General features: G+C 38.8%; 4 protein-coding genes and 3 long non-coding RNA genes across 11 annotated transcripts; 2 read left to right on the top strand and 5 right to left on the bottom strand.

Moving 5' to 3' along the window:
• Window positions 1-19,322: 19,322 nt before the first annotated feature.
• Window positions 19,323-20,852, bottom strand: LOC131238603 (uncharacterized). Of its 4 annotated transcripts, none has more exons than XR_009167970.1 (6): window positions 20,624-20,852; window positions 20,384-20,502; window positions 20,187-20,261; window positions 19,850-19,972; window positions 19,529-19,621; window positions 19,380-19,406 (listed from the first exon to the last, which is right to left on the bottom strand). It is a non-coding gene; the product is annotated as an uncharacterized LOC131238603 (long non-coding RNA). The 4 variants fall into 4 exon arrangements; XR_009167968.1 differs by having other exon boundaries at window positions 19,392-19,406; window positions 19,529-19,577; window positions 20,624-20,848; XR_009167969.1 differs by lacking the exon at window positions 19,529-19,621 and having other exon boundaries at window positions 19,323-19,406; window positions 20,624-20,834.
• A 1,991-nt stretch (window positions 20,853-22,843) lies between these two features.
• On the bottom strand, window positions 22,844-24,438 carry LOC131238602 (uncharacterized). The gene is made up of 3 exons (XR_009167967.1): window positions 24,274-24,438; window positions 24,051-24,128; window positions 22,844-22,909 (listed from the first exon to the last, which is right to left on the bottom strand). It is a non-coding gene; the product is annotated as an uncharacterized LOC131238602 (long non-coding RNA).
• Window positions 24,439-43,482: 19,044 nt separating this feature from the next.
• Window positions 43,483-44,078, top strand: LOC131238601 (uncharacterized). The gene is made up of 2 exons (XR_009167965.1): window positions 43,483-43,747; window positions 43,924-44,078. It is a non-coding gene; the product is annotated as an uncharacterized LOC131238601 (long non-coding RNA).
• Window positions 44,079-75,968: 31,890 nt separating this feature from the next.
• LOC131238961 (uncharacterized) lies at window positions 75,969-76,595 on the bottom strand. Its single transcript, XM_058236536.1, has one exon. The coding sequence runs from the start codon at window positions 76,593-76,595 to the stop codon at window positions 75,969-75,971; it is 627 nt and encodes a 208-aa protein (XP_058092519.1).
• An 8,582-nt stretch (window positions 76,596-85,177) lies between these two features.
• Window positions 85,178-86,625, top strand: LOC131240099 (uncharacterized). Of its 2 annotated transcripts, XM_058238149.1 has the most exons (3): window positions 85,178-85,660; window positions 86,160-86,353; window positions 86,489-86,625. In XM_058238149.1, the coding sequence occupies exons 1-3, from the start codon at window positions 85,512-85,514 to the stop codon at window positions 86,491-86,493; spliced, it is 348 nt and encodes a 115-aa protein (XP_058094132.1). In that variant the 5' UTR covers window positions 85,178-85,511; the 3' UTR covers window positions 86,494-86,625. The 2 variants fall into 2 exon arrangements, with proteins under 2 accessions (XP_058094132.1, XP_058094131.1); XM_058238148.1 differs by having other exon boundaries at window positions 86,160-86,625.
• Window positions 86,626-88,866: 2,241 nt separating this feature from the next.
• LOC131238600 (agamous-like MADS-box protein AGL61) lies at window positions 88,867-89,812 on the bottom strand. Its single transcript, XM_058236254.1, has one exon. The coding sequence runs from the start codon at window positions 89,793-89,795 to the stop codon at window positions 89,067-89,069; it is 729 nt and encodes a 242-aa protein (XP_058092237.1). The 5' UTR covers window positions 89,796-89,812; the 3' UTR covers window positions 88,867-89,066.
• A 7,394-nt stretch (window positions 89,813-97,206) lies between these two features.
• LOC131238960 (linoleate 9S-lipoxygenase A-like) lies at window positions 97,207-140,482 on the bottom strand. Its single transcript, XM_058236535.1, has 10 exons — window positions 140,305-140,482; window positions 136,958-137,235; window positions 116,157-116,397; window positions 104,262-104,603; window positions 103,010-103,095; window positions 100,884-100,973; window positions 99,801-100,102; window positions 98,307-98,570; window positions 97,376-98,199; window positions 97,207-97,342 (listed from the first exon to the last, which is right to left on the bottom strand). Exons 1-9 carry the CDS (start codon window positions 140,480-140,482, stop codon window positions 97,431-97,433), a joined length of 2,550 nt encoding a protein of 849 aa, XP_058092518.1. The 3' UTR covers window positions 97,207-97,342; window positions 97,376-97,430.
• Between the last annotated feature and the right edge of the window lie 3,697 nt (window positions 140,483-144,179).

The raw sequence follows: 144,179 nt of genomic DNA, 5'->3' as shown, positions 1-144,179 counted from the left end.
AGCACTAGCCCACATTAGTATACAGCGTTTGCTAATATGCACTGCAGCACATATACCATCCATGCTAAATGTAAACTTTCCATTAGATGAATATATCTTAGGGGACGTGAGATCCACCGAGGTTCTAGTTGTGGGGCCCACCGTGATGTATCTGTCTTATATCCACGTCCTCTATTTCACCTGCTCATTTTAGGGCATGAGTCTGAAAAATGCAGCCCATTCCAAATCTCAGTTGGACCACACAACAGGAAATAGTGGTGATTGAATGCCTAGAGGTAAAAAACTTGTTGGGAGACCAGAATGTTTATTTGCCATCCAACTTATTGATAAGGTCATAAAGACCTGGATGAAGGGATGACACAAATATTAGCTTGTTCCAAAACTTCTGTGGCCGGCCCCAAAGAAGTAATGGTCAATCACTACTCTTTCCTGTGATGTAGTACTCCACATGAGATATGGATTTGCTCTGAGTTTGGGTCTATGCCCTAAAAGGATATGGAAAAATGGATGGACGGCATGGATACGCAACACATACGTCATGGTGGGCCCCACGGTTAGGAATCTACTGACCAGTTATTTCGATCCACAATTCCCTTGTTAATATAGATAGGCCTGTTTGGGAGCTTGGATTAGGAATGCATTAGAATCCAAATCAGGCTCAGGCTCAGCCGTTCATAGCACTAGCCCATACGGGCATACAACGTTGTCGATATGCACACTAGCACATATGCCTATTGTGATGCACGTGTCTTATATGCACGTCGTCCATCCATCTTGTTTTGCCAGCTCATTTTAAGTTATGGGCCCAAGAGTGCAGTAGATCCAAATCTCAGTTGGACTACCATAGAAAACAGTGGTGATTGACTATTCAAAGCTTCTTCGGGGCCATTGGAATGTTTATTTGCCATTCAATCTCGTGATAAGGTCACAGAGACATAGATGAAATGGCCACGCAAACATCAGCTTGATCTCAAACTTTGGTGGCCATAGAAAGTTTTTAATAGTTAATAACCATGCTTTCCAGTGGTGTGGTCCACATGAGATATTGATCTGCTTTATTTTTGGGTCAATGCCCTAAAATAATATGGAAAAACATAAGAATAGCATGGATATACCACACATACACCACAGTGGGCCTCACATTCAAGGGTCCACAAACCTGTTGTTAACAGATATTTTAAATCTGAGGAAATTCGACTAGCCCAAGAAAGTTCGGCTAAAAGTCCAGCTGAAAGTCCAACAATAATATATTTTGAAATTTTCAAGAAATTCGACTAGTCGAAGGAGAGGTTCGACTAGTTGAAGGGAACCCTTCAACTAGCCCAAGCTCCCTTCGACTAGTCGAAGGGCACCCTTCGACTAGCCTAAGATCTGGCTCGACTAGTCGAAGGTTACGCAGACTGCAGCAAACTGCGTAAATTTAAGGCGGTTTCGAGACTATTCCAAGTCGATATGAAAGTAGGGTTTCTTAATCTATAAATAGGAGTCTCTAAGGCCATTCTAAATCATGCTAAGGCTTTCTAAAGTATTACAAAGGGTTTCTAGAAGGGATTTTAGGGTTTCAAAGGGTGTAGAAAGGGTGAAATTCGAGGTTGTTCGAATCGGTTAAGTCTTTTCTCTTTGTAATTTATGCTTTTATAGTGGTTTTTTTGTCACTTTGTGCCATGGTTTTTTTTCCCGAAAGAGTTTTCCATGTTAAATCTTTGTATTCTCTTGTATTTTCTTGGTGCTCTTGGATTGTTATCCTAGATCCATCTCTGTGTGATTCCGCGGCCCAATCTCCAACATGTGGTCTCAGAGCAATCGTTGGGGCACAAATTTGGATCTGCAGGATTAACATTAATGGGAAACGCTAAGTTTGATATTGAGAAGTACTCAGGCAAAAATAATTTTAAGTTATGGAAGATTAAGATGATTAGTCTATTAACTAAGCAAGGCGAAGCTAAGGCTCTCGAGGAGCGGAAATCGACTATGAATGACGAAGACTGAAATACTCTTGATACGAATGCTTTATCTTCCATTCGTTTATGTCTCACGAATAAAGTTCTCTATAATGTTTTGAGGGAGAAAACTGCAGTTAGTTTATGGGCGAAGTTAGAGGATATTTATGCAAAAAAATCCTGTGAAAATCGCCTACATTTGAAGCTACAGTAGTATGCCTTCAAGATGGCAGTGGGTGGAGACCTAGAGGCCCACGTCAGCAACTTTAAAAATTAATTTGCAAACTGCTGGATATGGAGGAAGTGATCAAATATGAGGAATATGTATGTATATTGTTGAATTCTTTCCAGCATCGTATGAGTCATTTAGGGACTCAATGTGCACCGTAAATAAAACTCTGAGTGTCGACACCATTATCTCAACCCTTCAAGGGAAGGTCATGAGAAAGCTAAACAGTGGCATGGGGACATCTTCCGACGCACTGCTTACGAGAAGCAGGAATATTGGTCGAGGTACATGATCTTCAAGACCTAAATCCAAATCTAAGGGCAAGGGCAAAGGAAAACTAAAGTGCTGGAACTGTGGGATGACTAAACACATGAAAAAGGATTGTACTAATCCTAAAGTAAAGAAAGAAAACTCAAAGGCTTCTTCCAGGGAAGTCAATATTGTTACATCTGATGAAGAGACGAGTGGAGGTGATGTTATTTCTGTGTACATGATCGGACACTTGCACGACAATCATAGAGATGAATAGATCCTTGACATAGGAGCGTCATATCACATGATTGATCCTCATCGGAATTGGTTTGTCAGTTACAAAGAATGCGATGGTGGACATTTTTTTATGTGCAATGACAATGCCTATAATGTTGTATCTATTGGTACGGTGAGCATCAAGATGTTTGATGGAATGGAGCGTACCTTGACTAATGTCAGACACATTCCTGATATGAAGAAAAGTCTAATTTCTCTCGATGCACTAGAGGTTATATGGTGCAAGTTCACTGGTCTTAATGGTGTCCTTAAAGTTTCAAAAGGGGCACTCACAGTTATGAGAACGCAAAGGCATAGAAACCTTTACAGGTTGACGGAAGCACTTCAGCAGGTGGAGCGGTAGCAGCAGTTGCAGATTTCACGTCTGTACGTATATGACATACACGTCTGGGCCACATGAGCGAGTGGGGCATAAATGTAGTATCTGATTGTTGTTTGATTCTAACTTTTAAGAATTTTGATTTAGACATATGCGAGCATTTTATATATGGTAAATAATCTAGATTATCTTTTAAATCTATAAAGCATGCATATAAGGGAGTGCTTGATTAAGTGCATTCTAACGTATGAGGGCATTCGCCAGAAGTTTCCATTGGTGGGTCATCATGGTGTGTTTCATTCATTAACGACTACTCCAGGAAAGTTTGGGTTTACTTCATAAAACATAAATCCAAAGCTTTCACCATATTCAAATAATGGAAGGCAATGGTGGAAAAGTAGTCAGGGCGAAAAATAAAGATTTTAAGGACTAACAATGGTGGAGAATTTACTTCCACTAAATTTAATGAATATTGTAAAGATGAAGGAATCATTAGGCACAACACAGTGTGTCATGCCCCAAACTCGGAGATCGGACTCACAGGAATCCCGATCACCGAATCCGGTGCCGACAGCCTCCGTAGTACCCCATTCTCGGCTCTCAGCACTCATATGCTAGATTTCAATCCTAGGATCCTATAAGGAGGATTTTCCAATGTACATTTATCTTGTAAGAAGCATAACCATAAGTTTACCCAAATCACAAAGGCAACATCAACATCACATATCCACTAATATAAACATTTGAATACAATGCTGAAAGGGAAATACATATGTCAAAATCAAAGCGCCAGAAGATCGCTGCACGCTCCATGCTCAACGCTGCTGCAACCTAACGTTACTTGCACGCATCTATCATACATAAGCTTATAGAAAGCTTAGTGGGTGGTGAAAGTGTGTGCACAAGGTAAGTGCTAAGTAAGCAATATCAGAAAAATCAGAGTAAGCGGAAATACTGACAAGCTCATAAATCATACAATATCAGAAATACTGACAAGTTCATAAAAATCATACAAAATCAAAGTAATATGAAAACATACTGATAGGCCCATAAATACCATCAGCCTTATCTAGGCTATGCAATGCAGAAATATAATAAAAACAATATCATATACTGATGAAGCAATGTAGATCAGCTATGCAATGCGGAGACACTAAGCCAAATGTCAGATGCCGATGATGCAATGTAATATACAAATCCTGATGAGTTCACGAATACCGTTAGTCGTATCTAGGCCGTATAAATGCAGAAACATAGTATCCCAAAATGTCATATGCTGCGGATGTAATGCGATATGCGCTGTGAATGGAATGACCATGCTAGAGTGTGAAATCAGGATGATAGTACGTAGTATCATGGGATATGGGATCCATCACAAGAGACTTCTATCCTAACCAGTCCCATACCTAAATTTGGATAGTCAGACTTAATGTGGTAAACTCCTGATCTCAGGTTAGTCGTGCGCCCCAACCGAAATCCTGGCCATTGCGAAGGTACACGTAACAAATCGTTGCACACCACCAGCCCGAGTGGATAGAGAATGAATAAATGAATGAGTATGCAACTCCTGCTCAATAAGTCCACATATCAGTACAGTTCATCTCTGGGATCATCACCGGGGTTTAGTACACTCCAAGTGGCACTGCCTCTTTCCCAGCGGCACAGTCCAAGTGAGCGTAACAAACCTCACTATCTGCCTGACCAATAGTCTGCCAATACCTATCTAGCACGTCGATAGCGGACCCATTCACGAGCTAGTCAAACTCAGCCTAGCTATGCCTCCTACCCTCGGGCGGGTAGGGCCACACCCCCTCTCAACCGACCACGACATAGTGGGAGACACGGCCTCCTGGTATTCGGTACTCGGGTGCTCATGTATCCACTCGGTCTCGACGTTGGGGCGTCCTCTGGTACCAAAAAGGTTTAGAGATTTTCACCCAGGGCCATCTATGGCAGCCTGATGCTAGAACAGATTTTCGGTGTCCCATCTGGCCATCCACGATATGCCTGTGGAGGCTACGGCCCTGATATCGCTAGGGCGTATAGTAATCACAACACACAATGCAAGATGCATGAGTCATACAATCCAGTCATGCATCAATCCTGTGCATACCGTACGCTCATATGAGATAACCTCCGCATATCAGGGAGTCTCATAACAACCTGCCCAATGACATATGCAATGGTCAACCACATCTCATAACAAACATGCAAATGATACGTATGGGCATGTTTCATGATGCTATGCTGTCACATACTTATAATCGGTACAAATAATCGACATCAACAATCAACCTTGACAATGTGGACATTTAACCAACATTACCCTAAGGAACGGCCCACATAAAGCCTAACATATAGTGGACCCATGACCTCACACAAGGGCCAAATACACAACACCATGGGCCTCACTCAAGTGCTTAATACACATCACGACGGACCTTTCACATGGGGCCTAACATACATCACAATGGGCTCTATCGCCTGGCCCTCAAATGCATCACAATGGGCCTCACCACATAGGCCTTATATACATCACATTGGGCCTTAATCACAGGCTGAATACACATCACAATGGGCCTTAAATATGGGCCGTATATACATCACATGGGGCCTCAAACATGGGTCCAATGTACATCACAATGGGCCTCAAATACGGGTCACATATACATTACATGGGGCCTCAAACATGGGTCGAATGTACATCACAATGGGCCTCAAATACAGGCCGCATATATATCACATTGGGCTTCGTCAATCGGCCTCGATATCTGGCCTCAACAATCAGAATCAGCCTCGATAAACAACCTCGACAATTAGAATCTGTATCGACAATTGGAATCGGCAATCAGTCATGATAATTAGCCTCGATCGCTAATCGGCAATCGGCCACGACAATCGAAATCGACATTGGCCATGACAATCGGAATCGATCAATAATCGACCTCGATACTCAGAATCGGCAATCGGTCATGATAATCGGCCTCGATCGCTAATCAGCAATCGGCCACGACAATCGGAACGGCAATCAGTCATGATAATCGGCCTCGATCCTCGAAATCGGTAATCGGTTATGATAATCGGCCTTAATCGCTAATCGGTCAATCGACCACAACAATCAGAATCGACAATCGGCTAAGACAATCGGAATTAGAATCGATAATCGGCCTTGATGAGAATGGGTCGAACAAGGCCTAAGGGAAGGTCACAACGTGGACATTAAACCATCATTGCCCATCAATGTGGCCATTTAACCAACATTGTTCCTAAGGAGTGGTTCACATCAGGGATTCATACACAACGTATCGGCCACACATACATCACATTGGGCCCCATTCATGGGCCTCTCATATATCATGTTGGGCTTCATACAAGGGCCTCAAACAAATCACAACAGGCCACGCTCATGGGCCTTGTATACATCACAATGGGCCTTGCTTATGGGCCTCGAATACATCACAATGGGCCTTGCCCATGGGCCTCATCACTGGGCCTTATATGTCAAGTGGGCCACATCACATGGACGGCATTAATGGGCCTCATACACATCAAGTGAGTTGCATCAATGGGCCACACTAATATATCAAGGTGAGCCTCAGGGATGAGCCATGAATATATCAAGGTGGGCCATAAAAAAAATCATATTGGGCCTCGACAAAGGTCACAGATACATTACAGGTGGGTCCTGCTCATGGGCCCTCAAACACACCACATGGGCCATTTAAGTATCAAGTGGGCCGCAATACATGGGCCTCATATACAACACGTCAGGCCTCATGGATGGCCACAAATACATCGAGGTGGGCCTCATGCATGGCCACAAATACATCTCATTGACAGGGCCGTGAAGGTGCATGCAATACACTCACATGTACGGCTAAGCTCCTATGAGGGCATGCATTCAAATAGTGTTACCAGGTAGTGCTTACTCGACCTCAAGCCTCGCACGTGCCTTCCTACCATAGTTTAGGTCATGTGCGAATCTAGTGTCCATCCCATATACTTCACATATGCATTCAACATAACCCATCACTCATGCATGTATTACTTGCATCCATGCATGTATAACACATAACGCGGTGTCATGCACCTTTTCTTACACTCATCATGCATGTATGCATGCATACAACTATTACATGTACTAACTAGTCATGCATCTCACGTGTACATACACACATGCCATGCATTCAAGTCATTCAATGTGGCACGCATGCATGCAATCTGTCACCCACAAAAGGCATGGGCGCACATCACTACTAAATGGTGCTCTATGGACCCACGATGTTGCGTGTACCTCATCCAAATGGATGGTATAGATACGGTACATACATTACGGCTGGTGCACGTGCTCAAATGGACAGCTGGTATAAATCACATACCTCTGATCAGACCCACATGACTGGCTAATGTCAAACAGCAGCACTAGCTGTGTGGGACCCACCGTCCCTGGTTTGGATGGTATGGATGAAGTCAAGGTGGTTCCCACCACCTGCCGAAACAGATGAACAGCTTAGATCACAGCTCAAGGTGGGTATTCACCGTCCAGCCCTGCTGGACGGTGCAGATAAAACCCATGCATCAGGTGGATTTCCACCAGATGGACGGTGAATGAAACACTTACGTTAAAGGGGCCCCACTGTCCAGATGAATGGACGGTGGATAATACACATACACTAAATGGGCCCCACCATCCAGATGAATGGACAGTGGATAGTACATCCATGTCAGTGGGTCCCACTATCATTAATGGACCATTTAGGTGGAACCATCCACACGTGGCCCTGCAGAATTTGCTGACGTCAGACCTCAGCGAGGTGGGCTCCACGTTCTGACTGAAATGCAGCAGCAGCTGCTGCGTTAGGCACTCCAACCGATTCATGTCCACCACCATGGGTTGGACGGTGTGGATGAAACACATCTGGTCAAGGTGGGCCCCACACGCTACCATGATGGGGTCCACATCCTAATGATGGAGAGACATGATAAAATACATACATCATGATGAGGTCCACGCAGTGGATGGTGTAGATAGAACCCATACAGCATAGTAGGCTTCTACATCCATGAAAATGAAATGGACAGTTGGATGAACACATTCACACGTGGGTCCTGCAGCTGCTGGACAGTGTCTAGCAACGTCCTGAGCTGTTGGCCTAATCAATGGATGGTTTGGATATAACACATGCCTTGTGGTGGGGCCACAAAACTTGCCGACGTTGATGGAGTGGGGTCCACACGTCCCTTGTCCTGAAAATGGACGGACGGTGTGGATCTTCACATCATCAAGGTGGGTCCACACATGTGGCCCACCAGATAATATAGTATATATATTATATATAAAAAAAAACAAGAAGCCAAACAATGTCCAGGCCTGCTGGACAGCAGTCTGTTCGTTGAGCTTGGCCAGCCTTTGGGCCAACGGCTGGGGTGACTCCACTCCATGGACGGTAGAGATAAAACCCATAAATCACAGTGGGGTCCACATGGGTGGCCCACACAGTTTGGGTCCATTGACATTTATATTTTCCTTTCATCCATGGCTGGCCTGAAGACGGGCAGCAAGGTGGACCCAAATGTGGATAGCGGATTGGCCCGCTTAAATGGACAACATGGATCATCATACCACATCAATGGTGGGCCATCAAACCAAGGAAAGAGAGAGAGAGAGAGAGAGAGAGAGAGAGAGCTCGATAAGAAGGGGAGGACCCCACCACTATGAGCCCTCCCTAAATACAAAGCATACATCAAGATGGGTCCCACCATATGTGGGCCCTCAAATAAAAAACGACAGTTAGACTACCCACCTTTGATCTCCTCACCCACCTTCTTCCGCCAACGCATTCCATAGCTCCAAAGAATGGATTTTAACGATGGAGATGGACTTTGGATGGTGGGGATGGGAAATAGGAAGGTGGGCCACACTAGCTCTCTCATGGGGAGCTTAGACGTGGGTTGCTTGGGAGGAAAAAAATGAGAAAGAGAATGAGAGAGAGAGAGATGATGGGAGAGGAGTGATGGGAGAGAGAGATGGATGTGTGTACTTGTATAAGGGAGAAAGTTAACTTTAGGTAAGGGTGATGTAAGAGGGGGATGGTTGCTTGTACTTGACTTGATGGGATGGATTACTTGACTTTTGATATGATTGATTGGACATTCTCTTAGGATTACAACGCGTGGCGTTTTTCCTGGAACTGAACACGGGTCCACATCCCCCTGCCAGGGTATCGGATCGGTATGCAAGATGCGGCATTGGAACCGCGGTGACGGTGCGATCGCAATGGTACAAGTCTCGGGTTGAGCCGACTCTAGATTATGGAACATGACACACAACTACCATTAACAGATCACGAGTCACCAAAATTCGACCAGAAGAACCACGAAAAGCCTACGGAACAGTATGGGCTACGATACGGGTCTTACACAGTGTGCCACATACCCGAACAAAACAGTGTGGTTGAGTGAATGAATCGGACTCTCTTAAAAAGGATAAGATGCATGTTAAGTAATGTTGCGTTGGACAAGGACATATGGACAGAGGCTATTAACACAGTTTGCTATTTGGTGAACCGGTCCCCGTTTACGACAATTGAATGTAAAATTTTAGAGGAATATGGAGTGGTCATAAGCTGGACTACTCAAATTTGCGCATATTTGATTGTGAGACTTACTCTCATGTATTGTAAGTTGAGAGAGATAAGCTAGATCATAAAGTAAAAAGGTATATCTTTATTAGCTATGGTATAGATGTGAAAGGTTATAGGTTATTCGATAAGGTCACATATAAGGTCATCACTAGCCATGACGTCAGATTCGATGCAAGCTCCCTATTCCATAAGAATGATCAAGATGAGTAAGAGGAACCAGAAAGGTTGATTATAGATGTCACGATTGACACATATGATACTCGGGAAGAAACAGATGCGCATATAGAGGTACAGGAGTAGGTGGAGTAGCCACCTATGAAAAGGAACCCAAAGCGTAATCGCAAGTTACCAACAAGATACAGGGACAACTCTAATATCGCATATGCCCTTATTACAGATGAGGGGGACCCGTCTACTATTCAAGAGACTCTTAATGAGCATGATGTAGAAAAGTGGAAGGCGGCTATAGACGATGAAATGGACTCGTTACACAAAAACCACACATGGGAGCTGATGGAGCTTCAACCGGGCTAAAAAGCAATCGGATGCAAGTGGTTATTCAAAAGAAAATAGGATAAATACAAAATGAGGCTGGTAGCGAAGGGGTATGCTTAGAGAGAAGGAATCGACTTCACAGAAATATTCGCACTAGTGGTTAAGTAAGTATCTATCAGATTCGTGTTGGCGTTGTTGCCCAATACGATCTCAAGCTGGAACAGATGATGTCAAGACTGCATTCCTGCACGGAGAGTTAGAAGAGTAGATTTACATGAAGCAATCAGAGGGCTACGAAGTAAAAGGGGCAGAGAAAAAAGTTTGCAGATTAATGAGGTCGTTGTACGGCCTGAAACAGTCGTCTAGCCAGTGGTATAAAAAAAATTGATTCTTTCATGTTGAGTCAAAAATTTACTCAGAGTAAATACGATCATTATGTCTATTACAAGATACTAAGTGATGGCAAATTCATCATCCTAGTATTGTATGTTGATGATATGTTAATCGCCTACCATGATATGTCTGAAATCAACGTACTGAAGACTCGGTTATCAGGAACATTTGAGATAAAAGATTTGGGGGCTGCAAAAAGGATTCTCGGCATAGATATTCATAAAGACGGGAAGAGGAATAGAATTTGGTTATCACAGGTAGAATACCTTGAAAAGATGATGATCAAGTATGGGATAGACCAGGTAAAGCTAGTGAGCGTTCCCCGCGCGACTCACTTCAAGCTTTTCTCAGAACAATATCCTCAATCAAATGAGGAAAAGCATGTTATGTCTCATGTGCCTTATTCGAATGTAGTTGACAATTTAATGTATGTCATGGTCTGTACGAGACCAGATATTTCATAAGTAGTCGATGTTGTAGGCAGATACATGTCAAACCTCGGCAAGCAACATTGGGAAGCGGTGAAATTGCTACTTCGATACATTCGAGGTATAAAAGATTACATCTTAACTTTTGAGAAGACAGGACCAAAGTTGGTAGGGTATGTAGATTCAAACTATGCAGGCAGTGTGAATTCCAAAAAATCGACTTCAGGTTACTCGTATGTACTAGTAGGTGGAGCAATTAATTAGATATCGAAGCTTTAATCTGTGGTAGCTCTTTCCACGACCGAAGCAAAATATATAGCAGTAAAAGAAGCGTTTAATGAAGATGTTTAGTTATGAGGCATGATAAATCAGCTAGGACTTCAGCAGGAGGACGTGCCGGTTAATTGTGACAATGAGAGCGTTATCAATTTGGTTAAAAATTCTATTTATCACTCACCTACTAAACACATTGATGTTCGTTACCACTTTATTTGACAGGTGCTTGAAGAAGAAGGCGTAACACTAGAGAAGATTCACACCAGCGTGAATCCAACATACATGCTCACCAAGGTCATTCCTATAAAAAAGTTCAAGTTCTGTGCAACTTCTCTGGGCTTGGCGGTGGTGTAAAAGAAGGATGGAGTGTGCATGAGAAGCATTGATTGAAGCTATGATTTGATGTAGAAATAAGAGAATAGGTTAAGAAACTACACATTTGAAGATTGAAGACATGGCGGAGATTATTGTTAACAGATGTCTTAAATATGAGGAAATTCAACTAGCCCTGAGAAAGTTCGGCTAAAAGTCCAGCAACAATGTATTTTGAAACTTCCAAGAAATTCGACTAGTCGAAGGACAGGCTCGACTAGTCGAAGGGCACCCTTCAACTAGCCCAAGCTCTGGCTCAACTAATTGAAGGGCACCCTTCGACTAGCCCAAGCTCTAGCTCGACTGGTTGAAGGTTATAGGCAGTTTCCAAACTATTCCAAGTCAGTACGAAAGAAGGGTTTCCTAATTTATAAATAGGAGTTCCTAGGGCCATTCTAAATCATGCTAAAGCTTTCTAAAGAATTCTAAAGGATTTCTAGAAGTGGTTATAGGGTTTTAAAGGGTGTAGAAAGGGTGAGATTCGAGGTTGCTCGAATCGGGTAAGTCTTTTCTTTTTTTAATTTATGCTTTCATAGTGGATTTTTATAGCTTTGTGCTGTAGTTTTTTCTTGAAAGGGTTTTCCATGTTAAATCTTTGTATTCTTTGTGTTTGCTTGTCACTCTTGGATTGCTATCCTAGATCCATCTTTATGTGATTCTACAACCCAATCTCCAACAAAACCTCTATAGATATTAGGATCCATCGAAGTCGCGCTTGGATTAGGGTATGTTTGAATTGCCAATGACATCAGTAATGAAATGTGAAAATGTAATTAATACAAATTACAATCCCTATATCTCTAAGAAAACAAGTATTCGCTTCTTTTTCATCTTCTTTTCAAATTTGGTACTATTTATATTTACACCCGGCATGTCATGATCAACTCTAACAAATAAAATGACACTATGTGTTGGCACGCTTGTACATATATAATATGACAAAAAGGCACTCACAAAGCGTAAATAGAGATTGTAGGGATTCAAAAGATACCTCTACTAAAGACATGTGTCATAAGTGCTACAACAGAATCAGAGACATGCACGAACGAAACCCTAGAGGTGGTCATTCTCTAAGTGACATGTGACCAAGAAAATACAAGATACACTTATGCAAAAGACGATGGTAACTCAGCATTGCTGAGGCACTGATGCATGGTGAATATGACCAAATATGATTGGTTATATGCATATAGAAACTCATCAGTGGTACGCTAAGAAGTGAAAGCTTTCCCTCTTCACTTTTTTTAATGTGGTGGCACATGACAACTTTCTCTCTTCTTTGTCCATAGCCAGCATGAGGATAAGATCATGCAACTCTCTATGAGGTCCATTATGTCATACACGTAGAATCCAATCCATCCAAAGGGTGAGAACCAATATTTGAACAATACATACAAAATATCAACTCAATAAATAATTATATGGACCTCATGAATGGGAACAATGTAAAATTTCTCCCCAAATCGCTAAGTTCAAATGGTGTGCCATGATTACTGACTTTGAAAATGCTTGGCATGTAATTGGGTCATTGGTACATGTGTATGGCATCGAGCATGCTAGAACCTTTTACAGCTTGATCCAAACTAAATGCCTATGACTTCAAGTGCCAAGATAGATCAAGAGACCGTGAGCAGTCATATATGACAAAGAACTGATACAATTGGTTGTCTACTCAGCCACTTATAAATGAAATTAGGCAATTTGTGAAGGGAAGGTTCATCCTTCTAATGAATTCTTTTGCCTTTCAATCAAAATGATTTGTTCTCACCATGATAGCAAAGATAACTTGATTCATGCAATGTGAGAGTAAAAGGAACTTAGTTGTATTAAATTGAAATAATGATAAAAACTTACAATGAACTTTCTTGATGATTCAACATTTGTGGCATAAATAGTGAAGCCCTAAATATATGTCTTTATTGGTCTAATGACTTGGGTAAAAATGAAGGGAATTAAACTATTGAAAAGAAAAGAAAAATATCATCCTCCTGATCTACCGCTTGGCGTAGATGAAATGGAATTACACTACTCTTGCTCTAAGTCGGTACAACACTTGGCATGGATGGACAAGATTATACTACTCCTATGCTAAAGCAAGTCCAACATAGCAGTGTAAATGAGTTGTCATAATCTAAGATAAGATATGTTAAGATAAAATAAAAGAATAAGCAGCTTCGCGTTGTAATTTGATTTGATTTGTATCATGTTGGCGAGGGCCCGAAGCTCTTCGATGTTCCTCTTATTTATAGAGCTTTTGGAGTGGCCTATTAAACAACGTCACGTATGCTAGTTATTTGTCATGGGTTTGGTCATTGGTTACGTGCATGTTCTGCTCTCGTTACATGGAGAAGAGTCTTTCGAGATGTCACTTGTTGGTAATAGCTATCCTTTTTTCATGCAAACATGAATAATGAGCCGTGAAACTTAGCCAACTTGGCATAGTTGTTACTCTGCTCCTTAGGAATTTTTTGTTGTAAGGCCTCTACACAATGCCAAAGTGTATATGCCGAATGTGTCACTTGTCATGATCATGTTTCAGTCGAAACCCAACCTCAGTTTTAAGACTGTTATGATGATTATCTTGCTTTTCCACGTGAGTAGAATACATGGCATGTGTAACATTGTTGTACTTAGATGTACATACCCTTTTTAAGTTACTTATGACTTTACGGATTCTGATTTCTTCTAACTATCAGGGCAGTCAAAAAAATCTTTCATCTATTTCTTATCGAGATTTTATTGGCATGTAGCATTATCCGAGTCATTAGATTTGAGGCAGTTAGATAGGCATAAATAAAAAAGATATACCACATGGTAGCCCATATATAAACCTATGGTCACATTACATTCACAGTGTTTTATGCGGTGGAGCTCATTTGGATTGTGGATATACTTGGTTTTGTATATACCTAAATGTGTAGATTCTAATGGGTGGAATGAATTTTACACTTAAAATATGGTGAGCTATAGAGACCTGTTGTTTTATGCATAAAGCTGTTGTAGAGGACTCAAGTCTCCCTTAGCCACTTTCTTCTTTCTTCTCTCTCCCCTCTAAATTGTCATACCCTCATTTCTCCACTTGTGCGGGACTCGCCATACCCCCTGTACCATTTAAGCCCAATAGGTAAATGAGGATAGCTCCTTCGTCCTACCAAAAGTTTAATTAGGCAATCAATGGACAATGAAGTATTTATAACCATTCATATTCTTGGATGAGAAGGTTCCAGATAAAATGAACAAGTGATATTGATAATCTAACAAATCATAGGGTGTGAGTGAGTAATATGCTTGTCACAAGAATATTTGCAGTTGGTTGCGGACGAGATGAGTTCGTTTAGCATGACTACTCACCTCCATCGTGCGTAACTGAACGTGGTTCACATGGATGGGGCATTTGGTTGATTCGAACCATCCATCTGATGAAACACTATTATGACATGGCTCGATAAAAAAAAAAAAACATGCTAAGTTATAATTATGACCAACTCAAATATTTTTGTGGAATAAGTGATACAAGATTGTCCAATCTAAAGTGTGTACACCAAATGGAAGAGGGTGGTCAAGGTTACCAGGACCTACCTATTGTGTTAATTCAATCAAATATGAGGTTGCACGTGTGATGATGGCTTGTATTCGGATTTCGTGTATGTGTATAATGTGTGAGTGTGCTAGTGTTTACTCGACTCAATGTTTGATTGAATGGCTGGTGCCTTACATGTTGAGTCAGACTAATTAAAGATAGGATGCAGGATCTAGCTATCCTCTCAACCATTGGTTGTGATCAACAATTTATCGATTTATAAAAGTATATGGGTTAGCCCTTTCGAATGGATTACTTTTACCTTATGATAATAGACCTGCATCTATGGACTTAAAGACTTGTTCTTTCACCAATATTTTAGTCATTATTTCTTAAAGGAACAAAGATGAGCATATAAAAGAAAGACTAAACAATACCAATTTTATTAATACTTGAATATATGGCCCATTAGAATTGACAGAGTGTTAAACAACTAAGAAAATGAAATAAACTATGAATAAATACCTGATTCGTCTTTCAAAACAAATGATTGAGGTGATTGGTCAGCAAAATACGACCATATTAGTGTGATCAGCCAAATTGAAATTTAGTTGATTATGATTTAATAACTTAAAGTTACATATATTTAATTTATTCTTATTAAACTATAATGGGAGCCGCTATGCAGTAGTTAACTATAGTAAAAGTAGGTTAGGCTATGAAAATGAAAGATAAAAGAAAGATAATTTAAAAAGTAGATAGATGTGTTTGGTGGAGGGCTCCAAGCTCTTCTTCAGTTTCTTCTTTTATAACTTCTCGTGGTGGTAAAACCCTCACTGAGTTTTCTTGTTAATCTTGGATCATTTGTGTTGTTGTACCCTATTTCTGACCATCATTGGAAAATTTAATTAGAAAGGACATGTGTTATAGCAAGGCAAAGATATAGCATGTCAAAGATCTTCAAGGGTACTTGGAGTATTTTTTACGGAATCACACTAGCATAATGACAAAACATGGAGCATTCGAAATGAATTCAAAAGCAAACTAAGAGGCCGAGAAACCAAAGAAAATCTATCTTTTAATTATCCTTTCAATTATCAGTAATTTACATTCCTTAGTGTCATCCTTATCTTTATCAGCTATTTACATTCCTTAGTGTAATCTTTACCTTTATTTGTTATTTATATTCCTTAGTGTAATCATTATATTTATCAGTCATTTACATTCCTTAGTTTAATATGTACCTTTACTTATTATTTATATTCTTTGATGTAATCCTTATCATTATCAGTCATTTACATTCCTTAGTATAATATTTACCTTTACTTGTTATTTATATTCCTTATTGTAATCTTTATCTTTATCAGTCATTTACATTCCTTAGTATAATCTTTGCATTTACCTGCTATTTACATTCCTTAGTGTAATTCATAGTATGAATTAAGTAGTTGTTAACTTTAGCTATAATTCGAGTCTATAATCATACACTAGATTCAATTCGAATATCAAGCGAAGTTCTCTATATAGATAGATGTTATACAGTTGTTTTTTGTGATCAACTGTAAGAATTTCCTTTTTATTTTAACTGTACTGAAGAGAAAAAGTCATTTGTCAGATGTAAGACCCGTATCCTAGCCCGTACCGTTCCGTATGCCTTTGTGGTCCTCCCGGTCGATTTTCGACGACTTGCGATCTATAAACGGCGTCTGCGTGCGATCTTGAGCCGGATCTTATCGGTCTAAGTCAGCTCGATCCGAGACTTATATCATTGCAACCGCATCGTCGCTACGGTTCTAATGCCACATATTACGCGTCGAGCCGGTACCCAGGCCAGGAGATGTGGGCCCGCGTTCAGTTCGAGAAAAAATGCCGCGTGTTGCAATCCCTAAAAAATCCATCACATCAATCACTTCACTTGTCAAAGTACACCTATTAATCTATCTCATCCCTAAGTACAAAAGCAACCCTTAAAAGTCAACTCTATCCCTTACCCAAGTACACCCTTACATCCCTCTCTCTCATCACTCCTCTCGCATCACCCCTCTCTCCCTCTCATTTTCTCTCTCCATTTTCAAAAACACCCCATGGAGCACCCAACGTCCATGGCTCTATGAGAGGAGCTAGTGTGGCCCACCTTTCTAACTCTCATCTCCACCCTCCAAAATCAATCTCGACCGTTGAATCGCACCCTTTGAATCTCTAGGATGCGTTGATGGAAGAAGAAAGTCCAAGAAGAATGCCGATTGGTGGGTGTTGCTCTCTCTTTGAATGGTAATGATGATGAAGGGGTGAGTGTGGCCCACCATGAATCATATTTTTCATTTGGGACCCATTGGATGAATGCGTTCGATCTACGTCATCTAGCCCATTAGCGGACCAAGATGAAGGAAAAACATAAGTATCTGATTGATCCAAATCAAGTGGGCCACGTTTATGTGGGACCCACCTTGACTAAAATGTGGGCCACGTGCATGTGGGGCCCACCATGATGTTGTGCATAGCCATATCATCCCTGGACGCTGGACGTGAGGCAGCGTGTTGGCTAACATGGAGTGTATGTACTGACATGGGTGTGTACTAATAAAGCTAACAAAAAAAAAGTTTTGCTTTTGGGATAGGCTTCCCATGTAGGCTCCACCTTGATGTATGGGGCTGATCCACGCCGTCCATTCCATTCTTCAACTCATTTTAGGCATTGAGCCGAAAAATGAAGCTAATCCCATTTTCTGGTGGGCCATACCATAGGAAATAGCAGTATTACCATTGAAACTCACTTTGATCCTTCTATTCGTTAAAAATAGGCCGTATATTGGACTCATTTGGTCGATCTTGGACCGTGGAATCCAATGGTTGGAGTGGATTCATCTGATGTGGGCCTTATAGGGGAAAAACCGTAAAATTTCACATTTTCTTTAAAAAAAAATTAACAAAGGCAGCAGCACCTGCTGCTGCCGCTGTCAGTGGGCGGGCAGACGGCCTGGCAGGGCCCTCACGGCCCCAGTTGTGGCCCCCGCCGTGATGCGTTTCAACCATCAACACCATGCATTTGATGGGTTCCCTCGAACCAGGAGGCCACCCCAAAAATCAGCTGTATACGGAACTCAGGTGGGCCACGCCATTTAAAATCATGTGAAGACATGCCTGAACATATAAAATCACTCGGTGGGGCCTACCTGAAATTTGGATGCGGCTGAAACTTGGTCTGAACTCTTAGTCAAGGGGGACACACATAATGGGTGGACTGGATTTGCCTACCGCATCAGGGTGGACCCCCAAGGTCCATGTGACCTTATAAACAGTTTGGGTGGCAAATAAATATTACAGTGGGCCCTACCCTAGTCCACGTGACCTTATGAACCGTTTAGATGGCAGATAAATATCACGGTGGGACCACCCCACGTGTGGGGCTAATGTGTGTATGCATGTGTGTGTGTGTATATATATATATATTATATTGTATATATTATATATACTATATATAGATTTTTATATTATATTATATAATATATACATGATGGTGGGCCTTCATGGGACCCACCATAATGCATGTGTTGCATCCAAGCTGTCCATCCATTTTGAAAGCTCATTTCGTGGCGTGAGCTAAAGAATGAGTCAAATCCATAGCTCATGTGGACCCCGCCCTTGATGCATGTGTTGCATCCAAACCGTCCAACCATTTGGCAAGCTTGTCTTAACAGGCTTGAGACTAAAAAAAATAAGTCAGATCTAAAGTTCAAGTGGACCCCACCATTTAAGGTAGTAGACAATGACGTCCACCGTTCAAAATTTCTAACAGAAAAATGGACTTTACCGGCGGTCAAAACCGCCGGCAAAGACCCAGAAAACTGCCGGTAAATACTTTGCCCGCGGTCACCTAACAGCCGGTAAAGCCTCAGTCGGTAAAGGCTTTACCGGCAATCAGGACCTTTGCTGACAGTTGTGCTGGCCGCCGCTATATACTCAGAAGCTATGGTTAAAATCCGTAGAATAGAACGACCATAGCCATTGGTGCCTAGATCTTGAAAACATTACTACGTTTTAAATCCGTAGCTACAGAGGTCATAGCCACTAACAATCCGTAGCCACGGTGAAATTCTTTCTTATCAAAAAGTTTAAAAAAAAAAAAGAAAAGAAAAGGAAAAGAAAAGGTGACATACCTTGGTTAATGTCAATGATCTCCTTGTTGCCAATGATTGCCATTGTTTCCAAGGGATTGGTTTCTTCTGTCGATCTTTGGTGAGCTGTGTAGTAGTAAAAGGCATTAGCACCAGTTAGCAGTTAAAAGTAGCTCACACTCTAAATCACCATTCATTGTGTTCTAAGTGGCTGTGACATGTAAAACACAGATCCGTCTTGAATTTACCTAGACATAATATAATAATGGCAGAGAAAAGGAAGTGTGCCAGTGTCACCTGTTTGAAGATAAAGCAGGGAATTTGTAAGACAATTAGAAACACTACATACACACAAAAACAAAAAAGAAAAGATTCAAGGTCTAAGTCAGAAAATAGACAAAAAACAAAACAAAAATATAACTTTTTTTCTAGAGTAATACTATGACCATTGATTTTGGAGAAGTGGGGTCCATGTAGATAATCCAAAATGCTGATCTAATGGATCAATAGTGGATGGGACTGGACCAAACACACTTTTTGCTATTCTAAGGGAAAATAAACTAGTTTACCTTTAAAACATCCATTGTCAATCCTTATAGATGCCTAAAGCCAAGAACACGAACTCGAACATGACTCCCTTCCTTGAACTTTTCATCCAGCTTGCAGACTTCCTAATCAACCACATCAGAAATCTGTGACCCACAAAAGAAGAATCTTTACATTTTCAGCCTGGGTTGTAACAACAACACCAGAAGGATCTTTAAATATGAACCAATCACAAAAAAAGAAGGCAATGCCTTCATCGGTATATTAAGAAAAGAGAAATAAGGTTGAATGCTTGCTTAAAACAAAAAAAAAAAATAAAATAAAATAATAATAATGATGATAATAATATGAGAAGCCAACCTTAATTGGGTGTTGGGAGACATGTTTGCAGCTCTGGCATTGTAGCCTCAGCACAATCTTTTTCATAGTTTTTGCCTGTAAGATAGATTTAACAAAAGGGCATTACAAAGTTTGGGGGCAAAGCAAACTGACTTGGTTTGTAAATTCTAACTACTATGGTATCAGTGTCCAGACATATACAAACATTTTCCATGTACCTAAAATCCAAATCTTTCAGAGGCATGGGCAGCAGTCTGATGAAGAAGAACTTCCATACTAGACCACTTAAACTTTACAACATGCTCGCGGCCACAACCCATGAATTCTGCCCTGGGACCTAGCGAGGAAAATAGTTGATAAATCAAAACCTGCAGGCAATCAAAACCTGGGACCTAGCGAGGGAAAAGTTAACACTAAACCTATGATGATTAAGCTAAATATTTAAGTTGACACTAAACCTATGATGATTAAGCTAAATCTTTAAGTTGTTATAAACCAAAACCTGAAATGAGTAGGCAAAATAAACAATTATCGTCCGAGCACAAACGTGTAAGATGTTACAAACCTTAACCTAAAATGAGTAGCAAAAATAAAAAATTCAGTATACATATGTAAATGTGAAATCTATAATGAACAACCAAAACAATCGTTGCGAACCTGTATGCTGATACAAACCAAAACCTGAAATGAGCATCCAAATAATGATTTAACATTCAAACCTGTATGCTCGCATGGCTTTTGTACTCCATCTGTACAATGTGTCATTTCGCTACAATGGACCACACTTCAAAAACACACAAATCAAATATTCTAATCATCCAACAAATAGCCTATGAAATGGGATGGTTAGGTACTATTTAAAACATAGCTGCACAAACAAAGGAAACCTGTCAAACTAATGAACGACCATCTCGTTAATACCATCCAATAATGGAAATTATACATCACTAATGCACCACATGTTCATATCAAAGTGGAAAATCTTATATCCCAAATTGTTTAGGCTTTGAATCGGAAGACTTCTTCAGTAATACGACCACATGCAATCCAGATTTTTGTCAGAACTGGCAGGTGCAAGAACACTATGGCAGATAATTCGAAATGATAGTAGAAAATTATAAGCTAAATAGCACCACCGGAAACCCAACTAATTGAAGACAGACATGCAGTAAAAGTCTGAAGGCTGAAAAGACAAACATATGAGGTTGTTCCCTACGACAGCAATTGCCATAATTTCAAATGCTTGAATCCTGAAACACAGCCACCAACAAAACAAGAAAAGAAAAATGAGTCAAGAATGAAAGCGCTTTCCAAAAGAAAATCTACTAAGATCATCAATGAAATGTATCTAATAGGGAATGAGAGCTTGTCACTAGATATAGAAAGTACAAATTCCAAAGGTTTGATTTATTGGCTACACTAGAGTTCACATATTTAAAGGAGAAAGGAAGCTAAAAGTGAGAAAGCACGTGATGAACCGTACATATTGTTGGATGACAAGACTTAGATGATAAGTGAAAGGACTTTGGAGTTCCCATTAGATGATAGAAATCGCCTTTCTTCAAGATCCCCTAACAAGATGAACATAAAGCTATCCAATTAAAATCCACACTTTGGTGCTAAAAGAATTCCCCGAAGCATGCTTTTTTACACTTTCTCATTCATATTTTCTCAAACTCTGATAGCAATTGGTTCATTACTCTAATTAGCGATCCAGCATGGCACACTCCTCACTCGTGGCATGTTTTTAAGATCTGCATCATTTGTCTTGTCAGCACCTGTTGGCAGGCCTGATTTCCAGGCCATGGTGCATACACTAGGACTCAACTGATTAACATCATGGATCAAGCACATGACACCATGAAACACATGGGGAGAATAACCGTAGATCGCTCTGAATACAATACCGTTCAGTGTAAAACACTACGAATATTGCAGACTTGGAATTGCTCTTTGACAGATCATCAGAAACGGCGGAGATCCTTCGGTGGCTTGAAGTTGAGAGGATGGGTTTCCAGAGTGGCCATTTCATCTTGTTTCCACATCTTGATTGTCTTGTTAGCCTCACATGTCACCAGCCTTGAACCTGTAACATCATACAATAGAGCATAGATTCCAGCTTCGCTGTCCAAAGACCCAAAACCACATGCTCCCATTGTCACCTTCGAAAAAGCAACTTCATTAATCATAGCAAAAAAGTTATCTGCTTGCGAATAAGAAACATCAGTGGGCTTCGACTCTTGGGCACACATGCCAGTGGAACACGTGCAAGAGATCTGGGTCATTTATCAGGCATTCTCCCTTTGGCGGAGAAAATCAAGCCAGTCCATTTAACAGGTGGGTTGCATGTCCACAAAGAAAATGAACAGTGTGGCTCACCTGATGAGCAGAGTGACCTGATTTTTAGGCCATGGGACCATCTGATGAATGGCCCAATTCTCGTGTATTGTATTTCTCAACATACAATGACGAGGTTTAGTGTCAGTAGACAGTTATGCAGTGTCAGACAGGGACCCTGGAAGAATCAGTGTTTGAAATATCGTTGTGCACCATATACTCCTTGGGCAACACCAAGACTTGGACTACCATCTTTATAACCACTACTTGCTTCATTTATATAGGCTTTTTGTTTGAATTTTTTTTTTTTTAAAGGCTACAAAATTTAGATACTCAGCTTGCCTCCCGTTGCCATCAAACCGTCTTCATTGACTGCCATGGAATTTATGATAGTTTTCTGCTGGGAGCTGCAGAAAGAAAATGATATTAGAGTCCTAGGCAAATGCACAATAGTTTTTTGTTAATTAACATAAACTTTTGATGAATATTATATAGGCGAGAGCACATTAAAGGAAGGAGCAAAGAGTCCTATGCATAAAACCAATCTTGTCAGACCATCTCATTTAGGGTGTTGATTTCATTTACTTCTTATGGCACATCCACAACTTTGAACATAGAAAAAATGAAACAGTTTGCTTAACTCAAACTTGACTCAGTTCTAATCGATTCGACTCGGATGAGGTTCACTTAATATATATATTTATATATTTAAATAAATTATATATATTATATATTACACATATTAAAACCCTAAAACCTAAACTCAAACTCAGTTCATAGGCTCGAACTCGAACTCAGCTCGAAAGATCGAGCTCAAGCTCGGCTTGAACTCGGCTCTACCTGGCCTGAACTGCTGACTGAGCCCAGCCGAGCTATCCAAGTCAGGCTCGAGGACTGAGCCAAGCCAAGTTCGAGCTGGGTTAGACTGCTGGCCGAGCCAAGCTTGATGTGGTTCAACTCGTGTACAGCTGTAAGGGTCAACATTAAACTGAAAAACTGACAAAGCTCGGTGGCTAGGGTCTCCAACTTGAGAAGATTTTTAGGCAACGGCCCACAGCAGGTAGCATCAGACCAATGGTCTAGATTACTAAATGAGAACACCACTTGTATAAACCGAAACCAAGTGCACTCTACACATCCTTGGTTGAGGATCCTATAATTTCTTAAAAGAAATTCACTTTAGAATATCAAACATGTTCATCGGATCAAACATGTGGGATGTATTGGCACTACTAGTGTGTTTCGTATCGCACAGGCGGGATACAAGATATATCGTGGGATATATCAGCCACTATCGTCGATATTTAAAACATTGAATAGGACAAATCAAGGGGTAAAACAAACTAGCTTTTGGTAGTTTTCTACATTTTCTTTTCAATATTCGCTCTATGCTTCTTTCAAACAATCAAGAAACCAACGAGGGAATGATCAATCACTAAATTATTGAAAACAATGAATATCATTTAAGAGCTCTCAGGGTCCAAAAGCAAAGACATGAACAAGGATTTCCCAAAAGGACAAAACTCATCCAGTTTGGTGGACACTTACAGCATATTATGCAGAAACTCTCCTCGAGGAAGGTTGAATTTCTTTATGTTGTCTGCTAATGCAGATGCAAAACTGTTCCTGATAAAAAGACAGATGAGGTTGATTTCAGGAAGAAGCCACAAAATCAAAACACACAAATAAGTAATTCAACCAGCATAAATCAACATAACTTCAAAGAAAAGGCACTCTAAAATATTGCAAACAGAAGAGTTCAGACTCATACTCTGTAGGATGCTGTGCCATTGCTCGAACAGATTTCTTATGATGGGTGAGGATTAGCATTGATTTCCCTGCAGGTAGGCATCAAACTGCCTTAGAGAAGAATTTGTGGAAACAAATCAACCTCTAGAACCCATACTTACCACCTCTAAGATCCCAAAACTTAATGGTTGTGTCATGAAAGCCAGTCACCACCTGAGGATCCTGTAAAGTAAAAACATTTATCATGTTGAATATCAAAGATAACAGTTACTTCTACAGTAAACACTAATTAAAGTTCTAAGGAGCTTTACTATTCAAGAAAGAAATCAAAGGAGCTTCTTACGATACTAACACTCGTTGCGTAATATGAGGGTGAACCAGTCTGTTTCAAAAGTAGGGGACTAATGCACCCCGTATCAGCACCAATTTAACCATAAAGGGCACATATCAAGAAAGGAAGGAAAAAAAAATAGACAGCTTTACTCTAGTTTTTTCACTTGGTCTTTCATTTCAACCATAGAGAAAGCTTAAAAATTCATTTTATACTAGATATGGGTGGGTTATGTTGGGGAAACACAAGATTTTAGTGATGTTTGATGAATTGAAGTGGGATGAACAATTTTGGGAAAAATTAGAAGAAGAGGAAAACTATCTTTTCTTTTTTTATCTTCTTTTTGTTGTATTTCATTGTAATGTAACCCTAATCTATCAAACCATGTTTGATTTGTGTTTGATTAGGGCCTATTTGGTTGACTTTCAGCAGGTCAAGCCAACAGACAGCATTTGTGTCAATGTATGGTCAGTACCCCATTGGATGCATGTTATAAACAAAAAAAAAATTGATACTTTGGTATTTTACATTTTTCCTCTTTTCCTGATAATTTTTCAATTTTTTTTGGGCAAAGAAAATTTTCAGTTGTCCAATACAGGTCCAATACACCCCGTACCGTATCCTTTTTTGGCCCGGCCAATACGGTGACTGATATCATTATTTATAACCTTGCATTGTAGCCTTGTCCCATCTATCTGGATCGGATCCATGAATCATGTTTTACCAATCGTTCATGCTACAGCCCTATCCTCAATAAGCAAACAAGCCTTAATATCCCATATCACCAGCTCAGTCCAAGTCCTTCCGAGTCTTCCTCTCACCCACTTTTCAAGCCCTTCAACGCCAATCAGTCTTCCCCTCCTTAACGGAGATGTCTCTGTGCTTCACTGCTCTCCATCATTTTATCTCTTATTGTTACGACTCCTAGGCTGCTTAAAACGAGCTAATTCCTAGTTCTACTTACCTAGTTTTCCCACTACTCAACATCCTCGTCGCTGCAACACTCAAGTCTCCCATTCTAATGGTCGGACACTTTGCCCCATATAGCATAGCCAGTCAAAAAACTGTCCTATAAAATATTTTCCTTAACGTATATAGGCATGAGGTGACCACACAATGTTGAACTGACGCGAAATCAGTCCCCAATTTGAAAGCACAATGATTTCAAGATAATGTGATTCTAACATGAATTGAGGGAGTTCTAGTCGATTTACAGGGTTGTGATGGGAGTCAGGTGTACTTGAGCCATTATTAATATGTTATTAAAATTGATGGTTAAGATTAGAATTAAGGCTAGGATTAGATTAGTTATCTTTTGCTTTATGTAAAGCATATATCAATACAAAGAAGAGGTTTTCTTCCCCAACCAGTTTCCGGCTACTCCCCAGCGATGCTTGAGGTGGGTGATTTGCATCATGGTCTGGTTCCAGCCAGGTTTGAAAACTAGGGGTGCCAGAATTTAATTAGTTGCCTGCAAATTGGTGGGCTTCATTTAGAGTTGAAGGTTAGGTGGGGTGGGGAACAAGTTCCAGCTCCTTAAAGAGAAGATCAAGTGGTGGAAAGGGGAAATTTTTTGGAACAAGCAATAAGCAGACCTGATTAGCCCAAGCTAGCTTTCCAACTCTAGGTCCCAACATGTATCAACCATATGACTGTTGAGGCCATGACCACAATCACTACCAAAATTTGTGCCACGACCAACCCAAGTATCCCACCTCTAACACGACCTCCCCCCCGCTAGATGCATACCATGATTCAAACCGATTAGATGATGAAGAACCCCATGTGATCATATTAGTTGTACGTTAAACTCTGGAAAATGTCTCTATGACTTATGGGATCTCACTTCCTCTAAGAATCTAAGCTCTCATGGGTTCAAACCCAGGTCGCAGGTTAGAGAGAAATTTGGCGACACATAACTCCTTCCTTTGCCTTTGCATAGTCTCAATGTTTGTTGACATTAGTTGATACACATTCAATTCATCCCACATGCCCCGCGGGACAGAATAATACTCTCCCACACCATCTCCCTGGTGGAATGAAAATATATTCTATAGAAGCTCGTATATACGACTTAGGTTCTTCACACCTGAATAAATCACCTTCAAGTTATCTCAGACTCCTTTGGCAGTCTTGAAGAAGATAACATTCTCACTAATATGTGGCTCCATCATAGATTAGAATATCAATATCGTATTGACCATTATGATCGTATCGTATCCGTATCGGTCGACTACAATACGCAATACAGGTCTGTATCATTTATTTCTCTTTCAATCTTTTCATGGTAAGGTAGGTAATTTTTTCCTCCCTAATCACTGTTGTGTTTTTATCAAAATTAGAATTAGAAAACTTATGAAAAGGGCATGCATAACACTCATTGCATGTAAATTTCATACAGTGCTGGGCACTGAACGTGCCACTTACTAGTCTTGAATAAATGCTTGGAAAAGTTACACTAAAGAACAATGATTAGCAGCCACACTCACAAGTTTGAGAGATCCATAGCATTCAATCAACGATCACATCAAGTTGCGCAAACATCATGTTACACATCTGATTACTAGCCTATAGATATCAATCCAAGGAAAAAAAAAAACTACTATCGGACAGCCTAGGAAAAATTAGGGGCAAAATAAAATTCCATTGACTGCAGGAATTAAGAATCATCTGATTGGTGCAATATTCTGGCCAGGCCCTTCAATAAGATGATCCATTGATTGGATTGTCTGCATTTAATTCAATGGATATTGAGTACCAATAGCAACCAGATCTAGAAAACATAGTTCTGTTAAAAAAAAAAAAGCACAGAGGTTTTTAAGCACATCAGAGAAAAAACGAAAGAAAGAAAGAAAATACATAAAAGACAATGCCTTCTCTATTATTTTTGAAACAGCAACCACACATAAAGCTCTCCCAATTCAAGACTGGCTTCAATCAGTTTCAACTGCTGAAGTAGCTGCTGAATAGACATAGATCTGATTGATGAAACCAATCAGCTATATGATGGCTCCATAGGGCAAAAAGGCCATTTGAAACCTTTTTGTTGTCTGTCAATCTAATTGGCCCACCATCAAGTGTCTCTGCTACAGAATCCCACTTAGGACAGATACATTATGAAGCCAATGAGATGATCAATCCACATGAGTAAAAGCTGAATCCCGCCTTTACTGTTGGTTGACCAGAAAGAATGCAGTTTGGTCCCCCAATCTAATTCAAATAAGCACAGTTGGTTGATCAGAAAAAACGCAGTTTGGTCCTCAATCTAATTCAAAAAAAAGGCACTGATCCATCCAAAAAGGGGAAGGAGAAATCAAGAAACCTGACGTAAGTGAAAAAAATATTACATAGTAAATGCATCGAACAACCAAATCACAAGGGGAAAAACACACAATAGGCATCAGTCACATGCAGTGATGAAAAAATCAAAAAGAAGGGAAAAACATTCAAGAAAAAATTTATTAGCTTAGACCACTACATGACTCCCTTCTTTTTTCAATTTCTCTGTTTTTCCTCCCAATCAAAGAACTACACCAAAAAATGATCTCCTCCCCAGAAATTTCAAATCCCTCAATTAAAAGAAAATTTTAAAAAATAAATTAATTAATATTCAAAAGATCTACATCATCAAAGCACAAATGAAAAACATCAGACAAAATTTTTTTAAAATAAAAATAAAAATCCTATGAAAGGATCTCAACATCAAAATGCAGCACCAGAAACCCCCAAAAATCGTTGCAGAACATAAATGTGACTCAAAAAACCCTAGAAAACATAATGCAGGTCGATGAAACCCTAACCTTACAATGCGGGAAGACGAGATCGAAAAGATTGCGTTTGCTCTTACCTTAAATCGATAAAACAGGAAGTGAGAAAGTAAAACAAACCCTAGATCCGATGCGAACGCGATAACCAAACGGGTCCGCCTTTGAAAACGTGAGCTCGTTGAGATCTGCGAATCCAAACGAGAGCTCTCTCCTCCAGCATTTAAAGTGAGAGAGATAGATAGAGATGGAAAATCGGTAGTAGGGTTTTCTGAGAGAATCGAGGGAGCGGGTCGGAGAAAAATTCCAGAGCTTTTACCTTTATCGCTGCTGCCGGGTGTTGCAAGAAGGAAAAAAGGAAAGAAGATAAACACTAGGGAGATAGGGAGATACTGCGCAAATGGATAGGCATTTATGTTTTTTTTTTTTCGTTTAATAGAAAAGTACCCTTTGCCCGCAGCCGTTAAAACGGGCTGCGGGCAAAGGGTAAGCCCATCAGTCGGCTAAACCCGAATTTGTTGTAGTGTAAGGGCCATGGGAGTTTCCTATTAAGCTGATATTTGTTCCACTTCATCTATCATTGCGTTAATTTATGATAATGTTGGATGGAAAACACATGTTATGGTGGGCCTTAGGAACTTAAATGGTGGAAATCATTATCACCACCTTTATCTAGGTGTGGCCCATTTAATGTACGTATGACCATGTGAGGAGGCCCATCTTGATGTATTGTGGCCCGTCCAGTGGGGCCCACCTTAATGTATAGGAGGTCCATGTTATGAGGCCCACTTTGATGTATTTTGTGGTCCATTCGAGGTGCCCATCTTGATGCATGTACTCCTTATTCACCGTCCAGTAGCTACTGGACGGTGGGGCCCTCCTTACTATATGTTATTATATGTGCTGAATAAGCAGACCGTCCATATGTAGTGTGGGCCGGCATGATGTATTTATTTATCCTCACCGCTCAATCTCTGGCCGTGGGATGTGGAACCTGTGCGACATATGTATTTTGTTCCATGCAGTCCATCTGTGTGAGGCCCACCTTGATGCATCCGTTGTACACATGGATCCCACATGATACATATGTTTTTATATCCATACTGTCCAACTATTTGGATGGGATGCACCATGATGTATTTTTTTTATCCTCGCCATCCAGGGCAGGCACCCCATTATGATATATATCAGGGTCCATGGGTTGAGGCCTATTGAGATGTATTCAAAGCCCATTTGGTAAGGCTCATTGTAATGTATTTAGAACCCGTGAGCAGATCCCACCTCATATGATCCACCCTAACCGTCCAGGTCATATAGGGCCAGCCTCAATGAATGTTTTACTCACACCGTCCGTGGGATGTGTGACCCACTAGATGTATGCATTCTATATCCACACTAACCATCTGGTGGGGCCCATCTACTGCATGTGCAGGGCCTACCTATTGTGCATTTGTGCAGCTCATTGATGCAACCCACTTGATGTGCATGAGCCCAATTAGTGCGACTCATTGATGCAAGGCCCGTTATGATATGTTAGAGGCCCATTAGGATGTGTTTATGGCCCATTTGGTACGGCCCACAGAGATGTATTTTCGGCCCATGGGTCGAGGCCCATTGCGATGTATTTTCAGCCCGTATGTCGTGTCCCATTATAACATGTTTCCAGCCCAGTTAATGAGGCCCGACTTGATGTGTATAAGGCCCATTAGTGCGGCTCATTGATGCGGCCCACTTGTTGGATTAACGCCCATTGATGCAGCCCAATAATGCGACCCACCGTGATGTGTATATTAGGCTAATGGTGCGGCCCAATGTATCGACCCACCGTGATGTGTAGGCTCACGTGCTGCATGTATAAGGCCCACCTGTGATGACTATTTGAGGTCACCTGTTGGATATTTGGGCCCACCTTATGTTTGACTCTACATGGGTCACTACTTGGGAGCAATGTTGGTTGAATATCCACATTGATGGGTAATAATAGTTAGATGTCCTCATTGTAACCTTCCCTTAGGCCTTGTTAGGCCCATTCTCTTCGTGGGTTAACCCAAATAGTGGGCCCTGTTCACCATAGAGAGATGGCTCCGTGCTATCGGATTAGTATAACCACGGCAGAGAGCCGATCTTTACATTATTGTTGATTAGTTGTCCATCTATGGACCCCGCCTTATTTATACATGTTGATCATTGGTACCGATTATCGAAGCCGATCCCGAGTGTCGATTTCGAGTATTGAGGCCGAATATCGAGGCCAATTGTTAAGGCCCAATGCGATGTATATGCAGCCCGTATTTGAGGACCGTTGTGATGTGCATTCAGGCCGTATTTAAGGCTTAATATGATGTATATGAGGCATATGCGATGAGACCCATTGGGATGCATTTGAGGACCAGGCTATAGAGCCCATTATGATGTGTGTTAGGCCCATAGAAAGGCCCATTGTGATGTATTCATGGCCCATTCGATGTATTCGAGACCCATGTGTAGGGCCCACATATCATGTATTTGAGGCCCATGAGCATGGCCCGCCTGTTGTGTATATGTGTCCCTTGAGTAAGGCCCACTGTGTTGTATATCAGGCCTTTATGTGAGACCGAAGGCCCATTATATGTTTGGCTCTATGTGGACCATTCCTTGAGGGCAATGTTGGTTAAATGTCCACATTGTCGAGGTCAATTGTCGATGCCAGTTGTTGATACCGATTATGAGTATGTGACAGCATAGCATCATGATACATGCCCATACGCATCATCTGCATGTTTGTTATGAGATGTAGTTGATCATTGCATATGTCATTGAGCATGTTGTTATGAGACTCCCTGATAGGTGAAGGTTATCTCACATGAGCACGTGGTATGCGCAGGATTGATACATAACTGGATTGTATGACTCTTACATCTCGTATTATGATTACTGTATGCCCTAGCGACATCAGGGCCGAAGCCTCCACAGGCATATCATGGATGGTCAAATAGGACACCAAAAATGTTTGGTTCTAGCATACGGGCGTCATAGATATCCCTGGGTGAAAATTCCTAAACCTCCGTGGCCAGGAGACGCCCCAACGTCGAGACCGAGTGGATACATAAGCGCCCAAGTACCGAATAGCAGGAGGCCGCATCTCCCACTGTGTCGTGGTCAGTTGGGAGGGGGTGTGGCCTTACCCGCTCGAGAGTAGGGGGCAATACTAGGCTGAGTTTGACCAGCTCGTGAATGGGTCCGCTATTGACGTACCGGATAGGTATTGGCAGACTATTAGCCAGGCGGATGGTGAGGTTCCTTACGCTCACTTGGACTGTGCGGCTAGGAGAGCGGCAGTGCCATTTAGAGTATACTAAACTCCGGTGATGATCCTAGAGATGAACTGTACTGATATGTGGATTTAGTGAGTAGGAGTTGCATATTCATTCATGAATTCATTCATTCACTATCCACTCGGGTTGGTGGTGCGCAACTATTTGTTACGTGTGCCTTCGCAATGGCCAGGATTTCAGTTGGGGCGCGTGACTAACTTGAGATCAAGAGTTTACGACATTAAGTCTGACTATCCAAATTTAGGTATGAGACTGGTTTGGATAGAAGTCCCTTGTGATGGACCTCATAGCTTGCGATACTACGTACTATCATCCCGACCTCACACTCCGACATGGTCATTCCATTCACACCGCATATGGCATTTTGAGTTACTACGTTTCTGCATTTATATGGTCTATATACGGCTGATGTTATTCATAAACTCATTAGGAATTGTATATTGCATCGCATCCTCGGCATCTGATATTTGGCTTTTTATGACTCCTTATTTGCATAGCTGTTCTATATTGCTTACTCTGTTATCTTATGATTTATGATCTTGTCAGTATTTCTGCTTACTTTGATAATTCATGATCTTATCAATCTTTCTGCTTATTCCGATAATGTACGATTTATGGATTACCAGTATTTCCGGCATTGTATGATGATGGCATTGTATTGAATACTTGACACTTACCCTGTGCACACACCTACACCACCCTCTAAACTTTTTATAAGCTTATGCACGATAAATGTGTGCAGATGATAATAGGTTGCAGCAGTGTTGAGCTTGGAGCGTGCAGCGGTCTTCTGGAGCTTGACTTTCAATTGATGTATTTTCCTTTCAGCATTGTACTCAAATGATTATATTAGTGGATATATGATGATGATGTTGCCTTTATGATTTGGGTATACGTATGGTTATGCTTATTACGAGTTAAATGTATACAAAAAAAATTCCTCCTTATAGGATCCCAGGATCGGAATCTGGCGTATGAACGCTAGGAGCTGAAAATGGGGTACTACGGAGGCTGTCGGCACCAGATTCGGCAATCGGGATTTCTGTGAATCCGATTTCCAGGTTTGGGGCATGACATCAGATGTGTAATCCATTTTCAGAGGACAAACCCCATACTCTAACTATCGCCTGATCATCTTAAGTAACACTGTACAAGTGGTTGAATAGGTGACCGATCTTATTAGAATTCGGTCATATATGGTCAATTTCCAACGTATCTGCGTATCTTGGCACTTGGGGTCATAAGCTGTTCTGTTTGAATTGAGTTGCACATTCAATTCTAGCACATCTGCACTAATCACGTGATTGAGATTGAAATAATAACAACATGCATATTTGAGATGCTTTCTGGATAAGAAAGTATCAAGATAGATCCGAAACTACTAGCTTCTCGGATATTCCTTTCATAGCTAATTCTTTTAATGGGAAATGTTCATGGCTCACTAATCAGACTTGAGATCAGTCTTGGATATGTCAAAATTCCTCTGATGAAGACAACTAGACCAAGATCATCGTACAAGAAATTGAATCTAATCATGGACCTTAAATTGATCATGGTTTCTCATCTGGTGGCCCACCTCCTCAACTTCTAATTGAAGTGTTGGACAGTTCAAATGGTCTGAAATATTGGTTGGATTTGACACTTGATACTAATTTGTTATCGTATCATATTAGATCTAAATCTAGTTCTCTTGATCCCAATAGAACTATGACAATAGGATTGAGTTAAAGGGCTCTCCCATTCTTTTAATTCCGATCGATGTACATAATTAGGACCTGATATAAATGTGTTTCTCTTTTTATTTGGGACCAACCCATAGCCATATCTTCTCGGATGTCAATCCAATCTTCACATATTCGGAACCTTCTTAATTGTTGCATATGACTCTCCAAACATACCAGGAAAGATCTCTCATTTTGAAAGGATCGCGACAGATCACCTTGCGGAGTGTATCATAGCAGGATATATGATAAAATCTACTCTCTTAGCAAATCTTTTATATATGTGCTACGGATCGTGGCCACATAGCATCCATATGTGACGGCTTTTTACTGGTCTAAATGAAGGCGTGTAAATGAGTTTAAACACTACCATGATATTTTGGGGTCCATTTTTTGCCATAAGCTTCAACCATAAGACCTATCTGATAGACTGTCGAGATGCATCCAGTAGAAAACAATGTGTACACTGTAGAGTCCACATCATCTGTCAGTCTTTGGGAACAAGATTGACCATCATTCAGACCGAATGGATTAACAGAATGATTAATTTGAACGTCTCCCGGCGACCGAGACGTTTGATAGATGGGCCCTCACCGTAAGGTCCACCTTGATAATATGTTGCAAATCTACTCCGCCCATTCATTTTTCCAGCCCATTTTACGTCACCTTCCCAAAAATTAATCACATCCAAATATCAGGTGGACCACACACAAGAAACAGTGATGATTGAACATTCACCATTTAAAACTTCCTAAGGCTCACATTAAGCAGATCTATAATGTTTCTTTGTCATCCAACCCCTTGATAAGCTCAAAAAGAACAGGATGAAGGGAAAATGTAAAGATTAGCTATCCAAAACTTTTGTGGCCTAAAAAAGCTTTTAATTGTCATTCATGACTTTTTTCAGTGGTGTGGTCAACCGAGATTTGGATATGCTTAATTTTTGAGATACTGTCCTTGAATGATCTCGAAAAACGCATGGACAGTGTGGATATGAAATAAATTCTTCAAGGTGGCCCCCCCACGGTAAGGGTAACACCAACTAAGCTGTTACTCCAGCAACTGCAAATCCACTGGCGGGAAATACCCAAAATCTCCAATATCAGACTGATGATGATATACTCTTTTCCCAACCATCTGTCCACCGGCCACTAATCAAAATGTCAGGTTCTTCAAATTGGTGAGATTTTTAGGTAGATCTATCCACAGCGGGGGCTAGATATCAGATCAATGATCTGGATTAGTGTGACGAATATCTCCATGATTTTGAAAATATCGTGACCCTAAAATATATTAAATGATGTTATCGCGAAAGTTAATATCGTGTTTTTTTAGGTGATATTGATATTATCATGAAAATTAATATCGAAAGTATTAAAAACCTTGACGATTTTTTTTTTTAATATCCACGTCACCCATCCGTTTTCTCAGATAATTGAAGGACGTTATTTCAAAACTTTAAGCGTATACAAATGTCTGGCAGAACACAACACTGGAAATAAGTGGTGAATAACCATTAAAAGATTTTTATAGGTCACAATGAGTTTTGGATCAAGCTAATATTTCTAATTTACCCTTATTCAGTTTTTATTGACTTTATCAATGGTTTGGATGGAAAATAAATATTAAGAATCTTCTTACAATGGGCCTTGCGATCAATCATCACTGTTCCTTGCGGTACGGTCCAGCTAAGATTTGGATGTGCTTAATTTTTAGGACAGTGTACTAAAATGGGCTGTAAAAACGGATGGACGGAGTGAATATACAAGATATGATTGAGGTGGGCACTACGGTAATGGTAACACCGAGTAACACCTAATCCGCGGAGTACAGAGATATACTTGTCCCGGGACTGCGTGGGACCCACAGATACGTCCGTGGAAAATCCACTCCGTCCATATGTTTTTAAAATAATACAATAGGATATGCCTCTAGAAATAAGGCAGACAAAAAATTCAGGTGTGCCACACCGACAAAACAATGGGAACAGAAATGTCCACTATTGAAACCTCTGGAGCTGATGATGATGTTTATATACCATCCAAACTTTCCATATGGTTATTAGAACTCATATAAACTGTACGAACAAATATCATCACGATACAAAACTTATGTCACCGCCCGGAGTTCAATTCCCTCCGTTTCCTGTTGTATGGCCCACATGAGTTCTTTATCTATCTGATTTTTAAAATCCTGTCTTATTGTGGTATTTCAAAACCGATGTACGGAGTGGATTTTTACTGATATATCTGTGGGCCGCACGTAACCCCGGGCACAGAAATCACGGGCAATCCGCTTCCGTCATAATCTTGGGGAATTCTAAGCTAAGTACATTCGGATTCGTGAGATTGGGGTAGTGCTTCACAAAAGATCTGTCAATGTGGCATAGTCCAATGATATCCGGACCATTCATAAGGCAGGTCCCACTATGAACGGCCCATCCCAGAAAATAAGACTGATCATCTCATAAAGTTGGACAACATGTTTGTTGAAACCCTTGGTACATATCCTAACCTTCTATGTCCTTGTACGAATTTTTCCTGCTTGATGAGTGGACCGCCTGACTTTTGGACCAGGGAAGAATGATGATAGGAACTGAAGAATGGCGGTGATCTTGCACAGAGTTGCCACGTTCGCACGAATCATGGAGCCGGTAAAACCGGACGCGGATTTCCCGGAAAGTTTCCGCGCTGGGAATCTAGGTGGGGCCCACCGTGATGTTTGTGAGAAATCCACCCGATCTATCAGTTTTTGGAGCTCATTTTAGGAAATTTGGGGAAAATGAGCTGATTCAAGACTCATATGGGCCACACGAGAGAAAACAGTAGGTCACCGTTGATACATTTGAATGGCCACAAAAGTTTTGCTTTTTAATATCAGGCTAAGACCTTTTTTAGTTATAAATTCATCCCAGTGGGAATGACCTTACAAACGGTTTGGATGTCATATAAACATCAAGGTGAATCTAAAAATGAGCTGATCCAAGACTCATATATCATGCTAAGATTTTTCCCTCTTGTGTGGTTCGCTTCCTGACTTTTCTTTTTGTCACCGGTACCAAAATGATCTCAGAAAACGGATGGACGGGGTGGATTTATCACAAACATAACGGTAGACCGCACCTATATTCTAAAAACCTGCTGTAAAGCACTCTAGGCTCTGTGGGGCCCCAGGTTGTATGGGTAAAATCCATTCCGTTAATCAGGTTTTATCGTTGAGACTATGGGGATGGGATACCGACCATAGGTTTTTACGTGGTTGGAGATTTTTTTTATTTTTATTTTAAATCTGGCTGATCTTCTGTATATACGGTTCTAATAGGGTTTCCCACCTGATGGGCGGAGTGGATTTACACATACAGTACAGTGGGCCGGATAGAGCTCGGGTATCTCTAACCGCTGCGTAAAACAGGCGTCGTAGAATCTCTGTCCAGATCAAGGTGGCAGACTCATCAAATGACTTTGGATTGCCGTTCTTCTTTGTCAGGAGCAGATTGCCTTTGGCACCACGATCTGTGGGACTCGGCCTTGATGTAAAACGCCGTCCATCCATTTTGCCAGCTCATTTAAGGTCTTGAGCCTAAAAATGATGTAGATTCAAAGCTCAAGTGTACCACCAATCAAAGTTTTAAAATGATTATTTCACCAATAAACAAATGTCCACACATCATAGTTTATGATTATTTCACCGGTCTGATTTTTGCGTCAGAATTTAGTGACAACAATTTTTACAATTTAGTTAGTTTACATTAAATTAATATATGCAAATTATAACATCTCTAAGTGCCTGTGCATCAAGCATCACATGCTGGCGAGAGTATCAAATAATTCTCTTCAAGTTTCCGGCCCATGCCAGGTCAACATAACCATTGTTGATACAAGAATCTGGAACACCTTCCACCACGCCCTGGTCTTTCATAAAGCGGTTAACAAAGGAGACCTTGGCTCAAACAAAGGACCCTCCGATGCCAAAGTCAAGATAGGAAAACTGGGTCTAAGTTGTGTAGAATAGATAGAGGTGTGAGATATTGCGTACATGTTGCAATGGATTTCTCTGGTATTTATAACTGTGGGGTGAAGAGATCATGACCGTCAATCTCGGCACAATTTATTTCATCAAGCAGATGTCGCACGCACGGAGATATCGGCCTCTATCTTTGGATCGTGCGCCGAATCACTCCCGTATGCCTTAATGGGACATCTACGGGCGTGATGTTCGACCACGTCCATACTTGGGTTAGTTCTACAACTCGGTCTCCCAAGCTTATGGTCGGGTCTTATAGTCGGAGAATAGGAATAAGAGTCCGCTGGGCGTATTTGTTCTGGTCTTAGTCCTTGGCCTCGGAGTCGAGAATGAGTTATGCTTGGCTAATCCAGGGCCATAATTCTTCAGATGAGGATTCCGATCTAGAGCCGTGACTCCTCGCAGGAGAGCTCGGCTTGGTTGACCCGAGGTCGTAGTTCCCTGGAGAAGAGCTTAGCTTAGCCAACACAGGACCATAATTCGGAAGCTTAATTGAACCCGATGTAATATTTCCCTTCCGAGACCTTATGAATCAGTTCGGCTTACCCAAATTTGCCTTTATTGGTCTTGCTCAAATTTTCCCGTAACAGCCATGATGAAGCTACTACGACTGCCTAACACGAGCAATTATCCTATCCAAGGTCATCAAAAGTCCATGGTTTATCCCAACAAATAGATGGATCGTATCTTTCATTGTAATGTAGATATCATGCACGTGCACATTGATTCGCAATGTATATATTTCAAATCCATGGGGGATAAAGAAGAATTGATTTTCAACTTGAAATTTTCAAGAAGATTTTATTATATATTCATAATAATAATTAAATAAAATGAAGAAATAAAACAAAAAATAAATAAATCCCCAACGTCAAAAGTTCCTCATCTCCTGTTCAAATGGTCTTTTCGGCACGTGAAATCCCAGCATCCTTTCCCGTACTGCTTCGTTCAACGGCCTGCTCATTAGGAAAAAAAATTTTGACACTCAGTCCTAGTGATGGATGATACACAGGCGATTAAAATTGCATAATTGGAATACAAGTAATTAAGGTAAAAACGTACATATCATGTTTACTAGCTTAGATGTATGGTTAACCAAACATCAATCTTAAATTACGGTTCTAGACATCAATCACACTCCCTATATTTTTTTTACACTGTCCATTTAATGGAAAATTTTCCTGTGAATGAGGAAATCGGTTGGATTTTATTTTTATCAAATAGGTGATTTTCTGTTGGGGATTACAAGATGGACGGTTTGGATCAACTATATAATTCCACTCTCATTCCACGTTTTAGTATCTGTATATAAGCTATAATAGTAAGGTAGAGTATCAAATATTTTATCATAGAATGTGTTTTCAACGCAGAATCGCCAACTGTCAATTCAGTTAGGGCCTGTTTGGATTCAAGATCTGGTTGTATTGTATTGTATCGGGTGGTGTTCACGTATACGCTGGGCGATATTCAAAATACATCCAGTGTAGACGTGCCACTAACCAATATTTGGATAGGATGTATTACTCTAGCATGTATACAATTTCATGTCAGATCAATGTTTGGAAACGACCGGATAAGGGTCACACGATATATATATGTGCATGTAGTGGAGCTCATTCACTATTCCATTGAATGATCTGAGCCATTCATTCACTTCAGAGGATGGGCATTACCCATGTCTAGGTGTCCTTTTGTTTCGATGCAAACTATTGCAGAGTCTCAACCGTTAAACATGAAATGGACGGCGGAGTAAACACCCTCATGGGCCATGCTGATTTCACTCCAAAAGTACTCCCTTCCGAATGGTTTTTCTTCCTAAATCCAATGGACAGAGTGGATTTTCCAAGAAACTTCAATAAGTGAGCCACCAAACTTCATAGAGTCGACGTACGTCGACTCTGCTGCCAACCAGAGGTTCCGTCTTTTCATTGTGGGCCACCATCATGCAGTAAAAGGTAGATCTGAACCATTCATCAGGTAGAGGGAGAAAAACCCATTAAAAACATGTTGACCTTTCATGGCCACGTACTTCCTCATGATCGCTACAATGATCAAAAGAAGACCATTCGGCTGTTGTTTTAACTTGATTGTCTCAGTAGGCCACATCATCGGATGATCAAAGCTCATCATTCATGGTTTAAATCTCGAGAGGAAGATGATGGACGGTATGGATTTGTCAAAAGACAGTTATATTGGGCATTACCAGCAACACAGTGAAAGAAGAAAATGCTTTCTTCCTGTTTACGTCTGACTGAACGTTCGGCCGGTTGCGTGGTACAATCTACTAAAAGAAAGAGGGTTTTTAGCGACGAAACTTTTTTAATTTTCATCGCTAAAGGCTGTAAACAATTTTCGAAAACAATCTAAATCCTTACTTTTAGCTACAAAAATTTCCTTAGCTAAAAAACGTGGATGAGACTTTTAGCGACAAACATTTTCATAGTTAAAGGCTGTAAACAATTTTTGAAAAAAATCCAAAGGTTTACTTTTAGCTACGAAAATTTTTGTAGCTAAAAAATGAGGATGAGACTTTTAGCGACGAACATTTTCATCGTTAAAGGCTGTAAACAATTTTTGAAACAAATCCAAAGGTTTACTTTTAGCTACGAAAATTTTCATAACTTAAAAACATGGATGAGACTTTTAGCAGCGAAAATTTTAGTCGCTAAAGGTTGTAAACAATTTTTCAAAAAAATCAATAGACTTACTTTTAGCTACGAAATTTTCGTAGCTAAAAAATGTGGATGAGACTTTTAGTGGCGAAAATTTTCGTCGCTAAAAAAACGTGGATGAGACTTTCCGTGATGAACTTTTAGCAACGAACATTTTCGTCACTAAAGGTTGCAAACAATTTTTGGCAAAAATCGATTGGCTTACTTTTAGCTACGAAAATTTTCGTAGCTAAAAAACATGGACGAGACTTTTAATGATGAAAATTTTTGTCTCTAAAGGCTGTAAGCAATTTTTCTAAAAAATTCGAAAGGTTTACTTTTAGCTACGAAAAGTTTCATAGCTAAAAAATGTGAATGAGACTTTTAGCGACGAAAATTTTGCGTTGCTAAAGGCTGTAAACAAATTTTTAAAAATATCAAAAGGTTTACTTTTAGCTACGAAAATATTCGTAGCTAAAAAACGTGGATGTGACTTTTAACTACGAAAATATTCATCGCTAACAATTTTTCCAAAACACTTGAAAGGTTTACTTTTAGGTACGAAAATTTTGCGTAGCTAAAAAACACGAATGAGACTTTTAGCTACGAAAAGTTTCGTCACTAAAGGTTGTAAACAATTTTTGAAAAAAATGAAAGGTTTATTTTTTGGGCCCACCGAGATGTGATTCACAAATCTAGCCCATCCATTATGTGTATGTCTTATTTACCCCTATCCATCCATTTTGCCAACTTATTTTAGCCAATGAGGCCAAAAATAGGGCAGATCCAAATCTCTGGAAAATTATGGAAACTTTTTGGGGCCAACAAAATTATGGATCATGTTGATATATGTGTTTTCCTTTCATCTTTGCCTGTGATGTTATCAACATGTTGGATGAGAAATAAACATTACAGTAGGCCATAGGTAGTTTTTAAATGTTGACGTTCGATCATCATTGTTTTCCTGCGGTGTGGTCCACTTGAGATTTTAATCTAACTCATTTTTGAGCTTATGCCCTAACTTTATATAGAAAAATGGATGGACGATGTGGATAAAACACATACATCATCGTAGCCTATAAAGCTTTGACTCCTGGACTGTTGTTGTTGGGGTCACTTGCCAAACTGCATGTAAATCCCTCCACTCTGTCCATCTATTTTGACAGATCATTTTAGGTTATGATACCAAAAAAGAGGCAGATGGAGACTTTGGTGGACCACACCACAGGAAACAGGGGTCACAACTGTAGTCATTTAGGTGGGGCCTATATAGTTCCACAATAATGTCCACCACAAAAATTCATCTATATAGATCATTTCAAGGCATGGGTCAAAGAATGAGGCAGATCAAAATCTCAAGTTGATCCACCACAAAAAAAAAAAAGAAAAAAGAAAAAAGAAAAAAAAGTAGGGATTGAACGCTTACTAATAAAAAATTTCAGAGGACTACAGAAGTCTTGGATCAAGCTAATATTTGATTTTTATCTTCATCCATGTCTTTTTTTTAAACTTATTAACAAGTTAGATCTCAAATAAACATCATAGCGGCCCTAGGAAAGTTTCAACGGTGGGTGTCACTGTCCCCATTGTTTTCGGTGGTGGGGCCACTTGTGATTTGGATCTGACTCGTTCTTTTGATCATCCTATAAAATGATCTCTCCAAATGAATGGACGATGTTGATATAATACATACATCATGGTGGGGCACACACATCTGACTCCTTTTTTGGATCGATTGTTAAAATAATCCGTTAAAATGAATGGACGAAGTGGATAAATAACATACATCACGATGGGCCCCACAAGACTTAAAAACTAAGAGACGGATTGGCTACTCCCCCTGACACCAGCCTCATGGCTGGTGGTCGGTGCTCCGTGGGGCCCACCATGATGTATGTGTTTCATCCATTCCGTTCATCCATTTTTACATATCATTTTAGTAATTTACAAAAAAAAAAAAATTATAGGGATATAAATCTTAGGTGGACCACACCACAGGAAAAAAATAATGATTGGATATCCACTATCAAAATCCTCCTAAGGCCTAATGTACTGTTTATTTGACATCTAATCTGTTGATTAGGTCATAAATACCCAGATGAAGGGAAAAAATAAATATCAGCTTGATCCAAAACTTTTATGGCCCTTAAAACGTTTTTAATGGTCAACATTCATTAAACACTGTTTCTTGTAATGTGGTCCACTTGAGATTAAGATATAACTCATTTTTTCCATAGGAAACCGTGGGAATAATGTTTCCACCATTGAAACCTTTTTATAGCTCATGATGATGCTTATTTGTCATCCAACTTGTTCTTAATATCACAAAGACATGGATGAAATGAAAACACAAATATCAGATTGATCTAAAACTTTTGTGGCCCCCATGAAATTTTCAATGGTAGATGTTCAATTCACACTCTTTCCGGTAGTGTGGTCCATTTGAGCTTTGGATATGCTTCATTTTTAGCCCACAATGATGTAAGTGTTTTATCCACACTATCAATCCATTTTTCCCGATCATTTTAGTAGTTAAGCCCAAAATTAAAGCATATCCAAGGCTCAAGTGGACCATACCACATGTAACAGTGGGAATAATGATTTCAACCGTTGAAATCTTCCTATGGCCTGATTTTTATTTGTCATCCAACTTGTTCAATGGGCCTTACAAGGATTTTAATGATGGATATCTAATTACTATTGTTTTCATGTGGTGTGGTCTACCTGATATTTATATACCTCTCACTCTTGGGCCCCACCATTAAAAACTTCTAAAGGCCATGAAAGTTTTACATCAAGCTGATATTTGTGTTTTACCTTATTTCATGTCTTTGTGGGCGTATATGTTTATTTTTCATCCAATCTGTTCATAAGGCCACATGTATGCGTATGAGGAGTAAAAACACACTACTAAAAAAAAATGACTAAGGATACAGAACATGTTGGATTTTAGCTAACGATATGAACTAGAGTTGGTACACTACTAGAAATGAATGGTCCTAGAAGGGACTTCTTGAGGCCCATCACAATATATGTGTTTTATCTAATCCGTCCATCTATTTTAAAATATAATTTTATGGTATCTTCCTACAAAAATAAGGTATATTAAAGGCTAAAGTGGACCACATGGTAGGAAACAATAGAGATTAAATCACACATGATTCCTATGGCGTGGTCCAGTTTGACGTTCAATATAACTCATTTTTAATATCATTTGGTGAATTTATTTATAAAAATAAATGGATGGAATGGATAAACCATATACATCATGGTGGGCCCCACGTAGGTACCCAATCCATGCCAAAAAAATTGGGCGCACTTAAAACACTGCCGCGCGCCGAAATGAATATGCAGCCCTCCCTATTCCTCTCTCTCTCTCACTCTGTCTACGCCCAAAACCAGAAATCCCTCTCACCCTCACTCGCCCTCTCCCTCGCCCTCTCCCTCTCCCTCTCTCCCTCTCTCTCAATCTCGCTGCCGTTCTCGTGGGCTCAACAGGTTGACAACCCTAAAAGGCCTCTCTCTCTCTCTCTCTCTCTCTCTCTCTCTCTCTCTCTCTCTCTCCTTCTGTCAATCTCTCTTCCTCTCGATCGGACTAGTAGCTACGCTCAACTGCAACAGCCTGGTAACCTATCTTTACGCTCAGGGGTTTGAATCTATTGAGCGCATTGACGAACGGGGTTGAGATATGGGTTAGGGTTTTGATTTGAGCACATGATTCTTGAAATCGAAGTTAATGGAGTGGAAATCTATTCTAATTTTGGATTCAAATGCCAGCCTCATAGAAAAATTGCATGCTCAGGGTTTTCATTCAGGCCAGCATTTATACAGGTATGGTGTTCATAAATCTGTTTGATTCATCTTGCAGGCCACAATATGGATTGGGAATGAACTGAAGGGCTCCTCCATTGAACAATCCCAACCATCTAATCAGTATACTTGCCTCCTATCGCATATTATGTGTTGAGCCTATTGGTCATATTTCCATTTTAATTGTACATTTATAGGAAAGTCATTGACTGGCTAGGATTTTTTGATTGAGGATATTTTTAGTCCATTGCAAAGCTCCTTTTATTTTTATTTTTTATTTTTTATTTTTTTATTTTTTTTTCTTTCTATTTTTCATGGAGACTGGTTGATTTTTAGGAAGTTTTTTCTTTCCTCTAATTTTTTATTATTGAATGTTTTTTTTTTCTATTGGCTTTGATTTTTCGGAAGGCAATAAATTTTGTTTATGGCCTTATTTAGTATGGTTTGTGTCGCTAAGAATGAAGGATTTAGATTAAATAATTGCCTTTTAAGAAAGCATGCACGATTATATGATGCTTGTTAGATATTTGATGAAATGGGCATGTCAAGTTTGGTTGTTTGGATGATGCTTATTAGATATTTGATGAAATGCCTAGGAGAAATCTTGGTTGGGTAGAAGTAATTCCATAGTTTGTGTATGAAATAAGTATTCTTTTATTTAGCAAAGAATACTGAAATCTTGTTTGGTTGTTTGGAGGATGAAAGGGGAGTTTGATGGGGTGGTGATGATGGTCACCTTGAGGCCTCTACATGAGAGGGCCTTGGAGAGTTCTAGCCAAGGGATGGTGTGGCCCAAGGCCTTGATTGGGAAAATGACCACATGGGGCTCTTTGGATTCCATGGGAAATGGGCTATGTTAATGGAGACTGATTTGGGCTAACGGAGTTGTGAGGTCTTTATAGGGTTTAGTGGGTCATTAATGTGGTGGCCCCATCCCAGGAAAAGATTCCACACTTTGGCAGAGTGGGATGGATGAATGATGATACGCAGGCACTTGGAAATTGCAAGGGTGGAATACAAGTGACAGTCCAAATCATGACCTCCTTTAACTGTATCAAGAACCTCCATTACACTTGGAAATCAACTCTTTTCGCCCATACTGCATTACTAGGTATGGAAAACATTTCTTGTCATGCAGGTAGCAAACAAATCTCATTCCACATTTATGTTATATTTCAATAAGCTTTTTAAGATGGTTGGTGCTTTTATTATTCCACATGAAGGAAGAAATAGATAAGCTTCTTTTTAAAATAAATTTCTCTAGTTGCAGATAATAATCATGACTTTGAATTGGGATTTTCCCCTTCAATCCATATGCAATGGCTAGCATTGGAGAGTGACCATGAACAGAGAGATTGTGCAGTGAGAATGGATTTCCATTTAAGGAGTACATGTGCTTCTGAATACATGATGATAATGTGTTCAAATTGGAAGAAACCAATGTATCTCACATTAGTAAGACGTGAGAGTGATTTCTTTGAGTTCATGGTTATGTTGTGATTTTTTATGATCTTTGGTGCTCGTTTATATTAGAACATTTCCAGCTTCTTTCACTGTTGAGGAATGTAATTTTGCAGGTGGGTGCCAATGCCAGCAGCCCAGATGAATCAATGTGGCACATGTGTGTGAGATCCAGACTGTTCATCAGCTACGTTCCAAGTGAATATTCCTTGGCCCAAAGATCCAGCCGGCACATCTGTCAGGTGGGTTAGAAGTGGAGGGAAAAAAAAGGATGGCTACATAGTGAGTAGAAGGATTAACCAACTGTCTGCAACTAACATCCCCGTCTCGCCCACTTTGATGAGTGGCCTTAATTTCAGGTTAGAAAGCATCCACTGCATATGCTTGATGAACATCCCAGATCTTGTATGCATGTGCCATGACGCATGTGTGGGGCTTGTTTTTGGAGCATTCATTTGTGTGCTTCAAATAGCATTTCCTTGTATTCATTGAGAAGCAGTTACTAACTTTATGGCACCAAAAGCCTAGCAATGGTGGTGCAATATAATCTCCAATATGTGTATTTTGGGAATGGTCCATGAAACATGATTGCATCGATGGTGCTTATAAAATAAGCTTGTGGTTTTACATCGTTATCTCACATCCAACCGAGGAAATTCTCTCAATAGCTATAATGCAAGTCCAAGAATATGTAGTTGGCTCCGACTTATTTTTTTGAAGCTGGTATAAGTAGGGTTGATGTTTTAGAGCTCCTAAATTATTGGACTTATTACATTTCCCTTGCTTATAGGATTATGTTGCAACAAGATGGTATAGAGCTCCTGAATTGTGTGGATCCCTTTTTCTCTAAGGTGCATGAATTTTAGTTGGCCAGATATGTGGAATCAGTTTGATAATTCAAAGCCTGCCTCCACTTTTCTTACTTTGTGGAGTCACTGCTTCAAAATCTACATTACATGAGTTAGTAATGACATGAAACTACCATCTTGTAATTAAAAATTCCTTTGTACATGTGGCATGATGTTTTGGACAGAAAACAGCATGGTCACCCAAAAGGTTGAAAGATATCTATCCTTGATTTCTGCTTACAAAGTAAGCCTGTAGTGGCTCACCTCATCTCATCTATGAGAAGTTTCTTGTCTCATGCCTCCTAATTGAAGAGATTTGTGGATGTTCATAAAGTAGTTCAGGTCATCTCATTGTCATCATTTCTTCTTTCACTATATTTGTTTAATTAATTGATTTTTCGGGAGGATTGTTGAAGTAATGGTGTTTTCCCCCTTTTTCTTCTTTACTGTTTTCTTACAAACTCAATGGTGTGGTTTGAGGGTATTTTTATGTCTTTGTGCTACTGTGGAGCTGATAGTGCACTTGGAGCTATGGCCAGAAGCAACTTTTCTTCTGTATATATTACATATGGAAATCCCAAGTCTGCTTGTATCTTTAATTTCAGGTTCCATTTTGTTAATGTCTACTAGTTCCATAAAATGGTGTTTGATCATTGCACACAATTGATAGCTTAGACATGGCAATTTTTAGGTGGGTCATTAGTTTACATTTATATTTGATAAAAATCATCTAAACAATGGAAAGGATCCTCTTGAGCTTATTTTTTAAATGGAAGCCTCCCATATAAAATGGACAATCAAGATCATTTAAATAGGAGCCTCTCCATCTCCATGAAGTTCAATGACCTTCAGTTCTCGTTTTGGTTACATTCATTTCTCTTCTGATGAAGGTTTTGTCTTTGATATTCGAAGTGAGAATGGGCTGGTAATGGCAAGTCACATCAAAAGTTAATTTGTCTTGTTGATATCTTTTTCTTTTAATTGGCTTGTTGAACTCATGTAAATTGCCTGAAAATTTAATTACATCTTTCTACTTTGTACTTTTTACTTTGTTTAAACTGCTGCTACATTTTGATATCCGTTTCTTGAGTTCTATGTTTCATAGTTTCTGACATTGCGGTATGGAGCAAGTTGAGAGCCTTCAATCCTTGTACCAGCTAATGCTTGTAATGAATTTTTATGAGTACTAGGTAGCCTATTAATGAAAACAATGTCTTTGTCCATAATACGTCTATTTATGATTTGACCAACTTTCAAATATGTATGTCCTTTTGAACCTTCCCTAATTGCACAAGTGGCTGAACCATCTCTGTATGTTACACATAATTTGTCATCCACTAGTTTCTGTAAATGAAAATAAGAGGATTGATCTTAACAGTATGGTCATCATGCACATAGACAGAAAATGCTTGCAATGAATGTTTATGAGTACTTGGTAATTTTGAAGTCCTTGGTTAGGGTTTGGGCTGGAAGTACGAGTGCTGGAGCCGACGCTTTTGGAGTCCGAACTGATTCTTTTGAAAAATAGAAAAATAGGAATATTAGTAAATATGGATTTTCTTGTTAAGAAGAAAATGGAAGGTAAAGAAGAGACATAACTGAAACTTTGCACTATGAAAAGTAATATTAACCATCTTACTTTCCTCGTTGAATTTGACGTCCAGGAAATGGACCTTTTCCAGAAAACCATGGATTTAAAACCATTAAATCCTTCTCAGAAATTTGAGTTTATTGAACTGAATTAAATTATTACAATTCAATTTTGTTGAATATCCAAACGCAAGGTTTCCATGAATTAAGCAAATGAATTCATTCTAACCCATTTTGTTGAATATCCAAACGCAAGGAGTTTTTATTTATTATTATTACTATTATTATTTTGTGATATGCAATAGCTTTTCAGAATTCATATGTAGGTGCATACTTGTGCTCATTCACATGGACTTTGACTATCTTTCTTAAATTTCTTTGGTTTTTCTAATTTTTGTATCTAATTTTGAATTTCTAGGCCCTAAAATAAGATTCGAGGTGCCGTCAACAATGCTAACAGAATCCTCCAGGTTAGATTGTTGATTGGACTTGATTTTATTTAAATGATCTTGATAATCTATTTTGTTTAAATGAGCAGACTCGGATGTGCGTCGAAGCTATCCGGATGTTGAGTGAGGGTCCTTGAAAGGTGGGAACCGCTGTTATGACCATGATGAAGCTGTCCATTTCCTATGGATAGCATTGGAGTGGCCTAGCCATTTGGACAGGCCGTGTTTATATCTGTATTTGCTCGAAATTGATGGAGCAGACCCAAATGTGCGTCGGAGCTATCCGGATGTTGAGCGGGGGTCCCTAGAAGGTGGGAACCGCTATTATGACCATGATGAAGCTGTCCATTTCCTATAAATAGCATTGGAGTGGCCTGACCATTTGGACAGGCCATATTTATGTATTTACTCGAAATTGATGGAGCAGACCCGGATGTGCGTCGGAACTATCCGGATGTTGAGCGGGGGTCCCTGGAAGGTGGGAACCGCTGTTATGACCATGATGAAGCTATCCATTTCCTATATACAGCATTGGAGTGACCTGGCCATTTAGACAGGCCATGTTTATGTATTTACTCGAAATTAATGGAGCAGACCCGGATGTGCGTCGGAGTTATCCGGATGTTGAGTGGGGGTGCCTGAAAGATGGGAGCTACTGTTATGACCATGATGAAGCTGTCCATTTCCTATGGACAGTATTGGAAGGGCCTGGCCAATTGGAGCAGGCCGTGTTTATATTTGTATTTGCAGGGACCACACCCTTAACCTATAACCTAAACCTATTCTCAAATCTCAAAACCTATAATTACAACCTAAACCTTAACTTAAAATTATAACCTATAACCTAAACTCAATTCCCTAAACTCTAACCTACAACCTAACCTAAACTTATATTTATAACCTAAACCTATTCTCAAATCCCAAAACCTATAACTATAAGCTAAACCTTAACCAAAAACCTATAACCTATAACTTAAACTCATTTCCCTAAACCTTAACCTACACCATAACCTAAACCTATACTTATAACCTAAACACATTCTCAAATCCCAAAACCTATAACTTAAACCTAAACCTTAACCTAAACCTATAACCTATAACCTAAACCTATAACCTAAACTCAATTCCCTAAACCTTAACCTATAACCTAACCTAAACTTATGCTAATAACCTAAACCTATTCTCAAATCCCAAAACCTATAACTATAACCTAAACCTTAACCAAAAACCTATAACCTATAACCTAAACTCAATTCCCTAAACTTAACCTACACCCTGACCTAAACCAATTCTCAAATCCCAAAACCTATAAACCTAAACCTATAACCTAATGCTATAACCTATAACCTAAACCTAAAACCTAAACCTAAACCTACACTTATAACCTATAACCTAAACCTAAACCTAAAACCCAAACGTAAACCCGATCTCGAACCCAAACCTGATTTCCTAAACCTAAACCTTAACGTATTCTCAAATCCCTGAACCTAAACCTATAATCTAAACTCAATTCCCTAAACCTTAACCTATAACCTAACCAAAACCTAAACCTATAACCTTAACCTAAACCTAAGCCTATACTTATAACCTAAACCTATTCTTACAACCTAAACCTATTCTCAAATCTCTAAACCTATAACCTAAACCTAAACCTTAACTTAAACCTATAACCTATAACCTAAACTTAAAACCTAAACCTAAACCTAAACCTACACTTATAACCTATAGCCAAAACCTAAACCTACAACCCAAACGTAAACCCGATCTTGAACTCGAACCCGATTTCCTAAACCTAAACCTTAAGGTATTCTCAAATCCCTAAACCTAAACCTACACTTAATCCTAATTTTAACTCTCTAACCTAAACATAAACCTAAACTTAAAAACCCAAACCGAAATCCGATCCCGAACTCGAACGCGATTTCCTAAACCTAAACTTATAACCTTAACCTAAACCTATTCTCAAATCTCAAAACCTATAACCTAAACCTAAACCTATATAACCTTAACCTAAACCTAAAACTTAACCTATAACCTAAACCATAACCTATAACCTTAACTTATAACCTAAACCTATAACTTAAACTCAATTTTCTAAACCTTAACCTATAACCTAACCTAAACCTAAACCTTAACATATTCTCAAATCCCTAAACCTAAACCTACACCTAATCCTAATCTCAACTCCCTAACCTAAACCTAAACCTAAACTTGAAAACCCAAACCTAAACCCAATCCTGAACCTGAACTTGATTTCCTAAACCTAAATATATAACCTTAACCTAAACCTATTCTCAAATCTCAAAACCTATAACCTAAACCTAAACCTTACCCTAAACCTAAACCTAAACCTTAACCTATAACCTAACCTAAACTTAAACCTATAACCCGAACCTGATTTCCTAAACCTAAACCTTAACATATTCTCAAATCCCTAAACCTAAACCTACACCTAATCCTAATCTCAACTCCCTAACCTAAACCTAAACCTAAATTTGAGAACCCAAATCAAAACCCGATCCCGAATACGAACCCGATTTCCTAAACCTAAACTTATAACCGTAACCTAAACCTATTCACAAATCTCAAAACCTATAACCTAAACTTAAACCTATATAACCCTAACCTAAATTTAAAAATTAACCTATAACCTAAACCTTAACCTATAACCTTAACTTATAACCTAAACCTATAACTTAAACTCAATTTCCTAAACCTTAACCTATAACTTAACCTAAACCTAACTCTATAACTCAAACCTGATTTCCTAAACCTAAAACTTAACGTATTCTCAAATCCCTAAACCTAAACCTACACCTAATCCTAATCTCAACTCCCTAACCTAAACCTAAACTTGAAAACCCAAACCTAAACCCAATCCCGAACCCGAACCCATTTTCCTAAACCTAAACTTATAACCTTAACTTAAACCTATTCTCAAATCCCAAAACCTATAACCTAAACTTAAACCTAAACCTAAACCTTAACCTAAACCTAAACCTTAACCTATAACCTAAATCTATAACCTAAACTCAATTTCCTAAACCTTAACCTATAACCTAACCTAAACTTAAACTTATAACTCGAAACCGATTTCCTAAACCTAAACGTTAACGTATTCTCAAATCCCTAAACCTAAACCTACACCTAATCCTAATCTCAACTCCCTAACCTAAACCTAAACCTAAACTTGACCCAAACCTAAACCCGATCCCGAACACGAACCCGATTTCCTAAACCTAAACTTATAACCTTAACCTAAACCTATTCTCAAATCCCAAAACCTATAACTATAACATAAACCTTAACCAAAAACCTATAACTTATAACCTAAACCTATAACCTAAACTCAATTCCCTAAACCTTAACCTACACCCTGACCTAAACCTATAGTTATAATCTAAACCTATTCTCAAATCTCAAAACCTATAAACCTAAACCTATAACCTAATGCTATAACCTATAACCTAAACCTAAAACCTAAACCTACACTTATAACCTATAACCTAAATCTAAACCTAAAACCCAAACATAAACCCGATCTCGAACCCGAACCCGATTTCCTAAACCTAAACCTTAACGTATTCTCATATCCCTGAACCTAAACCTATAACTTAAACTCAATTCGCTAAACCTTAACCTATAACCTAACCTAAACCTAAACATATAACCTTAACCTAAACCTAAGCCTATACTTATAACCTAAACCTATTCTTACAACCTAAACCTATTCTCAAATTCCAAAACCTATAACCTAAACCTAAACCTATAACCTATAACCCAAACTTAAAACCTAAACCTAAACCTAAACCTACACTTATAACCTATAGCCTAAACCTAAACCTAAAACCCAAACATAAACCCGATCTTGAACCCGAACCCGATTTCCTAAACTCAAACCTTAACGTATTCTCAAATCCCTAAACCTAAACCTACACTTAATCCTAATCTCAACTCCATAACCTAAATATAAACCTAAACTTGAAAACTCAAACCTAATCCCGATCCCGAACTCGAACGCGATTTCCTAAACCTAAACTTATAACCTTAACCTAAACCTATTCTCAAATATCAAAACCACCTAACCTATATAACCTTAACCTAAACCTAAAACTTAACCTATAACCTAAACCTTAACCTATAACCTTAACTTATAACCTAAACCTATAACTTAAACTCAATTTTCTAAACCTTAACCCATAACCTAACCTAAACCTAAACCTTAACGTATTCTCAAATCCTTAAACCTAAACCTACACCTAATCCTAATCTCAACTCCCTAACCTAAACCTAAACCTAAACTTGAAAACCCAAACCTAAACCCAATCCCGAACCCGAACCTGATTTCTTAAACTTAAACTTATAACCCTAACCTAAACATATTCTTAAATCTCAAAACCTAAACCTAAACCTAAACCTAAACCTAAACCTAAACCTTAACCTATAACCTAAACTCAATTTCCTAAACCTTAACCTATAACCTAACCTAAACCTAAACCTATAACCCGAACCTGATTTCCTAAACCTAAGCCTTAACATATTCTCAAATCCCTAAACCTAAACCTACACTTAATCCTAATCTCAACTCTGTAACCTAAACCTAAACCCGATCCCGAATACGAACCCGATTTCCTAAACCTAAACTTATAACCTTAACCTAAACTTATTCTCAAATCTCAAAACCTATAACCTAAACCTAAACCTAAAACTTAACCTATAACCTAAACCTTAACTTATAACCTTAACTTATAACCTAAACATATAAATTAAACTCAATTTCCTAAACCTTAACCTATAACCTAACCTAAACCTAAACCTATAAGTCAAACCTGATTTCCTAAACCTAAACCTTAATGTAATCTCAAATCCCTAAACCTAAACCTACACCTAATCCTAATCTCAACTCCCTAACCTAAACCTAAATCTAAACTTGAAAACCCAAACCTAAACCCAATCTCGAACCCGAACCCGTTTTTCTAAACGTAAACTTATAACCTTAACCTAAACCTATTCTCAAATCCCAAAACCTATAACCAAAACCTAAACCTAAACCTAAACCTAAACCTTAACCTATAACCTAAACTCAATTTCCTAAACCTTAACCTATAACCTAACCTAAACCTAAACCTATAACCCGAACCCGATTTCCTAAACCTAAACCTTAACGTATTCTCAAATCCCTAAACCTAAACCTACACCTAATCCTAATCTCAACTCCCTAACCTAATCCTAAACCTAAACTTAAAAACTCAAACCTAAACCTGATCCAGAACATGAACCCGATATCCTAAACCTAAACTTATAACCTTAACCTAAATCTATTCTCAAATCTCAAAACCTATAACCTAAACCTAAACCTATATAACCTTAACCTAAACCTAAAACTTAACCTATAACCTAAACCTTAACCTATAACCTTAACTTATAACCTAAATCTATAACGTAAACTCAATTTCCTAAACCTTAACCTTAAACCCAAACGTAAACCCGATCTTGAACCCGAACCCGATTTCCTAAACCTAAACCTTAACGTATTCTCAAATCCCTAAACCTAAACCTATACCTAATCCTAATCTCAACTCCCTAACCTAAACATAAACCTAAACTTGAAAACCCAAACCTAAACCCAATCCCGAACCCGAACCCAATTTCTTAAATCTAAACATATAACCTTAACCTAAACCTATTCTCAAATCCCAAAACCTATAAACTAAACCTAAACCTTAACCTATAACCTAACCTAAACCAAAACCTATAACCTAACCTAAACCTAAACCTATAACCCGAACTCGATTTTCTAAACCTAAACCTTAACGTATTCTCAAATCCCTAAACCTAAACCTACACCTAATCCTAATCTCAACTCCCTAACCTAAACCTAAACCTAAACTTGAAAACCCAAACCTAAACCCGATCCCGAATACGAACCCGATTTCCTGAACCTAAACTTATAACCTTAACATAAACCTATTCTCAAATCTTAAAACCTATAACCTAAACCTAAACCTATATAACCTTAACCTAAACCTAAAACTTAACCTATAACCTAAACCTTAACTTATAACCTTAACTTATAACCTAAACCTATAACTTAAACTCAATTTCCTAAACCTTAACCTAAACCTATAACTCAAACCTGATTTCCTAAACCTAAACCTTAACGTATTCTCAAATCCCTAAACCTAAACCTACACCTAATCCTAATCTCAACTCCCTAACCTAAACCTAAACCTAAACTTGAAAACTCAAACCTAAACCCAATCTCGAACACGAACCCGTTTTCCTAAACCTAAACATATAACCTTAACCTAAACTTATTCTCAAATCCCAAAACCTATAACCTAAACCTTAACCTAAACCTAAACCTTAACCTATAACCTAAACTCAATTTCCTAAATCTTAACCTATAACCTAACCTAAACCTAAACCTATAACCCGAACCCGATTTCCTAAACCTAAACCTTAACATATTCTCAAATCCCTAAACCTAAACCTACACCTAATCCTAATCTCAACTCCCAAACCCAAACCTAAACCTAAACTTAAAAACCCAAACCTAAACCCGATCTCCAACACGAATCCGATTTCCTAAACCTAAACTTATAACCTTAACCTAAACCTATTCTCAAATCTCAAAACCTATAACATGAACCTAAACCTATATAACCTTAACCTAAACCTAAAACTTAACCTATAACCTAAACCTTAACCTATAACCTTAACTTAAAACTTAAACCTACAACGTAAACTCAATTTCCTAAACCTTAACCTAAAACCCAAACGTAAACCCGATCTTGAACCCGAACCCGATTTCCTAAACCTAAACCTTAACGAATTCTCAAATCCCTAAACCTAAACCTATACCTAATCCTAATCTCAACTCCCTAACCTAAACATAAACCTAAACTTGAAAATCCAAACCTAAACCCAAACCCAAACCTGAACCCGATTTCCTAAACCTAAACTTATAACCTTAACCTAAACCTATTCTCAAATCCCCAAAACTATAACCTAAACCTAAACCTTAACCTAAACCTAAACCTTAACCTATAACCTAATGATGTTTTATTTAAATCAACCTGATTTAAATGATTTTAAACTCGCAAGTATACGAATCAGATGTAGATATGGTACGTATTACGAGATCGTTCCCACGAGGACTGGTCGTCACAATTCAAAATTAAAGACTCTTCTTAACTAATCCAACAAATATTTGCGATAGTAATTAAGTAAACTAAATAAAAATCAATGGAAAAAATAACCAAGAATAATGAGGAAAGTTCAATCAAGGAGAAAACTAGGACTTTCGAATCCACCCCTAATTATCATAAACCTTGTTTTACCTGTTGATTCACCCTAATCCAGATTGATATCAAAATAAATAGAGCGCACTCTATGTCCTTGGTCGGGCACACAGAATGTATAATTCCTTAAAGCATATGGATCACATCTTTCCATCCATGGTCAGGCATGGAGAGATGTAGATTCCTGTTTCTTCCTCAATAGGAACCTGTTCATGGTCAGACACAAGCGCCTAGAATAATATTCCAAACAACATCCATAACTAGACTTTGGTTGAGCTCTTAGAATGGAGAAGTACAGAACTTCCAATTAAGCACACTAGAGAAGAAAACACATCAATTAAATCAAAACGAAATCAACACATAACAAGGGTTATTCAAGTTAGGGGCTTCATCTCAGCCCTAGCTAGAAGATTAGCAATCCATGAATTCAAATAAAAAGAAAGAAAAATAAAATTGATACAAGGAAAACATCCCTCTCTCTCTTCTTCTCTTTTCTTCTCTTTTCTTCTCTTTCTCCTCTCTGGATCTGTTCCCTGGCTCTCCTCCTCTCTTCTCTACGTTTTGCATCCTTTCTTATAGCTGCTGGAGTGGCTGGAATGGAGAAAATCGGGTTTGGAAAGCTGTCGTATGCGCAGCAAAAGCCCTTTTCGCAGCAAACTTCTGTACCTTCATAAGTCCCTCATTCTTTGCATTTTTTTCCGTAAAATCAACGTCTCCTGGGACATTTTTGGCTGTTCTACATGATGGACGGATCAGATCTTCCATCTGATTGAAGATGGTGGGCCACAACCGCCCGGAAGTCGGCTTTTCGTGGACGTGCGTAAGCCTTCGCACGTCCGGCGCTGTGATGCTCGGTGGGCCCCACATAAGCATTTTCGGGGAAATCCACCCCGTCCATTGGATGCACGACGAAATTTCGATTAGATATGGATGGTTTTTAACATCCATTGACGTGACCCATAGAAGAAATCACAATAAAATCAATTTTGAACGTCACCGGACAGTCCACTTGTGGCCTCTGTATCTCACACGTGTGCATATATGGGCACAAACTGTAAAAATGGTTTTGTAGCTCTTAAACCCGTATACATGATGAACGGCTTGGATTAGACGAACGTGTTACCGGTGGGGCCCACAGCGGTCCGTAAAAACAGACTTTCCGTCCGTTACGCCCGCCAGAAACGGAAGTTTCCGTTTTTGAAAAAGGAAGTTGGGTTAGCAGCGCTGACCGACTTAGGTGCGTTCGGTGTACGGGCGGTGCACATGTGCACTATGTACACACGTTATACATATGGGGTCCACTGTGATTCTTTAGAGAAATCCAATCCATCCATCCTGTTTCTCACCTTATTTAAACCGTCTGGGTCAATTTCGAAGTATATCCAGATTGTAGGTGGGCCTAAAATTGAAGATTAATGGGCTGATCTGTCCGTTGGCCCACTTCTCGAGATATCCAATGGTTGAAATTTAATATGTACAGTTTATTTATGGCCTCCAGGCTATATATGAAGTTTCGAGCCATTTGGATGGCGGGAACCATGTGATCTTGCATTTGGGACCATTTTCGGGCCTTTTTAACGTGAACGGCTTAACTTCCTCGGATCCCTGGCATGTGAATTCTTCAGTATTAGTTCCCTTGAGTGCGTCCCTTGCTCTGGTGACTTCGGAGTGTCAAATTCATGCTTGTAGTACTCTTTTCCATCAACGCTCCTGATTTCATCCTACAACAAAAATATAATTAAAATACTCCGTTAAACATTATCATGTACATAAAATTAGGTAATAATTGGGGTCTGATATGTAATATTCGACCCTCATCACCTAACCTAAACCTAAACCTATAACCTAACCTAAACCTAAACCTATAACCCGAACCTGATTTCATAAACCTAAACCTTAACGTATTCTCAAATCCCTAAACCTAAACCTACACCTAATCCTAATCTCAATTCTCTAACCTAAACCTAAACCTAAACTTGAAAACCCAAACCTAAACCCGATCCCGAATACGAATCCGATTTCCTGAACCTAAACTTATAACCTTAACCTAAGCCTATTCTCAAATCTCAAAACCTATAACCTAAACCTAAACTTAAAACTTAACCTATAACCTAAACCTTAACTTATAACCTAAATCTAAACCTAAAATTTAACCTATAACCTAAACCTTAACTTATAACCTAAACCTATAACTTAAACTCAATTTCCTAAACCTTAACCTATAACCTAACCTAAACCTAAACCTATAACTCAAACCTGATTTCCTAAACCTAAACCTTAACGTATTCTCAAATCCCTAAACCTAAACCTACACCTAATCCTAATCTCAACTCCCTAACCTAAACCTAAACCTAAACTTGAAAACCCAAACCTAAACCCAATCCCGAACCCGAACCCGATTTCATAAACCTAAACTTATAACCTTAACCTAAACCTTTTCTCAAATCCCAAAACCTATATCCTAAACCTAAACCTAAACCTTAACCAATAACCTAAACCTATAACCTAAACTCAATTTCCTAAACCTTAACCTATAACCTAACATAAACATATACCTATAACCCAAACCCGATTTCCTAAACTAAACCTTAACGTATTCTCAAATCCCTAAACCTAAACCTACACCTAATCCTAATCTCAACTCCCTAACATAAACCTAAACCTAAACTTGAAAACCCAAACCTAAACCCGATCCCGAATACGAATCCGATTTCTTGAACCTAAACTTATAACCTTAACCTAAACCTATTCTCAAATCTCAAAACCTATAACCTAAACCTAAATCTAAAACTTAACCTATAACCTAAACCTTAACTTATAACTTAAACCTAAACCTAAAACTTAACCTATAACCTAAACATTAACTTATAACCTAAACCTATAACTTAAACTCAATTTCCCAAACCTTAACCTATAACCTAACCTAAACCTAAACCTATAAGTCAAACCTGATTTCCTAAACCTAAACCTTAACGTATTCTCAAATCCCTAAACCTAAACCTACACCTAATCCTAATCTCAACTCCCTAACCTAAACCTAAACCTAAACTTGAAAACCCAAACCTAAATCCAATCCCGAACCCGAACCCGTTTTCCTAAACCTATACTTATAACCTTAACATAAACCTATTCTCAAATCCCAAAACCTATAACCTAAACCTTAACCTAAACCTAAACCTTAACCTAAACCTAAACCTATAACATAAACTCAATTTCCTAAACCTTAACCTATAACCTAACGTAAACCTAAACCTATAACCCGAACCCGATTTCTTAAACCTAAACCTTAACGTATTCTCAAATCCCTAAACCTAAACCTACACCTAATCCTAATCTCAACTCCCCAACCTAAACCTAAACCTAAACTTAAAAATCCAAACCTAAACCCGATTCCGAACACGAACCCGATTTCCTAAACCTAAACTTATAACCTTAACCTAAACATATTCTCAAATCTCAAAACCTATAACCTAAACCTGAACCTATATAACCTTAACCTAAACCTAAAACTTAACCTATAACCTAAACCTTAACCTATAACCTTAACTCATAACTTAAACCTATAACGTAAACTCAATTTCCTAAACCTTAACCTTAAACCCAAACGTAAACCCGATCTTGAACCCGAACCCGATTTCCTAAACCTAAACCTTAACGTATTCTCAAATCCCTAAACCTAAACCTATACCTAATCCTAATCTCAACTCCCTAACCTAAACATAAACCTAAACTTGAAAACCCAAACCTAAACCCAATCCGGAACCCGAACCCGATTTCCTAAACCTAAACTTATAACCTTAACCTAAACCTATTCTCAAATCCCAAAACCTATAACCCAAACCTAAACCTAAACATTAACCTATAACCGAAACCTATAACCTAAACTCAATTTCTTAAACCTTAACCTATAACCTAACCTAAACCTAAACCTATAACCCAAACCTAATTTCCTAAACATAAACCTTAACGTATTCTCAAATCCCTAAACCTAAACCTACACCTAATCCTAATCTCAACTCTCTAACCTAAACTTAAAAACCCAAACCTAAACCTGATCCCGACCCCGAACCTGATTTCCTAAACCTAAACTTATAACCTTAACCTAAACCTATTATCAAATCTCTAAACTTATAACCTAAACCTAAACATATAACCTTAACCTAAACCTAAAACTTAACCTATAACCTAAACCTTAACCTATAACCTTAACTTATAACCTAAACCTATAACTTCAATTCAATTTCATAAACCTTAACATATAACCTAACCTAAACCTAAACCTATAACTCAAACCTGATTTTCTAAATCTAAACCTTAACGTATTCTCAAATCCCTAAACCTAAACCTACACCTAATCCTAATCTCAACTACCTAATATAAACCTAAACCTAAACTTGAAAACCCAAACCTAAACCCAATCCCGAACTCGAACCCGATTTAATAAACCTAAACTTATAACCTTAACCTAAACCTATTCTCAAATCCCAAAACCTATAACCTAAACATAAACCTTAACCTAAACCTAAACCTTAACTTATAACCTAAACCTATAACCTAAACTCAATTTTCTAAACATTAACCTATAACCTAACCTAAACCTAAACTTAGAACCTAAGCCTTAACGTATTCTCAAATCCCTAAACCTAAACCTACACCCAATCCTAATCTCAACTCCCTAACCTAAACCTAAACCTAAACTTGAAAACCCAAACCTAAACTCGATCCCGAACCCGAACCCGATTTCCTAAACCTAAACTTATAACCTTAACCTAAACCTATTCTCAAATCTTAAAACCTATAACTTAAACCTAAACCTATATAACCTTAACCTAAACCTAAAACTTAACCTATAACCTAAACCTAAACCTTAACCTATAACCTAAACCTATAACCTAAACTCAATTTCCTAAACCTAAACCTAAACTAAAACCCAAACCTAAACCCATCCCGAACCCGAACCCGATTTCCTAAACCAAACTTAAACCTATAACCGTAAACCAAATCAAACCTAAACCTAAACCTAACCTAAATACCTAACTCAATTTCCCAAACCTTAACCTATAACCTAACCTAAAACTAAACCTATAACTCGAATTCGATTTCCTAAACCTAAACTTATAACCTTAACCTAAACCTATTCTCAAATCTCAAAACCTATAACCTAAACTTAAACCTTAACCAAAAACCTATATCCTATAACCTAAACCTATAACCTAAACTCAATTTCCTAAACCTAAACCTATAACCTAACCTAAACCTAAACCTATTACCCGAACCCGATTTCCTAAACCTTAACGTATTCTCAAATCCCTAAACCTAAACCGACACCTAATCCTAATCTCAACTTTCTAACTTAAACTTGAAAACCCAAACCTAAACCCGATCCCCAACCCGAACCTGAACCCAATTTCCTAAACCTAAACTTATAACCTTAACCTAAACCTATTCTCAAATCTCTAAACCTATAACCTAAACCTAAACATATAACCTAAACCTAAACCTAAAACTAAACCTATAACCTAAACCTTAACCTATAACATTAACATATAACCGAAACCTATAACTTCAATTCAAGTTCAGAAACCTTTAACTAATCTCAACTCTCTAACCTATAACCTAAACCTAATAACTAAACCTACGCTATAACCTAAATACTATAACCTATAACCTAATTCTGCATATGGACCAAATGCAAATCCATAAACCTAATCCTAATCTCAACTCCCTAACCTAAACCTAAACCTAAACTTGAAAACCCAAACCTAAACCCAATCCCGAACTCGAACTCGATTTACTAAACCTAAACTTATAACCTTAACCTAAACCTATTCTCAAATCCCAAAACCTATAACCTAAACATAAACCTTAACCTAAACCTAAACCTTAACTTATAACCTAAACCTATAACCTAAACTCAATTTTCTAAACCTTAACCTATAACCTAACCTAAACCTAAACCTAGAACCTAAACCTGATTTCCTAAACCTAAACCTTAACGTATTCTCAAATCCCTAAACCTAAACCTACACCCAATCCTAATCTCAACTCCCTAACCTAAACCTAAACTTGAAAACCCAAACCTAAACTCGATCCCGAACCCGAACCCGATTTCCTAAACGTAAACTTATAACCTTAACCTAAACCTATTCTCAAATCTCAAAACCTATAACTTAAACCTAAACCTATATAACCTAAACCTAAAACTTAACCTATAACCTAAACCTAAATCTTAACGTATTCTCAAATCTCTAAACCTAAACCTACACATAATCCTAATCTCAACTCTCTTACCTAAACCTAAACCTAAACTTGAAAACCCAAACCTAAACCCAATCCCGAACCCGAACCCGATTTCCTAAACCAAAACTTACAACCTTAACCTAAACATATTCTCAAGTCTCAAAACCTATAACCTAAACCTTAACCTAAAGCTATAACCTAAACTCAATTTCCTAAACCTTAACCTATAGCCTAACCTAAACCTAAACCCATAACCTGAACTCAATTTCTTAAACCTAAACCTTAATGTATTCTCAAATATCTAAACCTAAACCTACACCTAATCCGAATCTCAACTCCCGAATCTAAACCTAAACCTAAACTTGAAAACCCAAACCTAAACCCAATCCCGAACCCGAACCCGAACCCGATTTCCTAAACCTAAACTTTTAACCTTAACCTAAACCTATTCTCAAAACTCAAAACCTATAACCTAAACCTAAACCTATATAACCTTAACCTAAACTTAAAACTTAACCTCTAACCTAAACCTTAACTTATAACCTTAACTTATAACCTAAACCTATAACCTAAATTCAATTTCCTAAACCTTAACTTATAACCTAACCTAAACCTAAACTTATAACCTGAACCTGATTTCCTAAACCTAAACCTTAACGTATTCTCAAATTCCTAAACCTAAACCTACACCTAATCCTAATCTCAACTCCCTGACCTAAACCTAAACCTAAACTTGAAAACTGAAACCTAAACCCAATCCTGAACCTGAACCCGATTTCCTAAACTTAAACTTATAGGTTATAAGTTAGGTTTAGGTTTTAGGTTTAGGTTATAGGTTATAGGTTTAGGTTAAGGTTTAGGCTTAGGGTATTTTTATTTATGATGTTAAGCTTATATGTATTTATGCGTAAATGAATATGATGTAGATAAGATTGTTTGTTTTTGGATGAATGTAGTTTATGTTTGGATGGATTTACTAGTTTGGGTTCAGATGGATGTGAATGTGGATATGATGAAATATATTATATAACAGTTGTATATCAGGATGAATATAATAAAACATATTGTAACAGGTGTATATTAGAAATTTTGTGCTGGAATATTTTTTTTTGAAAGTGTTGCAAAATATTTTTAGCGATGAAAAGCTACGAAAATTTTCGTAGCTAAAAGGTTTGCAAATTGATGAAAATTTTCGTAGCTAAAAGTTTTGTAAAATTTTTTTAGCGACGAAAAGTTTCGTAGTTAAAAGTTTAACATTCATTGTTAAAAGTTTTGCAAAAGTTTTTTGCTCGCTAAAAAAACTTTTAGCGATGAAAATTTTCGTCGCTAAAAAGCTTCCATTTAGCGACGATTAAAATTTTTCGTCGCTAAAAACTATTTGCTTCGGACTTTTAGCGACGAAAATTTTCATCGCTAAAACGTTTTAGCTACAAAAATTTAGCTTTTAGCGACGAAAATTTTCATCACTAAAAGTGAGATTTCTTGTAGTGATCCCATCGACAATGTAAAGTGGTTCTCGAGTGTATTCGCGTGCATTAAATGCGTCGCCCGCCGTTCGTTTCCAAATGAGGGACATGTCCCATCAACCCCACTAATATGATATTATACACTCGAAACCGTGAATCCAAATACGCCCTAGCGAAAAGGAGTTGTCACTATTATGCGCAGGAATAAGTGGAAAATGTAGGCCACAATTTTACGACATATTGATCAATGGCAGAGCCATGGATGGCTGAAGGAGAAGGGCACCTTGCCACCGGCCAATGACTGGTGGTCGGTGCTTTGTGGGCCCCACCATAATGTATGTGTTTCATCCATGTCATCCATCTATTTTTCTAGATCATTTTAGAGAATGAAATAAAAAATGAGATATATCCCAATCTTAAGTGGATCACATTACAGGAAATAGTTTTGAATGAACATCGACCATTAAAAACTTTTTGGGGAAATAAAGGTTTTGGATCAAGCTGATCTTTGTTTTTTCCCTTCATCTGGGTCTGTATGAGCTAATCAACAAATTGGATGTCAAATAAACAGTACAGTGGGCATTAGGAGTATTTTAATGGTGGATATCCAATCACTATTGTTTTCCTGTGGTGTGGTCCACATGAGATTTATATCCCTCTCATTTTTGGGACGAACCCATAAAATGATCTGTAAAAATGGATGAACGGCATGGATGAAACACATAAATCCTGGTGGAGCCCACAGAGCACCGATCACCAGCCACCGGGCTGGTGGCAGGGGAGTAGCCAATCCGTTTCCGGCATGGGGATTACGCCTACACCACGCATGTCAGACTGATGAAAACTTTGATACTCAGGCAGACTGATGGATGATGCGCAGGCACTTGGAAATTGCATACGTGGCATAAAGCTAACTCAAATGAAACCGTTCATGTTATTTTTGCAGTATTTTAGACGTGTCATGTACCAAACATTGCACTTACGTCATTATATAATGAATATCAGATGGGAGGATATTATTGGACGGTCAAAAATGAAAATATCCAGTGGTATTTATTATTTCAATAAATAATAGAATTGTTCTATTATTTCAGGGACAGAATTTAGCGGCAGTGCTTTTCACAGGTACTTAGAATTTCTAAGTACGTGCGTACGAAGCATCATGCGCACCCAGACTATTTTATAACTGGAAGCCGATTGCCTGGTCTACCACACACCACCGAACTGGCTGGTGTGTTCGTCACCAAATTCTGTGGGTCCCACCACGAGGAATGTGTTATATCCAAACCATTGAAACCCTTATGGATGGTATCCAGACATTAATATGAACGGGTCCATAATGAATAGACGATGCGTGGAAAATTTTACTAACTTGATGATTAATAAAGACCGACTCACCAAAACTAATATTTACCACTAACAAAGATGGAAAAATCATATGAACGGTCCGGATCACCAAATATGGGCCTCAAGTGTACAAAAAAAATGGATGATGCATCAAGTGAGTATTTATGGTCTGATGCATCCGGACCATATAATGCCTAATATCCTCCAAAATTTCACTCCTTATATTAGTTTACAAGGTCCATTTAATGGACAAATACTCGATCATGAATAAAACAATCAATCAGTTGGATTTATTTTCCCAATAGGTGGCGTTTGCTAGGGATTACAACATGGATGGTTCGGATCAACTACAACATTCACCTTAAACTGCGAACGCACAAGAAAGAGTGACCTGTTAGAGTGAAAATCAACTCAACACGTGCGAAGAGTGTTATATTTTGTTTTAAAATAATATTAAAAATTTGAATTTTGAAATTTTAGGTGATTTCCCTCCATATTGGAAAAGTTATGGTACTTTTTTGTTGTGGGTTTTGTCCCACATCGGATTTGACAAAGTAAATTATCTTGTATATAAGATAGTCTTTTTGCCTAGGACTTGAGCCTCTTTCAAGGGGCATGTGAATTTGGTCCTGTGGGGTGGGGCTATGCCAATAGCTCTAATTTATACCATTAACCACACACGCGCACGCGCGCGCGCCGAGCCGAGTCCGTATACGCGTGCGCGACGGGCTGGGCTGGGCTGGGCACGGGCGCGGGTGTGGGTGCGGTGTGGGTGTACTTGCATTGGTGTGTGTGTATAGGTACTCGTGGGACTTTATTTGCGAGAGTGTATTCGCACTTGCGCCTTTTCGTTTTAAACCAGAGAGATACATCCACTCCGGTTGGTCGCCCCTGTTGGGTTTAAACCCAACGGACCTAACCTTTTGTAAAGGGTGCTTATGCACCACTTCGGAATCTATATAAAGACTTCCGATTCCAGTTTTGATATACGAAATTATTATTTTTCTTATAAAACTCTCTCCGATACGATTTTAAGAATTTTACTGAGTTCATTACTGAGTCAACTCAGCACTTTCGGATTAAACTGCAAGTGGTTCGAGCCCGTGTACAGTGAGTGCACCGCTGGGACCAGGTCATAGTCGTTGTATCCTGGAGGTCGATTGCTCTGGAAACCTGTTGCACTTGGGACGCTGTCCAAGGGGAGCAAATTCGATTTCAAGCCGAGTGACTCAATCACGCCTCGACTCAATTCAATAAGTTCTTCTTTCTCAAAATTTTATTTTCCTTTTTTGGTTCTCGATTTTAATGGTCTATTTAATTCAACAAATTTTTCAACAATGAAATCGAATTTTGTTGAATTACATAGACTATGGCTACAGTAACAGTAAATGCTTCTGCTGAGTTAGCCAAAATCGAACCGTTCGCTGGACAATCATTTAGATGGTGGAAACAAAAATTGATGTTCGCTCTGATCACCCTGAAAGTTTCATACATTTTATCTGAATCATTTACTATAGATCCAGCAAATCAAACTGAAGTAACGGATGAAAATAATTGTAAAAACTATATTCTAAACTCTTTATCCAACGAACTATATGATGTGTATGCTTTTTATGTGTCTGCTAAAGACATATGGACTGTTTTGGAAAAGAAATACATATTAAAAGATGCAGGCACTAAGAAACATGCAATTGCTAATTTCCTTCACTATGAAATGACAGATGATATACCTGTCACAAATCAAATTCACGATTTTCAAAGTGTAGTTCACGAACTATCGACAGAAGGAATTAAGTTGGATGAAATGTTTCTATCAGGAGCGCTAATAGAAAAGTTACCACCCTCCTGGAAAGAATATAAGAATAGAATGAAGTATAAAAAGAACGGTGTTTCTTTGGAAACCACTATCGTACACATACGAATAAAGGAGGCCAATAGAATCAGGGACTAAAAAGAAAATAAAAATGAGATAGATTCAAAAACGAATCTTATGGAATCAAGTCGGGCAAATAATAAGAAAAATGACAACTGTCATAACTGTGGCAAACCTGGACATTATGCAAATGAATGTAGACTCAAAAAGAGGAATGTAAACAATCAATTCAAGAAAAAGGAAAACTGCTACAACTATGGAAAGCCTGGGCATCATGTTAGAACCTGCAGGCTTAAGAAAAAGAAAGATAAGCCGCAGGCTAATCTTACAGAAACAGGCAATGAGTCTGACATGGTAGTAGTTGTGGTATCAGAAGTCTTCCTTGTAAACAACTTGGAGTGGGTGCTAGATACTGGTGCAACTAGGCACGTATGCAAGAATCGTAGCATGTTTATCTTCTACCAAGAATCAGGAGATGATGAACATGTGTTCATGGGTAATGCTAGAACGTCTTCAGTTGTAGGGAAAGGAAAAGTACTTCTGAAATCACTTCTGGAAAGATTATAATGCTGAATAATGTCCTACATGTGCCTGACATTAGAAAAAACTTGGTCTCTAGTTCACTCATCAATAAGGCTGGTGTTAAGTTAGTATTTGATTCAGATAAGCTTGTAATGACTAAAAATGGAACCTTTGTTGGTAAGGGTTACTGTAGTGATGGTTTATTCATTATAAATGTATCTAATGATAATAATAAGAAAACATTCAGTTCTGTTTATATCGTTGAATCTTTTTATCTATGACATAATAGATTAGGTCATATGAATATAGCATCTTTGAAGAAAATGAAAAGATTAGGTTTATTACCTAGTATATCTAATGAAGAATTCGACAAATGTGAAACATGTGTCGAATCAAAATTCATTAGAAACCTTTTAAATAAATAGAAAGATCATCTGTTTTATTAGAGTTAATACAGAGTAACTTAGGTGATTTTAGAAATCACATGTTCAGAGGTGGAAAAAGATATTATATAACTTTTGTAGATGACTATTTTAGGTTCACTAGAGTATATTTGTTAAGAAACAAAGATGGAGCTTTAAATGTTTTTTCTAAATACAAAATTGAAGTTGAAAATCAGTTAAATATAAAAATTAAAAGACTTAGAACAGATAGAGGAGGTGAATATGAATCTTCTCAATTTAGAGAATTATGTGAAAAGAATGGAATAGTTCACGAAACTACAGCTTCTTATACACCAGAATAGAATGGAATAACAGAACGTAAGAATAGAACTCTAAAAGAGATGATGAATGCCGTGTTAAACAGTTCAGGCTTACCCTCAAATATGTGGGGAGAAGCAATTCTATCTGCTTGTTATATTCTAAATAGGATTCCTTCTAAATCTTCTAAACAAACACTATATGAACTTTGGAAGAATCATGTTTCTAGTTACAAATATATTAAAGTGTGATGGTGTCTTGCTAAAGTAGGATTACCTGAAACTAAGAAAAAAAATTAGGTCCTAAAACGATCGACTGTATATTTATAGGTTACGTGCAAAACAGTGCGGCCTATAGGTTTCTAGTTTTAAAAACTAAGGATAATATTCTAGATCCTAATCAATTATATAAGCTAGGGATGCAGAGTTCTTTGAGAATGTATTCCCTATGAAATCTAAATCTATAGGAATAGAGGAAGTCAATGAATCAGATATTGCGTCTACTAGTAAAAATACTTACGAGAAAGTAGTAGAAAAAATACAACCAAGAAAAAGTACTATGATTAGAAGAGAAACTAACCTAGGAGATGGTTTTTACACCTTCTTAGTAGAAGATCCTACAACGTATATTGAAGCAATTAACTCTCCAGATGCAACCTTTTGGAAGGAAGTAATAAATGATAAGTTAGAATCTATTATATCTAATAACACTTGGGAACTTGTAGACCTACCACCTGAAAACAAACCAATAAGTTGTAAATGAGTGTTTAGAAAGAAACTAAAACCAGATGGAACTATTGATAAGTTTAAGGCTAGGTTGGTACCCGAAAGGCTTTAAACAAAAGGAAGGAATAAATTACTTTGATACATATTCCCCTGTAACTAGGATTACAACTATTAGAGTCTTAATATCGATAGCCTCCATATATAAACTGGTGGTACACCAGATGGACATTAAGACGGCTTTCCTAAATGGAGACTTAGAAGAAGAAATATATATGGAGCAACCTAAGGGTTATAAAATATCAGGTAAAAAAAATAAAGTATGTAAACTAATTAAATCACTATATAGTTTAAAACAGGCTCCTAAACAATGGCATGAAAAATTTGATGGTGTTTTAAAATTAACTGGTTATCATATAAATGATGTAGATAGATGTGTATATAGTAAAATTTCTAGAAATGATTATGTTATTATATGCCTTTATGTTGATGACATGCTTATTTTTGGAACTAATATTAAATTAATTAATACAACTAAGAAATTCTTGTCATCTAAGTTTGACATGAAAGACTTAAGAGAGGCTAGTGTAATTTTGGATATTGTAGTAACCAGGAAAAATGGTGTTATTATATTATCACAATCTCATTACATTGAAAAGATATTTAGAAAGTTTAACCATTTTGATTGTTTATCTGTCAGTACTCCTTATGATTATAGTGTGACTCTAATGAATAATACAGAAAATAGTGTGTCTCAATTGGAATATTCCAGAATAATTGGTATCCTTATGTATCTAACAAACTGCACTAGACCAGACATAACTTTTGCAGTAGGAAGGCTAAGTTGATATACACAACCCTAGAAAAGAGCATTGGAATGCCTTGTCTAGGATTTTGAGATACCTAAAAGGCAGTATGGCCTATGGTTTACATTATACCGGTTATCCTCCTGTATTAGAAGGATATAGTGATGCTAACTGGATCAGTGATTCAGATGAGACAAAATCTACAAGTGGATATGTCTTCACTTTGGGTGGAGGAGTAGTCTCTTGGAAGTCTACCAAGAAGACATGTATCACTCGGTCGACTATGGAATCCGAGTTTATTGCCTTAGAAAAGGCTGGATCAAAAGTCAAGTGGCTTAGAAATCTCTTAGCTGATATACCGTTATGGTTAAAGCCTGTATCGGCTGTGTCTATTCATTGTGACTGTCAAGCAGCTATAACAAAAGCCAAGAGTAAAATATATAATGGAAAAAGCAGGCATATTAGACTCAGACACAACATAGTGAAACATATGTTGCGTGATGGAGTCATATCTATTGACTTTGTGAGGTCAGAAAAGAATCTAACAGATCCTCTGACCAAAGGACTATCTAAAAGGTTAGTCAATGATACATCGAAGGGAATGGGGCTGAGCCTAATATATGAGCTGCTAGTGTCGGCAACCCAACCTATTCAAGTGGAGATCCCATGAGATAGGTTCAATGGGTAAACAACAAGACACGAGGTAAACGATTGCACTGAGTTAAATGAGCCCCTTCTATGGTGTACAATGCGAGCAGCAACGCAGAATGATAAGTTTTTAGAACTCTTAATGGATCCATAGCCATATATATTTGGTAGTGTATATAGTTGCTGCATACACTTAATGGAATTCACTTATATGGGTGTGGAGGTGGAGGCCGCTTCCTATGAGAATCTAGGCGAATTCTCTAGAGTACTTATGAAATTCAGGTAATAGTGTATGACCGAAACGCACCGAACCGCAGAATCACTTGCAGAGGAAGAGTTATTGAGTAGCATGTACTTGCAATCTACATTAAAAGGATTCAGGTTTAAGACTATGGTGTCACCTGATTCCTGTAGACTTGTCTTGCTCACTCTAATATCGGTTCAAGTCTATGGTGACACCGGCACTATTGCACAACTATTACGCTTTAATCCGAAAGAGTTTTATTTTAAAACATGTGGGGGATTGTTATATTTTGTTTTAAAATAATATTAAAAATTTGAATTTTTAAAATTTCGATGATTTCCCTCCATATTTAAAAAGTTTTGGTACTTTTTTGTTGTGAGTTTTGTCCCACATCGGATTTGACAAAGTAAACTATCTTATATATAAGATAATCTTTTTGCCTAGGGCTTGAGTCCCTTTTAGGGGGCATGTGAATTTGGTCCTGTGGGGGGGCTATGCCAATAGTTCTAATCTATGTCATTAACCACACACACGCGCGCGCGCGCCGACCCGACCCGAGCCGTGCCGTGCCGAGCCGAGCCGAGTCCGTGTCCATGCGTGTGCACGTGCGCGACGGGACAGGCTGGGCTGGGCGTGGGCGCAGGTGCGGGTGCGGTGTGGGTGTACTCGCGTGGGTGTGTGTGTATAGGTACTCGCGGGACTTTATTTGCGAGAGTGTACTCGCACTTGCGCCTTTTCGTTTTAAACCAGAGAGATGCATCCACTCCGATTGGTCGCCCCTGTTGGGTTTAAACCCAACGGACCTAACCTTTTGTAAAGGGTGCTTATGCGCCACTTCGGAGTCTATATAAAGACTTCCGATTCCAGTTTCGATATACGAAATTATTATCTCTCTTATAAAACTCTCTCTGATACGATTTTAAGAATTTTACTGAGTTCATTGCTGAGCCAACTCAGCACTTTCGGATTAAACTGCAAGTGATTCGAGCCCGTGTACAGTGAGGGCACCACTGGGACCGGGTTATAGTCGTTGTATCCTGGAGGTCGATTGCTCTGGAAACCTGTTGAACTTGGGACGCTGTCCAAGGGGAGCAAATTCGATTTTAAGCCGAGTGACTCAGTCATGCCTCGACTCAATTCAATAAGTTCTTCTTTCTCAAAATTTTATTTTCCTTTTTTGGTTTTCAATTTTAATAGTCAATTTAATTCAACAAATTTTCCAACAAAGAGCAGACCTGCCTAAGGACGCGGATGCAAGGCTGTGATGTTTGTAAGAAATCACACCGTCCATCTGTTTTGCGAGCTGATTTTAGGACATTCCACGAAAAAATGGCCCCACCTTTGGCTTTTTTTCTTTCTCTCACAAGGTATATATCAAGCACAAGCAGACGAATCCAATCCATCCATATTACAAATCCATTAGATGAAAGGAGAATCGATTTGAACTTTTCAAGGGCATTTTATTAGATATTCACAGTAATTAATAAAACAATAATCAAAGTGATGAAATTAAAAAATGCACCTTTAAATAAAAATTTAAAAAATATAGGAAAATTGCCATCGCACGTTTTACACCAAAAAAATCCATGTCAGATCCAAATGCTATTCCCAGACTCCTCTTCTAGACACAGCTTACGCCAAAACTCAACCTCCCCTTCCAAACGCTTCTAGTCCATCCATATAATTGAAAGTTATGGTTGCTATCACACACTTAATTGAAAGTCCTTTTCAATTGAGAGGTAAAAAGAAATCATTTGAAGGACGAACCTTCCCCTTTGTAAATCGCTTGATCTCTCTCAATCAGTGGCTAGATATATGGTTGATCCGACGAAACTGGTTTCTCAATCTATTTCAATGCTTGGGGTCAAAAGTGTTTGGTTTGATTTGATTTGAGTTGCATCCGACTTTAGCACGCTCGGCACACATGCATAATACGCAAGACTAAATTTGAACCAAATAATATAATCCACTAATAGAAGACCTTTTTGAAAATTGGTCATGCACAATTAGGTATTGTGAATGAAGAGCTCTAATTAACATATTAGAATGCCAAATTTTATGTGGTTTTGCATAAGTTCTTTCTATTACTACTGGCTAGTGGAGCATTTGATACTTTCATGGGATGGAAAGAATTCTAAATTAGTCCATGTGGGATAGAGGAAAATCAAGGTCGTTAAATCAAAGTGATTCTGAATTCTCAGTTGTGCTCAACAACTTAGGAAAAAACAAATAAATAAATAAAAATAAAATAAAGTAAATAAATAAAATTTTGAGTCTCAAGTGGGCCAGGGCATAGGATTACAAATGAGCGACTCATTAACATTTTCTAATTGTTGATTCAATCGTTGTATCAATGTAATTTTAATGATGCAATCAATAATTTAATTACTCACCAGTGGCTTATCAGCTGATGGTGAATGGAGTCATTAACGTCCACACGGGCCTTAGCGAGCTGCCACAGTGCTCGGTCCATTCCCTCAGGAGCAGGAACGAAAACTCTACTGATCTCACCATCCTCGCTGTCGATCGGATACTGGCAGGCTCAGTTCAATGGCACAGGCTTCAACGTGTAGTCGTTCCTCAGAAACAAAAGCATCGGTGATGCATAGATGCACACACCCTGACCGTTTATCAGGTCCAGGAATGGCATGAGATGGTCATGGTGATCGAGAATGAATATCCTCCACTGATCCATTGCCTACGTGCAAAATGAAATTTAAATCAATGTGTATGCCTTCACAGGCCATGTCAATAACATTTTCAAAGCTTTTTATTGACATGCAGGATGCCCAGTCATTGATCTTGACCGTCCATTCATTCATACTACTAACCACTATGAGCAGGCCATGTTACAAAATTAGGTCCACTGGACCTAAGTTGTTGGATGTACATAATTGCCTATCTGTCATGTGTGTATGATATCCGACCCATCCAACAGGTTTTTCCTGGTGTCCCGATCACCTATTGAAAAACTTATATGGATCTATCCGTTGGATTTCCCACATGTAAAATTTGGATAGGATCAAAGGATATAAATTGTTTACTTTGGTGTGGACCACACAACGAATAGGTCGGGATGATTTTTCGCATCAACTGTTCTTCATGGCAGATGGACGTTTTAAATGGGTTGGATATTGTATACACTTGACACGTAGGCACCAGTTGGAGGATAAAATGTCAACTAGTTGGAGAATGAGACCAACGGTCAGGATCGGGCCGGGTTGAGGTAAGCCTGAGACGAGCCCATTTAAGATTTGGGTATAAAATTTTGGCCTATCCCTGCATGCAGGCCTGGGAATAAGCCCAGGTCGAGCCACTGAAGATGTGAGCTAGCTTAGGTTCGAGCTTCTTCGGCTGGGACACGAATTGTAAACAATATAAAATTTGAGCCGTTAATTTTTTGGGACCCAAAAAATCAGGTAGATTGGAGGCTCAAGTAGACCACATGGTAGGAAACAATGGAGATTAAATCACATATGATTTCTATGGTGTGGTCCACTTGGGATTTCAATATACCTTATTTTTGGGATTATATACTAAAATTAATTATCAAAATGAATGGACGGCATGGATAAACCACATACATCATGATGGGCCCCACGGAGCATCTAATAAGACCGTCCTAGTGGGAACCCAATCCACGTCCAAAACGCCCAAAATAGAGCCGCGCCCAAAAAGCCTTTTCCGCTCCTCTCGCTCTCTCTCTCTATTCCTATTATTTTCCTAGCTCACTCCCGATCTCTGCTCCCATTCTCCCCTCTCCCGATCTTAGCTCTCCCATTCTCCTCTTTCCCTCTCTCTCTCTCTCTCTCTCTCTCTCTCTCTCTCTCTCTCTCTCTCTCTCTCTCCCCCCGATGCATCTCTGCCATCTCTTCTATCTACCTCATGTCATCTTCTTGCTTGGACCTCCATTGTAGCAGCCGTGAGCTCCTACCTGAAGAAAACACACACCATTTGAAAGTCCCTTTTCATATTTTTGTGGCATCTTTTAAAATCAAAGGAATCAGAGGCTCCTCTCCATAGGTTTTGATCTCTTCCTCTCTCTGTATCTCTTATTATCTCTTTCAGATTTCATGCACGCTACCTGTTTGATGAAATGGCTCAACAAGGAAGGTTTCGGTGGTACAACTTTGTTTTTATTTATTTATTTATTTATAAACAAAGACTCCGAATATGCACATATTATATAAAAAGTATATACACAGCTACTAAGTCCTATCACAATGGCCGGACTGTGAAACAAAAGAGTATTTCATGGATTTAGTATGATGGGTTATGAGTTGATGGCACAAAAGAGTATTTCATGGATTTAGTATGATGGGTTATGAGTTGATGGCACAAAAGAGTATTTCATGGATTTAGTATGATGGGTTATGAGTTGATGGCACAAAAGAGTATTTCATGGATTTAGCATGATGGGTTATGAGTTGATGGCACAAAAGAGTATTTCATGGATTTAGTATGATGGGTTATGAGAACTTCAAAAGCTAAGGTCCTGTTTGGTGGCACCTAGAAATGAGTTGATCTAACAGAAACGTCTGGATTTCTAATGGATAATGAGTTCATGCTAACAGAAATTATGTGTTAGAGATAAAGATCTCTAATACATAATTACTGCTAAGAAAAATGAGATGAACTCATTTTTAGGCATCTATCAAACAGTGTCTAAGCTTGTCCAACATAGCCCATCCACGCCAAACACAACTAAATGATGGTCTCGAACTGGTTCCAATAACAACAAGTACAAAGCAGTGCAGTCTCCAACATGGTTAATGTTTTTTTTTTGGAAAGATAACTTTGCAATAAAGGAAAAGGAAAAGAAAAACAGGGAAAAGGGACTGCTGAGATAGCAGCACCTAGGAAGCGTCAAGAAACCCAAGATCAACATCAGGCCCATCCATATGGGTAGCCCATTCAGCAATAAAACACTTAACAAAAGAGCACACTAAATGAGGGGGCTTTGACTCGTTCCGAAAACAGCGATTGTTCCGTTCGATCCAAACAGTCCACCAAGTCTCCAAAATGGCCATACGCCATAGCCTAGAAAGAGGTTTGCGAAGACGAATGCCATGCCAAGCCTTAAGAAGCGTGTCTACGTCCCTAGGAAAGCACCACTTAATTTTGAAACAAGAAAGAATGCCTGTCCAAATAGAGTTGGCAAAGGAACAGTGGATCAATAAATGGTTAACGGTCTCTTCAGCAGCCATACAACAAATGCACACATTAGGGAGGATCATTCCTTTTTTCCTCAGGTTGTCGACGGTAAGGATGCGATTCTTCCCAGCCAGCCATCTGAATACGTGAAGTTTTGGGGGAACGGTGTACTTCTAGATGAAGTGAGGGTGTTGAACGGAGGAATCACTGGTAGAGGCCGAAAGGTCCTTGAAGAAAGATTTGACCGAAAAGGCAGACGACTTGTCTACTTATATAATGCAGTCCTTGCGGTCCTGAATGGGGGAAGCGATCTGAATATAGTTCATTAGATGCATGAATTCCTCAATTTCCCAATTCTCCAGATTTCTTCAGCATTGAATATTCCAAACCACTGTACTTGCTTGTATAGAATAGTTATCCGCAACGAAGCTATTTTTGTTCTTCGCCAATCGAAAGATGAGGGGGAATTTGTCCTTGAGAAGAGCATTACCTAACCAGATATCGGCCCAAAATCTGATGCAGTCTCCGTTGCTAACTTCGAAACCAATCTTTTTGTGCACCTGACGATGCTTGCGCCATATACCTTTCCAAAGAGGAGAAGCCCTATATAGGGCAGACTCTCTAATCCACCATCCCCCTTCAAAGCTCCCATATTTTCCTTTGATAAGTATGTTCCATAGGCTATCATTTTCCATGCCAAGACGCCAAATCCATTTCCCTAAAAGGGCCTAGTTCATCAGTTTTAAATCTTTGATTCCAGCACCTCCATCTTTGATCTGCTGACAGGCGTGTCTCCATTGAATGAGATTGTATTTCTTTTTATCTTCCTTACCCTGCCATAGAAAGTTGCGTCGGAGAGTATCGATAACCTTTAGGACCTTAGAGGGGCAACGAAATAGGGACATGAAGTAAGTGGGAAGATTCGAGAGCGTTGCATTTATCAAAGTCAGTCGACCGCCAATGGAGAGAAAACAGCTTTTCCATCCAGACAGGTGCTTGTGGAATCTCTGAATGATCTTCTCCCACAGATGGGATTTAGGCACACCGATGCATAGAGGGAGACCAAGGAAATAAGTGGGAAAAGAACCTGGGGAACAACCCATGAAATCAGCGATGTCACTAATCTCCTGGCTATCCAGATTAATACCATATATTTTGGATTTAGCCAAGTTCACCTTTAGCCCTGCAACCGCTTCAAAACACCTAATAGCTGTACGAAGATTGGCAACTGTTTCTGATTTCGCTTTCGAAAATATGAGAACATCGTCTGCAAATTGCACATGAGAAACCGGGTCGTGCATTCCTTTGATTGGGACTCTACGGAGGATGCCTTCCATCTGCCCCTTGTGAATCATCGCAGATAAAGCCTCACCGATAATGAGAAAGAGAAAGGGCGACAGAGGATCACCTTGCCTTAGGCCACGTGAGCTTTTGAAGAAGCCTTTTGGCGATTCGTTCAACAAAATTGAGAAATGTGCCGAGCTAATACATTCCTATATCCAACCTCCACTTCTCCCCCGAACCCCATGCGCTTCATCAAATAGAGAAGAAAGTCCCAATCAACGTGGTCGTAGGCCTTCTCCATGTCCAGATTGCAGAAGATGAATTTATTGGTAGACCGGTAGGCTGAGTCAAGGCATTCATTTGCAATAAGGGCTCCATCGATGATTTGTCTACCTGGAATGAAAGCACATTGATTAGGGGCGATAATGGAACCGATCACTTTGTGTAACCTGTTAGCAAGAACTTTAGCCACGATTTTGTACATGCTTCCAATAAGACTAATGGGCCTGAACTCCCTAAATTCCGTGGCTCCAGTGAACTTGGGAATTAATGCAGTAAAAGTTGCCCCAATGTGTTTGGATAGTCTTCCTCTATTGTAAAATTCGTTTATATAAGCCATGACATCGTCCTGAAGAAGATCCCAGAAGGATTGGAAAAAGAGGATAGGAAACCCATCAGGGCCGGGGGCCTTGTCTCCACCTAAATCCATTACGGCCTTCTTTACTTCTTCGAGGGAAAAATGCACTTCCAGGAAAGAGGAGTCGACTTCACTGATGCGTTGGAAGGACAAATTGTCTAATCGAGGCCTGGACCAACCATCGGAGTGGAGGAGACTTTGAAAGTAGGAGACGGCTTCGCTATTGATCGATTCTTTGTCATCGATCCGATTTCCCTGAACAATAATGCTGGTAATGCGATTGACCTTGGCTTGCATGTTGGTAAGGCAGTGGAAGTATTTGGTATTCCTATCTCCTTCCTTTATCCATTTAGCCGGAGCCTTTTGCTTCCAAGAGATTTCTCCTTGAAGGATTTTTGTTGAGAGGGATTGAATGAGGTGGATTCTATTTGCGGAGTTTTCTTTAGACATAGGGTTGCTTTCAACGAGAGCGTCAATCTTCTGGATTTCTGATAAGATGGAATCCATCTCAAGTTCTGATTTTTGGTGATTCTCCTTTGACCATTGCTTGAGTTTATCTTTTAGCATCTTAAGTTTGGTGGAGAGGACGTGGCTCGCGAATCCCAAAGGCTGGAAGTCCTTCCACCAATCAGCCACCTTAGCCTTGAAACCTGCAACACGGAGCCAAGCAATGTCAAAACGAAGGGGCTTGGGGCCCCAGTCTACCTCCTCAGCAAACAGAAGGAGGGGCCAATGATCTGAGCTAGTCCTAGGTAGGATAGACTGTGAGGAGGTAGGCAGGATGGTAAGCCATTTAGAGGAGATAATAAAACGATCCAATCTAGACATGATCGGTTCAAGCCTCCCGTTCGTCTAGGTGAACCGGGAACCCTGAAGAGGAAGGTCGATGAGGTAGTTGTTGTCAATCCAGTTGGAGAAAGCAAGCATGTGGGGCTTCATTTTACTCCCCGAAGATTTCTCTCCCGAGAATCTGATGGTGTTAAAGTCTCCAACAAAACACATAGGACCGCAGAAGCTTTGACAGGCGAAGGAGATCTCTTCCTAGAATTCGTTGCGTAATTCGTTGCTGGTGGGCCCGTAGACTGAGCAGATGAGAAGATCAGCTGCGAGAACAATATTTCTCAGAATAACCGTGATGGAAAATTTGCTCACAGAGGATTTCAGAAGGGTCCAGGAAACAGATTTCCAAGCAAGAAGAATTCCTCCAGAAGATCCCGAAGCATCTTTTGCCACCCATTGAATGTCGAATTCCTTCCAAAGCGATTTCATGAGACGATCGTCAAAGTGATTCACTTTAGTTTCCTGAAAAGTGATAATGTGGGGATTGACCTTGCTACAGCTATTCTTAATGAGTCTTCATTTTTGCTTAGACCCCACCCCCCGCACATTCCAAGAGATAATCTTCATGGGCGAACAGTACTTCCCCAATTATCCCTGGTTCCTTCATCGTCTAGAAGCTGATCTGTGGTTGATGCTGTGTTGGCTTTCCGCTTCAAGTTCTTGTCTTCCAGCCCGTGGGGATCGTTTGTGAGGGGTTCTGTTAGGATCTAGCGGTCTGCCGCTATTCTCTACAAACTGGAAGAGGGCGAGAAAATCTTCCGAGTACTCACCGAAAGAAAGGCCAAACAATCTCCCAATGTGTCCCATTGTATCACGGATCCACCTCTTTGAATTTTCCTGCTCAGGGAAGTCCTTAGTTCTTCTTCTATCAGTCTGACATCGAAATCAACACTTCTGACCTAAAGGGGTTCGGCGATGATGATCTCTGTGCCTGGGGAATCTTGAAATAGAGTGAGGAGGTTACACTCAGAGCTCTCAAAAGAGTGAGACAGGGAATCGGATTTGGGAGTCGAAGAGGATGATGGGGGTTGAGAGAGGGTGGAAGTTTCGTCGTCCCGCAGAGGATCTTTAAAAGGGAGCAGCTGCAGATGCAGGTTCATCTCTAACTGATGCTCGAAGCCAGCGGACCTGTTGAGGGTATGGATGAGATTATCGGAAACATCGGTTGAGGTAGGGTTGAGCGAAAAAAGGCAGGGATTCCGAGGGGAAGTAGGCTCAGTGACAGGTGTTCGGTTAAGGTCTAGGTGGGTAGGGTCGGATGTAGCAGTGAGGTTCGGGTCGAGATTCGAAGGTCGTGGCTCCACACCCGACGCACAAGCCGAGCCAGGGTCGAGGCAAGCGATAGATGAATGGTTGGGTCCACTGCATAGGCCTGGATTGCGGGGTTGCCTCTGATTCGCGGCACGTGTATACACCCGCTCGTTGCCCACGGGACGTGTCTCTTGATCCGTGGATAAGATTGCTTCGCAGTCTGGCACGCCACATGGCACACTCGAATCAGAAGGATTGGCGAGGCGCTTATCACGAGGTTGAGACGCTGCTGAAGAGTCGCCACCTGGATTTCTCGAGTCGTGCGACCTGATAGGTAGGGAGAGCAGCTCGCCAAGTGACGAATTCTCAGGCATCGACGGGACTCCGTCATTAATGATACCACCTACCAAGCGAGAATTATTCAGTGCGCCGCAGGAGTATCGAATGCCAGTGTCTTCTTCTTCCCTAACATGGTCGCGGGCTGCAGTCGACGGTTGCGGCTGTGCTCTGCACCGCCATAAATCTCCCCAACGAGGGAGTGGGAAATCCGGATCTTCCCGTTGGATCGGAAGATGAATCGAACTTTCGTCCACAAGAACGGTAATGGATGCAAGAAGGGGTAATCCCTTTCTTCTGTTAACACAGACTCTAATAACACCCATCTCCACCCCTCGTTTTGTTTTCAGATCCAGCTCAACGAACAAGCCCAGGCTTGAAGTAGCGGCATGAAAGAAATGTTCGTTCCAGAATTCCAATGGGACACCCCAGATGAGGATCCACACGTCTTCGTCACCGAAAGCAGAGAACTCATTCCAAGATATTACTCTCATCACAGGCCCTCCCCTATGGATCGCCCTTGCTACGAGCAGGGTGTCGAGATTTACTCCCGGATCGGGTTTGACCCAGATCTCCTTGTAACCGATGGGATGAAGAGTAAAAGAACCGGCCTGTATGTTTGTGCATTCATCGATCCAATCATAAATTTGGGATATGGTGGCATCTTCTCGAGCTACGATTACCACAGATTCCTTTAACGACTCCTTAGCTTTGAGGACCTCATCGGAACTGATGCGGATAGAATGGGGGGGATTTAATCTTTCAGCAGGGAGGCAGATCTTTGTGGCCATATCCGGTTCAGGTGCAGGTGTTGAGTGACCTGGTTTTCGATTAACGAGGGGGGAGTTAATCAGCGCATCCCGGTAAGCTGTGGATGTAGGCCGGCTGAAGGAGGACCCCGCACCACCTATCGAGGGCCGGGGATCCGGCAGCGAACGCTTTTGGTTCCTTTTAGGCCCATACCTCGCATGTTGCACAAGGAGTTTCTCCCCCCCGAAGCTCTGACCATGTAGCATATCTACAGCTCTAGCAAGCTCGACCTCAATGCTCATCCTGATTAGAGCGAAGCCCCTGTAATGTCCATTGATTTTAGATCTGTGCATGATCACATCCATTACGGCCCTAGCCCTTCCGAATACTCTTTCCAGGTTCAGGGGTACCCATGCAGCCGGATATCCCTTCACGAAGAGGGTTGGAAAAGAGTCGTATTTGGTGTTTCTAATTCTCTGGTTCTGAGGTCTCCTTCTCACCTGGATCCATTCGGTTGATTTTTTGTTCTGTAGAGTCCTCCCGTCTTCTCTGTAGTTGTCATCCTCTGCGCCGGAGGGCTCGCGTGATGTCGTCATCTTCTTTGTAGCCGTCATCCTCTCATTTTTCTTTTCTTTCTTTTATTTTTCAAAATTCTACCAATTCGAGAAAGCCCTCATGCTCGGCGAGATCTTGTTGTTATTCCTTCTTTCGAAAGAGAAAAGTCAGGGAAAATTGCTGTAGGCTCACAGCCCACTTACCAACATAGTTAATGTTTATCTTCGCACTGCAGGAAAATGCCCTTTTATGGGCTTTTCTTAGCATCTGCCCCTCTATTTGCATTATAAAACTTTTTGAATAGGAAGATTTTGTTTCATTTAAACAACAGGAATAAAAGATTCGAACACTGGGTTAGCTGCACCCAGCTAGTGAAATCTTGTTTCTAATAAACAAATGATACAAGAGGAGCAGCCTCTTCAGGTAATCTTTAAGAGGGTTGCCTGTTGTTGTGATTATGACTACATGGTATGTTGTTTGACCTTACACATCTGTTTATTTATGTTTTGAGCAGGTTGCAAGATGCACAAAAATAATAAACCAGAATTCTGAGGAAGCAAAGTATGTAATAAATGCTAAACAAATTGCCAAGGTATATTTTCTATGCGATGTTTTGTTATTTTAGGTTGGTATAACTTAGAATCTTGGCACATTTTGATGGACCTAATTCTTTCTGTACCTGCAGTTTGTTGTTGGTTTGGGCGATAAAGTTTCACCAACAGATATTGAAGAAGGCATGCGTGTCAGGTAAGTTCAAATTTCCACTCTATAGTTCCCGCCCCCCCCCCTCTTTTTTTTTGTTGGAAATGGCTTTCCAATGTTTTGTTCATCTTGGATTTAATTAGGATGTTTCATTCATGATAAGACATGCAATTATAATTGACATGACTATTACTCTTTTACCCTGGCTTTGGGACCAGCCATGGTAGAAGAACACATTGACATCACTGGCAGCACAAGCCACCACTTCTTTTGAAAGATAGCAAGAAACTTTCATTGAAAGGCGCTGAGGTGGTGCCAAAAAATATACACAAACCAAACAAGGCAAGAAGCACAAACCACCACTTGTAATTGCAAAGGTAGAATCCTAGTGTGGAAACATAGAACTGCACCAAAAATGAAAACTGGAAATGAAAAATCAAGGTGAATGCTTCTCATAAGGTCTGCTTTATTTAGAGTAGAATTAGATAGATCAAAAACTGATTACCAAAATCAACTCATCATTACAAAATAAAAAAAAAAAAATCCTTTACATATTAGTTTTGAAGGAAGATCTAGAATGCATTCAGCTAATGCTTTTGAAGTAGAAATTACATTATTCGAGAAGTGAGTAATGAGTATTTTAATTCTCATATAAGAATGCTTTTGCATAAGCATTTTTCCCATTCCAGAATAAGCACCCGGTGACCCAGTGCTGTAAGGGTGATATAGCATTCAAATTCACAAGTTACCAAGGATATTTGTGCATGTGTTGTTGTTTTTAGATACATGCATACCAAGACATGTATTCAATGTTATTATGTAAAACATCAATGATCAATAATATTTGTTGTGTCCCCACATGATATTCAGTGATTGAACTAGTATTGTTCCAAAGTAAAACTGATAACTCTAACTAATGTATTAACATTCATCCTTTTGGTCTAGGCTTCCAGCTACATTTGATGGCATAAAACATGATTCTTGCACCTTTTTCTGTTTGTACCAAATATCTTGATTTTGAATCTCCTTATAGTAGCACTAAGATAATCAATGTCAAAATATTATTTTCCTTTCAATGTCTCTTATGGGAACTTCATTTTAAAATGTCATGGATGTTGGTGCTCTAAAGATGCTCATTAGCACAAGTCTTCCTACAAGGTGCAACTCTTTTACCCACAGGAATTAAGCCACTAGTAGTCTAGTCCTACACAGAATCTTGTCAGTCTTCTAGTACACTTTGAAGTAATCAAGTATTCTCATGTTCAAAAAAGGATTAGATGTGTGAAGTTTAACATTAAGATTTTTTTTTTTCAGTAATGTTTAACATGAATAGGTTTTGTAAGGGCAAAGGTGTTTTCTGTAGGGTGGCAAATGGACTTGAGGCCAAATCTGGCAGGGTGTGCTGAAGCATGTCCACAGTCCAACTCATGATCTAAGGACTCATGTTCAAATCCAGCCACCTGATTAGGATTGCTTGATCAGCATGATAACAAGCTATTCTCACTCATCAGTGGTCCACTATCTGGATGGTCCAAAGACTCAGTCACATGTAGAGAATGATCAAAAAGAAAGAAGATCCCAGCCGTAACATAAGGTATGCATTTTGTTTTGTGAAGATTACCTACTTTTGCAAAGATAAATAGTCAATAAAGGCTGTGGCCCCATTTCAAGAGGATGAATGCCTAAGCAGGAAAAATGCTCAAACGTGAGAGATGGTTCTTTATTAGTCTCTCTCCTCATTTTCAAAGTTTCTGGGAAACTTCTGTTATGTCACATCATTGAATCATGGACGATACAAAATGTGACCATTTTGTCCATCATAGACTTGTTTTTCATGAATTGGGGGGAAAAAAACAAAAGGAGGAAAAAAAATGGATGGTGATGGTGCACTTTATTGCAACCTTATTGCAAATGATGTTGGCATGATTCAAGGGGCTGATATTGGTGTTGGTATCAACAACATTGAAGGCATGCAGGTTTGTTGTTCCTACAGTCAGGCTGCCCATATATCTTCCTAACTCGAAGTCACATGTCATATATTTGAGCCATGCTTATACTATAGGATCTTGGAAGCTCTACAACTAGGAATAACAAAATCGCTAACTCTTAGATTAATTTGAGTTACTTGTATGCCACATATATCAACCATCACATCTTGCCAACGTTGTTATGCCTGAAAGCTACCTCTGCAGAAATACTTTACTGGTAAATATATCCCTTGAATTTGTGGATGATGTGATTATGACAATATATCTCATGATTTACAAGATAAGCCTATATTTTCCTCATAAAATGGCTTATGGTCCAATTTGCTTATAATTGATTGTTCCCCAATACAAGTCTTTGATTACAGGATGCTCTTGGTGGAAATTCAAAAACAACATTTATTGCAAATGTCAGCCCATCTATTTGGTTTGTACCTATTTTCCTAGAGTTCTCTAATTTAGTTTTTTCTTTGTTTCATATTTAGAATTATATTTGTTTTGTATTGTGAATCACAAAGATAATTGTTTCTGTGGTTGGTTCCAACACAAACCAGTCCATTCATCCAGTCTGGTCCAAGTTTTACATCCAGTCAGCTTTTAAGGTTCTTTGGGTTAGCTTTTCATGATGTGGCATGGTGGTTTCCCACTTTCCCTCTTCTTCCAAGAAATGGAAATGGTGTATTTTAGTTTCGTTGTTCATCTGTTTTGTTTTGTTGTCTTATGTGTATTATGTTTTTCATGATGTACTGGGTTTGTTGCATTTTTGAAAATGAATTGAGGGCTTTTTCTCTTTCACGGAAAGTGATAGGTCTTAGGTGGCCATGATTGTTGGCTATGAAAAAGATGGTCTTTTTTGGATCTCAAGAATTGCATTGTGAACTTACATAAGGAAATTTTCAAACTTTCATTAAAAGCATAGGACAGAAACAGCATCACTAGGGACATGCTGTAGTCACAAAAATCACAAAGGTAAGCCGTTCATCTCATCTCATCCGACGGTCTTCCTCTCTTCTTATCTCTATGTGATGAAATTGAGGACCCCAACCCCTAATACCAACATCACCCAGCCAACTAGTACAGAAGATAGACTCTGCTGCCCCAAACTAGCAGAAACCCAGCAAACAGTAAAGTCTGCCAAGCAAAAACAGATATATCCCTAAAACAAGTGGGATGCATACGTCAGTTATCCAGAGGATCCTGGTTTTAGGCTTTTGCATTTTGGAAGTTTATGGATACCGCTGAAGTTGATGATGAGTAAGAGGATCCTGGTGCTCTGGCTGCTGTTGGTTGTTTGCGTGCCATAAGTACAATTCTTGAATCTGTGAGCCAGATTCCCCATCTTTTTATACAAATTGAGCTCATTTTATTGCCTATAATGAGAAGGATGTTAACTACAGATGGACAAGGTATATATGCTAATCTGGGATCTCATTTCCAGTTATGTAGTTCTTGAATTGTCTATGCTTTTTTACTTCTTGAATTGTTTCTTTGTTCACATCATTTGATGTTTTTTTCTTTTTAATTATATTGATGTACTTTATAATGCTTTTTTGTCCTTCTCTTGTGTAATATATTTGTGCTCTGGGTTCTTATTTTGATGTTTTTTAGCTCATGGGTTTTCTTATTTTCTTATTTTCTTTTTCTTTTTTGATGGAGCTTTTTTCCTGTTTGTTTTCATTTATTGAATTGTTAATCCTCAATTTGCTATGTTGTATTGATGGGTTTCTTCCTTCTATACATGTTATGATTTGTTCTTCTATAATGATGGTATTTAGCTCGTGGTTTTTCTTTTGAAACTAATTACCATTCTCAGTCTTTTGAACCCCGTCCGTTGCCATCCTCAGTCACTAACAGATGCAGAATAGTGGAAGAAGTGTATATGAAAGTTCTTGTGGTTTGAATGGATTTGAAGGCCTGGAAGTGTTGTCTAGATGATACGAACTGTTGCTTTGTTTGCATTGTCTACTTTGTGTAGTGTGACTTGCATCCTAATATGGGCCACGTATAATCAAAATCCTTCCTGTCCTCAGTGCAAGCATCCGTTTCAGTTTCTCGGTGTTCATCTATCACCAGATAGAAGGTATATGATGGCCCTGTTTGTTAAGTAAAAATGGAAACTATAGCTATCACACATTATACTTGTTACAGAAACAGGCAGGGGTCAAATGCACCTCATTTATCGTTTAGTATTTGCTACCATCCTTCTGGGATTGATGAATTCGTTGATCAATCCAACCAGAACTAGCCAATTGAATGCCACCTCATGGATGGGCCCAAGCTAAAAAAATTGCAGTAATCAGGAATATTTTAACCATTCTATCTGTATACCCTTTTTCCCTTATGAGCCATGATCGAAATGGTTTTTGACCCCTCAAAAAGGGTGAATGATGGGATGTGTATAAACTTATAGAGTTTTAGTCAGTGCCTCATCCAAGACGTGGCCTAGTGATTGGGCAGTCTTGGTCAATCGCCATGTGCACCAATCCACGGTTTGTAGGATTGGTGCTGATTTACTGAATAGTAACTGATATTTACCAACTCCTAAACTGAATTGAGATATTCCAATCCTGGTTGTACAGTATCCATGATTACATGTTCGAGGGGAGTGTTTGTCCGCTCATTAGAGCCACTTGGTTTGTGCCTCTACCATTAGAGGCTCAGGAAGAAGCCTCCTACGAACAAGAAGCTATCTATCAGTATGAAGATGAGGAGGATGACGATCTGGATGATGAAGCTTACTTTGGCAGCTCCTCAAGCCTTCGTATCGTTAACTGTAGGTGTTTTATACCTCTTTAGTATATTTGTTTATTCCTGGTGAGATTTTTGTCTGTTGATACTAGCACTCTTTCTAGCATTCAATCGCTGCATGCTTGTGCCACATGTACAATGTTTGTGTGCATGCATACAGGTTGATATATTCTGCTAGCATCCAGAAACTGACTATTGGATTGAAAAACATTTTCCCCAACTGAAGATCTGTACTATTTTTGACAGATATCACAATGATATTGATGTTCCTGTCTTACTGCATAGTAGCAATGAAGGTTTCTTTTTGCGGTAGTGCTGCCATGTATGAAGGCAGTTTCTAGGGTGATTTTCATAAGCTTATAAATAGGGGACGCCCATTAGAGTTTAGAGGACAGCTCTAGAGAGGGAGAGGGATGTTTTGCTGTGTGTGGAGCCACGAGGAGTCATTTCTTTCCTCCGATCCGTCGGTTTGCTTTATGTTTTATGTATTTCTTTAAGATTTTGAGTTGAGATCGGTTGAATCTCTTAGTTAAAGCTATGAGGTGAAGCTTGTAGAAGTTTTGATGTATGCTTTACTTTAATTTCAAGAATTGTGAGTTTAATGTTGAATGTTTGATGAAATTTCGGTAGAAGACATGAGTATTTTCGAATTCCCTTTTATCCGCCGTCAACTTCGGGCACGGAGTATGCTTAGGAACGATCCAAATACTCTCTCTTATATATTTGGTTGAATTAATTGTAAAATTCTTTGATTTTCCATTGACTCTGGGCATGGGGAATGCTTTGAATCAACTACAACTCATCGCAACAAGACAAAATTGCAGAATTGTATTTCTAATAATTCAAATCTTATTTGAATTTAATTTGCACTTTAACCGCTCTATTATCCGGCTGGATAGATTAGGACTTTGATTCCAGCCGAGTTAAACAAACTTGAATCGAGTTAAGTTACATTAAAACTGTCTGCAAGTGGATCCTTGGCGCTCTAACATCTTTAGACCATAATCCACTTTCAAAATAAAAAATCCCAAACACCCGCCTAAGTTCCTAATTCTAAATTGCGATTAGCTCAGAAACCTCCATTTCCTATGGATCAACCTCGGAATCACTGAGATTATCATTATACCAAAGCCCTGCACTTGGGGTAGAAGCGAACACTCATCCAGTGGGACAGATATCCAAGTTGATGACACTGGGTTGGCTTTCTATGCACACATCTGATCAAAATAAGGTGATATATATTATTAAGATAAACAATGCTAATTAAGTTTAATAGTTCTTATTGCTTAGATTTTCTCTTGCCACAAGACTTGTAGACACCCCAATAAAAACAAGACTAAAGGCCTGTTTGTTAAATTTGAAGTCCGAATTCTGAATCTAAAGTCGGGATCTTAAGTCGGAAACATAATATTGAATCTAGAACAACCCATTTGTTCGCTAACGTCTGGAATGTTTGGAATATGTTAATTCGACACATTTGCCCTTGTTAAACGGTCATGATTGAATCCCCACCATTAAAAACTTCATGGATTCGATATGAATGTTTATTTGCCAACCTGTTGGTAACATAAAAAACACTTAGATGAAGAGACCACACAAATATCATCTTAATTCAAAGCTTTTGTATACGGCCCTGGAATGATTTAAAAGAACGGATGGACAAAGTGGATATAGAATACAAACATCAAGGTGGGCCCCATGGTTAGGGCCAAGGTCAGTGGCATGTGGCCCACCACGCAATCCGCTTCCCCATCATAATGTGTGTTTTATCCATATCATCCATCCATTTTCCAAAGCATTTTAGGTAATGGTCCCAAAAATGAGGATGCTCCAAATCTCATGTGGCCTAGAACTTTTGTAGCGGATTAATGGTCACTCACCACTGTTTCCTATGGTATGGCCCATTTGATAATTGGATTTACTTTGTTTTTTGTATAATGCGCTAAAATGAATTGAAAAAATGAATGGACGGAACGGATATAGAATATATACATCAAGCGGGCCCCAAGGTAAGGGCCAGAGTCGGTGGCGTGTGGCACACCACGCAATCTGCTATACCCCCAAAATTTAGGAGTGGATTAGGTGAAATCCCGTATCCACCCATGTTGGTGGGACCCCTGACTGTGGGGCTCATAATGATGTGTGCACCTTAAATCCAAATTATCCAGCCATTTTAAAAGTTCGTTTTAGGGCTTTATTCCAAAAATAAAGCGGACCCAAATTTAATGCCGACCACACCTTAGGAAATGGTCATGATTTAATTCTCACCATTAAAAACTTCAAGGATTCCAACAAAATGTTTATTTGCCATCCAATCTGTTGACAAGGACACAAACACCTTATATGAAGAGGCCACACAAAGCTGTTATCCGAGTAACATACATATATACCTGTCCTGGGGCTGCGTGGGGCCCACAGAGATGTCCCATTAGACACGTGAGACATCTGACGCGCAAGAAGGAATTACCCATTACAGTGAATATCAACGCAACACGTGCTCCTTACTTTTGCAAAACCACGATCGGACCTGCGATGGGATGCAACGTGGGGCCCACTGTGATGTTTCTGATAAAATCCAGTCCGTCCATATTACAAATTCATTAGATGAAAGGAGAATCGATTTGAACTTTTCGAGAGCATTTTATTGAATATTCACAGTAATAATAAAAGAATAAATCAATGTAATGAAATTAAAAAATAAAAAATAAAGAAGAAGAAGAAAATTGCCATCGCATGCATTACACCAAAAAATCTTCATCTCCGATCCGAATGATTTTCTGGGCACCAGAAAACCCAGCCTCCTCTTCAACACACAACTTAGGTAAAAACCCAACCTCATCTTCCCAACACAGCTTATTCCAGAACCCAACTTCCTCTTCTAAACACTGCTTGCTCGAAAAAACCTTCGTGTCATGTGAATCTACATTCCAAAACCCAACCTCCTTCTTCTCCAAACCCTCATCACATGAAGAAGCCTGCGTCGCACGTGACGCAACAACCTCCCTGAGTTTCTCCAATTCCGACAAATACATCTCTAGCTGGCCCACATCAAGACCTTCCATATCCAAATCCCACCATCCACGGCTAGGATTTCCTCCTTTCAGTAGACCATTCTTCTCCATCGTTTCGTCCAGTTGATTCTGAACGTTGAAAAGTCGCTGATTCAGATTGTCGAGATGGACGACTGACTGGGATGATCCATCGGCTGAGGAAGAAGAAGGTGACGGAATGTTGCTGTTGCTGCTGCTGCATTGTCCGACGTACCGATCGATGATGGAATCGAAGGATGGATGGCCGAAGGTGAAGGGTTTACCAGCGGGAGAGAAAACGAGAATGCCGATGTGGGCGCCGGTGAGGGAGCAGAGGTCAGAAGCTTTCTTGAAAAGCCCCTGTCGTCGTTTGGAGAAAGAAACTAAAAGAGACGATTTATTTGCGATTTTTTCAATTGGAATTTTCCTTTTCCCCATATCTCTCTCTCTCTCTCTCTCTCCTGAATTTAATTACTTGGAAAGCAAGTAAAGAGCGGTAGAGGAGTGATATTTATTTAGCAGAAAGAAATATCAATGCGGGTTCCAGGAAGGTTTCAATGGCGGACGTCATCATCCCCTGTGCTGTGGTCTATCTTAGCAGTTTCCTGTGTTGTGGTGCACTTAGTCCGGATCCTCTGTTTGCCAAAACCACGACTTTCCTGCTTTTTTCCTCATTCGCTGTATAGTGATTGGTCCGTCTCACTCAGCTATGCAAATTCAAGGACGCGGATTTCCTGCGAAAGCCTTTCGCAGGAAGTTCCTGCGCTCGAAACCTGGGTAGGTCCCAACTTGATGTTTTTGAGAAATCCACCCCGGCCATCCGTTTTCTGAGATATTTTTAGGATAATAGGCCGAAAATGAACCGTATCCAATACTCAAGTGGACCTAAAATGTGATTATTGAACGTACACAGTTGAAATATTTGTGGGCCATAGAAGTTTTGAATCAAGCTAATATTTTTGTTTCAGTTCATCCAAGTAGTAATGACGTTATTAACGGTATGGATGTCATGTAAACATCACTTTATACCCGGAAAATTTTCAACGGTAGAAATTTTCCTACCCACCTTTTACTCTAGTGCAGCCCACTTGAGTATTGGATCCTTCTCAGTTTTGGTCTCAAGTCCTAAAATGATATCAGAAAACGGATGTACGGGGTGGATTTCTTAAAAACATCACGTTGGGCCCCACCCATTTTTCCAGCGCAGGAACTTCCTGCGAAAGGCTTTCGCAGGAGATCCGCGTCCCAAATTCAATGCATTCGACGATCACACGGTCCAATTACCTTGCAACGATCACAATTTTCCTGCTTGACGCAAACAGAGGATCCGTATTCAAGAAACTTACATCACATGAGGGCTCCACTGAGTTTACACGTGTCAGATATCGTGGCCGTTCGTCAGGTGGTGATCAGCATACACCAAAAATGAGAATGAACGGTACTTCTGAAATCTTGTTCCACGCAGGGCCGTAAAGCACTCTAAGGCTCTGTGGGGCCCACATGTTGTATGGGTAAAATCCATTCCGTTAATCAGGTTTTATCGTTGAGTCTATGGGATGGGATACCAACTATAGGTTTGTACGTGGTTTGAGATTTTTTTAAAAAATCTTTCTGATCTACCGTACATACGGTTCTAACAGGATTTCCCACCTAATGGACGGAGTGGATTTACACATACAGTACAGTGGGCCGGATAGAGGTCGGGTATCTCTAACTGCTGCGTAAAACGGGCGTTGTAGAATATCCCGGTCCAGATCAAGGTGTTAGGCTCATCAAATGACTTTGGACTGCCGTACTTTTGTCCGAAGCAGATTGCCTGTGGCACTACGTGGCCCAAGATCGATCGGTTGGACTCAGCTTCACGTATTTAATTTGTTTTATCCACGCCGTCCATCCATTTTGGCAGCTCATTTTAAGTCTCTAGCCTAAAAATGATATGGATTCAAAGCTCATGTGGACCACCAATCAAAGTTTTATAATGATTATTTCACCAATAAACAAATGTCCACACATCATTTCACTAAATCTGATTTTTTGCGTCAGAATTTAGTGACAGCAATTTTTACAATTTAATTGGTTTACATTAAATTAATATATACAAATTATAACATCTTAAGTGCCTGTGCATCAAGCATCATGCCCCCAGAGTATGAAATAACTCTCTTCATGTTTCCCATGCCAGGTCAGCATAGCCTTATATCAAGCTACTACGACAACCTAACACGAGCAATTATTCAAAGTCAGAAGAAGTCCATAGTAGATCCCAAGAAATAGATGGATCGTATATTTTATTGTAAGGTAGATATATCATGCACGTGCACACCGATTCACAACGTATGTATTCCAAATCCATTGGATCCCAAACGTCAAATATTCTTCTTCTCCAATCCAAATGCTATTCTCGGCGCTCCAAATCCCAGCAGCGGTACTCCTCCGCCCAACGGCCTACTTATTGGGAAAAAGAATTTTGATACTCAGTCATAGTGATGGATGATACGCTTGCACTTAAAAGTGCATACTTGGCATACAAGTAATTAAGGTGAAACCATACATATTATGGTTACTAGCTTAGATGTATGGTTAACCAAACATCAAGATTGAATTATGGTTATATTCATCAATCACGTTCCCTATATTTTTTTGGACTGTCCATTTAATAGACAAATTTCCTATGAATATAACAATCGTTTGGATTTTAATTTTATCAAATAGGTGACTTCTGTTGGGTATTACAAGGTGGACGGTTTGGATCAACCATATCGCTCCAATCTCATTTCTCTTTTTATTGTCTGTGTATAAGTTATCATAGTAAGGTAGAGTATCAAATATTTTCTGATAGAATGTATTTTCAACGCGGAATCGCCCAACTGTCAATTCAGTAGCGCAGAGGAGTTGTCGTCACAACGTGCGTTAATAAGTGGAAAATATAGGGCCAACTTCTAAGGATACACATGCAATGAAAATGAGCAAATTGTGGGCCCGACGTTTTCACAAACAAACACAATTCAAAAAAATTAGCACTGTAGACTTTTCTCGTATGATGCTTTTTTTTTTTTTTCGGCCCTCAAAAACTTATGCTACTAAAGAAGTTTTATAAGATACGGAAATAAGATTATTATGAACAAAAATACCCTCTATCTTTAAGGTAAAGTAGCTACAAAAAAGTTAGGGTAATTTTGTTTTTAAGGGTCCATCCATATAGACAGATGTCTAGTTTGTTTTAGTAGCTTTTGTTCTAGTCAAGTAAAAGAAGATGGGTGCTCCATTGGGTCTATGTTAAAAACGTATCCTTCAAATCAAAAGGAAAATTGATTTAAAATTTTGAATGAAATTTTATTATTCTTGCATAAAAAGTAATAATAAAATATAATATTGAAATTAAATAATTAATCATCACCCTTGATTTTACTAGGTAGTGATCAATGATAGAGTCAAAAGACGGATGCCCGAGGGAGAAGGGCATTTGGGAAAAGGGATTGGCTACTCCTTGCGACTAGCTAATGGCTTATTGTTGGTGATCTGTTGGCCCACCATAATGTATGAGTTTCATCCATACCGTCTATCTATTTTTCTAAATCATTTTAGGACGTGAAATAAAAAATGAGATATAATCCCAATCTCAAGTGGACCACATTACATGAAACAGTTTTGAATGAAAGTCGACCATTGAAAACTTTTTGGGGGAAGTAAAAGTTTTGGATCAAGTTGATCTGTATGACCTAATCAACAAATTAGATGTCAAATAAACCATACAGTGGGCCTTAGGAGTATTTTAATGGTGGATATGCAATCACTATTATTTTCCGGTGGCGTGGTCCACATGGGATTTATATCCCCTCATTTTTGGGATCAGATTATAAAATGATCTATAAATACGGATGAACAGCATGGATGAAACACATACATCATGGTGTGGCCCACAGACCACCGAACACCAGCCACTGGGCTGGTGGTAGGGGAGTAGCCAATTCGTTTCCGGCATTGGGATTAGCCTGCACCACACTTGTCAGACTGATGGATGATGCGCAGGCACTTAGAAATTGCACACGTAGTATAAAGCTAATTCAAATGAGAACGTTCATGCTATTTTTGCACTAGTTTATACCTGTCATGTACCAAACATTGCACTTGCGTCATTATCTGACTATCAGATGGGAGGACATTATTGGACGGTCAAAAATGAAAATATCAAGTGGCATTATTTAAATAAACAAGTGTCCATGAATCAGATAGTAGAATTGTTCTACCGATCTAATTTTAGGGACAGAATTTAGCGGCGGTGCTTTTCACAGGTATTTAGAATTTCTAAGTACCTGTGTATGAAGCATCATACGCAGCCAGACTACTAAATAACTGAAAGCGGATTGCCTGATGTACCACACACCACCGACCCTGGCTGGTGTGTTCGTCACCAAATTCGGTGGGTCCCACCACGAGGAATGTGTTATATCCAAACCATTGAAACCCTTATGGTTGGTATCCAGTCATACATTTAAACGGGTCCATAATGAATGGACGATGCGTGGAAAACTTTACAATCCATCCGTTGGATTTATTTTACCAATAGGTGGGGTTTGCTAGGAATTACAAAATGGACGGTTGGGATCAACTATAACATTCCTTCGGTCTCATCAGACACATGAGACATCCGACGCGCAAGAAGGAATGACCCATTAGAGTGAATATCAACGCAACACCTGCTCATTAATTTTGCAAAACCACGATTAGACCCACGATGGGATGCAAGGTGGGCCCACTGTGATGTTTCTGATAAATCCAGTCCGTCCATATTACAAATTCATTAGATGAAAGGAGAATTGATTTGAACTTTTCAAGGGCATTTTACTAGATATTCACATTAATAATAAAACAATAAATCAAAGTAATGAAATTAAAAAAAATACAAGTTTAAATAAATTTTAAAAAATTAAAAAAGAAAAAAGAAAACTGTCATCCTACGTTTTACACAAAAAAAATCTTCATCTCCGACCCGAATGATTTTCTAAGCACCGGAGAACCCAGCCTCCTCTTCAACATACAGCTTAGGTAAAAACCCAACCTCATCTTCCCAACATAGCTTATGCCAAAACCCAACTTTCTCTTCTAAACTCTGCTTGATCGTGGAAGCCCTCATGTCATGTGAATCTACATTCACAAACACAACCTCTTACTTCTCCAAACTCTCATCACATGAAGAAGCCTCCATCGCACGTGACGCAACAACCTCCCTGAATTTCTCTAATTCCGATAAATACATCTCTAGCTGGCTGTAATACTCTGGATTTTTGTTAACCTAGAGTTAGACGTCCTTAAGTAATGGGTCGATCATAAAATCTTATTAACTTCTCGGAACTCAATCTTAAAGTCTAAAAATTCATTTTTAACCCATATCCTTCAAAATCTTACCTTTCACCACCAGATTCTTTAAAGTTTTTTAAGTACTTTCATATTAGACACAAATCCTAAAGTTTAAATAATAAAGAACAATAATGAAATTAAAATTTACTATGAATAGTGAATATATAAATAAATTAGGTTTTTGAACATTAACCATTTGGAATCTAAAGAAATAAATAGATTATTTTGATAGAGTAGCTTTTCCTATCCCAAAATTATATATTGCATGTCGAATAACTTATTCCGGTTTGCAAAATATGCTCATTTCAAAAATCACATGGCAGAATCACCATCAGATATGACAGCAAGCGGCGATGCCATCGCCGCAACGGCGAGGCCTCGCTGTCCAGCAGGCCGAGTAGCCCATTTTCTGCCGTTTTCTACAGTTTTCTATCCTAACTTCAAAAAGTCATATCTTCCTCAATATAACTCCGATTTATGTTATTCAAAAATCAGATTGAAACTTGATAAGTATAGTTTCATTTAAAAATAAATAAAAAATATAATAAAAATTTTAATATAGTTAAATATAGGTCGTTGTAACAAATATACAAAATTTATTAGTTTGGACAACTGTTGCTTCTAAAATTTTTAGAATTTTTCTACAACACGAAATCCCATAAAATTTAGCAGAGATAAAGTAGACTTGATGACGAACTACTGGAAAAATAATTAAAATAATATACTAACTAAAAGTGCCAGAAAGGGGCGTAGAATTGACCTAGAATCATATTCTGTTGTAATTAGAGCATAATTTAGTTAAGTACTAAATTGAATAATCAGTAGAATTAGCTTGGACCACTTTCTATAGAAACTAGAAGATCTAAAACCATTAAAATCACTAAGCCAACATTACTTAAAATATTAGAGGCAATCTCAAAACTCAGTTGCTCATGAGAGCATATTAGAACTCCGTATCGGACCTGGACCGCACGTCGAAAGTCTGACGATCATGAAACTATACGATTATGACCGCTTTATTAGGCTTGACAATTATCTTAGAAATCAAGTCTAAATAGTATTTTAAAACTTACAACTTGAGTCCAATTTACATCCATAGTTACAGATTATATTACCTATGACTACGGTTATAATGTAGCTATTATTCTACCTTAGTCATCACCCCTATTTTTCATCCTCCACTGCGCCGATCGTACGTGCACAGTCTACGTTAGTATGGAGAGATTTGCAACCTTCGTAAAAACCGCTGGATTAAAGGCAGCATCAACAGTGGTAAATTTCTCGAAGAAGAATTTATGAGAAATCGCGACCTGCTAACAGGCAAATGTCATTATTTCAAGATAGATAATCCCATCATGCGGGAATAACGGGAATATATAGGCCGCTATCTTCTAAGGGTACACTTGCAATGAGAATGTGTGTAAATCGTGACTGTTCATCTAGTGGGTACTGCCATCGGATGACTATAACTGTTTAGAAAGTGACCTTGAAAGATATGGTAGCTAAGGAAATATATCAATGGTCAAAAATTAATTAAGTTCAGATGAGTGAATTAACTGACAGACGTGATTGACTATTTAGTGTCATTTTCGAAGAATTGGCTACCGATAATGAGGCCCACTAGATGGAGAGTTCTGATTGACATATGACAGTTCCATTTGTTATGTGAAGAGTCTGATCTATAATACTCTCATTCTCCCGGTTACTTACTACACTAGTAGCACATTTATTTGACTTGATGTCTGTCAGACGGAGAGGATTGTTCCCTGCGGCTGTTGGTGGTCGGTGCTATGTGGGCCCCACCATAATGTATATTTTTCATCCATGCCGCCCATCTATTTTTCTAGATCATTTTATGGTATGAGACCAAAAATGAGGTATATTACAATCTCAAGTCGACTACATTACAGGAAACAGTGTTGAATGAATGTTGACCATTGAAAACTTTTTGGGGGCTATAAAAGTTTTGGATCAATCTGATCTTCTTTTTTTTTCCTTCATCTTGGTCAAGTGGACCACAACAGGTGAAGTAGAGGGGATTTAAAGCCTACCATTAAAATATATAGACGGCATGGATAAAACATATAAATATGAAAAAAGGGAAGGTTTTCCTCTTTGAAATGATAAGGTTGTTGGCCTCTGCACTGCATCTCTCATCTTACGGTGGCAAGTAAGATTTGACAATTTAGTCGGTTTACATATAAATACATGAAAACCATAGCATTTCTAAGTAGCTGCATTAGGGGCTGTTTTCATCATTTCAATTGCAAAGTTATCACATCAGTCCATTTGGTTTGCCCCAATTTGTATGGGCCACCAAGGAAATTAAACTCCTACTGACCTTTTTAATACTGGTCTCTCTTCATGCTCGACCATCCATCCTCAAATATTAGCCATCCATTTCTCAATACAGATTGGACCACTCATTAATGATTTTCCCAGCCCCTCGATATATGGCACATGTGCCACATCGGCAGGTGTGAAACCCAAGCATGCGAAGCTACGTACAAATAAGATTCCTAAACTCTTACCTGTACTCCATTTTCTAAACTAATCTCAATCCTCAGTTCAAAATCAATCCATCGTAACCATTCAAATACATCACACTAATTACATCAATCAAACTCCTTCCCAACCATCAAAATAATCAAGGAAACAACACCAAATTCACAATCATACAATCACACAGAGTCGTAGGATATAAACCAATCCCAATCAAATGGAAATGCTGTTTGGAATCCCCTTCCCTGTGATTCCCTTTGTAGGGCCTACCTTCGAGGTATCCGGGTACAAGAGCATGTAAGGAATCCTAGCTGGGCCCAACCTGTTCTTAAGACTAGCATTCCTGTTCCTCTCCATGATCACCTTCTCCACCTCCTCCAGATTATTCCTGAACTTGTCAAAGATCCGACAGACATCGTCATTGTCGGTCCACTCCGACGACGATCTCTGGCCCACATACACCTCATCAGACATATGTGTCGATAGGACCTCCGTCAATGCCACTCCAAGTGTTGTCACAAATCGATCAGGTAACATTTTTAAGTAGTACTTATCTGGGTCCTCAAGGAACTCGGCATACTCCAGCGTCCCCTCCTCCGGTATGAATTTTCGGCACATTGTCGGCCTGTTCGGAGGGTAACCTGCATATCCATATTGCCCGAAGTTTATCGATGCATGGAGCGCCGATGCAATCCATATAAGCGTTGTTAAGGTCTGTATCAAGTTGGATAATGTGTTCATTTGGTACCACCACTGCTCGTCACTCTTATCGCCGTGGCCCACCTGCCGAATTTCATTCCACCATGCTTGAATTTCATTATCAGAGCTGACAGCATTATCATCTAAGTAAAAGATGGAGCAGTAGTCTGAGACCCATGTCTTGATTGCGGTCCAGATGTCAAGCCCATCAGCCCCATATGGGTAATCTTTGAAGAGAAGCCGGACGCCAGAGGGCTGACCTGAGTCTACCACTGCTAGTCGCCTGAGAAATTGTTTGGCACGCCATTTTCTTGGTTAGAAGGATGTGTTCATATGGAAAAGTAAAGTGTGTAATTAGAGAGAAGCAAATGAAAGAAGAAGATCAAATACCTCTTGATGAGATCCGCCGGAAGGCCTTGTTCATCGAATCTCCATTGTTTGTAGAGTGCAGATGACAGCTCCATGGAGAACTTTCCAGGAAACATTGTCCTCTCTAGAATGCCGTCGGCAGACAGGATAATGCTTCGGGCGAGGGCGTTTATGTGCATGGTGTCCTTGAAGTGAGGATTTAGTAGCTTGTGTATGGGATGCATTGAGCTCAATTGCCTTCTTGTGGCAATGATGAAGGGTTCAACCACTGCATGAGTGTGTAGCCTGAAAATGTGGTACACCAAAACTTAAGGATATGGTCAGAAATTGGTGCCACTGTATGAATACATCTCATTATGAAAAGACCTACTACTGAATAATTGTTGGATAGAGCGAAAAATGAATGCGAACACTATAAGTTATCAATCACATTCATTAGTTTTAGAAAAGTTCTTGTATCTTGGAAATCAAAATGCAAATTAAGGGCATGTTAGAAAAGATGCATTGCATTATATTATATGAAATTAACACCATTATTACACAGTAAAGAGTTTCGTGCATGAACTGACCACAAGAGAAAAACGTGCTTTTGACAAGAGTGAGGAGTTCGGAGGTGGTCGCTCTCCATCACGAATAGTATGGTGAAAATTCGGGTTTGCAAGAGGGGGAAAAAAAGAATTCGAAACTCCTGTTTTTGTTTTGGAAAACGGGCGAGCGAAAGAGAGCTTTTAGAAATGAAATATGCATATATATATATATATATATATATATATATATATATATATATATATATATATATATATATATATATATACCTTTTTAAGCTTTTAGAAATGAATCCACATGTTTTTTTTTTTTTTTTTTTTTTTTTTTAAATATCTTTTTAAGCTATGTTACTTAAGAACAGTTTAAAACTGTTCTCATTAGGAACGGCCTTAAACTATTTTTAAACCAAAAATATAGCCCTTCCTAATAAGAAATTTTGATGTAGTGTGATTATATGTCTAGAATTATCATCTAATTTAATGTTTGGTATCTAATTCTCACTTCATAGAAAACATTATATTTCATGACATCAACATTTAGTGGATACAATTCACTAGATTTCATAATTGATGTTAATAACCTACATTTATATGCAACTCAAGCATCACATGCGAAAAGCACATATGTGAAAATTGCGTGGATTAAACACATACATCAGCATGGTGGCCACAAAAGTTGCAATATGGCCTTACATGCACAAATTTTAAACCTATGCAAACAATAGATTTGTTGTGGCCTCTAGCTCAAAGTGGGCCCCATCTTGGATTACCCATGAAGAAAACATCTCTTTTCTCGGGTGATCCTAACCGTCTGATTGATAGAGTTTTCTGAGCGATGCCCATTATGCTAACTGATTACCCATTGCTTGATCAGATGGTTTAGGATGGTCTAATCTATGAGGATCGAGCCATGGTCAACCCAAATTGAGGCCCACAAATGGAACGGTCCATAAGCACACATGTTACTCACCAGTGGCTTATCAGCTGATGGTGACTGGAGTCATTAACGGCCACATGGGCCTTAGCGAGCTGCCACAGTGCCCTCTCCATTCCCTCAGGAGCAGGAACGAAAACTCGACTGATCTCACCATCCTCACCGTCGGATGCTGGCAGGCTCAGTTCGATGGCCAACGGCTTCAACGTGCAATTGTCCCTCAGAAACAAAAGCATCCGTGATGCATAGATGCACACACCCTGACCGTTGATCCGGTCCAAGAATGGCATGAGATAGTCATGGTGATCTAGAATGAATATCCTCCACTGATCCATTGCCTACATGCAAAATGAAATTTAAATCAATGTATACCCTCATGCGCCATGTCAATTACATGCAGGATGGCCAATAGTTGATCCTGACCGTCCATTCATTAATACTACCAACCACTACGAGCAAGCCATGTTGCAAAATTAGGTCCACTGGACCTAAGTTGTTGGTTGTATATAATTGCCTGTGTCATGTATGTATGACATCCAACCCGTCCAACAGGATTTTCCTGGTGTGCTAATCACCTATTGCAAAAATTAGATGGATCCATCCGTTGGATGTTCCACATATGAAATTTAGATAGGATCAAAGGATATAAATTGTTTACTTTGGTGTGGACCACACAATCAATATCGGTATGATTTTTTGCATCAACCGTTCTTCAAGGAAGGTGGACGTTTTAAATGGGTTGGATATTGTATACACTTGACACGTAGGCACCAGTTGGAGGATAAAATATCATCCAACTAGTTGGAAAATGAGGCCAACGGTCAGGATCAGGCCAAGTTGAGGTAAGCCTGAGACAGACCCATTTAAGATTTGGGTATAAAATTTCGGCCTATCCCTGCATGCAGGCCTAAGATTAAGCCCAGGTCGAGCCACTGAAGATGTAAGCTGGCTTAGTTTCGGGCTTCTTTGGCTGGTCCACGAATTGTAAATAGTATAAAATTTTGAGCCGTTAATTTTTGGGACCCAAATCATAACCTGATTCTGTCCTACATGGCCTAAAAAATGAAACCCAAGATGATCAGAGAGCTCAACCGTCCATTTGAAAGTATGTATACTTACACCTTTGATGGTTAGGCCATCTAGATTGTTTTCTATGTGGGCAGCCGTGATGGAACTTCTCTTCCCACTTTTGCTTATCGGTGGAAACGACTGCATTGTATAAGGAGATATGTGTTAACATTGTGAGGTCGAAGTTTGGGGCCACTTTTATGTAAGACCCATATCTAATCCGTCCAAAAGGTGAATCCCTTCAAATTTTCCCCATATCCCAAAAAAATAGCCTGATCCAAAACACAGATAGGTCCCACCACAGGGATGGAGCGGATAAGGTGCGGGCCAGCCTCACCCAACACAGTGGGGGCCTGACTGTGAGGCCACCTTGATGTACATATTGTATATCCATGCCGTCCATCCATTTTTTGAGATTATTTTAGGGTATGAGATCGAAAATGAAGAAGATCAAAATCTTAGGTTGACCACACCATAGGAAGCAGTGGTGAATTTAAATATCCACCGTTAAAAGCTTCCTAGGGTCTACCTTAATGTCGAACGTAATGTTTATTTTCCATCCAACGTTTAAAGTCAGGCAGACCTGGATCCAAAACTTTTGTGGCCCACAAGAAGTTTTTAATAGTCAAAATCACCACTGTTTCATGTGGTGTGGTCCTTGTGAGATTTTGATCTACTGTATTTTACGCCAAAAGTACTAAAATGAGCTGACAAAACGGATGAACGGCGTTGATATACAATACATGCTTCAAGGTGGGCCCTACAGTGAGGGCCACACTATGTTGGGTAGGGGTGTACATTCGAGTCGAACCGACTCTCGGCTCGGCCACCAGCTGACCTTAGCTTGAACTCGGCTCAGCTCAGTCTTTGAGCCTGACTAGCCAGCTCGGCTCAGTTGGATCAGCAGCTCGGCCCAGTTTGAGCCAAGATTGAACCGAGTTCGCCATTGCAGCATTTCCACAAACACTTGGACTGCACCTTCAAAATCTCACTTAATGTAAAACAAAAGCAATGGTTTTACAAGTATTTTATAAAACACCTTCTAAATAATATAAAAATCAAGAAAAAAAAAAAGATTATTTGTTTCATATACATACCTTTCTTGCCACCGGCCACACTTCGTTAAGTCATTTCATTAAACACTTGGTGAGCAACATCAATAGTAAAGTAGTCGGGCCACCAAACTAGTTCAATTCGAGTTAAATTCGATCCGAGTCGAGTCGAGCCGGGACAACTTGAACTCATTTTCGAGCCCAAAAAATCAGCCTGGTTCGGAGCTTTTTCCAGTTGAGCCAAGCGAGTCAACCGAGCTAGCTCGGTTCGTGTACACCCCTAATGTTGGGTGAGGCCCAGGCAGCGACTAATCCCCTCTCCCATAGCGGGATGCTCACCATTAAAAGCTTCCGGATTATGTGTGGGGCCGACTGTGTATTGTATATGCCTTCCAATTAAGTTATAAGATGCACCCCGCCATGATCAATAGGTAACCCAGAAGATCAGTCCATTCAAAAACTCAGGTGGGCCACACCACCTGAGTTTAAAGGTTTCATGCATGATTTTACATAGTATAGCCCACCTGAATTTTGGATCAGCTTGATTTTTATTCTGAAAGTAGAAAATTAGGGTACACATGATGGACGGATTGGATGTCATGCATACATCACCATCGGCTCGGCAACCGGTGTTGTAGATTAAGCTTATTCTACCAAGGGATGTAGAGGATCCTGCCATGTTTAAGATCGGAGCCGTTCATCAGCCAATCCCCACTCCATGGATGACATCTCTTGAAAAACGGAGCAATAGGACCATGGGGTGGGTCACAAATGTACATCTAATTTGGACCGTTGGTCAAGTTCTATCACCGTCTAGTTTGCACACATGTACTGATCCGCTGATCACAGCGGTCCAACTTTTAAGACATGGTCTCCAGTGGGGATCGCATAATGGGTGGCTGCAGTTCTGCACGTGTTGTCACTTTCCACGTGTGAGTTTGGTGGGAGTGTGGCACTCGCATCCAAGTGGACACTCCGCTGATGTGGCAATGGATCTGACCATGCATCCATTGAGCCGTTTAAATGAAGATAAGATAACCCATTGATGGAAAGTTTTTAACATCATCCTCAGATGTGGGCTGTGATTCGTTGGTCGGAGGATTAATCGTACGGTTGTGATGTTACCTCCAAGCTGCGGATCACTGCTGGATTAATACCCGCAAGCATTTCTCGTCCAAATTCTTCATCATCTCTCCATGCTAGTTCATTGACTGCAATTCAACTTATTATCTTCAGCACTTTTATATAAAATCAGTGTACATGCCCGTTGATCCCAACCGTCTATTGATGGGCCATTATATGGACCGTCTAATCAATTAATGGCTATCTCTTCTATTACACCATTAAAAACGACTCAGATGTTGTGTGGACCTCACCTTGTTTGTACATGCCAACCCATTCGTTCATCCAAAATTAGGTGGCCATTCCAAAACTCAGGTGGGCTACACACCACTTGATTTTACATGATGTGGCCCACCTGCGCTTTGGATAAGCATAATTCCAAAATCCATTTAGAACATGAGGGGGCTAAAATGATGGACGGATTGGATATCACCCAAACATCTCTGTGTAGATTGACCATAACCTGGAAAGTCTTTTTGCAGTGGATCATGCCCCTTCTACCATTCAATTGCAGGCTTGGTGTGGATTTCTTATGATGGCCCACCCAAGAAATGGTTTCATCCATGCCGTCCATATATTTTTCTAGATGATTTTAGGGTATTAGACCAAAAATGAGGTATATCCCAATCTCAAGTGGACCACATTATAGGAAACAGTGTTGAATGAACGTGGACCATTAAAAACTTTAAGTTTTGGATCAAGCTGATCTTTGTTTTTTACGTTCATCTGTGTCTGTATGACCTAATCAACAGATTGGATGTCAAATTTGTTTTTCTGTATGGCCTTAGGAGGATTTTAATGGTGGATATCCAATCACTATTGTTTTCCTGTGGTGTGGTCCACCTGAGATTTATATCCCTCTCATTTTTGGGCTCGGCATGGATGAAACACATACATCATGGTGGGGCCCACAGAGCACCGACGACTAGCCACCGGGCTAGTGGCAGAGGGAGTAGCCAATCCGTTTCCCGATTGATATGCAATGATCCGGCAGTATACGGTATATTTTCTAATGCATGGTCCACCTCGGTTTTTCAGTTCTTACAAGTCTCGGCCATATGGATCGTTGATCCAGACCATTGGTCTTTGGTCAATCCTTTTAATTTTCAGCAGTTAATAAGAGAAATATATCAACATTCTACTGGACCACTGAACCATGGGCCCCACTTTACAAACTGAAAACCCGAGTATGATGTGCATCGTCGTTGCACTTTAGAAAAAAAAAAAAACAAGAAGTCAATGCCAAAAGACTCACCTGATATAATCTGTGGTAATGGGAATTTCCCAGGATTCTCTTTACTAGTTCTAACTATTTCTCCAAAAACCTTGTCTGGTACCAAACGCTTCAGCATCGCTTCCAACCGTCTGTCTAAAGCAGGGGCCGCACTGCCGGAGAACATGTTACGCATTTCATCGAATGACTCAAAGCTGTTGGAGTCTTTTTGAAAAAAGGATTTGGCTTCCGGGATCAAGAAATGCACGATTGCTTGTATTGAATTCGAAAGGAATTCTGACATTTTCCTGGGGCTAAAACGCTCATCCGGTGGGACATAGATATCCAGGTTGATGATGCTGGGCCGGCTTTCCGTGCGCACATCTAATCAAAATAAGGTGACATATATCATTAAGATAGACAATGCTAATTAACTTTATTAGTTCTTATTACTTAGATTTTCTTTAGCCACTAATATGCTTGTAGACACTCAATCAAAAATAAGGCTAAATTAGTCTTCATACTTCGACTGAGCTTTCGTAAATTTATTCTTGACCTATTCAATCACTGTTGAAAATCTAATCGATCGAAAAGATAAGACTTTCAACATATCACGGGAATAATTGTTGAACCTGATTGGCAGATCTAGAACCTGACCAATCAAAACCTGGCTGATCATCCAAACTCTTTAAAAACCATGTTTCTGCCTTAATTCGATAAAAGTTATACCTATCCTACCGTAAAGTATCGCCAATCGAAACGGGTCACAAATTAAGGATATCCGGCGTCTCCTGAAAGTAATCAACAGACTTGATCGACATAATAAATTAAACAGTAGGCTCACGGTTAGCCGACGGTAACATCATCATCCCTACTTTTATTTTTCGCTCCCACGGGTCAGCCAACAGTAGACCGATGACTACCTGACATGCTTTTTATCTATCAAAGACCTATACCCAGGCCCTACAGACACCGAAATCTGGAAATAGAGAAAGGTGTCACACTGTCGGCTTATCATAAGCTGTCAGTCTTAATCTATAAATCCAATACCACAACTACCATTCCAGGTGGCCCATGGACACAGAGACAAACAAAGAGGGTCAATGAGAGAGAGACGATGGGTGTGTCCTACTTTCCAAAGACTTCGGATAATTCCCTCATTGACGTCGGGTTCTACCTGGCTCAGGAGGTCATCATTGACAAAATAGAGAGGTGTTACACCTGTTGGCTTATCACGAACCGACAGTCTTAATCTATAAATCCAATACCATAGCTACCATTCCAGGTAGTCTAGGGATACAAAGAGACAGAGGGTCAATGAGAGAGAGACAATTGTTGCGCCCTACTTTCCAAAGACTTCAGAGAATTCTTGACTGACGCCGAGGTCTTTCCTGACTCAAGAGGTCATCCTTGATAAAATAATCCACTAAAGAATTCAGTAAAGTCAATGGTGGGATTGGAATCGGGAATATCCGACCATCCATTTTGTATAAAAAGAGTGCATGATCTCCCTTTTTCTTTTTCACATCTCAATTAAGCTCAAATCATATTTCATTCTACACATTCCTAATATATATGTATTATCAATTTGCACTTTTATTTATTTATTTATTTTTCTTTTGCATATCTTCTTTATTACATTTGCCTACCGAAGTCATTTGACTATGTGAAGTAAAGGTTAATATCCTTTTATTTTATTTTATTTTATTTATTATTTATTATTTTAAATTTTGCCTTCTTGGCCCTTCATGTATTATGCGAAGCACGGTTAGATATATAATATTGAAATTCTATTAAATCTACCTACAAATCATAAATTTTCATAGAGTAGAGACCACACGTTGTATAGGCAAAAGATGGTGTGTAACCCTTATATATATATATATATATATATATATATATATATATATATATATATATATATATATATATATATATATATATATATATATCACTAAGACCCTTACTCATAATCGATGATCATAGATCAATTGCAAGAGTTACTTGAGTTAGAAAATTTTGTGATTCCTTGATCCGTACGTAATTCTATGGTTATTTGCTCATAGATTTTAGGCTTTATTTGGTCAGTAACAATTCTAAAAAACAAAAACATTTTTATTTCTGAGTTAATTTTACATCCCATCTATGCAATTGAAAGCAAAATGAAAGTGACCGCTTGCAGAAAAAGCATTCATAAAATTAGCGACTTCATTAGGGACGTCTACCACTAGCCGACGTTCAACTTGAAACATGAGATTTTATGACATTTTTGAGGATGGTATAATCTTAGCATGCTGCCAGTTCTAGCAAATGCTGGACCTATTATACTTTCCTACACTATTAACTAACATTCCGGTGAACACTTGTCATTTGCTAACTCACTAACCCACTAACATTCTAGTGATTACTAGTCTTATTTACTTCATATATTTACTTTCTACACTCCAGTGAACACTAGTACTATTTACTTTCTCACCTTTATTTTTTATTATTTGGATGCATACTAATCCTGCATTTATATTCCTTATGTAATTTTCCACATGTATTTTTTTATAATATTAAAAAGATTTTAAAAAATCAGAATAAGAAAAAATCAAAAAAATAAAAGCAAAAAAAAGAAAAGAAAAAGAAGTACAAGACATGAAACGAGGAAAGTGAAACATTTGAAAAAGCAAAAAGGTTATAACGTAACCAAAAGGAATAAAGACCGTTTTAGGATCTGACGCCCCTCAAAGTTTGTGTTAAACTTTCAAAGTATCTTCCGTACTCAGGCACAGGCCGTCATGTTTCTCCAAGGAGACTTTCCTGGCCCCTCATCTTCACCTGACTTGCCTAGATCCCTGGCCACTCGACCTATCTTTGACCCTTTTATGGCCGACATGGTCGTCAACCTTAAATGGCTTGAGGATCTCCCGGCCCGCTTTCTCCAAGTTGGAGCCATAACCACAATTCCTAGTGTGTCGATGGAGCTACTCAACCTATACATCAGTCCTCCAGACTTGGTGTTGCACCCAATCAATCAGTTATAGTTGGCTCCTCCTAATGGAAGCCGAGTCCACTTCTAATATGCTCTGACCATGGAGGCCCAAATTCCAACTCAACTTTCCCTAACAGGAGTAATCGATCCACTATGGTAAATACCCCCAGTGGGAGTCAGACAATTTTCTCCCTCTAATGGGAACCAACCATTGCCCCAATAGGCACAGCTCTCCCATCCACCGAATTTGTGGACCTCTGTCCCTTTCCAAATGCCAGGGTGCCACCCAACTTTGAGGCACCCAACTTTGATGTACCCAAATTATGTGGTGAGCTTGATGTTGTGACAGGGAACAATGAGGTACTATTTCACTTTTTCCAAAAATCCTAGAAAAGGTAATGTGCTCGATTGATATACATCACTCAACTACCATCAAATTAGAACTTAGGAATATCTAAGGGTTTGTAAATCGTTTTGCATATAATATGAATCGTAGTGCCTTGGAGGGCGGATTTTGCATCCCTCAAGCAGAGAAACGACAAATCTCTATCAACTTATGTTGGATGATGGCAGGCTATGGCAGTAATAATAAAAATGCCTATTAATGGTGAAGAATAGATCTCCATGAGTGTTCACTCAACCAATCCGAACATATCAGGATACCTGATCTCATACCCCTATGCTAACTTCACTCATCTAATTTGAATAAGGCAGCAAGTAGAGGCTGAATCGAACTTCCCACGACCACACTAGATCACCCCTACATGAAAAACTATATTTGAAGAAAAATATAGTGGGTATGTGATGCAGGGATGAACGTGATGAGGTCAATCACTATTCTCCTTAAGGATAACTACTCCGAATCCATGGAGCTTCTCTCAACTCCTCATAGAGACTTCTCGAATCCATGAGGAAAAAAGCAAGGAAAATAGAAAATAAATTATATAAAATTTGTAATTTGATTGATTATTGACTAAACGAGTTTACGCCCCTTTAAATAGGGATACTAAGTCATGTAAGAAGTTTCGGAATTAAACTACAACTAAAACTCCTAGAAATCGTGACTTACTAATTATAGCCAGTCGTGATTCCTACTAGTGTGCATGGTTTTCAACCAAAAATAGTAAGTGTCCTATTTGGCTGAACCATGATGTTCCCCTAACTATTCTAATCACTTTTCATGTTGTGCACAACTCCTAAAGCCCAACGGATGAAGAGTTATACTCAAACTAAAACTTACTATAAATAGTAAAAATGAAATTAAAACAGGAATTCGACCATCGGTCTGATGGTATTTCACAGATTCGGTGTGGGAAACCTGGTGTAGAGGTGTTGGCTGGCTAAAGTAGCTTGTCCTACCCCAAAATCATATATGGTACATCGGATAGCTCATTCTAGTTTGCTAGATACGTCTATTTTAAGTTCTGACAGTCCAAATCACTTCTGCTTCTGATCGGGCCTTTTCTAATCCATCTTGGCCATGAAAATGTCCGTGACCTACTCTAAATCAATATGGGACAAGCAATAGGAACATGGATGCACCTCATCCAATGAAAGTTAACAATCTTATCCCCTCTGCACAAGAGGCACCAGTTGCTCCTCAATAAGGCCAACAACAACAGCATCGACCGATATGGAACTCATGATATTCAAAACAAAACAGACAAATGGGTACAAAATAGGCACTCAGGCAATTACCCCTATGGCACAATCATATAGTGACATTATGGTGACTCTAATCTAGAGGCAACTTCTAATACCTCTTCAGCTTAGGCCTCCGCCGAATTTGCTACCTCCGAATTACAATGAGAGTGAGTATTACGCATTCCATCAAAGTAGGGGTCATATTATAGAGCGTTGTTTCTCCTTGAAACATGTAGTTTAGAATTTGATCAATCAAAAGAAAATCATGGTCGTGACCTTGGCATGGCTGGCAACAACAACATATTGCAGAACCCCCTGCCATAACATCAAGCGAGTCCTGACACAATAGGTAAGCCTGTTGTCAATGTCATCCAATAGATCTCCCCCATGTATAGCAGAAAGTCTCTGCCTTAAGTTACAATCTAAAATTTCCTCTGCTCGTCTTGCAAGGTCCACCATCCCCTTCTGTGCTAGTCCTTCAAGGGAAGACCCCTACACCCAACTACAATCTTGCTCCTCATCCCAACCAGTCATGGAACTAGTTGTTGGTCCTTTAGGGAAAGGCCCTTAGACCCAGTCACAATGCTACTTCCAATCATCCATGGAACCACTAACCATTGGTCCTCTTAAGGAAAGTCTCTTAATATGGTTTTTAAAACTAGCCAAACCCAAGACGGTTCACTCATCGTCTTGTAGGGAAGAGGCCCTTCCTTTTCTAGCTTGTCGAACAAACTCGCCAAGTCAAGGCTCAGTCTCAACCAGATGGCCCCTCCATAAGGAGATCCATCCTCCCAACCACTGATTCTCCTAGGGGCAAGTCTGGCCAATCATCCTGTCCACCCAGCTCCCATCAATCCTCAACTTTTGCTATCTTAGCCACCTTGGTTCTTTAGAGATGGTTGGTTCCCGTCTTCAATAACAAAGCAATTCATTGGCATTATCCCAAGTGTGTCAAGGTGGGCAACATGAAGCCCAACAGGTGATGCCTCTGAAGAGATATTCCCAAGTATGACCGCAAAGGACCTATAGTGAGACTCACCTCCAAGATTAAGGTTACCTATGATGTAGCATATTAGCTTAAAATGGTTCATGCCCAAATATCCATTTAGGAGCTTCTTTGCACATCACAACCCATGCAAATTTTTTGCCAAAATTTTAAATGATGCGCATATCTCTCGAGAAGCATCGCCTGAAAAGGTCGCATACATGATTAGGAAACTCCTTGCACCATGAGGAATCACATTTTTAGACAACGAGCTACCACCGAAAGGATATAACCATAGGAAGCCATTAAATATAACCATTTATCATAAGGACTGTAAAATTTCAGTCGCAGTCATTGACAATGGTTCAATTTTAAATGTTTTCCCCCTTTGATGTTTCCTGATGACAAGTTGAAGGGGAGATTGACATCGAACTTCAAATCAATCCGTACACATCCATGATCACCTTCTAGGTCTTGGAAATCACATCATCATTCAATCAACTCCTCAATCGGCCTTGGCTACACAAAGTTGGGGCCATACCCTCAACACTTCACCAAAGAGTCAAGTATGTTATTAAGGACAAAATGCTCTCCATCTTGGCAAACCCTAAACAAAATTTTCCCATATAAGTAGTCCATCTAGGAGAGTCGAACATACCATTCGTTGATGCACAATACTTTGAGAAAGCCATCTTATACCATACTTTCAAATTTAAAGTTGTGAATCATATGCCAATAGTACACCTTCTAAGATTAACTACATGTTCACTCTAGTCGAGTGTCAAACATTGAACTACCACCTTGACACTAAGACTCTACTAGGGTCATCGAAGTTTGAGAAAAGGTAGGAAGAACGGGACTGGGATACGAGTCTCCCCTAAATGACAAGACCAAGGATCAAGGTCTCGAGAGGAAGTGAAATTGATAAGAAGAAAGTGATCTCCCCACCTATACACATGAATCATATTCATTAGTGATGGAATCATCCTTCTCAATGAAAGGCCAAATTTTACTCTAATAAGGCATATCCATAAGTTCACTCACACTAAGTCACCCAAGGAACATCTAAGCAAGAGGTAAGCTTTGCCTTACATTGATTGACCTCTATCTAGCTTCATCCCGAACTGCTGCCACCCGAGAAACTCTAATGGCTTGGGGATGATGTAGATACCATCATTTCCTACATCAACTCAAAGCCTAGCCCCCGCTTCATCATGATGGTGCAGACACATCCTGCTTTTCACGGCCCTACTTCTTAAGGAGAGTGAGTGCAGGGCAACAATTGGTTCACTGTCCCCTTAATAGTAGAATCAGCTAGCCAATCATCTAGCAATGCTGATGTGCAAAAAAAAAAAAAAAAAAAAAGTCGATGTAAATAAGACTCAGCACCTTGAGTTGAATTACTCCAACTCTTTGTCCAAGTATAAGTTTGATAAAAACCCTTAAAACCCTTAAAACATATAAAAAGGCCAAAAAAGCCAAAAACATATCAAAAGATTTCAAAATCTTTAAAAAAAAAAAAAAAAAAGACCTTCAAAACAAAATTTAAGATTTTCAAAAAATTTTCCAAAAAATCCAAGCAATTAGGTGGCGGACTTATCTAATAGGCCGCATAAGCTTAAGGTCATCATTTATGATTTTGACATAGAGTTCGACTTCAAACTAATGGGTTTAGAAGAGGTTGAGAATTGGGGAAATGATGACCCGACTCTTAAGCTTGAGGATCTTCCTAATAAGTTTGATTCAAAAGATAATGTTGTTCCTGATGATTTCAAGATTGTAAACCTGGGAACTCCAGACATGCCTAAAGAAGTATGTATTGGAAAGTCCCTATCCCTTGAAGATAGGCAAAGGATGATTGAGTTCTTGAAAACACAATTGTCAAATTTTGCCTTCTCCTACAAAAATATGCTTAAACTGGATGATGATCTAGTTATATATTATTTCTCAATGAAGCTTGAATTCAAGCCAGTCAAGTAGAAGCTAAGAAGAATGTGACATGAGTGGTTCTTGAAAATTTAGGAAGAAGTAATCGAGCAGTACAACACAGGCTCTCTAGTGGTATCCAATTACCTAGAATGGCTCACCAACATCATCTAGTTCTTAAGAAAGATGGCAAGGTGTGGATGTGCATTGATTTCCAGGCTGTCCACAAAGCTAGCCCAAAGGATGACTTCCCACCACCTCGCATTAAAACTCTGGTCAACAACACAATGGGGCATAAAATTTTCTCTTTCATAGATGGCTTCTCTGGCTATAATAAAATCAAAATGGCTATTAAAGATTATGAAAAGATATCATTCATTACACCGTGGGGTACCTTCTACTACTGAGTCATGTTATTCGGTTGAAGATTACCGAAGTAACTAACTAGTGAGCCATGAAAGCATTATTCCATGACCTAATGAACAAGAAGTTTGAAGTCTACGTGGATGACATGATTATAAAGTCTCAAAGCATCAAAGAGAATTTATCTTAAGCAATTATCGAGATTGGAAAAGTTTACGATTCGTGTTAACTCGTAAAAGTGTCTTTGGGACAACCGGGGGCAAGTTACTCAGTTTCATTGTTAGTGAGGACAACATTAGGGTCGATGAATAGAAAACTCAAGCAATTATCGAGATGCCAACCCCAAAAAATAGAGAAGAAAATTTTGTGACTTCTTGGGCAGAATCCAGTACATCAGTCACTTCATTGCCCAACTCATGCCCATTTATGAGCCCATTTTCAAGCTACTCCCAAAAAACTCACTGAAAGAATGGAACAACGATCATCAAAAAGCTTTCGATAGAATCAAGTACCCATTGAACCCACCAGTGTTAGTCCTCCAGTCCCAGGCTAACCTCTGTTACTCTATATCTCAGTAGCCACATATGTGATTAGATGTGTCATTGGCTAGCACAACGACACATGAAGAAAAGAGTAAGTGCTCTATTACCTGAGTCAGAAATTAACTGACTACGAGTTTATATACTCTCCCATTGAAAAGACATTCCTCACCCTCATTTGGGCCACTTAACGTCTCTGTCAATACATGATCGCCTATCCAATCCTTCTTCTCACTTGTATGAACCCATTGAAGTATTTGTTCAAGAAGTTGGCACTAACTAGTAAGATCGCTAAGTGGCAGTTGTTGCTTTTTGAGTTCGGCATCACTTATGTTACTTGAAAAGTAGTCAAGCAGGAAGCATTAGTAGACCATCTCGTAGTACACTCTCTACCAAAATACCAACCATTAAAGACCTTATTTCCTGATGAAGACATCCTCTTTATCGAAGGAGAAGAAGGACTTAGGCAGATGAGTGAACATTATAATTTGACAACACCATCAATGTGAAAGGAAGAAAAGTAGGGCAATCATCTACTCTCCCAACGACATTCCATTTCCTATCCTCAAAAAACTAGAATTCAAGTGCATGACTAATGTGGCTAAGCACGAACAATGTGACCAAGTACAAAGCATATATATAACAGGCTTGAAAGAAGCCATCATCATAGGCATAAAGAAACAAAGTCTTTGGCAACTCATAACTTATCATCAATCAGACAAATAGTGATTGGAAAATGAAGAATAAGAACCTGATCCCATATCACGTCTACCTTGAGAATCTAATCGATGAATTCAACCAAGTCACCTTCACATACATGCCACACTTTAAGAATCAATTTGCAAATGCTCTAGCCAATCTCGCATCTATGTTAGAGACCTCCAAGGGAGTATCCCAATGGGAGCTCATGGTCTAGCTTCAAGAAGACCCAATTTTTTTCTTACAAATTGAAGAAGCCAAACTACCACTTGATGGACACCCTTAGTACGCAGATATAAAAAAGAATATTTGGAGGATCGAATGTACCCCAAAAATCCAACGCCAACAGACTGTCACACAATTTCATGACTAGGCAAACAATTCACAATTAGTGGTGACATCTTATACAAAGGGTCCTTTAACTAGATCCTTCTACGTTGCGTGGAAGAGACAGAAGTAATGAAGATCATGTATAAAGTCTACAACAAAGTTTGCTGCCCATATATGAGTGGGCATATGATGGCTAAGAAGATCATATGATTAGGATATTATTGGCTGACTATGGAAATAAACTACTGCAAACATGTCAAAAATACTTCAAATGGCAGGAGCATGCAAACCGGATCCACGTACTTGCTTCTAAATTATAGAACCTGACAATACCCTAGCCTTTCTCAATGTGAGGAATCGACATCATCATAAAAATTAGCTACAAACCATCCAACAACCATGAATATATCCCAGTGATAGTCAATTACTTCACTAAGTGGTGTAAGGAGCATCCTATACCACCATAGAAATGTCACATGTAATTAAAATTTTGAAGAACAACATCATTAGTTGCTACAAAATTTTGTTGGTCATCATTATAGATAATGGGATACCCTTTGTAAATTAGAAAGTGGAGAACTTTCTTAAACAACCCAAGATCAAAAGACATAGGTAAAGTCCCTACTGCCCACATATGAATGATAGGTCGAGGCCACCAACAAAATACTCATCCACAATCTCAAGAAGTTGGTAAAGACATGCCGCGATTGGTTAGAGATGCTTCCTTATGCACTCTGGGCCTACCGAATATCTGTATGCACTCCTTACGAGCAAACTTACGAAATAAAAGTTGTTTGACCAGTCAAAGTCTAAATTCCTTCATTGCACATATTGATAGAAAGTCAAGTTGAAGAAGGAGAATGACTACAAGTTCAGTATAATCAATTACACCTGGTTGATAAAAAGCGTATGTGGTCACTGTCTCATTCCTAGAGTTACCAAAAGAGAATTGCACGAGTATACAACAAGCGAGTTCAAACAAGAACCTTCGGAGTTGGAGACCTAGTGATGAAAATAATCATGCCTCCTCATTTACTTGACTATAGGGGCAAGTTCAAGCCCTCCTAGGATGGTTCACTCATCGTTCGAGAAGTTCTACTGGAAGGCACATTTCGGCTCACCAATATGAAGGGTGAAAATCTTAATTTCTGAGCCAATCAACACCGACCACATTAAGATCTACCATGGGTAGGAGCCGTAAATGCGAGAGGCAACCCGAGGCCTATGACCCAAACATGAAATTCCATCCCTTCCTAGAACACACCCCTAGGGATAAAAAGACAAAAATATGTGTATATACATAGAAATATCAAGTAGCAGCCCAAGTCCTAGGAAACAATAAGGGTGTATAAAAAAAAAGAAGAAGATAAATATCATAAATAGGCCATTGGGGGCAAAATTCCACCAACTCCCACAATCCTTGAAAAGGTCCAAGCTTTTGTATCATCATCTCAAGGTCACCTGTTATCTTGAAAACATCTATGGACCAGGCAGTCAAGGAATCTTCGCATCAATTGCAACATTTGAAAGTTTTTTTTTTTTAAAGAAAAAAATAAAATTATATCCAAGAAAAATGGGCGAGGTGAAAATCCATAAGGGTGCCTCAAGTAAAAAATGACAAACACACATTGGACCTGGTAAAAATCTGAAAGGAAACAAGAAGCAAAAAGAAAAAGTAGTCAAAGGTCATGCAAGACAAATACCTAAGATGTGGTGAAAATATGAAAGGGCATGATAGTAAAAATGATAGGCAAAATTGAATGTAGCAAAAAACCCAAAAGAGTGCTATGAGTAAAAATGATTATAAAAAAAAGGTTAAAAAAAAACAAAAAACAAAAGCAGGGCATCCATACTTTAGGATTGAATTCATATCTTGAAAATCATGATATTTTTATATCTTTTAAGTCTACTCAAACTCAGGACATGTCTTCTACTACACACTTCTATAGGAAACTATCAAATCCCCATGTGTTGGTTTCGAAAATCATAAGGTGACACAAAGTTCGAGTCAAAAGTTTATGATCCTCATTTTTTGAAGCACAAAAATACAAACCACACTCATAAGACAAGTCTGGGACCACAAAAAAGTTTTCCTTTTCATCCCACTTTTCATTCATATGTATTTTTCATTTAAAAAAACAAAAATGGGGATTACACATGCATCTAAATAAATAGGTGCCCAACAAAAAGAAAGAAAAACATTTAAAAAATGTCCATCCTAGAGGTTGTATCATTTAAGCCATTGGTTGTCTGCTGCTTTTAATATTTTTTATTGCCTAATGAATGGACCATTCATGTTTTTGGCCTAGCTGATCTCTTTTACATGGCTTGGATTCCAACGAAAATGATATGACGATGGCGGAAGTTGGTAAGAAAGAAAGGGTTCTAGCATGAAGTTAACATGTAATGATCCATGATGGAAGGGAAAATTTTTCATACAATGTTAGATTAAGAAGAAGAATAAGAAATGGTACCTTCATTGGATGGAGGTCGGCCCGTTCGGCCTCGCCGAGGGTACGGATGCTCATTTGATCCACCCAAGATGGGTCTTACGTGGGACCATCCTTTATCAGGATTACCGAGATCATTGTAATAATCGTAGTCATAAATCCTCTCCCATTCCTTTCTTTCTCCTGTTCTATCTCCTCTCAAGCCGATAAGTTCATTTTCTCTCAGTTCTCTTAGAGCCTCCGGCGTGTGATCAGGAAGATAACACTACAAGCCAAAATGCATCATTAATCACATGATAATTCAACTTTATAGAAAATGATTGCACCAGATTCTTCAATGTAAGAAACTGTTTCTCACCATCTAATCATGACTAGATAGTCAACACATACGTACAATCCATACCATCTCTGCCACTCGAAATCAACATTGTGTGGGGCACACTAAGATTGATCACTTACACCACATAATTTCATTTTTTTCATGAGTTATTTTAGTCCTCGAAACATTTTGGTATGGCCCTAATCTCTACCCATCAATTGCCCATTTATGGCCATATGAAACGTAGAGAGGGTGTATTGGAGTTGTGGCTTAGAAAATCAATGTGATCCCAATCCACTAGCTATGTAGATGTGGTAGTGATGATTATCAACCATATATCATAATGACCCATTTTCCTTAGTGGAAAAAAATGCAGTACCTTAATTGATATATGGTGTCACCTTAAACATGTATGAATATGGGTTATGTGTGGAGTGATTCCTCTCATAATCCTTAAGAACTCGAGATTGGACTCTGACAGTCATTGACGAGAGGAGAGTTGTAATCCACATATCTTAATACCATGTTATGCCATGACTATCACAAGTTCTTAAGATAGACTTATGAGTATCACATGATGAAAGGAACAATCATCATATATGAGGGGACTAACTTGGGTTAGGATGTACAATCTCCACCATCAAGGGCCCACTTGGTGTTAGCATGCCTTTGCCCTACCCCACATGATAGTGTGAGTGTGCCATGGAGATATAATCTTGTTGGACCTTTGGACATTTTCATTGATGGATTGAGATTAAGTCAGTAATTCGATGGCCTATTAGCATGAACTTTTATCATACTTGTTGATGCATAAGAAGTAAATTAATCCTTAGACTGAAGGATGTGCAAGGGTTGTGATCCTGATTGTATAGGTATGGCTCTCTTTACAAGGCTACCACGTGATCATTAAAAGTGGATGTGGTTGGATATATTCATCAGAGTCCATTGATTCTTGCATGAGCCAATACGGGCTCCACTAATTTACTTAGGGATGTGTTTACGGTGAGATCTAATAGATCAAGGACTAATCAACTGGTTCTTCTTTTAGTGTACTTTATGAAGTTTTAGGCATGTGTTTATGGTGAGATCTAATAGATTAAGGACTAATCAAGTGGTTCTTCTTTTGTACTTAATACTTGAAAGGTTTTAATATAGTTTATGAAGTTTTCAACTATTGAAGTTTTATTTTAATTGATAAAATTATTTTCATCACACATGATGATAACTAATAGCTTAGATCTAATGGTCTATTATTTGATCAGTATGGAATATGGGTCTTTAGTGGTTGCCCATGATAGTGGAAGGATTGGGTCTTATTACAGATCTCATTCATATGTAGGGCTTGTGGGAGTATAGGGTGGTAAAGCACCATAACTAATATAACCTAAAACTTTAATCACTCCCTATATGTTAAATGCTATTGTAACACCCCGAACTTTTCAATACCCGAGTATTGAAAGTCCTCGAGTGTTACTAAGAAATTCAACTTAATATGTATATGTATGCAATACCAATCTAACTATCCCAACCTTACATCTATCCTTTGACACGAATTTGACTGTTGGGAATGATCTTCATCCATAGATTAAGCCATCTAACCATTAATTTTGAAATATGATCATCATATACCCAAGTAACATAGTATAGATTTCCAAACCGCCAAAGAAGGCAAGTGAATGTCAAGACCACTTTAAAAACAAATTACAAATCACTTAAACATACTAACAGCTGAATCCAGAATAAATGTGACCCTCAGAGTAATAGAAATCCATAATTAAAACCCAAAATTCTAAAAGTAAGGCCCACCTAAACCTTGGATCTACTCTGTCTTTAGTCGGGTGTCCTAATTGGACCCCCGGGACATGATGATTGACATGGATCTCAAGCGGACATCATAGTGGACCCCACCTTAAGTGGTGTGCGCACCCAGCACAACCACTCCCATAGAGCACTATATTCAAGTTTCGGTTAACATGGCGCTGACCCGAACTATAAAAGAAACCTCCTTCCTTTCAAACTTCCCGCCTGCACTTGGGAGAGGCATGGTAAGAAGCTGAGAGAAAGGAAATCAAGAACAAGGGAAAGATTTTAGTAGGTAACAGAGAGAGAGAGAGAGAGAGAGAGAGAGAGAGAGAGAGAGAGAGTTCAGCAAGAAGAAAGGAAAAGAGAGAGAGACATGAGTGGGAGAGAGAAGGAAAACATGGAAGATTGAAGGTAGTACACGCTCCAGGTTGGCTCTTAAGTTTCTCCTCTTTCTATCCTCCTTGTTCCTTTAAAGTTTTCTTATCTATCCCTCAACAATGGGATTCCATTTGCATTGAAAATAATTCAAGTCAATGATGGGAAAGGCCTAATCATGTTAAGTTGAAAACTTATCAATTAAGGCAATAGGTAAGCCCATTGAAGGGATGGTTTAGGTCGAGTTTCTTTTACTAACTTTAATCTAACATCTAGCTTAATCAATTCAAACTAGGAAGAATTAGAGTAAAGCCTGATCGTTATGCCTCTGATCGTTTAATTTAGTAAGATACGACTCTGCCACCTAAGGTGAGGATTTTATTCCTTTAAGCTTACCGTAATTTAAGTTGATATGCTTTATCTTGCCTTTTACTTATTATGTTTTCATGTTATTAAGACTTTCTCTCTGCAATTGTTTAATTTACCATCAACACTTATTTACTCTTTTGGGAATTATGATTTGATGTCAATTAAAAGTGATATCTATGAATTTATATGGAGCGATGGATGCAGGCCTTGCTCTTGCCTTTATCAATTTGTTGAGTTAGCCCTTACTACTCTTCTCTTTATTATGTTAACCATTGCCACTCTCCTTGTTATTGAGTTGGCCATTGTCACTCTTCTATTTGTTGAGTTATCCATTGCTACTCTCCTTTTATTGATTTGATCATTGTCACTCTCCTCTTTGTAAGTTAACCATTGCTACTCTCCTCCTTATGTTACTAGCCTTGTGCTATTTACCTTTAAGGCTTGGGCATGTGTCTTGATATTCCAGAACTTCTATGATTTTGTTTATATTCTCTTTGATGCAAGTGATGTGTTGAAGGTATCACAACTAGTGATTCAATTATTATATTATGGACGTAATGCATTCTGGGTAGAGACCCTTTTGGTCGATGCGTAATTCCATGGGTTTTAGGTAGTGGTGCATAAATCAATGTAAGTAATTCATAATGCGTGTTACTTCACTTCCGGGATTGGACATTATAAATAGTCGCTCTATGAACAAATTGTGTCACGTAATTCATCTAACTCATGTGTTGTATCATCTCGAGGTGTTCACATAAATTTATGGTAGCGTTGGCCATGCTGAAGAATATCCGTAGTTATGGGATGTGGGTCGAGTTGGATTTTTCATCAATTATATTCCACATTGTGATGATCACTACGTATGATGTACCACACACACTTTGCTAGGCATGCATCTCTTGTAGGTTGTTTGCGCATGCTGATACCCCTCGTAGTAATGGAGAACGGGGTGTATCAAAACCCTTATGTCACTCCTATGAATCTATTAAATTATTGTTAATCTTAAAGGATATCCATCACTATGAGTAGGGCATTGACCCTCTCTAACCGTACAGATTATGTAGGTGATGCACAGATTGAAAACCTAGAGGACTATCTTCCTATGGAAGACTATACTGAAAGGACACGAAGATAGTCTTATGATTTAGTTTTACACTTCCGCTGCGAACTTGATAAATTTAATAAGCTTTCATTGCAAAGGCATTTGATTATTTACTGAATTCTGTTACTCGAATAAAATATTCAATATAGTTAATTTTATTCTTGTAAAGGTTACCTTCATGAATGTCTTTGGATGTGATCTAAATGAAAAAAAAAACATGGTATGATTTTAAAGCATCCAATTCATTCAATTATTAATACCTATTTTTCTCAAGCACGAGTATAAACTATGGCCGTGAAATTCCAGGATGTTACAGCTATAGCAGACAGGATCCATCATAGAGAGAGCCTAAAAGCCTCCTAAGCCATAGCTAGAGAGTGGAGAGATCGGATGTGAGAGAGAGATCCTTCTCTTATTCTTCCTTCCTCTCACCATCCACATGTGTGTGGTGTCCACTTGGCGTGGATGTGTGCACATCCCTCTATATTACCCAGAGTTAGAGTTGGGACTCTCACTCTCCTTGCATTCGGGATAGATCAAGGAGAGACTTGAGTTGGAGGATTTATATCTACAATCTTTAGAAAATTCTACATTGCTTTTCCAAAATAATATTTTGATTTTTATTTTTCCATGTCATTAATAGTGTCCATTTTATTTTTTGATCATATAAATGATTGTATTCTAGACAAGGGACAATCACCTAAAATTTGAGCTCAAATAAAGGTACAGATTAGAAGATCTGATAAGTTTAAATTGATGTTTCGTCAGTGGTCAACATTGAATGAATTAGTTATCAAGATTAATTAGAAAATATGAGGGGTTGATTCACATAAAAGTAATATGACTTGTATTTTATGTGATGCTTTATTGATTCATCGGTTTGTATATGATGGATGGGGTGGAATTGAATAATTTTAATGAAAATTGCATGTTTTAAGGGTTATTATTCAATAGTCAAGATTGGGTTGTTGTTTATTTGTAATTCCGTGTAATTTTTATTTTCAAGTAAATTATCAATTGTATAATATCTTAAATGGCCTAGATTAGCTTGGATGATGATGTATTTAGTCAATCTAGTGGATTCATCCCGCATTGTTGATGATGATCTGAGGGCACTTGATGGAAGAGTGATAATTGATAAATTATAACCGGGGTTTTTCACATAGTGGAAACCTAATGGACAAATTGGATAATGCAAGAGGAGCCCAAAAGTAGGGCCCACCTCAGACCAACCATGGATGGTATGACTACAATGATAAGTGGGTTGAGGTGACATCATTCTCTCTCCCACTCTCCTCTTTCTGAATTTCTCTTATTTATTCTCTCTTTATAGTCTTCAAAATTGGTAATTTCCAATTCCATGAAATCCTTGGTAAAAAATTTTCTTAAAAAAAATATGAATTTAAGAAATTACCAAATCTAGAGAGATTATGCCTTATATGTCCACCTTTAGTCGTGACATTAATAATGCTTTAATTAATGTAATTATTTAAAAATTGAAAAAGTACAAGTGATTGACTATTCACGTGTGTGGATGTATGAGGCCCACCCATTAATAGCTATGGATGGAGCCCAACGTCTAGCAACCACTGGATTGCATGGGGCCCACACATTTATAAAATTAATGCATTATAGGTTAGGGCCCACTTTTGATCAAGATCTAATATTCTTTGTTTAGATTTGATCTGCTACGACTGTGAATTTCCAATTCAATAAAATGTTTTAATTGATTGTGCCTTAATTAGGTTGTATCTCTGTTGAGTGTCAAATATTGCATATTTTTTCCTGTTTATATCTTTGTTTTATGAACATGATAATGCTTAATTGATATATTTTAAACATGTTTACATGGAAAGGCGAGTCTAAGAACTTAGATTGACAAGAATGTTAAAAGCATGAATTTGATGCTCAAGAATCACCAAGGAAAGGAATAGATTTTAGGAAACCAAGATTGAAGATTTCAAGACCTCAAGATTTAAGGAAACTAAGTGAAGATGGAAGGAAGTCAAAAGTGCAAAGTACAGAAATTCAGGAAAACTAAACCTCACTATCGATGACATCGAACACCGTTCGATGGCATTGAAGACAGTTCGATTGCATCGAGAATTACATGAAAATCAAGTTTTCTTGCTGGACTAATTGGGCATATTTCTCGACAACACCAAAGACCCATTTGATTGATCAAAGACATGTTTGATGACATCGAGATTTTTGAAAAATATTGAGAAGATTCACTGGAACATTTTGGACACTTTTTCGATTAATTGAACTCCTTTCGATGAAATCAAATATCTGTTCGATGACATCGAGGGTATGTTCGACGGCATCAAATATTATGCAGTGCGAAAGAGCGTAACTTCTGAATTCGATTCAAACTGAGATTTGATGCCATCGAAAACTGTTCGATGACATCGAATGCATAAATTTATGGCAGTTTCCAAAGTCGGTGGAAGCATAAATATTTGGGTTCTTCAAGGAGTTCTAAACAGGAATTAGGGTTCAAGGAGCAGAGCAAAAGGGTGAAGCAGCCTCTCAAAGAGTTTTTCTTCTTCCTTAGTTTATTTTTAATGTTTTGTTTAAGAGTTTTAGTCTTAATCATGTCTATGATTAACTAAACCTCTTAGTTAGATCTAAGAGGTGAAGCTGGTAGTTTATTTAGATGTTTATCTTACTTTAATTTAAGTTTATGTTGAACGTCATTGCTTTTTAGTTTGATTAAAGGAATATTTTCACTTTTTGAATATCTTCTTACTTATTTTAAGTTATGAGATCTATAAAATTCGCGATTCATCATTGTCTCTTGGGCATGGTGGATGGTTGAATTCCCTTCTGATCATCATAATGGTTCTTCATGTGGGAACTAATTTAATGAAAAGTTGAAAATTGTTTTAACTATTCCATCTTCCAACTAGATAGGATATGACTTCAATTCCGGTTGTATTTATTGAATGAAGTGAGGTAGCATCCTAACAACCGCAAGTGGATCCTTGGTGCTCTAGTTCCTCTTTTGATTGATATATAGTTTATTCAAAATTATTCTCAACTATTCCAGATTTTAGTTTAGTTCTGATTCTAGTTCTAGTTTTAATTATTTTTCAGAATATGTACAATTTTAGTCCATGTGGATTTGACCTCGTTCTCACTGAGTTATTACTACATTGCGACCCTGTACTTAGGGTTGTGAACAATCTCTAAAATTAAGATCTAACATTTTTTTTTACGGATATTATTTTTCTTAAATCATTAGGTTGAAACTTGATACGTAGCCCAATTAGAATGTTTTGAAGACATCTCATTACTCAAATTAACCTCATGGTGGCTCAATCTAGGAGAACTAATTAATAACCAACATCCTTATTTGTCATAATATGGGCATTTCAATCATGATATGGGCATTTCAATCATCAATGGTCCAAAAGTCATGAGAGAATGCCATAGTTCCCTTGAACATGCTAGATGAAGATTGTGTTAACTCGGTCGAGAAGGGCCCATCATATTTGATGATGTGGGGTGCATGATCTGTGAACACCATGGTGTTTTTGATATCATCAATGGGCTACATGATATAAGCATTGCATTACTTATGAGGTGTTGTATGGAAAAGTTATTAAATATGTGTTGATCGTAAGTGTGTGTGGACCCTTAGCTCCATTGGGCAGCTCACACAATCACATGAACTATAGTTCTAAAGTTAGATCTTTTCCCTAGTCATGTGGTTAAAGGCTTGGCCATGCCACATGGTATGATCTAAGGTTGAGATCAAAGTTGCTCCTATGAATGTGAGTTTAGGTTTATAATATGAGATCCTAACTTCATATTATGGTTATAATCTTGGCCACACTACCTAATGTAATTGTGGGATATAGATAGGCTTTGTGTTGGGTATGGGAATACCTTTTCCTTTACAAGTTCATTATAGTGGGTGTATGATCAAGCCCACATTACCTGATGAGGCATATATCATAGGGAACCACTTGTACATTGCACTTCTTAGTGAACACTGTCATTGAGGAGTAGAGAGCATGAATAATTCCAAGGTATGTCTAGTCATGCACATAAATATGTGACATTGTAAACTAGATGGGCAAGAGGTACAATTCTTTCGAATGTATATTAGCTCTCATTTTATTATAGTTTAGTACTTTGTAACTATGGATGAATTGATATCATAAGGCATGATTATGTTACCCTATCTGCTTTGTGTAGCGGGAATTGTCAAGACTGTTTTAGGGGGGCACACTTGATAGACTCCACATGTGTTTCAAGATGGTCAAGGTAGCCAATGAACTGGAGATGATTGGGGCTACCAAAGAAGAAGTCACAGTTAGAAACACTATCTACATGTCACTAACACCTATGTATAATAGGTTCATTGACAACTAAAATGTGAATGAACTTAACCATATTAAAGAAAAGTTACACATGTAGTTGGTACTCTATGAGGCCAATAATATGAGACGTAAGAATGCATGTGCTAGACACTTAATCGAGGGATCCTCTAGTAGCAAGCCCAATCTAAAAAAGTGCAAGAGAGATGACGACCAAGGGAGTAAGGAAAGCAATACTAAAGGAGAAAGTTGTTGGAGTTGGTGCCTTGAAAAATCAATATGCACCCTGATCCACCATCCACGTGGATATGATAGAGTCGATCTCAATCGTTGATCCAATGACCATTGGTCCTCCTTGCACATATGTTATGCCTTAGATAAATCTTGTGTTACATTAATATTATATTTTGTGGGTTGTGTGAAGAGTACATGGTACTTTTTTTTAATCCTTGAGAACTTAAGATTGGACACAATGGTCATTGACCAGGGAGACTTATACATGGATTTTAGTACCTGATGATCCATGACTAATATAAATGCTTATGACATATATGTTGACATTGATCTTTAAGATGTATGGTCATCCTATGTGAGATGACTAACTTTGGTCAGGATGGAAGGTCTCTACCATCAGGAATCAACTTAATGTGGATCGTATCTTTAGCCCTCACCCTACACAAGAGTGTGCATGCCATGGATGTGGAATGTATGTTATGGACCTTTCAGTACTTACATTGGAATGATTGACTTTAATTCACTAGTCTACGAGCTTATTGGCCTAGACTATGATCACTATGATTGTGGACTTAATAGTGCATGAAATGTGATTACATTCTTAGACTTAAGGACATATAAAAATTGTGTTCTTGATTATAAAGTTTTAACTCACTTTACAAGGTCACTAAATTGACCATTAAAAGTGGGCAATGGTGGGTACGTCTATCAAGAGTATTAATTTTTGTATGGGTCAACAATGTGGTCCACTAAGTTTACTATGAAACTTGCTTTATGGCTATATCTATTAAGTCAAGGAATCATAAGTTATTTTAATGCAGGGACCTTCATGTGAAAGGTTTTTATCAATTAACAATAGTTTTTAACTATTAAAATTTTATTTTAACCGTTAAAAATGATTTTATCAAACTTGATGATGACCTAATGGATCAGATCTGGTCCACCCCACTTGATCTACATAAGATAATGACTATTGGTGGATTGCCATGATAGTGGAAGAAATGGATCACAAGTGCATGCATGTCTGAGGTGTTTTAATGAACCTCCCATACAGTAAGGTACAAAAAGGTGTGTAGGGTGGCGGAGTATTATATGGTGTAAATCCTTGAAACCTTGGCCTTCTCCTTATTTAAAGATCCTACTATAAAGATGAGAGGCACTTCAGCCTATTCCAGAGAGAAACCTTGGACATCCACTCCCCTTAAGAATAAAGAGCAAAGACAGGAGAGAGTCATATGTTGAAATCTCTATCAATCCTTCATCTTCACCTTCCCTTCACACATCCACACACGTGGGTCCACTTGGGTGACAAGTGCGTTGATCTTGGCCCCACCCAAAGATTTAGCACTGAGTGCTCTCATTACCTTCGACTATGATAGATCAGAGAGAGACTCTTATGCTTAGGAAAGCATCTTTGATAAATCTACGTCGATGAATTTATTTACACAATCATTTGCATCTAGGTATGATCTAAACTATTTATATGGTTGATTATGTTTAGAAATCTGATACTATTGTTTTTGGGATTGGATCCTTTGAAAAATATGAAAACTAGATATATCCATTGTGTTTAGATCCAAAGGACCCAAGATAGGTAATCACGCTAGTAAACAAGGTAAGAGAAAGGGCAAAGCAAATGAGAAAAAAAAAGGTTATTTACATTATGGGAAGTTTGTCGCTTTTAGAATAAGTGCATGACTTATAAAAAGTAACCTGCTTAGGAGGCCAATACATGTGCGACACTCACTATGTTTATGTAGATGTCATAAAGGATACGATGGAAATTTAAGCATAGAATGAGCGTGCCTAGGCTAGGATCAGAGGAGCATTGCAAGGATAAGAGCTCGATTATAGCCTAAAGTATCTGAGGATTTGATTTAGCCTCAATGACTCAAATAAACACAATTTGATTTTGTTAAACCTTCTTTTATTAACTATTCATTTGAGAAACTGTAGTTAATCATGTGATATGGTTGAATTATGATTCTTCCTTATTATTTTTATTTTTTACTTAGTATTGCCTTATGTTCTGTGATTCATAATTAGATTGCATCATGATAAATTCATTTCGCTCTTAAAAGAGAATTTTATGTTAGGATTGAATTAGTATTATATTCATAAGCATTAAAAGGATACGAAATGTTAGTCACATAATGTCATTATAGGACATCCAAAAAGATCTCACCGATAGATTAATTCTAAGGCTTCATGGGATGCCTGTGATGGAGTTACGAGAAGAATGCTCAATTTTACTATTTGAATGTAATCGTTGTACATCATCCCTATAAAAGGATGGCAATCACCACCCATATGTTAGTGATGGTAATGAGAGTAGTGGCTCAAGTTGTTTCATTCAGTGGTATAAAATGAATTATACATAAGACCTAATTATACAATGATAATTGAATGGCATGTTTATCTCACCATAATTGTGAGTAGTAGGAACAAAGATTTTTTAAAAAAGGAAAGTATTTCTGCATGTTGGATTTGAGGTGTTGCTCATATCACACTAATATGGTAGTGTCACTCAGGGATGAATGCTGAAAAACATGAATAATATGCTCACAATGGATCCTTATAGTACACTTGTGTGCACAAGATATGACCAGAGATATGATGTTTTAATCAGTGGAAGGAAAAAGACATTGTAATATCCCTAGTTTAAAATGGACATTCTTATTAAAACATATTTAGGCATTAATTCACTTATGTTGATGTGAAACTTCTTGTGGTGATATGTCAGATGTCAGGCTTGTTTATGTTACTGTATGGTAACACCATTGGTTTAGCATGAGATATGCTAATTCAGCTTGTAATGATCCAAATGTACAAGATGCATATGCTTACTCTCTCTAATGGGATCATATTATTCTTAAGTGAACTAAAGTTATTAGTTGATCAAAGATGATCACATGACAAATGCATGCTGATAATATGACAATTATGGAACTGATGTACCTAGTTTATGGGAGGTACCATTAGAGTTGTTGGGGGAAAATGGACAAGTCGGATAAGTCGGCTTATGGAATGGACCAACTTTACTGAACTAGCACGGGCCCAGTGAGACCCGAGCCTGATAAGGCCTCTACTTCCCGAACTAGGCCGACCTCCAAGGAGATCGATACAACTGTAAGGACACTCAAAGAACACGGCTACAAGCCCATTCGAATAAGTTGTGTTCCGACCTAACAGGTTGATCACTGACCGACCTTAGAACGGTCGTAGGTCGGATAAAGCTCGACCATAGATCAAACCCAGCTCACCTACTACTCGGTTATAGATCAGTATCGGCCATTGGACGACCGTACATCGGCCAATGTCCAATTACAGGTCGGCAACGTCCCATGACAAGGTCAAAAATCCATTAGCGCTTAGCTAAAAGGAACACAAATCCTATGACCCCTCCATTGGTCGACGATGGTGAATGTTAATCTGTCAAGATGATCGGAGTCGCAAATTCCTGAGCTGACACCCGCCTGTGGGAGCCGACCTAAATCCGATCTATAGATTCAAGGAATATCCTCTAATTACAAAAATCTCTCCCCAAATTTTCGAGGGATAAGATCAAATCCCGATAACATTGAAATCCGGTAATCTCATAAAGATCTCAGATTCAGATGGATTTCTAAGATATCATGACGAATCCTCGTATAATTGGACTCTCTTCCCTATGAATATAGAGGTATCTCCAACCATCAAAGGTACATTAATTCTTACCATAGTATTCGACTAGTGTCTCTTTTCTGGAGATCCTACCCTACAAAAAGACCCCGTTCCTGACTTAGGCATCGGAGAGTCCTCTGTACTAACCAGGGTCTCCTTTGTTTCTCCTTTTGCACCCGTGCAGGTACAAGAGGGTCAACTGCAGAGGGTCTGCCGAAAAACTACATTAGCAAGAGTTAATGTGGACTTTTAGAGTATCAATATAATTCAATTGTTTCTTATTCGGCATGTGAGATTAAGTGATTTGAGTATAAATGATTTTAAGATAAGTGGGAGATTGTTGGAGTTATGTTATAGAAAACTAATGTGAGTCCAATTCACTAGGCATGTGGATGAAACAATAATAATCTCGGCTGTAATTGTGATGCCAAAGTATCCATGGGGGACAGAATGTTGTCTTAATTAATAAATGGTGTCACCTTAAACATACATGAATATGGCTTAAGTGAGAGTGATTTCTATGTTTGTCCTTGTGAACCCAAGATTAGACATAATGGTTCTTGACCATAAGAGAGTTGTGGTCCATGGACTTAGTAACCTGATGTACCTGACCATTAAACATTTATGACAAACATTTGGTCATCACATGATGGAAGGAATGACCATCCTGTATGGGATGATTGATTTGGGTCGAGAAGGATAGTCTCCACCATTGGAGGCTGATTTTGGTGTTGGTATGCCTTTGCCCTCCCCCACGTGGGAGTATATGCCGTAGATAAAGGATCTTATTAGACCTTTTGGCACCTACATTAATAGATCGATGTCAAGTTATTAGTCTATGAGCCCATTAGCATGGACTTTTATCAAACTTGATAATTAATAAGAAGTTGATTAATATTTAAACCTGAGGACATTTAAGTGTCATGATCTTGAGTGTATAGATTTGGCCCTTTTTATAAGGCTATCTTGTGGTCATTAAAAGTGGGTCATGCTTCAAAATTCATTGATTCTTGCAATGGCTAATAAAGGATCCGTTGGTTTACCTAAGGATATGGTTATGGCGAGATATAATAAACTAGGGACTTACCAAATGCCTTTTTTTTGGTACACCCTTCATTTTAAAGATTTTAATGCACTTTACAAAGTTTTCAACTATCGAAGTTTTATTTTAACCATTTTCATCGCACTTGATGATCATATGATAGTCCATTATTTGATGAGCATACAATATAGGTCTTTATTAATGGTCATGACAATATAGAAGAATTAGATCATAAGCGCATACATAGATAAGATGATTACAGGTCCCATTCATATATAGGGTAGTGAAAACTTGTACGGTAGCGGAGTATCATAACCGGTGCACCCTCAAAACGTTAAATCCCTTCCTATATATTAAGTCTTGTAGCAGAGGAGAGAAAAAAAGAGAGGGAGCATAAATGCACCCTAAAGAGTAAAAAGAGTACGTGAGAGAGAGAGAGAGAGAGATAGAGAGATAGATCCTTCTCCCTTTTCTCTTGGTCTTCTTCCTTCCTCTCTTCATCCATACGTGCATGTAGGGTTCGCCTGGTGTAGACGTGTGCACGTCTTTTTGCCCTACACAAAGATATATGTGGGGCTTGTTGGAAAATTTGTTGAATTAAATAGACTATTAAAATCGAGAACCAAAAAAGGAAAATAAAATTTTGAGAAAGAAGAACTTATTGAATTAAGTCGAGGCATGACTGAGTCACTCGGCTTGAAATCGAATTTGCTCTCCTTGGACAACGTCCCAAGTGCAACAGGTTTCTAGAGCAATCGACCTCCAGGATACAACGACTATGACCCGGTCCCAGCGGTGCACTCACTGTACACGGGCTCGAACCACTTGCAGTTTAATCCGAAAGTGCTAAGTTGACTCAGCAATGAACTCAGTAAAATTCTTAAAATCGCATCAGATAGAGTTTTATAAGAGAGATAATAATTTCGTATATCGAAACTGGAATCGGAAGTCTTTATATAGACTCTGAAGTGGTGCATAAGCACCCTTTATAAAAGGTTAGGTCCGTTGGGTTTAAACCCAATAGGGGCGACCAACCGGAAGGGATGCATCTCTCTGGTTTAAAACGAAAAGGCGCAAGTGCGAGTACACTCTCGCAAATAAAGTCCCGCGAGTACCTATACACACACACCCACGCGAGTACACCCACACCGCACCCGCACCCGCGCCCACGCCCAGCCCAGCTCGTCCCGTTGCGCACGCGCACGCGCTCACCGACACGGACTCGGCTCGGCTCGGCACGGTACGGCTCAGCTCGGCGCCCGCGCGCGTGTGTGGTCAATGGCATAAATTAGAGCTATTAGCATAGCCCCCCCACAGGACTAAATTCACATGCCCCCTGAAAGGGGCTCAAGCCCTAGGCAAAAAGACTATTTTATATACAAGATAGTTTACTTTGTCAAATCCGATATGGGACAAAACCGACAATAAAAAAGTACCGTAACTTTTCAAATATGGAGGGAAATCATCAAAAATTTGAAAATTCAAATTTTTAATATTATTTTAAAACAAAATATAACAATCCCCCACATGTTTTAAAATAAAACTCTTTCGGATTAAAGCGTAATAGTTGTGCAATGGTGCCGGTGTCACCATAGACTTGAACCGACATTAGAGTAAGTAAGACAGGTCTACAAGAATCAGGTGACACCATAGTCTTAAACCTGAATTCTTTTAATGTAGATCGCAAGTACATGCCACTCACACAACTCTTTCTCTACAAGTGATTCTGTGGTTCGGTGCGTTTCGGCCATACACCATTACCTGAATTTCATGAGTGCTTTAGAGAATTCGCCTAGATTCTCATAAGAAGCGGCCTCCACCTCCACACCCATATAGGTGAATTCCATCAAGTGTATGCAGCAACTGTATACACCACCAAATATATGGCTATGGATCCATTAAGAGTTCTAAAAACTCATCCTTCTGCGTTGCTGCTCGCACTGTACACCATAGAAGAGGCTCATATAACTCAGTACAATCGTCTACCTCGTGTCTTGTTATTTACCTATTGAACCTATCTCATGGGATCTCCACTTGTATAGGTTGGGTTACCAACACTGGCAGCTCATATATTAGGCTCAGCACCATTCCCTTCGATGTATCATTGACTAACCTTTTAGATAGTCTTTTGGTCAGAGAATCTGCTAGATTCTTTTCTGACCTCACAAAGTTAATAGATATGACTTCATCACGCAATATATGTTTCACTATGTTGTGTCTAAGTCTATTATGCCTGCTTTTTCCATTATATATTTTACTCTTGGCTTTTGCTATAGCTGCTCGACAGTCACAATGAATAGACACGGCCGATACAGGCTTTGGCCACAATGGTATATCAGCTAAGAGATTTCTAAGCCACTCAGCTTCTGATCCAGCCTTTTCTAAGGCAATAAACTCGGATTCTATAGTCGACCGAGCGATACATGTCTGCTTGGTAGACTTCTAAGAGACCACTCCTCCACCCAAAGTGAAGATATATCCACTTATAGATTTTGTCTCATCTGAATCACTGATCTAGTTAGTATCATTAGATCCTTCTAATACAGCAGGATAACCAGTATAATGTAAACCATAGGACATACTGCCTTTTAGGTATCTCAAAATCCTAGACAAAGCATTCTAATGCTCTTTTCCAAAGTTATGTGTATATCTACTTAGCCTTCCTACTGCAAAAGCTATGTCTGGTTTACTGCAGTTTGTTAGATACATAAGGCTACCAATTCTTCTGGAATATTTCAATTGAGACACACTATTTTCTGTATTCTTCAGGAGAGTCACACTATAATCATAAGGAGTACTGACAGATAAACAATCAAAATGGTTAAACTTTCTCAATATCTTCTCAATGTAATGAGATTGTGATAATATAATAACACCATTTTTCTTGGTTACTTCAATACCCAAGATTACACTAACCTCTCCTAAGTCTTTCATGTCAAACTTAGATGACAAGAATTTCTTAGTTGTATTAACTAATTTAATATTAGTTTTAAAAATAAGCATGTCATCAACATAAAGGCATATAATAACATAATCATTTCTAGAAATTTTACTATATACACATCTATCTACATCATTTATATGATAACCATTTGATTTTAAAACACCATCAAAATTTTCATACCATTGTTTAGGAGCCTGTTTTAAACCATATAGTGATTTAATTAGTTTACATACTTTATTTTCTTTACCTGATATTTTATAACCCTCGGGTTGCTCCATATATATTTCTTCTTCTAAGTCCCCATTTAGGAAAGCCGTCTTAACGTCCATCTGGTGTACCACCAGTTTATATATGGAGGCTATCGCTATTAAGACTCTAATAGTTGTAATCCTAGTTACAGGGGAATATGTATCATAGTAATCTATTCCTTCCTTTTGTTTAAAGCATTTCATTACCAACCTAGCTTTAAACTTATCAATAGTTCCATCTGGTTTTAGTTTCTTTCTGAACACCCATTTATAACCTATTGGTTTATTTCCAGGTAGTAGGTCTACAAGTTCTTAAGTGTTATTAAATATAATGGATTCTAACTCATCATTTATTGCTTCCTTCCAAAAGGTTGCATCTGGAGAGTTAATTGCTTCAGTATACGTTGTAGGATCATCTTCTACTAAGAAGGTGAAAAAAACATCTCATAGGTTAGTTTCTCTTCTAATCCTAGTACTTTTTCTTAGTTGTATTTCTTCTACTACTTTCTCGTAAGCATTTTTACTAGTAGACGCAATATCTGATTCATTGACTTCCTCTATTCCTATAGATTTAAATTTCATAGGGAATACGTTTTTAAAGAACTCTGCATCCCTAGCTTCTATAATTGTATTAGGATCTAGAATATTAGCCTTAGTTTTTAAAACTAGAAACCTATAGGCCGCACTGTTTTGCGCGTAACCTATAAATACACAGTCGGTCGTTTTAGAACCTAATTTTCTTTTCTTAGTTTCAGGTAATCCTACTTTAGCAAGACACTCCCACACTTTAATATATTTGTAACTAGGAACATGATTCTTCCAAAGTTCATATGGTGTTTGTTCAGAAGATTTAGAAGGAATCCTATTTAGAATATAACAAGCAGATAGAATTGTTTCTCCTCACATATTTTCTCCTCACATATTTGAGGGTAAGCCTGAACTGTTTAACATGGCATTCATCATCTCTTTTAGAGTTCTATTCTTACGTTCTGCTATTCCATTATGTTCTGGTGTATAAGGAGCTGTAGTTTCGTGAACTATTCCATTCTTTTCACATAATTCTCTAAATTGAGAAAATTCATATTCACCTCCTCTATCTGTTCTAAGTCTTATAATTTTTATATTTAACTGATTTTCAACTTCAATTTTGTATTTAGAAAAAGCATCTAAAGCTTCATCTTTGTTTCTTAACAAATATACTCTAGTGAATCTAGAGTAGTCATCTACAGAAGTTATATAATATCTTTTTTCACCTTTAGACATGTGATTTCTAAAATCACTTAAGTCACTGTGTATTAGCTCTAATAGAATAGATGATCTTTCTATTTGTTTAAAAGGTTTTCTAATGAATTTTGATTCGACACATATTTCACATTTGTCGAATTCTTCATTAGATATACTAGGTAATAAGCCTAATCTTTTTATTTTCTTCAGAGATGCTATATTCACATGACCTAATCTACTATGCCATAGATAAAAAGGTTCAATGATATAAACAGAACCGAATGTCTTCTTATTATTATCATTGGATACATTTATAATGAATAAACCTTCGCTACAGTACCCCTTACCAACAAAGGTTCTATTTTAGTCATTACAAGCTTATCTGAATCAAATATTAACTTAACACCAGTCTTATTGAGGAGTGAACCAGAAACCAAGTTTCTTCTAATGTCAGGCACATGTAGGACATTATTCAACGTTAAAGTCTTTCCAGAAGTGAGTTTCAGAAGTACTTTCCCTTTCCCTACAACTGGAGACATTCTAGCATTACCCATGAACACCTATTCATCATCTCCTGATTCTTGGTAGGAGGTAAACATGCTACGATCCTTGCATACATGCCTAGTTGCACCAGTATCTAGCACCCACTCCAAGTTGTTTATAAGGAAGACTTCTGACACTATAACTACTACCATGTCAGACTCATTGCCTATTTCTGTAAGATTAACCTATGGCCTATATTTATTTTTCTTAAGCCTGCAGGTTTTGATATGATGCCTATGCTTTCCATAGTTGTAGCAGTTTCCTTTTTTCTTGAATTGATTATTTGCATTCTTCTTTTTGAGCTTGCATTCATTTGCATAATGTCCAGGTTTGCCACAGTTATGACAGTTGTCCTTTTTCTTATTATTTGCCCGACTTGATTCCACAAGATTCGCTTTTGAATCTATCTCATTTTTATTTTCTTTTTGGTCTCTGATTCTATTGGCCTCCTCTATTCATATGTGTACGATAGTGGTTTCTAAAGAAACACTGTTCTTTTTATGCTTCATTCTATTCTTATATTCTTTCCAGGAGGGCGGTAACTTTTCTATTAGCGCTCCTGATAGAAACACTTCATCCAACTTAATTCCTTCTGTCGATAGTTTGTGAACTAGACTTTGAAAATCGTGAATCTGATTTGTGACAGGTATATCGTCTGTTATTTCATAGTGAAGGAAATTAGCAATTGCATGTTTCTTAGCGCCTGCATCTTCTAATATGTATTTCTTTTCCAAAGCAGTTCATATGTCTTTAACAGACACGTAAGAAGCATACACATCATATAGTTCGTTGGATAAAGAGTTTAGAATATAGTTTTTACAATTATTTTCATCTGTTACTTCAGTTTGATTTGCTAGATCTATAGTAAATGATTCAGATAAAATGTATAAAACTTTCAGGGTGGTCAGAGCGAATATCAATTTTTGTTTCCACCATTTAAATGATTCTTCATCCATACGTGCATGTAGGGTTCGCCTGGTGTAGACGTGTGCACGTCTTTTTGCCCTACACAAAGATATATGTGGGGCTTGTTGAAAATTTTGTTGAATTAAATAGACTATTAAAATCGAGAACCAAAAAAGGAAAATAAAATTTTGAGAAAGAAGAACTTATTGAATTGAGTCGAGGCATGACTGAGTCACTCGGCTTGAAATCAAATTTGCTTCCCTTGGACAGCGTCCCAAGTGCAACAGATTTCCAGAACAATCGACCTCCAAGATACAACGACTATGACCCGGTCCTAGCGGTGCACTCACTGTACACGGGCTCGAACCACTTGCAGTTTAATTCGAAAGTGCTGAGTTGACTCAGCAATGAACTCAGTAAAATTCTTAAAATCGTATTAGAGAGAGTTTTATAAGAGAGATAGTAATTTCATATATCGAAACTGGAATCGGAAGTCTTTATATAGACTCCGAAGTGGTGTATAAGCACCCGTTACAAAAGGTTAGGTCCGTTGGGTTTAAACCCAACAGGGGCGACCAATCGGAAGGGATGCATCTCTCTGGTTTAAAACGAAAAGGCGCAAGTGCGAGTACACTCTCGCAAATAAAGTCCTGCGAGTACGTATACACACACACCCACGCGAGTACACCCACACCGCACCCGCACCCGCGTCCACGCCCAGCCCAGCCCGTCCCGTCACGCAAGCGCACACGGACACGGACTCGGCTCGGCTCGGCTCGGCACGCGCGCTCGTGTGTGGTTAATGACATAGATTAAAGCTAATGGCATAGCCCCCCCACAGGACTAAATTCACATGCTCCCTGAAAGGGGCTCAAGCCCTAGGCAAAAAGACTATCTTATATACAAGATAGTTTACTTTGTCAAATCTAATGTGGGACAAAACCCACAACAAAAAAGTACCATAACTTTTCAAATATGGAGGAAAATCATCAAAAATTTGAAAATTCAAATTTTTAATATTATTTTAAAACAAAATATAACAGGGCTCACACTCTCCTTTCATTTGGAATAGATCAGGAGGAAACTTTCTACATTGGACAATCTTCATCAACAACATATGGAAAATTCAACATCGCATTCACATTGCGTTTAGATACAATTTAAACCGTTTATTTCAGGTTTAGATGTTCTAGAAATTTGTAATTATTGATGACAGAAAATCTTAGGGTTAATTTAAAAGATGGATTTTAAAAAACATTTAAATTCTGTTGCATTTCTGTTAAAAATCTAACAAGGCAGGCACCACTCCCATGCAAAGGTCACAATGATCAGATGATGCTAATCCCCAGTCTGTGGCTCACAACTGGATAGTTAAAATGGAAAATAAAAATAAATATGAAATGAACTTTTAATAGTTTATTTTGCAAACCACAGATCCAATGGCTAGGTTCATCCCATTCATGCCACTGTGAATATAACTTGCATCCCAAAATTGACAAGAACAATTTTCAGTTATATTGAAATGAAATATCCATCCTAACAAGTTTAAATTTGTTAAGCCCATTTTTGGGTGCACCAAATTTGATCAAGTATCATGAAAATTTTCACCGGATTAGACTGATTAATTATGAAATACTATGAAATTTCGTGATGTTTGGTGCAACCAAACACACCCTTATAAAAATAAAAAAATTTAAAAAAAAAAAAAAAAACAAAAATACATACCTTATTCGAGAAAAATACTCTGCCTATTTTGGTCTTGTGGATAGGATATACCCAAGAGTTGCAATCGAAATGGATATCCCGACTGTTGGGAATATCGAGCATCACAGAAATAAGAAAGAATTCGTGCTTGTGCTGATTTGTAATGAGGAGAGCGCCAGGAATTCCGAATTGTGGCTCGACGTGAAATGTGATTCTATATGTTATTGTGCTTGTATCATGTTCGTTGCTCTTGTCTTTTCTCAGGCGTCCTCTCTTGCTCAACTTCCCTGTTTCAGTGTCTGAAGAAGAATAAGAGAAGAAAACCATTACAAGAATCAATGGCTTTGGTAACATTCCTTGGAAAACGTTTGTGACGGCAACCCCACTAAAGAAGCGGGGAATGATAACATGCATTCCAAAAAAAGGGGTGGGCCCCACACATCTCTAACGTATGGTAGGGGGCCCAGTCTTGATGTTCACAAGGAACCCGAACGGTGCATCTGGTGATCCTCCTCATGGGCATCGTGGACACAGGGAAGGACGTTTGGAGGTAGAGCACTGTTTTCCTGAGGGGGATAACTACTCCAAATCCATGGAGCTTCTCTGAACTCCTCACAGAGAGACTTCGAATCCATAAGGAAAATAAGAAATAATTCTAAAAAATTCAGAATAAATTGCTTGATCATTAAAAAAAAAAAAAAAGGCTTACAACTTCTTAAATAGTTATATGAACCTTAGGAAGAAGTTTTGGAATCATACTACAACTAAAACTCCCATAAATTGTGACTTACTACAAATAGTAAACTTACTATTTATAGACGTTCATGATTTCCACTGGACCTCATGGTTTTCAGATAAAAATAATATCCTAATTGGCTCAAAAGATGTTATTCTCCTAATTATTCTAAGCACCTTTCATGTTGGACGCTAAAGCTCAACAGACGAAGAGTTATAATCAAACTAAAACTTACTATAACTAGTAAAAACGAAAATAAAATGGAAATTCGACTGTCGATCTAATGGAATCTCTCAGATTTGGCATGCATAATCCAACATAGCGAGTTGGGAGGCTAAAATAGCTCGTTCTACCTCAAAATTATAAATGGCACGTTGGATAACCCATTCGGGTTTGCGAGATACGCCCATTTTAAGGTTACGATGGTCTAGATCATTTCCGCATCGGGCCTTTTCTATTCCATCTTGGCCATGAAATTGTACGTGACCCATTCCATCTTGCCAATGAAATTGTACGTGACCCGCTCTACATCTACCGTACATCCCAAATATATATATATATATCCCTATCAAAAGTTCAGGAGGGACATATATATACCAATGTACAATGACACATAAAACCTGTACATTCACTTGTTGTGTCCCACCTAAATTTTTGAATGGCTTGGATTTCGATGTGTACCTTCATCCTGGTGCGGTACACGTGGTGAATGGGTTAGATGATGTTTATACAACACGGTGACCCTTCATTCCATCTGAAAGTGTCCAAAGTGGGCATTCCCTCCCAAATGTCCCCCGTTGTCTCTTTTGGTGTGGGCCAGCTGAGCTATGGGTATTTAGGCCTAACATTTGGGTGCTCCTTTAATGGATTGGATCTCAATCACAAATCAAGGTTGGCCCCACACAGTTCGAATCGTTCTCAGAGCACTACAAGTTGCATAGGGTCATTTGGAAAATCTAATCCATTGATCTCATTGTGTCCAACAATGATTTCATGGGCTACCATCCAAACACCTCACTGATCGGACAATCTTAACCATCTGATCATTTGCATTTACAATATTAACAGTCAGGATTGTTCAGAGGTCAAATCAACCATTTGAGCCATGTAACTGTCAGGACCCATCATGGATTGTTTATGATTGTAAAGGATCGTTTTTGTTTCAAAATCTCAACCATCCCACCCATGACTTTGTAAAAGAACGGCTACAAAATATATTAGATCAATTGATTAGTGTAATTTTTGTATGGATTGGATCATCTGATCAGTGTAATTTTTGTATGGCAACCCATGAAATGTGCTTTGGACTTAACACACATATTAGATCAATTGATTAAACTGTCCAAATGACCCAATGCAACTAGGGGCACTGTAACCGCTAATTCATACACGACCGTTGTAACGTGTCTGGTGACTCATTTTAAAATTTTAAAAAATAAAAATGTGATTAAACTAGGCTTTAACAGATTATGAGATACCGTACTCGGATTTTCATTTAACAATCGTACGATCGTTTCTTACGTGGCAGCTGATGTAGAGCGGGTGCGGACAATATCATGGCCAAGATGGACCAGAGAAGGCCCGATAAGAGGTGGAAGTGATCCGGACTGTTAAAACCTTAAAACGGGTATATCTCGCAACCAACCCAACTATGCCGGGTTGCCACACCAAATTTGCGAGATTCCATCATATCGACAGTCAAAAATTCATTTTATTTTCATTTTTACTAATTTTAGTAAGTTCTAATTTGATGATGACTCTTCATCCTTTGAACTTTAGGAGTTGTATCCAACACGAAAAGTGCTTAGAAAAATTAGGAGAACAAAGTGGTTAGGCCAAATATGACACTGTTTTTGGCTGAAAACCAAGAGGTCGAGTGAAATCATGATAGTCTATAAATAGTAAGTTTACAATTTATAGTAAGTCATGATTTTAGGGAGTTTTAGTTATAGTTTGACTCTGAAACTTCTTCCTAGAATTCATATGACTATTTAAGGGGTTGTAATCTCGTTTTTTTTAATCATCAATCAATTTATTTCGAATTTTTAGAAAATTCTCTATTTTCTTATTTTTCTCGTAAGTGGATTCGTGGTATCTCTCTGAAGAAAATCCAAAGAAGCTCTGTAGATTCGGAGTAGTTATCCCCTTGAGGAAGACGATGGTCAATCTCAATGCGCCCATCCCTGCGTCAGCGGCCCACCACAAATTACGGATGTGGGCCATTACCCCTTCATCAGATTTCAAAGAAGGTTGTGGGCAGGCCCGGATTAGGCCTGTGTCCCTATACAACTATTTGGCCCACATAGTTCGTCCAGGCCCAATAGAGAAAAGCCCATTAATGTCCTAGAAAGTAAATTTTTTTTCACTTTCTCAGTAGACTCAAATCTATTTATAAAGCTAAAGTGAAAATCCAACGGATCATCTGATCCGTCAGATTATGAATTTGTGATTTTGGTGACAGCTTTTTGGCTTTTCTGCAAGATCATACCTTATGAATGATAAATATGGGGATGTAAATCACTAGCCCCTGAATAGTTTGAACGGCTGGGATCATCATGGACCAGAGATTACTGGGCCCCATGTTAGCATAACATCTAAGAATACAAGAAATAGTGAGTTAAGAACCACTTACTGGTATCAACTTGAGTACTGTATATTTGAACTGAAGCTGATTTTCCTGGGCCTGATCGGCCCAGACTCCGACGAACAACGACCTTCCCCTTGATAACATGAAATTGATGGGCTGTTTTCAGGCATGCAGGAAAGCAAGTAGGCCAACTTTGTTGCATGTTTGGGCTTTCAAATTCCATTTCCAAGATTCCCAATCTCAATTCCTTGGATAAAATCTCTTCAACTATGTTATATGATTTTATGTAGTAGATGGGTATAAGGAATGCTTGCAAATGAAGTAAAAAATAAGAACATTTTATTATATAAAAACCAAAAGAGAAAAGAAAAGAAATGTGCTAGTCTTTTGCTTCACTCGCGCATCTGATTCCATGTCTTTCTTGTTGGTAAACCATCACCAAATTCCCACTCTTGGGGTTAAATTTACTGGGTTGACTCAGTGACTCGGTGAGTTTTGATGTTCTTAGACTCGCTCATTTGGCTGAAAGGCTAGACTCTTATGTTAGTTTTGCAAATATATAAAAGTTAATGGTACTGACTCATCCTCCTTGCATGTGGCACTGTTGAATAGATATCCACACCATCTAAATTGTAGGTCTCATTGTAGATGGAGCCATCAAGCAATCTAAATGTACAATTAATGGTTAATAAATGGATGGTTAAAAGTAAAATAGAGAGTAGTTTAAATTTGAAGAAAATATAATCAGTTGGTTAGTGTTATCTCAATGCAAATTTTCGGTTATGCTCCATCCGAAGTTGGTGAGTAGCATCTAGATGTTGATTTTTTTGCATATTCCAGTATTGGAGCAATCATAATCCCATTTTCATTAATAAACTATGATAAGACATCATATTCGATCTCTGGGGATAACAATAGGCCTAAATCTAATGGTAATGATTCAATTTTTGCCACATGATGTTGCCTCTTTATGAATCCCATTACTTTGCTTAGTTGTTTGGTAATTTTATGGTATTTTGGTAATTATATACCATCTTAGTTTGTATGGATGATTAAAAGTTAGGTTATAAAATTATAAGCTTTTTTTTTTCTTTTCTTTTTACACCCACGCATACTTGTGGATGCTGGGATCCGTGTGACTTCGGGTTGGAACGATGTGCTTATGTGTGCCATTTGAAAAGTGTGTGTGATTTAATTGAAATGTAGGGGTATTATATTTTATTAGAGCCGCCACTAGCCAGTTATTCCAATTTCATAGTTAGCTAGACCCTATAGAAATATTAGGAGAAAGAATTTGAAGATTTTATATCCTAAAATGACACCTTGACATACAATTAAAAAATTCAAGTAAGAGACCACAGTTACAAAGAGATAAGGCGTTAGACACCCTCTATGCCCGTACAAACGTACAATCCCTATTTCACAGGATTAAACAAACAATTAGGGATTAGAGTTAGCTCTTGTTTACTAAAGAGGCGCAAATGAGTGGAATACAGTGTTAATGCACCATCGTTGCCAAGTAGTAGACCGAGTTATATAAATCTACCCTGACTCACTCACTTGTTGAAACAAAAATATGTCCAGTCAAATCGATCTTTTGATGGGCAAGATCTAATGACTCGGCAAGGCACAGAGCATACACTCAAATTGACTGAGTAAAAATGCGATGTATGCGATGCTATGTTGATGATGAGCAAGGGAGATCGAGAAGGGAATAGTTGTTGCATGATGCTTTATGTGGTTTGGATGAGACTAATCAAGCTGGATGGTAAGATGGAAAGTTGTTTCACAGGGCCGGATTGAGTGGTTTTTATTGGGGTTTTGTTTACTTAGGTGGCTGGAGGATGTGTTGGGTTAGGGTGATTTAGGATAAACTCCTTTCCTTATATTCTCTCCTCCTTTGGTTAAGGGATGGAAGCTCTCTGAGAGAGTTAAGGAGTCTAAAGATTTTTATGAGTGTTTCTAAGTGCTTTGGAATGAAAGAGTAGGGGGCTATTTATAGCCTCCTGGCCCTTTTTTTTGGTAATTGTTGGAGAAGTTGAGGGTAAAAAGGCTTTAATGGGTAGGATTTAAAATCTCCATGTAGCGAGATCTCAACGGTTAGATGAAGTGATAAAATTGTAATTTTAGTTGAAGGAGGGATAAAGAAGTCATTCTACATTTCTGTACGACTGCAACTAGATTCAGGGCAACCCCACATGCTTTGCACCCTCTCCTTCCAAGGTAAGAGAGTTGCCACGTGGTAGACGGCGGTGCCTCTTACCAAGGCAAGAGAGCTGCCACGTGGCAGGCGATGCCCTCGGCGCCACCGTCCATGTGGCTTGCTCCCTGCTTTGGCAGGGAGTCCACTAGCATGTTGTGTAGCCCCTTGGTCCTCCCGAGTTTATTTTTCTTGGGTCTGATTTGACTAGGTTGAGTTGAATGGGTTTGACTGGGCGAGTTGACTGGTTGGGTTGACTGGGTTCGATTGAGTGGATTAATTAGGTTTGACTAGCTTAGTGGCCTAGGTTTGCCTAGCTGGGTTGATTGTGTTTGACTAGTTGGATTGACTAGGTTTGATTGAGTGGGTTGACTGGGTTTGACTAGCTTGTCAGCCTTGGATGGGTTGTCTACAAATGCCCTTCTTTAGTAGAGGTTGCAATCAAACGAATGCCAAAGCGAGTGGACACTCCACCATCCTTAGTCAGACTTAGAGGTGGTTCAGATTCATTATCTTCTTTAGTGTCTATGTCAGTTGATTTTCTAAAAATAGATAACTCGCACATCTCACAAGGGTTTGTGGAAAATATTACGACTTTCCCCATGCTTTTTGTGGCATTATGGGCAACCACTCACAACACTTTCATACCTGATCGATATTGACATTGGAGTGTATCTAGAAAGTAGTGCCCCTGTGCTTTTTTACGGCCTTACGACGATTTGCCTACTGACTAGATCTGGAATGATTGTTGCTTCCCTAATCACATTAGGAGTACTTGCTTCGCTTGATTATCAAAGTAGTTAATTGCCCTGCATTTTTTTTTTTTGCAGCCTTACAGGAACTCACTACGCTAACTTAGGCTGGATTAAGTTTCACGAATATTCCACAACTAGGTTTGTGCGGGTGACCTTTTTTGTATAATCTCCTTATTTTGACACTGAGGTTATAAATCATCTTTCCACTATTCAAACAGTTTCTTCTGACTGGGACTTCTCTTATCATCCATTCCTACATTAAGCATTTCATACAACTATTCTGACACTAGAGTTTAGATCGATCATACTTTGTAGGCATACAAATCCAATAGTTTTAGGGAAACTGCGAGTTGTTGAATCTTATTTTGATGTTGCATTGGACTCCTAGGGAGTGACACTCCGTGGAGGTTTTAGTAGAAATGATTTTGTAAATAAGTCCAGCTCGCATGGTCACCTCCACTGGGGATGCCTATGGATCTTCCGTGCGAGCTGGTTTTTTATTGATAACAAGCTAAGGGTCTGGTCCATCTTTTTAAAGATGGATGGCTACGATCGAGACCAATTTTTATCCGAAATGTATTTTTGTGGTTTCTAAAGCAGGTTTACACCTGTCATTTTGCAACTTGATTATTGTAATCAAGGCCAGCTCTGCTAAGGATATATGTATTCTTTTTGGATTTCAAACATGTTTGTCTGACCTAGTTGCTTTGCAGTTTGATGGTTATGTCAAACTTACCCGAGATGATCTTGATCCATCGTCTCATGGTTAACAATTGCGATGGAGATTCGAATCCATTAGGGATGGTCTAGGTCTATCATTTCATGTTTATCAGTCATGATTAGGTTTTGGTTTTATTTGAGTGAGTTTAACCGATAGCCATGATTAAGGTTTTGATCTGCTGGAGAAGTTGATCGGTTCCATCATCTTAAGTTGCGGCTAGGCTTACTGGGGATTTCTCATTATT

This window comes from Magnolia sinica, chromosome 3 (assembly GCF_029962835.1).
Source record: "Magnolia sinica isolate HGM2019 chromosome 3, MsV1, whole genome shotgun sequence".
Classification (NCBI taxonomy): Eukaryota; Viridiplantae; Streptophyta; class Magnoliopsida; order Magnoliales; family Magnoliaceae; genus Magnolia; species Magnolia sinica.
The sequence above is the reverse complement of the archived record's forward strand: the minus strand, read 5'-3'. Positions and strand labels throughout refer to the sequence as shown.

Coding starts and splice junctions, on each gene's coding strand:
- LOC131238961 (XM_058236536.1), bottom strand. CDS start 76,595: ATGATTCACAAGGGGCAGATGGAAGGCATCCTCCGTAGAGTCCCAATC.
- LOC131240099 (XM_058238148.1), top strand. CDS start 85,512: ATGATACGAACTGTTGCTTTGTTTGCATTGTCTACTTTGTGTAGTGTG. Junction 85,661..86,159: donor CATCTATCACCAGATAGAAG/GTATATGATGGC, acceptor CTGGTTGTACAG/TATCCATGATTACATGTTCG.
- LOC131238600 (XM_058236254.1), bottom strand. CDS start 89,795: ATGGGGAAAAGGAAAATTCCAATTGAAAAAATCGCAAATAAATCGTCT.
- LOC131238960 (XM_058236535.1), bottom strand. CDS start 140,482: ATGGAATTTGAAAGCCCAAACATGCAACAAAGTTGGCCTACTTGCTTT. Junction 100,974..103,009: donor CAGTGATCCGCAGCTTGGAG/GTAACATCACAA, acceptor TATACAATGCAG/TCGTTTCCACCGATAAGCAA. Junction 98,200..98,306: donor CCGGCGGATCTCATCAAGAG/GTATTTGATCTT, acceptor ACAATTTCTCAG/GCGACTAGCAGTGGTAGACT.